Consider the following 144179-nt stretch of genomic DNA (forward strand, 5'->3'; position numbering starts at 1 on the left):
AGGGACAACAGAGGGATGCAAAGAAGCCCCACAGTTTGAACCCATGGACTCTACTTTTGGATCCAGTGGGGAGAGTGCTGTATGGGGTCAACCAGTAGTACAAGCATGGGTCGAGGGTCTTTCAATCTGGGCTGTATTAGATTTCAGTTGTGCACAGTCACTAGTAAAATCTACACTGGTAGCAGGCTGTTCGGCCTGCCGAGCGGACTCAGTAAGGGTTGCATGCCTCCAGGGAGAGGTCCAACAGATACGACAGCAGTGGGTGAACATCCGGGGCATGAAACACCAAGGAGAATTATTAGTAGGTCTGGCCCCTCACCTATTGTGTGACATGCTAATGGGGTGGGATTGGACACCGTTGTATGACACCCAGGAAAGAATACAAGACGTTGAAACAGCATGAGGAAACCTGAGGATGAAAGAAGGATGGCTGGGGGAGCCCGAAGAGCCCGAAGAGCCGAGTGATGAGGACGAGGCCTTGGACCTGCAGAACATCGCTAGCAGTAGTCAATTTAGGCAGGCGCAAGAAGAGATCATTGGATTATGTGAGCTACGAGCATTGGCGATAGAGGACCAAACCCAGCCATGGATCCCTGCTACAACCTCCTCAGCTCGATTTGAGGTAAGACAACACCTTTTGTACTGTGTTCAACTGGGCGAGGCGGGGGAGAAGGATAAGGCACAGCTCGTGGTACCCTCCTGCTTCCAACTGGCTTTATGGCAACTGGTCCACACCAATCCCACTGGGGGCCTTATGGGGAGGGACAAAATGATTGCCAGAATATCCCGATGGTTTTTCTGGCCAGGCTTAGGAGAAGATGTAGCTCTCCAGTGTGCCTCTTGTCCCGTATGCCAAAAGACAAGGGAAGACTGACCACTGGGAGCCCCTCTTTGACCAATGCCCATGGTCGACCTCCCCTTTTCAAGGGTAGCAATGGACATAATCAGCCCCCTGCATCACAGTAGTGTGGGGCACCAGTACATCTTGGTATTCATAGATTATGTGACCCGGTATCTCGACGCAGTTCCACTTAGAACAGTAACAGCTCTGCGGATTATGGAAGAGCTAGTAAAGTGAAGAGCAAGAATGGGGTTTCCCCATGAAATTTTAACAGATCAAGGCCGCAATTTTATATCGGGAATATTATGTGGGTATGTCAAATATTAAAGATAAAGCAACTCCTCACATCAGTCTACCACCTGCAAACAAATGGGCTGGTGGAAGGATTAAATGGGTCCATAAAAAGGATATTGCGGAGATGTGTACAAGGAGACCCCCAAAAATGGGACCTACTGCTCCCATTGGTCCTGTTTGTTCTGAGTGATACCCCATCCGAGTCCTTGAGGGTCTCGCCCTTTGAATTGGTGTTGGATCATCACCCTAGGGGCTTGTTACAAATTCGTAGAGAGTAGTGGGAACGTAACCCCACAACAACCTTAGAAAACTCTGCATACCAGCAAGCATTTCAACATCGGTTACAAGTAGCCCGGGAACTGGCCACAGGTAATCTGCTGCAGGCACACCACCATCAAAAAGAAAGGTATGATGCTCACGCTAAGGAGCAGGAGTTTAAACCTGGGCAGAAGGTGTTGGTTTTATTGCCCATGTCACCTAGTAAATTATTAACACAATGGCAAGGACCCTTCAAAATAATATAAAAAGTCGGACCCATAGATTATGAAGTCCACCAGCTGGGCCATCTTCGAATGAAACAAATCTATCATATCAACCTCCTATGAGAGTGGTGCCAACCCAAGGGCTGGGCTGCCTTCACAGAAGAGGGGGCAGAGGACCTGGGACCACAAGGAAGTGACACCAACCCAGAGACGGCAGGACCATTAGAACACATTCACATTGGAAAAGAATTGTCAGCAATCCAAGAGAAGGAAGCATGGACCTTTCTTGGGAAATTCAAAGATATAGTCACAGAGGAACCTGGGTGTGTAAGAGGAACATACCATTCCATCCGCATGACACCCAGAGCAATACTACGGGATAGGTGGCAACCAATCCCACATCACATGACAGGGGAATACATAAAGAAATTGAAAAGATGTTGACGAACGGAATTATAAGACCATCATGAAGTCCCTGGTGGAGCTCTTTAGTACCTGTCTCGAAACCTGATGCCACCTTAAGGCTGTGTGTCGATTATCGAAAATTAAACGAGATAGCCATATTTAACGCCTTCCCCATGCCGCATGTTACCGAATTTATTGAGTGGATTGACTTGGCAAAATTCATAACAACACTGGATTTGGCAAAGGGGTACTGGCAAATTCCAGTAATGGCCCAGGATCGGCCCAAAATGGCATTTGGAGCACTGTGGGTCTTATATGAGTTCGTGAGAATGCATTTTGGGTTACATGGGGCCGCAGCAACTTTCCAGCAATTGATGGAATGCATCTTGGCCCCACATCTGGAAAACGCTGCCACATACATCGATGATATTGTCATCTTCACACAATCATGGACCCAACACCTGCAAGCCCTTGTGGCAGAACTGTCAAACTTGAGGAAGACAGGTTTGACAGCAAACCCACAAAAATGCACAGTTGCACAAAAACAGACAAAGTATTTGGGATTTCTCATGGGGCAGGGAACTATTAGGCCCCTGGCTGACAAATTAGAGGCCATCAAAAAGTTTCAAGCCCCACAGACGCACAAACAGCTTTGGTTCTTTTTAGGCTTAGTCAATTATTATCGCCGATTTGTACCACGATATTCTGAGATGGCAGCACCTCTATCAGATGCCCTAAAGAAACCATGCAAAAAGGGGATAGAATGGACGGAGGAAATGCTACAAAGCTTTAGGTCACTAAAAAAGGCACTGTGTGAAGATGTAGTCATACATACCCCTGACTTTGAAAAACCTTTTATATTACAGACGGACGCCTCAGAAACTGCTGTCGGGGCAGTATTAACACAACAGATCGCCGGGGTGGAACGACCCATGTCATATGTCAGCTGGAAATTACTACCGGCAGAAATGAGGTATGCCACTATGGAACACGAATGTCTAGCAATACGATGGGTAGTAGAACATTTTAGGTATTATCTAATGGGAAGGGAGTTTACGTTGATAACAGATCATGCACCCCTCAAGTGGTTCAGCTCCGCAAAGTTGGACAATGCCCGCATTATGAGATGGGCTCTGGCCCTTCAACCCTTCAAGTTCCAAATAATACACCAACCAGGGGCAGGTAATGTGACAGCCAATTTTTTTATCCAGGTGCGACAACGAACCCAAAAACAATGCCAAGGAACAAGAAAAAACGGCGGCATCAGACAAAGCAGGTACGATGATAACACACTGGAGTAAACTGCCCCAAGGCAACTTGGGGGGGGGGGGGTTATGTCACAGGAGAGAACAGGAGGGGGAGGCGACAAATGGCAGAAGTGAAATAAGGAAAAAAAAACACTTACCAGCAGCAGGCGCTGAAATGAGGCGGGAGCAGGAGGAGGACCCCACGCGGCTTCTCAGCCGCGTCTTCATTCAATTGAGACTGGCCAGTGACATCAGCAGTAATTGCCTCCTGGCGAAAATAAAAATTGCGAACGGTGGCAAGACAAGGGGGAAATGGACCAGAGGAGCGTGCTGGTGGGCAATGAGTGAGTTTTTTATGCTCTTCAAAGGTCACCAGTCTCCATGTTACTGGGGGAAATTAAGATTAATATTAACATTGAGATTATAGGGAGAGTTCCCTGAGAGACCACTGCCTGAGTCAGATTCCCCAACTCTTATACATTGTGCATCTGGACTAGTCAGCTTCCTCCCAGACACAAGTCCAACCTTTGTACCATCTTTGCTTCAGGTCTGTTTGATCCCCTCTGCTGTGTTATGGAAGTTGTAGAAAACTCTGCAGCTAAAAGTTGAACTCAGAGTTAAGACAAGGCCAAATAGCAAAGCAGCCAGATTTTCACAATGGTGCCCCCTTCTGAATTTCACCAGTATAAAACCCTTGTTTTTTCAGTCAGCTGTCATACTGGTTCATTAAAGTTGCCTTTGTGGTGCTCTGCATCTCAAACCCCCCCACAAAAGTGTTACCCAATTGTATGCAGCAGTATCTACCATATCAAGGAGTCTCTCTCTCACAAACTTTACAAGCAAGGGAACAAACACTTAAGCTTGACCTAAATGCAAAGCCCAATGACATCAGTATTATGTATATTGTTTCTTGCCCTACAATATTGGTTTACAATAAAAGAGAAATACCCCACAAGATAAGAAACAACAATACACAATTAAAATGACACCCCAAAGATTTAAAACTCCTCCCCACCTCATCTATTCCTGATTTCCTGCCTATCTCCCAGGAGAGCAAACCCCCCAGGCCACCCTGACCATGCTTACCAACCTCCATGCAAAACACCTTCCCACTTCCCCACCTCCTGCCAACCCATTCCCACTGCCCTGCCTCACACCTACATCCACCTATACTGCCCTACCTCTGTTTCTTCTCCCTCAAGCCTCCTTTCTTCTAACTTGAGAAGTCATAATCAATTTAATCCCTTCTCATATGGACACATCTCCATACTGATGATCATCCTTAATAGGAATAGCCCTGTCCCAATCACAGGCACCGTGCAATCCCACAGCAGTCTCTGGTAAAGGCTTATGGACTCCAGTGGAGCTAAGGTCTGATAATACAGAGCACACATGAATGCCCCACACACAGCTTACTGTGTCTCTGTTTGCACGTGTCTGGCAACTTCAGGGCTGAGCTGCCACACAGGCCCAAAAATCTGTACCGGATTCGGAGTATGATTCATTGCATACAAAATGCTGTATGAATGGCTTCCCTATTAACCAGAGTGATGGACTTTCATCCAGGTCCATGAGAGATCCACAGAGGTCTCTGCCAACCTGTTATAAAACTTTGCTTGAAAAGCCACCTATTACCACGTTGAGTTCGTATAGCAGTAAATACCCACTCCTGAATGCTGATCAACAAGCGAGAAGGGAGGGGATTCAACTATTTTGCATTCACAAGAAAGTTTAAATCTTTCAATACACACAGCATTTATGCAGTGGCCTGTGGGCTTCAAGTTGCTCCCAGGGTTCTGCCAATAGGCAGTCACTACTTTTTTTAACTCTTACATTTTAACATCCCCAGTCAAACCCCTGCTGAAGGGAAATGGATTGGACTGGTCCCATTCTGATATTTGTGCTGTTTGCCTTGATTTTTATGTTTATTATGAAAATTGGGCATTTCCCAAATGGCAGCATCAATAAGGATTTCCCCCCCGGACCATGGCCCATGCCCATCATTGGAAATCTACACATCATGGATCTGAAGAGACCTTACCGTACTCTTCATAAGGTAAATCTTCCTGCTGTTTCTGTTATCACAACACTGCGCAAGGGACAGAGGGTAAGACATGTAATAATCTAATCTAAGGGAAATCTTATTTCCCCGTGGAAATCCATCTATTCTACTTTTGGACACTACCTTTGTTTTAGTCCTAATATTAGGGGCTTGTCTGAAGTGGTGTATGCCACACTTGAGATGGCCACTGAACTCACGGCACTCTTCAAACACAGAATTGAGGTAGTGAAGGTACAGTAGTAATGCCCTTGCCACTGGTCTCAAGCAGGCCAGAGACAACCATTGCAAGAGCAATGGTTGAGTGGGGGGGCAGGTGTCACCATCTCAGTTGCAGGCTTAGTGGATGATCGCTGGGAGCGGGTGGGCAGGGCTCGTGTTTCAGTACCAGTACTAGGAGTTCCTGGTATCTAATTTTGCCTCCACACTGCAAATATATAGTGCGGAGAACCCATTCGCATGCTCCATGGCCATTTTGTGGTTCCTCAAAAGCCTTTGAGGCACCTCAAAGTGCATGTGCACACTCATCTGGATGTGCCCCTTGTGTACAATTAGTTCACCTGTTCTGCTGTTGCCAGCTCCAAAGAAGTTCATGTTCTCTCCACTTAGCTCCACACACTGACAATTTTACAGCTCTTTATAACCCAATGTTACTGTCTTAACTTTCATTATCTTCTTTCTGAATGGACATTCGAGCCTCTTTTGCCTGTTTTCTTTTTCCTTCTACAATATTTTCCTTCACTGCCGTTAACACTGACTGTGGATTTGTGAACGTCCTTAGGTAGTGTGTATCCCCCAACACACAGTGCAGCACTTGCTGCCACCAAATAGGAGCCAGCTGTACCTCTAACCCCTCCATGGCCTTCCCAAACACACCCCTGTTTCACTGGTCTCTCCTTTCAGACTGGGGCTTTAGACAGAAGACCTTTCCCAGTGCACTCTAATTACTTCTGCAAGCCTAAATTTAGTTCAGTATCTATAGCAGCACTGGCACTCTCAGGGCCACACGTCCCATGTCTCATCACATTTACAGAGCACAGTAGAGTTTATATAGAACAAAACCCCTGCAAAATGCATGTATCCTGAAAAAAAAAAAAAAATAGAAAGGTACAGCCACGTCTGTCTAACCAGGCAAGATTATACTTCCACTTCTTCAAAATTAACCAGACCATATTACATCCCCTGCCTCCACTAGAATATTTGTCCCAATGTGCTTATTCAGTTAAAAATTCAGTCCCATACCTACCATGTAGATAAGTATATGGTGAAACTTTCTACTCAAATTCCATACAAACATTTAAAATGACCTGAGAACAGACTTTTACCAAATTCTGGTTGCAGCTATCCCAGCATAAATCAGAACTGCACCAATGCTAGAAAAAATTATTCTGGATTTTATATCATTGTAACTAGTTCTGTGCTATGGCATATATTGAATATTCAGCTTGAATCATTGAACAATAACTGTACATCTGCTACTGTTGAATAATTATTTTGTGTTTGTTTGTGCAACTCCTTTCCGAGATGAAGTGCAAACAGTGAAACGGACTTATCTATGAGGACAGTCAGGCACACTGGCATTCAAGTATGCAAAAATGTCTCATGTACAAATATGTCAAATTCAAGTTTAGCCAAATCAGGCCTGTGAAATCTGGTTTGTATATAGATATATGGGGAACATGCAATTGCAATATGTTCAATCCTAAAGAAAAGCTCTGAAAAGTAAGCTTCTTGTTGCCTCTTTTAAATGGTAAAGGTAGTGAAGGCTTTTTCAGCTGAATAGCCGAGGTGAACAGAACAAAATAAATAGTAACCTGGGGTGTGTGTAGATAAAATGGGGGCTTACTTCACCAAAATTGAAGCAGTGGGTTTTTTAAAACACCACTTCGAGTTAGGCCGAGGTAAATTCCCATGTCACGTACACCCATGTCTTACCTGCCTTTCTGGCAGTGAGGAGGGGAGGGTGAGCTGCTGGCAGGTTAAGTGGTCCCTGGGCTGCAGGAAGGTGGGGGACCTGGTGCTTTCCTCCACAACAGCGGTTTTGCCTCCCGCAGGTGGCACCCGCCTGCAGGCAGCCATCTAGGGCAGTCCTGGTGTGCACCGCAGCTGCGGAGGGAAGGACCGGGTGCTCACGCTGCTCATGGAAGCAGGAGGGATCTCTCCAGGGGAGGAAAAAAAAAGATCAGGCTTGCCTGATCTTTTTGGTTTTCTTCAGTGGAGCCTGCCTTCCCAGGCTTCTGCCAGGCTGCCTACATGGGCTGTCTGCACAGCCCCTGAGCCGCATGGAGCCTGGTGCTTCACTCCATGGCTGTAGGGCAGCAAATGAAAACTCCTTGGGGGTGTTTTAGTTTGCTGGGCCCCAAAGTTATTTAAGGCAGATTATGCTGCCAAATGTGCTACAGTGACTGGAATTAATGCACAATACACTGCCGACTCATGCAAACACCAATGCCATTAAAGTGTTGCAAAACCTTATAACCTGCTTTAAGGTGTCATGCACACATGCCCCTCATTTCGTCTACTCATACCCCTGAGAAGCAGGGTTGGGACTTCAAACACAAAACCAGGATAACTTGGATGTAGGGCTAATGGCATAGGGTTCACCAGGGAGGAGCCTGCAGCTGACTTGAACAGAGAAACACTGCCCCATGCACAAATTGAGCAGAGAAATGAATGGGGAGTGCTGCTATGCTCCAGTACATACGATGTGTATGGCTGTGAACTAATCCAACCAGTGTCCCTTACAGCAACCTCAAGACTGCTCTAAGTTGTGTCATGGGTCCCATAGGTTGAACTCCACTCCAGCAAGCAACAACTGGTTCCTGTTCCCTCATCCATACCCATCCAAGCTGCTCCCAGTTGCTATCAACTAATGTTCAATTTTTATTCTACTGATCTGTTCTGGTTGACTGAGATTATAAACTATAACAGGAACTATGTTAATATATCATATAGCCCAATGGAACCCCAGGAAAGATTTTGCTGCTTAGATATAGTTAGCTCGATAATTGACCTGGTACCATCCAGACTTTTAGTGTAGGTTCTTTTTTCTCCACACGTAGGAAACAATAACATTTTCCCTAATGTATACTCAAGTCAGAATAACAGGATTGAACCATCTCTGACTTACATTCATCTTCCTATACTTTTAATTTTGTTCCTGTTTAAGCTGTCAAAAACCTATGGCCCAGTCTTCAGCATCCAGATGGGCTTGGAGAAAATGGTGGTGCTATCAGGCTACAAGACAGTGAAGGAAGCTCTCGTGAACCAGGCAGATGCTTTTGCAGAGAGAGCTGAAGTCCCGATATTTGAAGAACTAATGGGAGGATATGGTGACTTAGTTTTCTTCTTACTTATGAATTTACCTGACTCAAGGAAGCAGAAAAAGTTTCCTGTTAGAAGCAGGGAGTATTTTGGATGGTAGTGCATCTATTCAGTCCAATATCCTTGTAAATTAGTATAAACTGGGAGTAAGTTCAATGAAGACAAGGGGCTTTTTCAAGGGTGAAACTGGTGTAAGTGATAGCAGGGATAAGGAAAGTAACTAATGTCACTTGGAGTGTCAACTTTCCATTTGACCCAGCCTTAGTTGAAAATTTTATGGACAGTTTTGCTTGGACGGGTGATTGTAAATCTCTGTAAATATGGTTTTGTATATTCTAACTTAAAGAACTTCAGTCAATCTTTTCAGCAAATGTATAGTACTACAAAAATGATTAGCAAATAAAGGTATCAGCAAGAAACTATTTTCAGTATTTTGACTGCTTAATTTATAAATACTTAGTTAATTTATCATCATAGGACATGGTTCTCCAAGCCTTTCAATGAAAATGCACATCATAATTTTGAATTCTAATCAAAATAACTGCACTGAAATCACTAGGAACAGTTTCAAAAAATACTTTCATAACATTTCCCCCTCCCCCCCCCAATGTTTTCATCATTTCTGTTATTTGTCTGACTTGAAATCTTCCCTTCACTTCAGGTGTTGCTTTTGCACGTGGTGAAAACTGGAAAGTGATGCGAAGATTTGCACTCTCAACCTTACGAGACTTTGGAATGGGCAAGAGAGCTATTGAGGACCGGATTGTTGAAGAGTGTGAATTTCTGACAGAAAGGTTTGAATCTTATAAAGGTGGGAAGGTTTTTAACTTCACAGAACTCTAAAATATCAGTTTATGCCCCAAGAGATGCACAGTCAAACTTCCACCTTGGTAGGAAAGGCCATTGGTTTTGCTGGCATCTTTTTTTAGCAAGTATTTGAAGGAGAAATAGTAGGCATTTTATGAAGCAGCAAGAGTTTTTTTAACAGTGATTGCTCTCTCCTTTTCTTGGGCATTATTTCTCTTTCTCTTCCAGCCAGACTTAGAACATTGGATGTTTGTGACCACAGTCCTTCTCCATGCTCCATTCCCCTGCCTGCAGGGACACGCACGAGCTCCATGCTCCATCCCTAATCTTTGGGATCCAGATCATATCCCAGGCCCTCTAATACAGAAAACTTGAATGGGAGTGTGACATTGATGGGGAAAAAATGCCCCTTCAACTGCAATTCTTCTGTTAGTAAGAACTTGTCATCAGTTCAGAGTGATTGAAATAGGAAGTAGATACCAATGAAACAAGCACCTTTGTTCATGGGTAGATCTCGGATTCTGAAAATGCGGAGGGGGGGAGATGGGTGTATCTTCATATATAACACAACATATTTTTTCACCATTTACAAAGAAATTAAAGTTTTACTAATATATTACTCAGTTTCAGATTGAAGAAAACATATAACTTTATTGGAATATGCATTAATTTCTTATATTATATATTAAGAATACAATGAACTCAACAAAAAATAATCAAAGATCATTCACTATGCCTGCAGTGATTATAATTTAATGGGCATTTCTTATTCAGTTTCGTAAAACAAATTCTAGCCTTCCTAGGTCCTTGACAGTGCATTCATCCAAAACTCACTGCAAGTTATTTTCTTACCTGAGTTAATGTTCACCTGAGTTAATATTCTTAGTGACATCTAGTGACCTTTGGAGTGAGAAATCTAAAGTGGTTTGTGTCCACAAGCGGCATGTGTACAAGTTATGGTGTACACCACTATACTCAGTCTGTCCAGCCATGTAGTCATGCCACTGTCCATATGTACCTGGCTGTGCTAACACAATAGAAAAGCTCTGGGTGTGAAAGTGTTAAAAATACAAATAATGTCTACTTAGATGAAGAGGGACAACTGGACTGTCACCCTAACTGCATTTGGCCGAATGATACGTGTGAATAGGGGGCACAGTATACAGCTCTCCTCAGCCTCACCCATTCTTACTTCTGACAACTTTTTTACCATGGCTGTAAATTATGACAATCTGATGTTATACTATTACAGACCATTTTGTGGTGGATTTGGCTTGATTGGATGATCTCTTTAGATGTGTATGCTCTTATGGTTGAATGTAGAATCCCCTCCACCATCTCGGGGCCAGTTCTTATTACATCCATTACACATCTAGGTGGTGCTTAGGCAGTTTCATGGGCAAGTCCAATCCTATTCCACCCTTCCAATTTTTCAAAAAAACTTAATTCACTAGATGGGTGAATCCTCCCACTCTTCACTACTGTTTGTGGATATGCTTAAGGTTAAAATGAAGAGGTGTTGCAAAGGTAAATGAGTAGAGGGTTTCTCAGGGACTTGAGCAGGGGAGAAGAAGGTTACTCTCTCTGTCTTCAATAGCATCAACTGTCCTAAATAGTTCAATTGTAAACCAACCTGAAGCACTGTGGAAGATGTGCTTAAGCTGTTAGCATCTCTTACCTGCTCAGTATCAGTTTGGGGATGTAAAGGAAGATGGACCGTGGACCCTCAGTTCCCAGCAGGGAGGCCAGAGAAAAACTATGAGTCCTGAAAGTGAATCTATGGATCAAAGAAACAGATAGTTCCAGGAACCTAGCCAGGCACTGGGAAGCTTACAAACACCTAGTCTGAGCATAGCAGCCTGGTGAACAGCCAACACACGGCAGCTTAACCATAACTATACCGGCAGTTAAGGCTGTGGGTGAGAATCCAGACCCCAAGGGCTGAGTTCCTGGCTGCACCAAGACCTCATCTGTGACTTTGGGCAAGGGGTATTTCTTCTGAGGTGTTCATATGATGCCTACCACAATGGTGTCCCGATCATGTCTGGGGCCTCTATGAACTACTTTCATAATAATAACAATTTACTATTAATTATAATGTTTGCATAATCTCTTCTTCCATTTGAATGTTTTCTTTTTTTTTCCAGGAAAGCCCTTTGAGACCATCACAATAGTGAATGGGGCAGTCGCTAATATCATTGTATCAATACTAATCGGAGAGCGGTTTGACTATGAAGGCCCCCGATTCATAAGACTCATAACTTTGATAAATGAAAATATCAGGCTTCTTGGGAGTCCCTCAATTGCGGTACTTTTGGTCATTTTAATGTTGCTTTTCAAATACACACATATAACTCTGCACTATGCAACATAATGAAATCATGTCACCTAATCAGAAAAAGTGCCGCTAATGAGAGGATGATACATAGACCTATCTAGAAATCTGCCCCTGCAGAGACCATCATAGAAGCTGGATATCCACCAAGTATTCACAGATTTATTCTAACAAATTCCCAGTGAGCTACTATTTTCCTCATTCAAAATAGGAAAAGATGAGACACAAAGATGAATGGCCAAACCTAGACTGGCCCCTGAGGCATCTCTGATTTAGGCATCACAGCTCTAAAAAAATGAGCCACCTGACCTCAGAATTGTGATTCCTGAGAAAGACAGTTTGATACCTACCTTTCTTACACAGTGAATGGAGATAACTTGGGCAGTGCTAGACCGTGGAAGCAGCACGATGTGACAAATGTTCCTGCTGTACCCTCACCCACCCTATCACAGCTCACCCACTCCCATTGGCACACTTCAAACCCCAAAACATGCCACTGTGGCTACTCCAAGGGGTCCCTCTGCAGCCTCCTTTAAGACCCTGGAACCCAATATATTTAAGAGCAGATATTGGGGATGACTCCAGAGCAGCATCACAAGTATACTGGGTACATGGGTCTGCTTGAACTTCTGGAACTTATTTATCGAATCTAGGGCTGGACATTAGGCATTTCATTTGTATCCATGCAGAATCCAGAGTGCTGAGTCCCCTTCTGGGCGGCTGTACCTAACTGAAAGCATATCAGGGTGCTGGCACTGCTGCCTACCTTATCCATAATGTTATAGTGAGTAGTAGAGCACTAATCCAGGAAACAAGATACCTGGCTTTTCTCAGCCTGAGGAAAATCAAATCTTCCTACCCTACTTCTGAAGAATGTGCCTTAACCCCAAGCTCTACATGGCGAGAGGGTGTGGGATGGGGGTATTTGGGGAGAGCGAGATGGGCACATTTCTTATTGACACTGAACCCCCACTTAATGGATACTGTGCTGTTTGTGGAGCTAGAAGAACAGCAAGGGAGAAAGGGCAGGACTTCACATCCTAGTGAACAAGATGATCAGCTGTGATCATGGCATCTTGCGCTTTCTTCCATGAACTGGTTATTTAGGTCTCATTATATAGTCACTGACTAAAGTACAGGAAAAAATCTGAGGACAAGGGAATGGAACAAAGAATTTTTCCCACTCAGGGGGCTATATGCTCTTTCCTGCTTTCTTCCTCGACAGGACAATGAACTGATGGGAGTGGCCTAGAGAGGTCACTGGCCACCCCTATCCTACTTTATGGGCTCCCAACTGTTTAGGTTCATTTTGATCTCCCCCATCCTCGCAAAGCATAGGTTGATGGGGAAGATAATATTGTTTAAGTTAACAATCATCTCATATCAAATGCTCTTTTCTGAGAAACTGTATAGGAGTTGCTTCTTTGCTTCTGCTTGTTCACTTAAACTGAATTCAGGAACTGTAGTAAATAATGCTTATTCCATTATCCCAGTATAAATTATATGGCTTCTCTCAAGAATGAGGTAACACATAAATATAGACAGTACTCACAGCATTATATACGAGCAGATCCATCTCTGTCACACCGAGGGAAACAATAGTCTCTGAAAGAAGCAGAGCTGACTACTCTGCTACTAAGGGGTTGCGATTTTTGTCAAAATTGTATGTAGAACCTTTTCATAAAACCTTCACGTTATACATTCACATTATCCAGACTCTAATCAAACAAACATGTTCTAGCTCTTAGTTCACGTGTTCAACTGCTTAATGAATGATCCAGTGTCTGAAATGAACTTGTCAGAATCAGAGGGCACACATAAACGTTACCCTGTGTCACTGTAGTGATATGCTACGTCACCATATGGTCTGACGTGAGTCCACATGTGAGTCTACATGTGATTAGCAGCTACTTCTCCATAGTGGTGCGCTCCTCTATTTTAAAGCGCCGTTATAGTAAAGTAGGGGCAAAAATTAACCATGTGCCATGTGTACAAACATAGTATCGGTGGTTACTGTGCCATGCTTAAGTACTTGCAAAATGAAGTACTAAAGCATGGTGCAGTAACAATGTCACCGTAGGGCAACTTGTAGATATGCCCAGACTGGTGAGGGTAGGCCTAGAATTATTGCTTCTCCTCTATGGCTCCCATATATAAAAAAAGACACTGTATAAGTGAGGGCTTTTGAACTGCTCACATCCCACCCCCACTCCAAACACATTTGAGCTTCTCACACCCCTGATAGCCAGTCTGGAAACCAGGCATTACAACATTTATTTGCTTTTCTGAATTACTTTCAGACCATTGGCAAATCCACTAGGAGGGTTAAGTGTTTTCTCTACTTCCACCTATGTTCTGCCATCTCTTTTATTTTTAGATCTATAATATATGCCCAGCACTTGGATTCCTACTGAAGGCTTACAGGACTATTATTCAAAACAGAGATGAGTTTTATGCTTTTGCACAGGTTACTTTCATGAAACACCTCAAAAAACTGGACAAAAATGATCAACGAAGTCTTATTGATGTATTCCTCATAAAACAGCAGGAGGTAAATCAGTCTTTAGATCTTCTTCATACTTGTGCATTTCATTCTTCTGTCTTGAAACTGAAAGCATATTGCATAGAACTTTAGCTTTGGCAAAGTACCTACCTACCAAACTAACTGCATTACATAAATAGGGGTGCTGATAGACATTACGATTCACATGTGCTAACTCTGTGTCCTGTTATGTGGTATTAAGGATAATACTTTCTCTGAGCTGCACAGATCTGATCTGCTGTAGAGGGCAGACAAGTTTGTAATCATAGTATTAAAGACAATTAGGGTTGGAAGGGACCTCCACTTGTCCAACTCCTGCTCAAAGCAGGACCATCTCCAACTATATGAGTAGGGCATGGCTACGAGCTTGCAAGTCTTCCCCGCAGCTGTCTGGCTCTCCAGTGGCTTTTGTATGGCTCTTCCATGGCTCCCCACTCCCCCAAAGGCTCCTCAGCAATTCTCCCATGGCTTTCCATCTCCCTTGCAGGTCCTTCATGGCTACCTGCTCTGTTATGGCTCTCCCTCAGTTGCTCATCTCAGCCACAGGTCCACCATGATTATCCATCTCACTCAAGGTCCCCAGCCACTGCTCGGCTCCCCAGCTCTCTCTCAGGCAGTCAGTCCAGGTGCCTGGCTCCCCAGTTCTCCATCAGTTCTCCAGTTTGGGGGAGCAGAATCTGAGAGAATTGAGGGATGGTTGAGGTAGCATAAACACCATTGAAACAGAGCTGTCAGGTTACAGGGACCAGCATGCATAAAGCTGTTGCTTATGCTGCATGATTCCATAAAAGACCATAATTCCTTGATGCAACTCTTTTAATTAAAGGCAGGGATGATGTGTAATCCATACCACTTTGATCATTAAACCTGACAAATCTCATCCCAATCCTACCAGAAGATCAGCATGGCTCTGTTGATTTCAGTGGCATAAAGCCTGACACATGCAGATCTCATGGATTCGAGCCCAGTCTCTCTTGTTGCTAGTAGAGTGTTTCTGGGTTAATTTCAGTTGCCAGGAATGTGTTCATTCATTCTATAATGTGAAACTTGCTCTTCTAAAAGCTATGCTTAAAGGATGAATCTAGAGAGATTCCAAATTTGAACTATTTTTGTCAATTATGATCAATTCGAAATGGTCATCTTATTAATGTTTTTCTCCTCCCATTGCTAGTATCAATTGGTATTACTATAACCATTACAAACAGTAGCTAATTGGGTGCTAGGACCTTACTTCACTAGGTTTTATTAGAGTGGGGAAAAAACAGAAAAAAAAAACATTAAATTTCCTCAAGTTTAAAATCTAAGTAATTAGCAAAGGAGAGCCAAGAGATGCAAACACATGGAGAAAAAAAAGAAAATAATGACTGAAAATTGTTCAGGAGAAGCAACCATTGGCCACCCAATCTTCAAATTAGCAAAAAATGTGTCTTTTTTTTGCTATTGTATATCTTTACATGACATTTTGACCAGACAAATTACTTTGCCAAGAATGTTCTGCTGACTGGTTCAACCTTGCAAAGTCTTTCAATAATTGTGCTATTAAAGCCACAAATTTATCTGGCAGAGAATGTTTACATGTTAACATGAAGCAGTTTGTGACTGCGGCTGGAGAAACAACCTAAACTTAGTCTAACTTGGCCTTAATTGTTTAGTAAATATGTATACGTTTGTTAAGCTGCAACTTTCCACTGGAGATCATTTAGTTCAATTTAATTTTTTTTTCAGGAGAAAAATGTCACGAAGGAATATTTTCATAATGACAGTTTAAAAAATCTTGTGTTCAATTTGTTTGTTGCTGGCATGGAGACCACTTCCACCACGTTACGTTGGGGCCTCTTCCTAATGATGAAGTACCCCGAAATTCAACGTAAGTGATTGTATAACAGTCATGATAGTGGCTGATAGCCACCATCAGGTATTGAACTGGGACCTTAAGACCTAAAGCCACCTCTACAGTTTGAACAGATCTGTGAGTCAGGCACAGACGGGGATGTGTAGTATCACTTTATCCAGGGCAAATGTGTTATATTCTTCCTTCCCTTCCATCTCTGGTTACTAGGCCTGTGCAAAATTTCAGCAGCTGTTTCATTTTGGAGGTGTTTTGGCCCATGTTGGCACCTGAAACATTGAATCCAAAATGAAACAGAAGGCTCTGAAACATCTCCAAAATGAAAAGAAATCATTTGAAACATTTCGGAAATGATTCAGTTGTTTCAAGAGCACGCCCCAGGAATAGTCTGGCACAGCCCCCTCTGAAATGAAGCAGCTGCTGAAATTTCACACAGCCCTAGTAACCAGGGATGAAAGGGAAAGTGCCTGGAGGCTAGGGCCGGGCGGGTGATGGACCGGGCAGGACAGCCATGGGGGCTTCTTCTGTGGCTCCCCCCACCTGGGGAAGAGCAGGCACAGTGGAAGAAGCCATGGGAGACCCTGTAGCCGCCCAGCTGTGCCTGCCTCTCCCTAGCTACAAGTGTTCAAACAGACGCGCCAGTGGTTCTGCTATGACACTGGCCTTCAGTACTCTCAGATGTAGCTCATCTGGGCCTGCTGACCTGAACACATCCAATTCATCCAAATGACTCTGCACCAAGTCAGCATCTACAGTTGGTAGGCTGGTGTCCTTCTGATACCCATCTAAGAACCCATTTGGAGACTTATCTTGAGCCCTGTTCAGGAACACTGAGGCAAAAAACTAATGGAATAGCTCAGCCTTGTCCCCGCTGTCGCTAATGGTTCCTTCTTGTTCAGTAGGGGTCCTTATTATTAGTGCCATTATTAGTTGGCACTGTATTGAGTGGGTTTAATGAGTGAAAATAAAGTGGATTGTTTGTGTGTTTTTAGAAGCTCTCCATTCTGTTTGGGTACTCCCAAGCAAATGTCATAATGCCTAATATTGCCAGCATGCCATTCTTTCTGGAAAGCAAGAAGCACCTGAGCATCTTTCATATAGCTTTAAAAAACCTTGAATGCTGGTCTCCTTTTCATCATTTATGGTTTTTAACAGAAAAAGTCCATGATGAGATAGACAGAGTTGTAGGATCAAACCCACCACGTATCGAACACCGAGCTAAAATGCCCTACACAGATGCAGTTATCCATGAAATTCAGAGGTTTGCAAATATTGCACCATTGAACTTGCCTCATGCAACTACCATGGATGTCACTTTCAAAGGCTACTTCATCCCAAAGGTGAGCACCTTCAGTGACTATTGTCCTTTGTGATACCTACCCCTTTAGGCTGTCATGAAACAAAGTGAGGGTGATCGGGGCACTAGCCCCAGGTGCCAGCCCTGGTAGTGCTTCAAAAACAGCACCCACTGCCTTGCCACCATCAGAGCAGTTTCATACCCTGCCACAAGCGTCATGCTACTTGGGAGGGTGCATCTACACATGCACTGTACTGCAAAGTCAACTAATTAGCTAAACAGTAAAGCGTAACTGTCTACATGTGAGCAAGTATTAGGGCACAGTAAATGAATTAACTCTGCCATAAAATAGCACCATTGGAGGCAGTTCTATCTTATGGCATATTAATTAAATGTGATGAAACCCAGATGTAGAGAGTAGCCAGGGCTGGCTGGGGCATGAGGGTGCTAAAGTGCGACAGCTGCCTGTTGCCTAGCCAGCACATTTGTCACTCTCTTGTCCTAGCCAGACCCTCCATCACCTGCCAACACCACCTGGATCCCAGGGCTCATCCTGGACCCCTGTACTCTCTGCCAGATTGAGGCTGATTTGCCCTGTCTCCAAATGTTGTGGTCCTGGGTGCACATGTAGATGATGTGCCTGGGAGAAGGTGACTCCAGATCATGTGTAGATGCACCCAGGGTTTTCAAGTGTCCAGTTACCCCATCTGCTTTTAGGCTCCTTCCTTAGTTGCTTGCTATTAAATTAGAATTAATCAGAAATGATATGGTAGTATTTGCAACAGTGCTAATATCAAGATTTATTGCTATACTTGTCAATGCCTATTACCATAGTGGTCAAAGTGGAGAATATAGAAATGGATGGCAACTTGGGCAATGGTGACCATGAGATGACTGAATTCAGTGTCCTGAGAAAAGGAAGAAAGGAGAGCATCAGAATAAGGACCCGGAACTTTAGAAAAGCAGACTTAAACTCACTCAGGGAACTGATGGGCAGGATCTCCTGGGAGGCCAGTATGATGAGAAGAGGACCCAAGGAGAGCTGGTAGTATTTTAAAGAAACCTTACTGAGGCCACAGGAATGAACTATCCCAATCCACAGGCAGACTAGCAAGTATGGCAGAAGACCAGCTTAGTTTATCAGAGAACCTTTCAATGAGGAAAATGCAAAAAAGAACCTTACAAGAAGTGGATACTTGGACAAATGACATGGGAGGAGTATAAGAGTACTTCCTGGGCCTGCAAGGATGAAATCAGACATGCCAAAATGCAGTTGGAGTTGCAGCTAACAAGGGAAATGAAGGGTAACAAGAAGGCTTACTATAAGTATGTCACCAACAAGAGGAAGATCAGGCAAAGTGACAGCAAACTAGTGACAGACGATGTAGAAAAGGCTGAAGTGCTAAATGCCGTTTTTACCTTAGTCTTCAAAGGGAAGGTCAGCTCCCAGATGACTGCATCTGGCAACACAGTTTGAGGAGCATGTGAGCAGCCCTCAGTGGTGAAAAAACAGGTTAGGGACTATTTAAGAAAGCTGGGTGTGTACAAGTCCTTGGGGCTGGATGGGATGCAGCCAAGGGTGCTGAGAGGGTTGGCTGATGTGATTATAGAGCAGCTGGCCATTATCTTTAAAATCTTATGGCAATTGGGAAAGGTCCCAGTTGACTGAAGAAGGGCAAATATAGTGCCCATTTTTAAGAAAGGGAAGTAGGAGGAATTTATTTTTAAGCATTTGGAAAAGAAGATTGTTACGAAGAGTCAGCATGGATTCATTGAGAGCAAGCCATGCCTGAATACCCTGATTGCTTTCTATGATGAGATAACTGGCTCTCTGGATGCTGGGAGATCAATAGACATGATATACCTTGTGTCTCGGGTAGGTGCTATAATGCCTGGGCCGTCTCCAGCCTGGCATCTTCCCAGCAAATTACATTAGGATAGGAAGGGGTCAACACTATCCCCCATCCACTCTGGTGTTATTTTTTTCTCACCTGCCATGACTCTGATCTTATTCTAGTTAAGGAGCTTGTTCCACTGAGTGATAAGTCTGGGCCTTTTGGAGGAATTCATTCATGGGCCTCCACCTCCCCTACACTCCACCCTTACCACTTCCCCAATGTTGATTTGACTTCTTCTTTAGGGAACTGGCTCCCAGCTGCCAATTTCAAGGCCTCTCCTAGACTGATTCTTTCTTCATGGATCAGGCCCTACAAATTGATTCCCTGACAGTCAAATCAGCAAAGCAGGCCTATTCTACACCATTGTCCACCCAAAGCTTGTTTTACTTTAATTAATTTACTATCCATCTTCCATGATTGAGGCAACTTAAGTCAGTTTGCCTAACTCATGGATCGTGTCACTGAGTGTCCCTTCCCACATTCAGTAATTCCTTATGCCTTTCATATGGTACATTTATTGCAGTTCCTTTCTCCCTTCATGGTTAAACCCTCCTCAATTTGTTTCTTAGCAGTCACAAACAGACACAAAATCACTCAGCATACATGTTTGTCATAGGGCACTAAGGTGTGCCTGCTCCTTTAAGGGCAGAAACTGCCTAGAGAGAGGGCCCTAGGAGCCAAGCAGAAACCCCACAGGTGCAGGTTGCTGTGGCAGTAGGCTAGTGAGGGAATTAGCCTACACCTGCACCCAGTCAGCTGGCTGAAAGAAGGCAGGGCCCTAGGCACACATGAAATGCAGGGCTGGTTCTGGAGGTTCTGGTTCTAGTCAGCTCTCTGGCAGAATTCAGACAAGAAGGAGTTCATGCATAAAAGCTCCACTGAGATGCTTGGCTGCCTGTCCAGCTGCTGGTAAGACTAACAGGCTCTAGGAGCTCCTAAAGTGCCTGAGCCTAGGAGGCACATTGCTGAAGGAGAAATTGGCCCTCTTAAAGGGGCAGAGTGTGGCCTCCAGTGTCATTGGCATTATTATTGTTAGGTTATAGCCCAGGGGCTCATATTTTTGTTGTTGTTTAATCTGATGGACCAGACTGAGGCTATTGGGGGGAGGAGGCCTCATTGCGGCACACTACCATGCAGAGCCCCAGCACCAGAGGGCGCAGCAACAGGGGATGAGAAGACCCCAGCAAGAAAGGGTGCAGCTACTGAGGCCAAGTGTCCAATGACAACAAGAGGCCAAACTAAACTGAGGCCTCATCACTAGAGATGATGTCTAAATACCATCTGTGAGGCATAGGGCATGGTAAAGGGATGGTTTTGGAGCCACACATCTAGCCAATAAGCCTTGGGGTGTCTTGCGAGGCACCTGCTTACAATGGGAACCAGCAAAGGGTCTAAAAACCCTCAGGGTTTAGTGGGGTCCATCAGGACCGTGACTACGTAGCCACTTGAGGGCAGCCTCCCTACCTACTATCTACCATCTTAACCAACAATGCATGGCAGGCAAGACTAAAAGGCGCCCACAGCGCGAAGCTGGCATGGTCACAGGACCCTAGGGACAACACAGCCATCTCTAGGGACCCCATCCCATGACAGTGTACTTCTTTGGGATCAATCTCCCCCCCCCCCGCCACCCTTTATCATTCCTTATATTAACAGCCCCAAAACAACCAGAAATCAGTTAAAGCAACATGCATTTCTTCAGAGTCACTTCCCTCTCTCCCTCTCTCTCTCCCTCCCTCCCAAAACAACCAAAAACTCAATTAAATCAAAAGCAACTGCCAGTGGTGGGCTCTAGTGCCCCACCCCCAGGGGGCCAGAAGGGTCAGATTCCTATGCCACAGACTCCCATATCCTCAGGAACCTTCTCCAGGCATGCTGCCCCAGTCATCTGGCATCAGTCTCCAGTTAGTTAGTGGCCCTCTGACCACCCATGCATCTTGTCATGCACCCTTTTCACACTGTTGACTACAGTCTGGTGCCAGCACGAGAGCCCTCCAGCATCTCTTTTACCAGAATGCTGTGGTCTCTCCCTGGCAACCCCTCTCTGGGGCTGGAAGTACTTTTCCATGCTCCCCAGCAGCTAATCTCGATGAACTACTCACTGCGGAGCATGGCACAGTGCTCCGGGCTCCGACTGCACTCCTTCTCCCACCTGAGGTAAGTGAAGGGTGATTATCACCCCTGAGGTTTCCTTCATCCCGATGGCCTTTCCTCTTACATATTGACTTTAGCAAGGCTCTTGATATAGTCTCCCACAATATTCTTGCAAGGAAGCTAAGGAAGTACAGGCTGGATAAATGAACCATTTGAAGATGACACCAAGCTGGGGGGAGTAGTAGGTACACGGAGGGTAGGGCTAGGATTCAGAAAGACTTGACAAATTGGAGGATTGGACCAAAAAAATCTCATGAGGTTCAATAAAGATAAGTGCAAAGTCCTGACCTGAGGATGGAACAATCTCATGCATCAGTCCAGGCTGGGGGCCACTTGGCTAAGAAGCGGCTCTGCAGAAAAGGACTTGGGATTTACAGTGGTCAATAAACTGAATATGAGCCAACAGTGTGCCCTTGTTGCCAAGAAGGCTAACGGCATACTCAGCTGCATTAGTAGGAGGATTGCCAGGAGATCGGAGAGAAGCGATTCTTCCTCTCTATTCAGAACTGGTGGGGCCATATCTGGAGTAATGTATCCAGTTTTGTCCCTCTCCCCTGCCTCCCCTACAGAAGGGAGGTGGACAAATTGGAGATAACCCAATGGAAGGCAGTGGAAATCAGCAAGGGAAGTTGAGGTTAGATATTAGGAAAAACTTTCTCACTAGGAGGGCAGTAAAGTACTGGAACAGGTTACCCAGAGAGGTGGTGGAATCTCCATCCTTAGCGGTTTTTAAGACCCAGGAAACCAAGCCATAGTCGCGATGATATAGTTGGCATTGGTCCTGCTTTGAGCAGGGGATTGGACCATATGACCTCCTGAAGTCCAACCTGATATTCTCTGATTGTATGATACCGAGGGACCATATTTGTTCCAGCAATAATTCCACAAATGTGATTTTCAGGGAACTTACATCATCCCCTTCCTGGGCTCTGTGCTGCGAGACATATCTCAGTGGGAGAAGCCAGATGATTTCTATCCTGAGCATTTTCTTGACTCTGAAGGGAAGTTTGTAAAGAAGGAGGCCTTCATGCCATTCTCAGCAGGTACCTGCTATTTTATATTTAACATTGTGTTGGACAGAGAATTACTGATATGATCTTACAGTTTCCAGATCCTATAATTTCAGCTTGTGGCTCTTTTCATTTTAAACCTCCTACCTCCCTATTGTCCCTTATATATGCTTAACATTTGCATTAGATTCAACTTTTTTCCCCATTAATCCATAAAACCACTATTGTTAAGGGATGTGTGATCTGGACACTAGGTGTCCAGATCAATAGTGTCCTATTGGACACTAGGTGTCCACTAGGATCATTATTCCCTAGGTGTTGATTTTGGCCATGATATAGAACAAAAATGATAAAAAAAATCAAAAGTATTGAAAGCAGATTTGGACTGTATTTTTAATCTTTCAAAGAAAAATCCTGAATTGTTATTTGTTTCACTGTCTTTTCAACAATTAAAGTGATCCCAAATTAAATTCAGATTTAAATGTTTGATTTTAAAAAGATCACCGTTCACTAAGCCATTCAATACAAACAAGAGGCTTCTGCTCCAAAAGCTGTCAATGGAAAAACAAAAGGAAGGGTGTGGAAATTCCACATGGTGGAAAATATCTCCTTATTTCAACAAAATAGTTCAGACATTCACACCATTTTGCCATAAATTTCTTCCAGAGTAGGGACACATGGATGGTTATTGAAAGAAAACAATAAAAATGCATCTGTGGTTTCAAAGTCAAGCTTTCCTCTGTGAAGGAAATATTTTCTCTCATTTAAATGTTTTAAAATAATAAAATTAATTTATTTATTTTTAATAACAGATGTCTGGGAAGAAATCTTCCTCTTTGTTCCATCTCCAGAAACAAGGCAGAAAAAGGTGGCCATGTTCTAGATTAATGGGACCACTGCCTGAGACGAGAAGCAAATCTGTAGCACATGTTCTATCTTACGTATAAAGTTTTGTTCTTTTCCTTGCAGGCCGGAGGATGTGTGCAGGAGAGACTCTTGCCAAAATGGAGCTCTTCCTCTTCTTCACAAGCCTCCTGCAGAGGTTCACATTTCACCCTGCCCCTGGCATTTCCCCTTCAGACCTAGACCTCACCCCTGCAGTTGGGTTTATTACACCCCCAATGCCCCATAAGGTCTGTGCAGTGCCACGGGTTTAGGATTTATTTTGCCATCCCTTCTTATCTGGTTGTCTCTTTAGGCCTCCCCGTGCATCTCTGTGAGTACAGGGACATGCACAGACCTTTGGGTACAATCTAAATGATATTTTTTTGGAGCGCATTCCCTGGCCCCTCATTTGGCCAATGCACCACTCTACTGATTTCCAGGGATCTTAGTGGGGTCCCACCACTGTAAACAAGTTTATTTCCCATTGTATTCTAAAATTTCATGAATTTCTGTGCATGCCCTTTGAGGAAGATCCAGTGCCCACCTATAGGGTGCTTAGAAGAGCATCATGGATGACTGCAGGAAATGTGGTATAACGTCCATAGAAGCTTTGGCCTAAAAATACTCCTGATGATGACTTTCCTGGACCCCCCAAAATGCTGATTCTGCAACTTCAGTGGTCACTAAATCCTGCATGGATGATTTCCAGCTTGCTAGGAAGGACTTAAGAGGAGTCCGGCTAGAGACAAAGTGATTCCAGCTCTACAAAGTCTCCCCAGTCTTTCTCTACATTGTTAAAAATAGGCTACACTATATGAATTCAAAACACAACCTTTCCCTTATAAACAAAAGGCTTACAGAGAAAAGATGTTTTAGTGTGGGGCTCAAATTGTGAAAACTTCTCCAAACCCTTTTTTTCCTGACTCCAGTTGTAGCACTACATTCCAGGAAACTGCATATAGAAAAAAACGGTGGAAAAAAATGCAAATGTACCTCATTTTAATTATACTGTTTCCAGCCGTATTCAAAAAGATTATTAATTCTACATTCCTGTGCCTTATCATACTTTTAAAAACAATATGTATTTTTTGATTGAAATTAGTAGTCCTATTTTTAATCACATGATATTACAAAAGTTATGTATCAATTACATCAGTAAATCCTTTGGGTCAGAACAAACAGTGTGACGTGTGCCTAATGTACACAGAATAAATAACGGCGGGGAGGGGATAGATGGCTGCTACATGGTTCCCTGCAAGTAGTCTTTGGAATTAAAAAAAATAAAAAAAAACTCTACTATAATGAGATCTCTCAGTTTGTGTTGGGAACATATATTATCGTAATATCTGAGTGCTTCTCAGGACTATTCGTATATTTATCTCATGGCAACGGTCCTATTTTACAGACAGGAAAACGAGAAACTGTTACATCCAGATCTTCCAATCATTTCACCTCCCTGAATGGAAGACCTCTATCCACACCTTAGGACAAAGGGAACTTCTTTGGTATGGCAGGACTTTAGAAGTAAGAGAAAGCATTCTTCTTCTCAAGAGAATCACTTTATTGGAAAGAATGTAAGTTTAGCTGACATTCAGATTGGGCAATGGGAATGCAAAGACATACTTATGTTTGGGAGGAAGAATCACTGAACTCTAGTTCACCAAGGTCACTGAGCCCGGGTTGGTTGACTCCTCAGATTCTTCATTCCCCAACCTTCCCAAGCTTACAATGACAGATATACCATTATTGATGATAGGCATCTATCTACACTTTGAGTCTGTTATTTTAGATTCATATTTCTTTGTTTCACTAACACTTTTGGAACTGGACTGAACAAGCAGCTGATTCATAGATTCATAGATTCAAAGATGACAAGGTTGGAAGGGACCTCAAAGGATCATTGAGTCCGACCCCCTGCCAGTGGCAGGAAAAAGTGCTGGGGTCATGTGACTGTAGCCAGGTGCTTGTCCACTCTTCTCTTGAAGACCCCCAGGGTAGGGGAGAGCACCACCTCCCTTGGCAGCCCATTCCAGATTCTGGCGACCCCATCTGTGAAAAAGTTCTTCCTGGTGTCCAACCTAAATCTACTCTCTATCAGTTTGTGGCCATTGTTCCTGGTTACTCCAAGGGGTGCTCTCGTGAACAAAGCATCTCCCATTTCCTGTTGACCCCATAGTTTGGTGTCATCTACAGATTTAGACAGAGTGCTTTCCACATCGTCATTCAGGTCACTGATGAAGATATTGAACAGTACCGGCCCAAGGACCAAGTCTTGGGGACCCAAGTGCCCACATCTTTCGAGGTCAATACTGACCCATTCACCACCACTCCCTGGGTATGACGCTTAAGCCAATTTGCCACCCACATGACTGTGTAATCGCCTATGGCACAGCTGTTCAATTTGTTAAAAAGGATAGGATGGATACTGTGTCAAAGGCCTTCTTAAAGTCCAAGTGGATGACATCTATATTGATTCCTGTATATAAGCTTTTAGTGAGCTGGTCATAGAAAGAAACATGCTTAGTCAAGCAGGATTGGCCTGCTATGAACCCATGCTGGTTGCCCTTCAGCATTATGTTACACTCTGGACTCATACAGATGTGATCCTTTAGAATTATTTCCAGGGTTTTCCCAAGGATAGAGGTGAGACTAACCAGTCAATAGTTACCCAGATCCTCCTTCCTCCCCTTTTTGAAAATAGGGACCACATTGGCCCTTTTCCAGTCCTCTGGGACCTCACCTGAGCATCATGAGTGTTCAAACAGTTGTACCAGTGGCTCTGCTATGACACTGGCTAAGTCTTTCAGCACCCTTGGATAGAGTTCATCCGGTCCTGATGATTTAAACAAGTCCAGCCCCTCCAAGTGTCTCTTTACACAAGAATACAGAGGCAAAAAACTCCATGAAGAGCTCTGCTTTGTCCCTCCTACCTGTCACCAACTGCCCTTGGCTATCCTGCAGGGGTCATATGCTGCCTTCCACCTTCTTTTTGCTCCCTGTATACCTGAAGAGGGACATTTTGTTGTCCTTAATTTTTGTCGCCAGCCTGAGTTCTAATGCTGCTTTGGCCTTCCTAACTGATTCCCTGCAAGTGCGAGCCAAGGAGGTATACTTCTCTTTGGTACCTACCCCCTGCTTCCATAGCCTGTATGCCCCTATTTTGCCCTTAGGCTTTCCTGGATGTCCTTGTTTAACCAGGCGGGTTTCTTGGCCCCTTTGCCCCCTTTTCAATGTAGTGGGATTGCCTCCTTCTGCACCTGAAGCATCACTTCCTTGAAGAACAACCACCCTTCCTAGATCCCCATTTTGTCAATGCACTTGAGCTTTAATGCCCCACTAACTAATCTCTGAAGCACAGTGAAGTCAGCCTTTCTGAAGTCTAGCACTTCTGCCCTGCTGGTTACTTTTCCCACCCTTTGCTGGATAATGAATTCAATCAATTGATGGTCATTATCCCCTAGTTGCCTTGTACCTGCAGATCCCCTACCAGGTCATCCCCTGTAGCAAGCACCAAGTCCATCAAAGCATGCCCCATAGTGAAATCCTATACCTCCTGCGTCAGGTGGAGGGAGAGGGAGGAATTCCCTCCCAACCTCATGTGGCAATCAGCAAAGACCAGAAGCATGGGAAAAATCCATTGAAGAAGACAGCCATAACTATGCTTAGATCATCCCTTACCAATAGCTGCCCAACCCCTTCTGAACACCTTCAGTGCCAGAAAGTCCGCAACTTCCCTTGACAGTCTATTCTCCTGCCTCCCTTTTCGTAGATTCATAGATGCATAGATGTTAGAGTCGGAAGGGACCTCAATAGATCATCGAGTCTGACTCCCTGCAGAGCAGGAAAGAGTGCTGGGTCTAGATGACCCCTTCTAGATGCATATCCAACCTCCTCTTGAAGACCCCCAGGGTAGGGAGAACACCACCTCCCTTGGGAGCCCGTTCCAGGCCTTGGCCACGCGAACTGTGAAGAAGTTCTTCCTAATGTCCAATCTAAATCTGCTCTCTGCTAGCTTGTGGTCATTATTTCTTAAAACCCCCGGGGGCGCCTTGGTAAATAAATCCTCAGCAATTCACTTCTGTGCCCCCGTGATGAACTTATAGGCAGCCACAAGGTCGCCTCTCAACCTTCTCTTGTGGAGGCTGAAAAGGTCCAGTTTCTGTAGTCTCTCCTCGTAGTGCTTGGTCTGCAGGCCCTTAACCATACGAGGGCCCTTCTCTGGACCCTCTCCAGGTTATCCGCATCCCTCTTGAATTGCGGCGCCCAGAATTGCACGCAGTACTCCAACTGCAGTCTGACCAGCGCCCGAGAGAGGAGAAGTATCACCTCCTTGGATCTGTTCGTCATGCACCTGCTGATGCACGATAAAGTGCCATTGGCTTTTCTGATGGCTCCGTCACACTGCCGACTCATGTTCATCTTAGATTCCACTAGGACTCCAAAATCCCTTTCCACCTCTGTGCCACCCAGCAGGTCATTCCCTAGGCTGTAGGTGTGCTGGACATTTTTCCTCCCTAGGTGCAGCACTTTGCATTTCTCCTTGTTGAACTGCATTCTGTTGTTTTCTGCCCACTTGTCCAGCCTATCCAGGTCTGCCTGCAGCTGTTCCCTGCCCTCCGGCGTGTCCACTTCTCCCTAAAGCTTTGTGTCATCTGCAAACTAAGACAGAGTACATTTCACTCCCTCATCCAAGTCGGTAATGAAGACATTAAAGATTATCGGTCCAAGGACCGAGGCCTGCGGGACCCCACTGCCCACACCCTTCCAGGTCAAAGCCGACCCATCTATCACGACTCTCTGGGTGCGACCCTCCAGCCAATTCGCCACCCACCGGACTGTGTAGTCATCCAACTCACAGCCTCTTAACTTGTTCACCAGTATGGGGTGGGAAACCGTATAGAAGGCATTCCTGAAGTCTAAGTATACGACATCCACCCCTCCCCCTTCGTCCAGGCGTTTCGTAACCTGGTCATAAAAAGAGACTAGATTGGTCAGGCACGATCTGCCTGCCACGAACCGGTGCTGGTTTGCCCTCGGCATAATTTGTCCTGCCGGGCTCTCACAAATGTGAGCTTTGATAATTTTTTCAAAGACTTTGCCAAGGATGGAGGTGAGACTGACTGGCCTATAGTTGCCTGGGTTCTCCTTCCTCCCCTTCTTGAAAATTGGGACCACATTGGCCCTTTTCCAGTTCTCCGGGACTTGGCCCGTGTGCCACGAGCGTTCAAATATTCCCACCAGTGGCTCTGCAATGATGTCGGCCAGTGCCTTCAGCACCCTCGGATGGAGCTCATCCGGGCCTGCTGACTTAAAGGCATCCAGTTCTTCCAAGTGACTCTTCACCATCTCAGGGTCTATGCATGAAAGTCGGGTGCCTTGCTGCTGCCTCTCTACAACCCCAGGGAGAGACTTGTCGTGCCCCTCGCTTAGGAACACTGAGGCAAAGAACTCGTTGAGGAGTTCAGCCTTGTCCCCCCTGTCCGTCACCAATTGTTTCTGCCCATTTAGCAGGGGTCCTATTCCTCCCTGGGCCTTCCTTTTACTCCCTATATATCTAAAAAACAATTTCTTGTTGTCTTTTACTTGGGATGCCATCCTCAGCTCTATGGTAGCTTTGGCCTGTCTAACTGCCTCCCTACAAGCGCAAGCAGAGGAGGTATATTCGTCTTTGGTGATCTCTCCCTGTTTCCACTTTTTATGTGCTCCCCTTTTGGACCTCAGGCTGCCCTGGATTTCTGCGGTCAACCAGGGAAGCCTCCTGGCCCCTTTCCCTCTTTTACCTCGCACAGGGATCGTCTTGCTTTGTGCCCGAAGGATCGTTTCCTTAAGGCACAGCCACCCTTCTTGGGCTCCCATCACTTCAAAACTCCTACTCTGCAGTGCGTCCTTGACTAATCGCCTGAGTTCATTTAAATCAGCTTTCCTAAAGTCTACCACTTTCACCCTACTAGTTACCTTACCCACTCAACGTCTTATAGTGAATTCTATTATTAGGTGATCACTGTCCCCAAGATGGCTACCGATCTGTAGGTCCCCTACCATGTCATCCCCCGTTGCCAATACCAGATCCAGTATGGCATTTTCCCTAGTGGGACCATGCACCTCCTGCGTCAGGTGGACACCCTGTACACAGGTTAGAAACCTGCGTGAGCCGTGGGACTTTGCCTTCTGTGTCTCCCAGCAGACGTCTGGTTAGTTTAGGTCCCCCCATGACCACCGCTCTTTAGCTTTTGTGGTCTCCATGAGCTGCCTCAGGAGCCCCAAATCAAGTTCTTCCCCTTGATGTGGGGGTCTGTAGCAGACCCCTACCACCAAATCCCTTTCTCCTTGCCCCGCATGTAGCCTAACCCACAATCCTTCTACTTGCTCATCCTTGGATTCCATCTTGATGAGGGTTGACGTATATTGCTCATTGACATAGAGCACAACCCCTCCCTCTTTTTTCCCCACCCTGTCCTTTCTGTACAATCTGTAACCCTCAATATGTACCGCCCAGTCGTGGGATAAATCCCACCAGGTTTCCGTTCGCCCTACTAAGTCATAGGTGTTTTGTGCAAGCAGGAGTGCTAGTTCATCCTGCTTGTTCCCCATGCTCCTAGCGTTAATATATAGGCACTTGAGCCCTGCGACAGGTGCCTTTGCTGCCCCACCACTCCGAGTCCCATGGGGCCCCTTATTTCTTAACTTCTCGTTTCTTACCTGTGCTGTAGTGCTGGCCGCCCCACGTCTTGCAGGTTCCCAATGATCTCTTTCTTCAGGCTGGGCTGTCCTTGTGGGTGCCACGTGGTTTGGTGGTCAAACAGTGAAGTGAAAAACTGTGAAACACTTTTCAAACAGTGAAGATTTTTTTTCTGATATCCAATCTAAACCTACTTCATATGAGGAGAGGCTGAAGGATCTAGGCATGTTCCACTTTTGAAAAAGGCACTTCAATGTGGACATGATATCAAACTTCAAATACTTGAAGGACTTCCATAAGGAAGAGGGGAAATATCTTTTTTCTCTTCCTGCATAGAGTAGGACATGAACCAATGGCTTGAAGCTACACCAAAGTAGGTTTACAATGGATATCAGGAAAAAATTCAGGCATGTCCTAGACAGCTTCCAGGAAAGCCAAATTTGAAACTACTCAAACTTTGATTGAACAAGCATACTCGATTGATTGCACACTTACACTGTTGGGCTCTGCACTACCAGCATCCAACTATGGGTTTTGGGCCACTTGGAGGAATCCCATCTTTCATAGAAACATAGAATCTTACAAGTAGGGTTGGAAGGGACCTTGTAGATCTTCAAGTCCAACCCCCTGCCTGGGCAGGAGGAAAACTGGGCTCAAATGACTGCAGCCAGGTTGGCATCAAGCCGCTTCTTAAAGACCCCCAGGGTAGGAGCCAGCACCACTTCCCTTGGAAGTCGGTTCCAGATCCTAGCCGCCCTGACTGTGAAGTATTTCTTATGGATGTCCAATCTAAACCTACTCTCCAACAACTTGTGGCTGTTATTCCTTGTTATCCCGGGGGGCGCTAGGAAAAACAAGGTCTCCCCCAAACCCTTCTGGTCCCCCCTAGTGAGATTATAGACAGTCACAAGATCCCCCCTCAGCCTTCTCTTGTGAAGGCTGAACATGTTCAGGTCCCGTAGCCTCTCAGTGTAGGGTCTGCCTTGCTGTCCCCGGATCATGCGGGTGGCCCTCCTCTGGACCCTCTCAATGTTGTCCACATCCCTCTTGCAGTGGGGTGCCCAGAACTGGACACAGTACTCCAGCTGTGGCCTGACCAGTGTTGCATGCAGGGGGAGGATCACCTCCTTGGCCCTACTTGACATGCACCTGTGGATGCACGATAAGGTCCAGTTGGCCCTGTCGACCGCGACCTCGCATTGTCGGCCCATGTTCATCTTGGAGTCAATAATGACTTCAAGATCCCTTTCTGCCTCCGTGCTCTCAAGAAGGGAGTTTCCCATCTTATAAGTGTGCTGCTGGTTACTACTGCCCAAGTGCAGCACCCTGCACTTGTCAGTATTGAAACGCATCCTGTTTTTGTTAGCCCACCCCTGCAACCTCTCCAGGTCTTCCTGCAGTCTTTCCCTCCCTGCTAACGTGCCCACCTCACCCCAAATTTTGGTATCTTCAGCAAATTTAAACAGGTTGCTTTTCACCCCGCTGTCCAAATAGCTGATAAAGAAATTGAACAGTGCAGGCCAAGGACCGAGCCCTGGGGGACTTCACTGCCACTTACCCCCAGAGCAAATATGACTCATCCACCACCACCCTCTGAGTATGACCCTTCAGCCAATTTGCAATCCATTTGACCGTGTAGGCATCAATGCCACAGTCACCTAGTTCTTTAATGAGGATGGGGTGGTCGACAGTGTTAAAGGCCTTGCTGAAGTCCAGAAAGACTACATCCACGGCGACACCTGCATCCAATGCTTTTGTGACCTGCTCGTAAAGACAATCAGGTTTGTCTGACATGACCTGCTCCTAATGAAACCATGCTGGTTGCCCCTAAGCATCATCCCCGATGCTGGCCCATCACACATGTGCTCCTTGATGATCTTCTCAAAGAGTTTCCCCAGGATTGAGGTAAGACTGACGGGGCTATAGTTGCCTGGGTCCTCCCTCCTCCCTTTCTTAAAGATGGGGACCACATTGGCTATCTTCCAATCATCTGGCACCTGGCCTGAGCACCACAAGCTTTCGTAAAGCCGTGCCAAGGGCCCTGCAATAACCCCTGCTAGCTCCCTCAACACCCTGGGGTGGAGAGCATCTGGACCTGCTGATTTGAACACGTCCAGCCCCTCCAGAAGCACTCTAACCCAGTCCTTCTCAACCTTAGGTCTTGAGGCATTCCCCTCGAGTCTGTCTTGTATCACGGTGGGGGAGTCCCGGTCCCTGCACAAGAAAATGAAGATGAAGAATTTGTTAATGAGGTCTGCCTTCTCCTCTGGCGCAACCACCAGATTGCCCAGCGCATCTTGCAGGGGCCCCACATTTCCTGGTGTCTTCTTTAACCTCCCTATATATTTGAAAAAGGACTTTTTATTATCTTTGATCTTGGACGCTAGTCCTAGTTCTATGTCCACTTTAGCTTTCCTAACAGCCCCCTATAGGCCCGAGCAGTGGAGGTACACTTTTCTTTGGAGATAGCGCCCCCCTTCCACTGGGTGTACACTGCCTTTTTGGCAACCAGGCATTCCCGGACTTCCTTGGTGAGCCAGGGAGGCTTTCGGGCACTCTTGCCCCCCCTTGCTTCTTGTTGGGATTGTCACCCTTTGGCCCTGAGTATCATCTCCTTAAGGAATGACCACTCATCTTGGGCACTGAGTTCCCCTGCCCTCGAGAACCCCAGTGCCTCTCCAACCAATCTCCTCAACTAGTTGAAGTTGGCCAACTTGAAGTCTAGGGCTACCGCCTTGCTGCAGGCCCTTGACACCATGTGCCGGATGATGAATTCCAGCAAGCAATGATCGCTATCACCCAGGTGGTCAAGGACCTGGAGCCCCCTTACCAGATCATTGCCTGTGGCCAGGAGCAGGTTCAACAGGGCATTTCCTCTGGTGGGACTGTGCATCTCCTGGGTTAAGTGGAGGTCCTGTATCTCGGCCAGGAACCGCCTGGAACGGTCTGACCTGGCTGACTGCTCCTCCCAGCAGATGTCTGGGTAATTTAGATCACCCATGACAATTCATCCCTTGCCTTAAGTGCCTCTGCAAGCTGGCCCAAAAATTCCCGGTCCAGCTCCTCCCCTTGGTTGGGGGGTCTGTAGTAGACCCCCACTGTTAAATCCCTCTCCCCATGACCCCCTTGTATCTTGACCCAGAGCACTTCAGCTTGTCCCTCCTCTGACCCCATTTTGCTGGCAGAGGATGTGTATTGCTCTTTGACATAGAGTGCCACACCCCCTCCCTTCCTTCCTTCTCTATCCCACCTGTAGAGCCTATAGCCCCTAATGCTATCTGCCTAGTCATGGGATGAATACCACCACGTTTCTGTAAGACCTACTGTGTCTGGGTTTGAACTGGCTACTCTGAGGGCGAAACCATCCTGTTTGTTCCCTATACTACAAGCATTGGTATATAGGCATTTAAGGCCTTGCCTAGCTGCGCATGCCACCTCCCGATTAGGAAGACTATCTGGACCCCTGTTCCTTACCTGGGCACTCCTTGCACATGTTACCTGTCTTGCTCGGTTGTCTCCACGTCTTCCTGCAGCCCCCTTCCCTGTCGAGGCTAGTTTAAAGCTCGCCATGTGAGATCAACCAACCTGGAAGAGAAGACATGCTTGTGTCTTTGTCTATGGGTGAAAGATAAAGACAATGCAGCCATAACAAAAGCTAAAAAAAACATATCTCAGAGTAAAGTCAGTGGGGTCATCTGATCCCAGCCTTTTTCCTGCCTAGGCAGGGGGTCGGACTCGACGATCTGTTGAGGTCCCGTCCAACTCTAGCATCTATAAATCATCTATTAATCTATGAGATAAGAGATTTAAAAAAAAATGGCTCAGATTTTTTGCAGTGGCCATTGTGGAAATACCGCAGAAACCCCAGATAAGCTACAGCAGTAACCAGAATGCCTAAAGAAAAAAGGAATTCTCTTTGATTTAACCCATAAATTCTGCATGGTGGAGCTTACTAAACTAAGATCATTTTGTACACAATCTGAAGAGACAATATAGTTCCTAATTTATATATAAGACAGGGTAGCGGTGCCCCTTAGAGACAAACTGAACCAGAAATGCATAACCTTTCATGAGCAACAGCTCAGTTGAGCAAATGCTGCTCTGCTTTATGTAGAGGAACTGGATAGTCAACATTTTTTGAATAACAGCAGTTTTCTTTGATTACATTTCTGAGATGTTCCTCTAAATCCTGTGTCAGAGGTCCCTATTCAAGGTGTCTTCTCTTTTACTCAACTGTTGGCCTCCCCAGCATCATCCTAGCTCTGTCCTTCTCAAATAACTTTGCACGTGGATGCATCCAACTCCAGGATCTTCTTTGAGGGTTGAGTTCTCCTCTGATCCCCAGATACTTTCCTGGTTGCAGCTGCCATCTCAACCTGCACAAACCACCTGCAGTGGGTTCCAGCCAGTTAGAACTTAGCAATGAATCAAAAATCATCTGGAGCTGTTCTTTATACTGCCTTTGTTTGCAATCTGTCTCTGCTTCATTTTCAGTGGTTTTGAATTTGTGGAGCTTTCTGCAGCTGAATGTTGAACTGAGGGTTAATTCTGCTCTGCCAGTTAATGAGCCACCAGGATTATAATGATGGCATCATGATCTGATTGTTACAAATACAGATATTTATTTTCAGAGTAACTTGGCACATCTATTGATTTAAATGGGATATGTGGCGCTTAGCATGTCTGAAGCCCTCACACACATAGTTACACATGTGCATGTGCAGTAGTGTCTTGTGTAGCAAAGATCTTGCCATATTTGCTCCCTATTAGACAAAGGGAAACTAAAAACACATTTGGCCTGAATTCAAACCCCCAAATGCAAAGACACCCATTCATTTCAGGACTTTAGCTCAGACCCTCAAGTCTTATATCTATTAGAAATGGATTCCCTTTGCATCATCTGACAAGTCTTTCCTCAGGCTATTTTCATGCTATTTCCCAAATAGGAAAGAAGTCAAGAAGAAAACAGGTTTATTGGTAACTGGTATCCAGGTTATAGTCATATTGATCTAGAGAAAAAGGCAATCAGGACTCATAGTACAGATGATATCTTTTATTAGACGAACAAGATTTTTGCAAAAAAAAGTCTTTCATTGCAAGCTTTCAGGCACAAACACCCTTCATCAGGCATTGGAGAAAAGATGGTAAAAGTTCTCCTGGGTAGAAATGAAATTTCATAGGATTTCACAGAGGAGTCAATAGACAGAAAACCCTCTGGGCAGTCAGGTCATAGCTGGTATGGAGCCTCTCACTTCCCATGAAGATCTGTGAGGATGCAAATTACCTTGAAACAAAGGCAGGAGCAGGATCTCAGGTTTCAGGTGGTCACAGTTGTTTCCTGCTTGGTAAAAGATGCCTGATGAAGGGTGTTTGTGCCCAAAAGCTTGCAATTAAAGCTATATTTTATTTGCAAAAATCTTATTGGTCTAATAAAGATATCTCTACTATGAATCGTGATTGCCGTTATTGGTAACTGCCACTTACATCCCCTCTCTGGTTGGTAATTTATATGAAGCTGCCTGTGAATGTACCAAGGGTCCCAGTCCTCTGAGATGCAGTTGCTACTGGTGTGAGCAGGGCAAACAGGAATCAGCCTGTGTAGCTCTGAGTCTCAAAGGAGTATAGGGGAATTGGGCACTTGCCAACGAAAGTGGGTAAGACTTCAATGCCTTACATTTTCCATCTTCTTGAAAACCACTGTATTCCAGCAGGCCCAAAAAAAGATTAAATGAGCTTTCAGCAAGGGGTGTTGAGTGAATCTGATGTCGTTCAAGAATCATCCTGAGGTTTTCAGATGTTTAGAGTTCACCTAACTTTTCTGCCATAGAAGTCCCATGGACTTTAATGGCAGCAGTGTTATTTGAAAGTGCTGAGCATGTTGAAGTGTCCCATTTGCAATTCCCTTCTTAGCTATAAATGTCACCCCACTTCACAGTTCAGTCAGCACACATAAACAGTAATTTGCTGAACTTGGTATGTGCCCCATTGCATACAGGACACATCTATATGCACAATTAATGAGAAGCAATAAACTCCTAAGTTTATTGCTCCCAGGCATGCCATTTGAATGCATGCCCAAAAGCAATAAACTTTGGAGCAATAAACCCCACAGTGAGTGTACTGTCATTTGAGCATGCCCTTGGGAGAAGAGCATGTTGAGCCAGGTCAGAGCAGCTGCTGCTGGCAGAAGACCCGGGGGGGTCAGCCTGCCAGATCAGGGCTGCTCTCCCCACCAGCTAAATGATCTGTAAAGGGGCTGCTTGGGGTACACCGGTGTTTCAGTGTGGGGCCAGGCAGGAGGCAGCCCCCAGACTGAGGCATCCTCATGCCCCAGCCGGCCAGGGTAGTATCTACACATGTGCTGCTGTGGAGCTTTTTACAAATACTATCCTACTGCAGAGCAAATTAGTTTACTGGAGACTAACAGGGGCGCATGTGTATAAGCCAAGAGATTGACAGCACAGCTAATTAATCTACTGCACAGTAAATTTCTCATGTAGGTGTCACAACCCAAGGGTGTGATTTTGTGTGTGCGCGCTTCAGCAATGCAGAATTATTTCCCGCCACGAGGAGCTTTCTTTGCAGGGTGCATTTCTCAGTTACAAAGAGAAAACCCCGGTGCAAAGGAGTTCCTGCCACCCGCATGCAAATTTGTGTCCCACTATTGGCCAGTTCTAAATGATTCCCACGTGGCGGCTAGTGATTGGCTTGCTAGCCGTATAAGAGGCTTGAGCGGTTTCCGCCCAAGTTGGAAGACTCCACAACCATCTCGTGGAGGAGGAGGACTTCACGTGTCGTGAAGAACTCTAAGCGCTGAGGAGCCTAACGGACCCCAGCGTGTGCCTTAAGAAGGCTATAGGTGTCTGATTAACCTCTGGCCTCTCCCCGTCGCTGAGCGCGATCCCTCGACGAACCCCTTCCCTGCGCGCTTGTTCCACGGAGCCTAGCAAACTCTGTGTGTGTGTATCCAGAGCTCTTCTCTGAGTTATTTTCTCCAGTTGATTCAACGGGCTCACAGTTTTAGAGCCTTCAGCCGGATTGGGCTAGAGTTCGCGAGGTTAGAACTCTTGTCTGCTCTTCTTTCCTATCTGTAACTGCAACTCAAGCAAGTTTTCCTGCCTGCACCGCAACCATCTACAGTATAAGTAAAATAATCTTTAATCAACCATTACGCGTCTGTGCCTAATTCTAGTCCACCGGCCTGCATTCCCCGACCCACGTGCCAGGGCTGCTGGCCACAGCCCGCCGCGCGCCCCCGAGGGCCTCAGACCGCTCCCGGCCCACACAGTAGACACTCTAACAAATTGCTAACCAGATAATCTTCCAGCCAAACCAGAGCGTGGGACTTGAGCCAGGAGCATAAGGGTCTCAGACAGGTCATCAGACTTCTCTGAGGCACGTTACACAGATCTATTTGAAACGCCAAGTACCCTCTTAACTTGTGTGTGTGTGTCTTGTAGCAAATGTTCAGCTCTGAATGATCATTAACAAGTGAGGAGGGAGGAGACAAAATTATTTTGCAATCCCAAAACAGTTTAAAGTACACAAAATGTTTGCATAGTGGCCTCCAGGCTTCAAAGTGCACCCAGTAGTCTGCCAACAAGCACTTTCTCTCAGGCCTTGAAGTTTTACCTCTTCAAGCAGCTGCTTGCTTAAGAGAAATGGATTGGCCCAATCCTATTTTCATATTTCTGGGCTTTATCCTGACTGTTCTGTCTATTATGAAAATTGGGAGTTTCTGGAACAGCAGCAGCAGAGAGGATTTTCCCCCAGGACCCAGGCCCTTACCTATCATTGGAAACCTGCACATTATAGACTTGAAAAGACCCTATCGCACTCTCCTGAAGGTAAAACTTTATTTTCTTGCCCAAACCAATAAGCCACCCTACCCCTAAAGAGAAAAGGCTAAGGCAGAAAGCTAAGGCACAGACAGAACTAGGACTAGCGACCAGGATCAAAGGTAACAAGAAGTCCTTTTTTAAATACATAGGGAGTAAAAAGAAAGCACTGGGTAACGTGGGGCCCCTGCAGGACACGCTTGGCAATCTTGTGGTTGCACCAGATGATAAAGTTGACCTTTTTAACAAATTCTTTGCCTCCAATTTTCTGAGCAGGGACAGGGACATCCCCCCCCACTAGGATCCTGGATGGACTCAGAAGAGGCACCACCAGGCCTTGGGTCAGTGAGGACATAGTCAGGGAACTTCTGGTGGGGCTGTACATGTTCAAATCTACAGGTCAAGATGATCTCCAGCCCAGGGTGCTGAGGGAATTGGCAGAGGTTATTGTGGGACCCCTAGCACGGGTTTACAAGCACTTGTGGTACTCTGGCCAGGTGCCAGAGGACTGGAAAAGGGTCAATGTGGTCCCCATTTTCAAAAAGGGGAGGAAGGAGGACCTGGAAAACTATAGACCTATTAGTCTTACCTTGGTCCTGGGGAAGCTGTTTGAGAAAATTATCCAGGAGCACATCTGCGAGGGACCAGCAGAGGAGATTATGCTTAGGGGCAACCAACATGGGTTCATTAAGGGCAGGTTCTGTCAGACCAACCTGGTGGCCTTCTATGACCAGGTCACAAAATCCTTGGATGCAGGTATCACTGTGGACGTAGTCTTTCTGGACTTTAGGAAGGCCTTTGACACTGTCTCTCACCCCACACTCATTAAAAAATTAGGCAACTGTGGTGTCGATGCCTACACTGTCAAATGGGTTGCAAATTGGCTGGAAGGTCGCACCCAGAGTGGTGGTGGATGAGTCAGTTTGACCTCAAGGGACGTGCGCAGTGGAGTTTCCCAGGGCTCAGTCCTTGGGTCTGCACTGTTTAATATCTTCATCAGTGATTTGGACAAGGGGGTGAAAAGCAGCTTGTTCAAATTTGTGAATGACACTAAGATGTGGGGAGAACTGGGCACACTAGAAGGAAGGGGCAGGCTACAACCAGATCTGGACAGGTTACAGGGGTGGGCGGATGAAAATAAGATGGGATTCAATACTGACAAGTGCAGGGTAATGAACCTAGGGAGGAAGAACCAGCAGCATACCTATAGGCTGGGGAACTCCCTTCTCGTCAGTGCAGAGAGTGCTGTCCCCCCCCCCCCCCCCCAAGCCAGCAGACTTTTTAAACTTAGCTGGAAAAGTGGGGAAATTAAAGTAGATGAAGCACAGTTAGCTCTTCTGCTGTTTCCTCCCCTGCATCCCTCTAGCTATCATCATCATGATTTCTCCCAGCAGCTGCCAATGAATTGGATCTCTCTCCCACTAGTGGACTATCACTTCTGTTCTGGTCCTTGGAGGACAGTAGCTCACCAAGTCTGATATTCTAGTCCCCCCTGGTCCTCTATGTGGATATTTTTGGTCATCTTCAAGACATTTTTGGCATTACATGTCCAGATGTGTAGTTCTGTATGCGTGTATGACTATGTCTACACCCAAACAGGGTGTAGACTATGCAGTGTAGACTATGTCTACACCCAAATGGGGCAACAAAATGCAAGAGAAACAGTGACAGAGAAAGAGAGAGAGAGATTTATTTTTATTTACGTTTATTATAAAAAGTTTTTAAAAATTGAAAAAAAACTCTTAAAAGCAACCAATTAAAAGCACAGAGGTGACCCTATGTGGGGCCAGTCATGGAAACAAAAAGTAATCAAAGAAGAACAATTGCAATATAGTGACAATGATTTTGTGCTTCCCCTGTTCCCCCACACACATGGTACACCTGTGTCACGGGGCAGCAGCCACAGAGTTTTTAATATTCATGACCTACCCATGGAAAGAAAGGCCAGATAGGTGCCAGCACCACTGCTGAAGCTGCACCTCGACCTCCTCAATGGCCCCTTGCCAGTTTTGGGCTGGGTATAGTGGTGGGCTGAGGAAGGCTGCCCAGAACCTCAAAGCCACAATAACACCCAGACAGCCCCACCCGGCATATCTGGAAACCATACATTGGCCCAAGTGCTCAATAGGAAGGGCTGTTAGGTCATAAGGCAGTTTGACCCAATTAAAACAGGCTGAGGAGGCAGTCTCATAGATACATTGACAGGCTGTCAGGGCCCAGATGTTGTTTTCGCTACTCTCCAAGACAGTTTCATCATCGGCATACACTGTCACCCTCATGGGAGAGATAGCAGTGGAAGCTATCACCAATGGGAGGGCTAGGTCTGTAGGGCAGTAATGCAGCACATGAAGCGGGGCCCGGATGAGCTCCATCCGAAGGTGCTGAAGGCACTGGCCGACATCATTGCACAGCCACTGGCGGGAATATTTGAACGCTTGTGGCGCACGGGCCAAGTCCCGGAGGACTGGAAAAGGGCCAACGTGGTCCCCATTTTCAAAAAGGGGAGGAAGGAGAACCCGGGCAACTATAGGCCAGTCAGTCTCACCTCCATCCTTGGCAAAGTCTTTGAAAAAATTATCAAGGCTCACATTTGTGAGAGCCCGGCAGGACAAATTATGCTGAGGGCAAACCAGCACGGGTTCGTGGCAGGCAGATCGTGCCTGACCAATCTAGTCTCTTTTTATGACCAGGTTACGAAACGCCTGGACACAGGAGGAGGGGTGGATGTCGTATATTTAGACTTCAGGAAGGCCTTCGATACGGTATCCCACCCCATACTGGTGAACAAGTTAAGAGGCTGTGACTTGGATGACTACACAGTCCGGTGGGTGACGAATTGGCTGGAGGGTCGCACCCAGAGAGTCATGGTGGATGGGTCGGTTTCGACCTGGAAGGGTGTGGGCAGTGGGGTCCTGCAGGGCTCAGTCCTTGGACCAATACTCTTTAATGTCTTCATCAGTGACTTGGACGAGGGAGTCAAATGTACTCTGTCCAAGTTTGCAGATGACACAAAGCTATGGGGAGATGTAGACACGCCGGAGGGCAGGGAACAGCTGCAAACAGATCTGGACAGGTTGGACAAGTGGGCAGAAAACAACAGGATGCAGTTCAACAAGGAGAAATGCAAAGTGCTGAACCTAGGGAGGAAAAATGTCTAGCACAACTACAGCCTAGGGAATGACCTGCTGGGTGGCACGGAAGTGGAAAGAGATCTTGGAGTCCTAGTGGACTTTAAGATGAACATGAGTCGTCAGTGTGACGGAGCCATCAGAAAAGCCAATGGCACTTTATCGTGCATCAGCAGATGCATGACGAATAGGTCCAAGGAGGTGATACTTCCCCTCTATCAGGCACTGGTCAGACCGCAGTTGGAGTACTGCGTGCAATTTTGGGCGCCGCACTTCAAGAGGGATGCGGATAACCTGGAGAGGGTCCAGAGAAGGGCCACTCGTATGGTTAAGGGCCTGCAGACCAAGCCCTACGAGGAGAGACTAGAGAAACTGGACCTTTTCAGCCTCCACAAGAGAAGGTTGAGAGGCGACCTTGTGGCTGCCTATAAGTTCATCACGGGGGCACAGAAGGGAATTGGTGAGTATTTATTCACCAAGGCGCCCCCAGGGGTTACAAGAAACAATGGCCACAAGCTAGCAGAGAGCAGATTTAGATTGGACATTAGGAAGAACTTCTTCACAGTTCGAGTGGCCAAGGTCTGGAACGGGCTCCCAAGGGAGGTGGTGCTCTCCCCTACCCTGGGGGTCTTCAAGAGGAGGTTAGATGAGCATCTAGCTGGGGTCATCTAGACCCAGCACTCTTTCCTGCTTATGCAGGGGGTCGGACTCGATGATCTATTGAGGTCCCTTCCAATCCTAACATCTATGAATCTATGAATCTATGAAGCAGTGGCTCAGAATGGCAATCATTGATCCTCCTGAATCATGGTGTATGCAGGAGGGCCACCCAGACCTTTGATGCATATGCCTGGGCACAAATTTTGGGGGTTTTTTTTGGAGGAGTGGAGGCTAGCAGTGGCTCAATGGTGAGACCATAGGACAGCCCTTGTAGATGCCTTTGCACACTAGGAACAGGGTGTACAGTATGCTATTCATTTTTGGGAGGCTTGAAATGTCCTGAAATAGAAGCCGGATGGCAAAGGTGAAGACAGACCCACAGCAAAAGGCCTCTGGAGTCTGGAACAAGAAGTTATGATGGACCCAGTCAAAGGCTTTTTTTCCTGGTCCAGTGAAACAAGGCTGATGTTCAGGCCAAAGTGCTCCATGGCTGCCAGCAGGTCGCAGAGAATGATGAGGTTCTTTCCACTAGTGGCACCTGTTGAGAGCATGATCAAGCCAGCAGCTTCTTCCCCAGAGTGGTGCGTGGTTGGGGCAGTCATGTGGGAAGCCAGAAAACCTGGGCTTCGGGCCCCTGTGAACCAGAAGGAGTCTCTCTCACTTTTCACCATGATGCCCTAACCCCCCTGCTAGCTATTATCCACTACCTTCTGAGTGTTTACCTCTCTCTGCATGTCTCCACACACTGGCTTTCCTACAGCTGCTCCTAACTCCTCTTTCCTGTCTTAACTTCTCACTCTTCTTTTTCCAGAAGGCCCACAACACACTTTCTCTTTGTTGTTGCTATTATTAGTGTTTGTGTACATTGTCATTGACACTTACTGGGAATTCCCTATTGTCACCAGATCCCATACCTGGTGCTCACAAATATGTCACAACTCCAGAGCTAACAGCACTTCTGACACCTTTATAAGCTTTATGAACGTACAAGCCCCTTTCTCCAAACATGGCCTATACATGTATCAGAACTCTGAAACTGAAACCTCGTCATTCTAATATACACTGGTAGGTAAAATCAAGGTGTGATTTTCAGCCTCATCTTAATTCAGATTCCACTTTTGTGAGCCCAGGCAGCCTTAATAAATGACTCCATCCACAATGAACTCAGAGTACCAATAATACCTAGACATATACCTGACCAATTTATGGGAACAGGCAGCTAAAATCTCCTTACTGTAACTGAAATGGCAACTGTTAAGGTAAAAATATTTAAAGGTGTGATATTGTGTCCACAAACATCAATCCCATTCCTACAAATCAGTCCAAAGAAGGCAGAGTGATAATGGATTGTCATTCCTTTCTATATTTGTCTAAATTTTTCTTTCTATACTGTCAACTTTTTTTAGTATTTTGAACCAAGTCCATCTCTGGTGTAGCTCTGCTGACTTCTGTGGACAAATTTGGGCTACCACTTTAAATAATTTTATTTTCTTCCCATTTAAGCTTTCAGAAACCTATGGCCCCATCTTCAGCATTCAGATGGGATTCACAAAGATGGTGGTGCTCTCAGACTACGAGACAGTGAAGGAAGCTCTGGTGAACCATGCAGATGCATTTGCAGAGAGGCCTAAAGTCCCAGTATTTGAAGACTTTTCAAATGGATATGGTGATTTAGTTTTATTGTTGCTTGTAAGCAAACCCTATTCAAGCAAGCAGAAACGTTTTGCCGTAGGAGGAGCAGATAGGTCAGGGACTAATAATGCCTCTTTGGATGAGTGTCCTTATAAATCAGACAGGGGTCTTTGGGTAGATGTGATACCTTTTATTAGTCCATTTAGTTGGTCTAATAAAAGGTATCACATCTAACCAAAGAACCTTGTCTGCCTATGTCCTTAAACTAACACAGTTACAAACAACAACTTGTAAATCAGTACATATAACAGTAATTTCAGGGTAGCCCAGGGATTTGATCAAAGATAAACTGATGTTGGTGACTGAAGAAACAACCTGAGTGAGTCATAGGCAAAGATAAGACTGCCTAAGACCTCTCTCTTCTGTAGCTAAGGATTAGACAAACTAAAAACTAGTTTTCCTCCATGGGGTTAAGTTCAGGTGTAGGAGATCAGAGTTCTGCTCCCCTGGAGGAAGTAAATCTTGAGCCTGGCCCAGTGAGGTAACTGCTCAGCTGCTTGTTATGGGGGTTAGGCTTCACTGTGGCACAGCTGAATTATAGTAGCATAATTTAACTTACATGCTTCTGCTGCAGTACAGAATCACTTCTGAGCATGCATAGCGGGGAGAATTTTAATTGAATGAATGCAGCTGTGGAGGGAAGCACTGGGCCCCCGCACAACTCAGGCTCCGGGGGGGCGGGAATAAAAGATTAATGCTTTTTTTTTTTTTCTTGGGTGGAGCTTGCTTTCCCAGGCTGCTGCCAGGCTGCCTGCAGGGCTTCCTGCAGAGTTTGTGAGCTGCACGGAGCCCAGTGCTTCACTCCATGGCTGTAGGGCAGCAAACTAAAACTCCTCGGAAGAGGAGTTTTAGTTTGCTCCGCCCTAAGTCATTTAAGGCGCATTACGCCACCAAATTTGCTACAACGGCTAGAATTACTGCACAATACACCACTGACGTGTGCAAGCACCATTAAAGTGGTGCAAAAGCATTGAACCCGCTTTAAAGTGTTGTGCACACATGCCCCTTGTTTTGTCTACACATGCCTCTGGTCATATAAGGCCTTTAGTCATGTCTGAGGTGTTTCAAACGAATGGCAAAATGGCCACCGACATTGTATCTGCAACCAAATAGGAAACTACACAGCAGCGGAGAACACTGATGGCAGCATTGTCGAATGGACCCACTGTTTATGACTATGTAGAGAAGTGATAATGGTCCAGTACAGGATCAGACAACACAGCTGTTATTGGCTTTTGAAAGTACATGGATCAGGGACTCAGATTGTGATTTTTCGTTGGTTAATGTTTACAATATGAAAGTGGTTGCCTCTCACCTTTTAAAAACACAGGTACATTCTTTAATTTGTTTTACTGTTTTATAAAAATAAATAGGGAATTAATATATAATTTAACAACCGTGTTGATTCCTATACTTAATACACAATCTTAACTAGTGAATCCTAGGGCATTTAAATAAACATTGTCATTAGAATTTCACATTTTTACCAGCAACACTTTCACCCCCCAAAATCCATGAATAGTATCCTAAAGACTCTCTTCATTTCCAGGGCTATTTCTTCTGCAACTTCTTGTGCTTCTCAATTACAGCTCATCAAAAATATTTTCAAATGAAACCTTTTTTAACATTCTCCATTAGAAGATGCCAGTAGGTCAATTTCTAAATGTTGCCTAGATTTGCCCAAATTTGGATGAACATTTTGTTGAGAAGGGTTTGCAGGTACCAGATGAGTTAAACAGAAGGAACAAACCCAGTTACCCAGTTGTTATGGTTCTCTACAGTGGTGTGGATGGCTCGTGTTCACTTCTTTGCTGAGTTGGAACCTGTGTTGTTCATGCCCCAACAGACAATTCCAATAAACCCACTATTAAGCAATGCTTTTAAAGGGATAGCTGCTACCCAGCTCTAGTCCAGCTAAATGTTATTCAAGAAAGAATGTCATTTCCCATATTTCTAAGAAGTATTCATTTTAATTCTTTTTCTAACTGAAAGTCTTTCCTTCACTTCAGGTATTACTTTTTCACATGGTGAAAACTGGAAAGTGATGCGGAGATTTACTCTCACAACCTTAAGAGATTTTGGAATGGGCAAGAGGGCCATTGAAGACCAGATTGTTGAAGAGTGTGAACATCTGATAAAGAGCCTGGAATCCCGGAAAGGTGAGTGTGTGCTAACTTCATAGACCTGCTAAGGTTTGGGTCCAAGGTGCACGAGAGCTTCATTCTTTCATCAAACTTTCTCCTCCCAGGAACTCTCACTATCCAGTTTTGCTGATATCATTTTTTCCCATTGCTTGGAGATGTGAAAGGGCTTTTATGAAGTGGCAAGGGTATTATAGCAGGGGGTTGCCCCCTCTTTGCTTTGGGCACCCCCTGTATGAATACCTTTAAGAGTGTTATGTGTAAGTTGTACATTATTTACCTGAGGATTGCAGGAGGGAACAGCAGAACTGTAGGCAAGGTACTGCTCTCTGAATAAACAAGCTTTCTTGTTATATAACAGGGGAGGGAAATTAGTTTGGGTGGAGGGTCGCTTAACGAAGTTTGGTGAGCTTTTGAGTGCTTCATGGGTAGCCCTACCCCATGACAGTTCCTCCACCCCCTGGTCGCCATCTTGGGACCGGATGCCCTACCCCTAACCCAGCCTTTGGCACTGTAAGTCCCTACCCTTGACCCCCAAAAATATTCCTTTTGGGAGGGGGAATTGCCACCTTAGAACTAGAAAAAAATCAATCATACACCAAAAGTCAAACACCTACTATGATGTATTTTAATTTTATTACAAAAAATAGTTGTGCCATGATTTGTGTTTGCATACTGTATATAGAGGTGATGGCATAATAACTCAAAAATAAATTCATCATCTTGTATATTGTGGGGGTGGAGCATGGGTGTGGGTGTGTATGATGGGGTGTGGGGGGTGGCAGTGTGAGTGAGGGGGTATGGCTGTGTCTGTGAGGACATAGGGTATGTTGGGGGAGAAGTGTGGGTGTGTGGCATTTGCAGACTGTGAGGGAACATGGAGGGGTGTGGGGCACCCACCCACACACACTCCCTCCATGGTGCAGCAGCAGTAGGCAGGGGTGCTCATGCCTGGCACAGGCACTGATGCCTGGAGGCACATGGCTCCGGCCAGCACTCGGTGCAACTCCCACCAGGCTGCCTCTCCCCACTGCACATGGGCAGCCCCCACACTCACATGGCACAGGGGGGAAGCCCCAGGTGCTGGAGCTGGCTGCCTTCCCTGCCCCCCGCTAGAAAGGCAGCCGGCACCAGCGCAGGGTGTCTCTCCCATGCCATGCGAGTTCAGAGCCTGTGTGTGTGCAGCAGGGAGTGCCAGCGATAGAGACGGCTCAGTAGGGGCTGCACCCCTTGCCACGATGTGCAGCTCTGACTGGAGCCATGAGCCACTGGGCACCAGCACAGGGCTTAAGCACCCTGAGTTCGCCCTTCTGCTCCTGCTGCTGCTGTCACCACTGCCACCACCTGTGCGGCTGTGTGCCATGGGAGGAGTGTGGGGTGGGGTCCTCATGCCCACCCACCCTCCCTCACATCCACATGCTGCCCACCTGAGCACCATGCAGCTGCCGCCCCCCTGGGCTTGGGCTCCGTGCTGCCATCAGCCCTAGCCCCACACTCTGCACTCACACTCATCTGCAACTCCAGCCCCACCCCTGCTGCTTCCCTACCTGCTGCCCAGAGTAAGTGGGATGCCAGGAAAGCTGAGCAGGTCCCCAGCAGCAGCCCCACCCAAAAGGTGTGTGCTGGCCAGCTCGGGCCTGGGCCCTTTCACCCACAACAGTGGGAGGCGTGTGCAATAGGGTATGTTGGCAGCACGTGTATATATGGGGGCCTTGCTCCCACCATCATGGGTGGAAGGGCTGGGTGGTGTACAATTCATTGGTGGGTGCCACAGACTGCATGAAAATGCCTGGCAGGCCAGATCCAGGCCATGGGCAGTATTTTGCCCACCCTTGTTCTATAAGCTGAAGTCCTTGGTCTTTTAAGAACGGCACACCCCCATCCTCCTGAAGTCAAACTTGGAATCATGATAGCATGTGTCCACAAACTTCCCCCTGCTCCATACCTAATATTTGGGACCTAGAACCCATAGTAAACATGAGGAAGGATATAAATCTTGGGCCATAGTGTGATTTTGATGGACACAAATCTCCCCTTCAGGTGCAGTTTTTCCAATGCTACTTGATCAGTTCAGAGCCATCAAGGATTGAAGTGGGAAGTAGGATTAGCACCAGTAAAACAAATACCTTTGTTCCTTATTTAACACAGGACATTTCCTGTAACATATGGGGAACATAATGATGTACCTCTATAGTTTTCTTCAGCATAATACAGTATTGTTGTTTCTGTGGCATCAGGAATGTCTTATTGCTGTGAATTGAAGCAGACAAATGTTTCATAATTTGTGATGATTTTGTAGATATGATGATTTGGAGCAACTGTCTATGTTCACCTTTCAGATACTGCTTGATTTTTTGATCTGTCTATCATGTCTATATCCTTAAGGCTGGGTTCTGCTACACCTACACCATTACCCTATAATATATGGTTTAATGAGAGAGGAACCAACCATCTCCCTAGTGAGTGAATAGGATAAATGTATGTGAATAAAGTCAGGCTTTCAGGTTCTATTCACAATGGGATGGTAACCACCCCACTGATCACCTCATAATAGGCCTTGAGCACCTAAAACCAAAACTGAGGCTGACCAGCAAAAGCACATCTTGGAGGAGCTGGATGTTATAAAAGGTCCATCTGGGCTCTGAACAGCTATCTCTCATAGCCCAGAATGTGAAGAGAGGACTAACCTGAAGACATGAGGTTTAAGAGAACTGGAACAAGAACTATAAAAGGACACTGTACACATCCCAAAGGGAATTCAAGAGTAATGTGGAAACTAAGGCAGGAAGTGGTATGTCATTACTGTTGTTGTATATCTGTTAACTGACAGATTTTTTAAAGCACAGATAACTAATATCAATTGATCAATCTAGCAGGAATCAGCTCAATTTCACTTATGCCAATCTGTTGTGATTTTATATCCCACCAGTGATCTGTCTCTGTATCGGGTGTGGCAAGAGGGTCATGTTAGTCCAAGCTGACCAGCACTGTGGCATCCCCTTCAGCAGCCCTGGCTTCGGTGCCCAGCTTGTTTTCTTAGTATATTAGACCATGTGGTTACTCCAGATGAAAACAGTAAAGATATATTAGTACAATAACAAAGGATTTTAATGTAGTTAGCGACAAACAGGGATAGTAATACAGTGCAACAAGAGAACACACAGCAGTCAAGCTGAACAGCAGTAATAAAGTCCAAAGAGCTATGCATCACCAAACAGCATGATGAAACAACTCTCTACAGTGAAGGAACAGAAGCCCTTATCTTCAATATTGAGACACAAGCTGGAAACACTTCTCTCCTCACCAAAAGAGGTTAGAACAAGACATGCTTCTCCTCATCATACCACTTTGTGTTCTCCAATCATGTGCTACCATGCCAAATAATTTGTTCCATTCTTTGTTGTCAATCAAGGTTGAAAGCTGAAAGGGTATAAAAAATAGTATACACCCTTTTAAAGATAGTCTATACCATTTTATACCCTTTCAGCTCCAATCAAGGTTGTTGTGCACCTTTATCTCAGGATCTTCCAGTTCTTTTCATGATCACAACTGAGCATGTTCACTGGGCATGTTCACAGCTAAGCATGTGCACTCCTCCTAAGTAGCTCACAGGTTCAAAAGATGAGTCGTTCTGGAGGGCTCTTCAACTGGTTCTCAATGCACATGCTTATGGCTTAATATCAGTGGTACCAAACCAAAGTCTCTTTCTACATATCTTTTGTTGATTGAGGGATTAGAATTCCCTCTGTACACAATATCATACTGGTTTCAACTATAGTGTATCCTTGATCGGTAGCACTGTAAACCAAAGGCCACTCGAGGATGGAGCTCCGGGGGAGGTCTGCTTGAGCATGTTGGGGTTCAGGATCGAGATGTAAATGGTTAAATAGTTAAACAGTTAAATGACAATTATATTTATGCCATTTGCCGCTTACCATTTAGTGACCTCTGGCAGGAATGACCCCAGACCCTCATGTCTTCATCATGCTCCTGGCACTTCATGGGCCCCAGGTCACTGGCGAGTAACCACAAGTGGATGCAGCAAGCATGCCTGAGCCATGAAGGGATGCTGCCCAACCATAGAGCTGTGGCTTCCCCTTGCCCCCACAGGCAGGGGCTGGGGCTGGAGGCAGAGCTAGGGCTCCAGACCTCTTCTGTGCCTGGATTCCACTGCCACAGGGAGGGAGGATGGGAGGGAGTGAGTACCGGGCTCCCCACAGGGGCCTTCTTACCACAGCAGTGAGACTCCCAGCTATGCGGTGGACCTGCCCAGCGCCCTGCAGCAGCAGAGCCCTGGCAGGGCAACGGACTGTGGCCTGGACCTGAAAGTCTCCTCCATATTGCTGGTTTGGGCCCTCCCCAGCTTGACCCAGGTGAAGGTGGGGCGTCCATTCCCAGCAGAGCAGCCTCCGCTGGGTGCATTGCATCCTTCCACCTCCAACAAGTGGCACTGGGGCTGTTTGAGGCTTGGCTTAATTCCGAAGCAGGGCTGAGCACACGGCTTTCAGCCCAAGGATGCACCGTGGCAGCAGAAGCAGGCGGTGCTAGGTCTGAGGGGTCACTGCTGACCCCCTGTGCAGTGAGTACAGCCCCAGGGCATTCCTGAAGGGTGGTGGCTCAGCAGCTCCAGCCTGGGAAGTTTCTGTTGCAGTCCTATGGCTCCCTGCAGGGTACCTGCTGTGCTGCCACCCATCAGAAATGCCCTGACAGCTGTGAGCTCAGCCCTGCCTATGTGGCCCTAGCACCATGGGCAGGAAAGGGAACAATGCAGCTACCCTAATGGGTTTGGACCCCACCCCTTTTCCCCCAGGGCAAGCTGGGGAGGCCTGGCCCAGCAGTGCAGAGAAGCCTTCTAGTTTTGGGCTATAGCGACACAAGTACAGTGGCAGGTGCAGGGAGACCATCACCATGTCTAGCCCCTGCTTCTGCAGGGGGGCCAGGCAGACCCATCATACAGCCAGGAATCTTGCTGCCGTGGTAGGAAGGCCCTGCCTGAGCCCTGTGGTGGGCCTGGCATTCCCGTTCCTCCCTCCCCATGGAGGTAGGATCTGGGCACAGACCCATCTCCATCTGCAGCCCCAGCCCCTGCCCATGGGGGTGGTGGGAAGTCGTGGCACTACAGCTGGGCAGTGCCCCCTACTGGCTCAACCATACCTGCCACCCCCCTCCGTATTTCCCCACCAGCAGTCTGGGGCCCACGCAGCACCAGGCTCATGGTAAAAACAGAAGAGGTTGGGGCCATGGCCGTTCTTGCCAGAGGTCACTAAACTAGGTATGAGCTATCGGTTACCCGTTTAACCAATATAATTGGTGGAGGTTAAACAGTTAATGTTTTAGTGATATTTACATCCCTAGTCCATGCTCAGTTCTGGGGCCTAAAACACATGGACTGTGGCTCCCACATCTAAGAATAAGGACCAGACCAAGAATGTGCTCTATGGCAGAAAGCCTATTAGCTATGGTTACAGATTAAAGAACAATAACAATTTACTATTAACCATACTATTTGCCCAATCTCTTCCTTGATTTCAATTTTTTTTTTAGGCAAGCCCTTTGAGCCTACTATAACAATGAATGCAGCAGTTGCGAATATCATCATATCAATATTACTTGGAGAGCGATTTGACTATGAAGACCCCCGATTCATTAGACTCCTACATTTGATCCATGAAAACGCCAGGCTTCTTGGATTGCCCTCAGTTCAGGTAGTTTTGATTATTTTAATGTCAGTGTTCAAATGCATGCATGTTGTTGTGTGGCTTTGGCAGAATATTACATCTTTCCTGCTAATCAGATAGAATCCGACTTGGGAGGATAAAATGTAATTTTATCTAGGTATATACCCCTGTATATGTATACAGTCAAGAACTTCTTCCTATAGAAAACTAGGGCTCCAGTTTCTGCAGTGAAATAAGGCACTTAAGCCTAGGTGCAGCTCCCTGCTCCTATGTCTACTGTAGGTTGTGAGCTGGCTCATTCATAACTAGCTCTGGTATTGCTCTGTGGCCTCAGCATAGCACCATGCAGTCATAGATAGAGTGGAGTGGTAATTGGCCACCAAATACCTTCTATACTCCATGGTATTATTTATCTAAAACAGAGTTCCTTAAAGAAAGCATATCTTTGGGGGGAGGGAGTGGGAAACCCTACATGGCTTGTAGACCTAGTTCCTCCCTCAGACTCACCTTTTCCTGCATATGAGAACCCTCATTCCTTTAGACTCTTCCATGGATCCTATCCATGGATCCTATCTGTGGTAGCCTGTCTTCTTAGGCACCTAATCTCAAGTATGCACCTAATCTCAAAATCTTAGTGACAAATAACCCCTTTCCTCTTCTTATAGGGCTCTTTACTTTTCAGTATCCTCATCATCTCCTGACTTCACAGGTAGATCCATAAAGCACACAGGGAGTGTGGTTGCACCCCTTTTCAGTTGTGTGTTGCGTGTGTAGTGAGCTCTCTGAGCTCATTGGCTTACCAGCAAGGCTCTGGCCAGAACAGCTGCTATAGTACAATTCCAGAACACAGAAAGATGAATGGTGCTAACCTCTTGCCCTCCTCATCCCTATATCTAATGCCAAATGTGTGGACACTTGCCACCCCACAATCGCCCCATCTTGGATATGTCTGTGCCTGTCTCCTACATGGGCAGAACATGATTTATGAAGGGAGGCACTATTCTTGAAGTCAACAGTTTGGCATGCTGTTATACCTGGCTACTCTTATCTAAGAAGCCACTGCACCCCTTTCCTACCCGTTCTCCCCATATCACTTACTGGGTTAAAGCATTATGGCATGGAAGAGAGAGATTCCACTGCCTTTCTAAAAGTGACATGGTTTCCTACAATGTCTAGGTTATGTTTCAGTACTCTTAAATCATTCAATGGCCTCTCCAGTGGCATTTACAATGCTATAGCATATCTGCCCCAATTCAGTCACACTGCTCTTAAAGGAGAATTTCTGTTAGCTATTCCCAGTACAGCAAGTTGAAAAAATGAAATGAGATTAAGTATTTTATTTTAAAATTGACACGAGAATTTGACTTGAAAATCTGACTAGCCAGCAACATAGAAGAATCAGCTTGCCTCCTTTGCCTTTGTGAAACCTGGGAAAGTCCACTAAGTACACAAGGGTCTGTGAACTGCTTACACTATTCAGCACAACATACAAGTTCCCTGCACCTCAATGGACACGTCTACATGAGACTCTACAAGTGAAGTAGACTAATTCTACTGCCCATTAGCGTGGCAGGAAAAACCTGTGCTAATGGGCAGTAGAACTAGTCTACTATGCATTATCATCAGAAAAGAGCATGTACCAGTGCTAATGCACTGATTACAGCGCATGAAGTCAGTACTTGGAATTACAGGTACAGGTAAAAGCTCCACTAACCAGCACCTTTACAAGCCAGCATGTTCTATTAACTGGCATGCCAGCTTGTAAGGTAAAGTGAAACTGGAAGTGCCCACTGTGGCACTTCCGGTTCCTCCAAGCCCCCACGGCCTGGGGGAAAGCAACCTGTGCTGCCAAGCCCCATGGCCCAGGGCATAGCAGGCTGTGTGGGGCCCACCTCCTTGTCCCATGGGGCCCACAGGAAGGTCAGCAATGCCACAAGAGGGTTGGCTATGCCATGGGAGGGGTGGCAATGACCCAGACACAACAGGAGAATTGGCAGCCCAAACAGGCAAGGACGCCTCTTTGGGCCGCTCCATTAACCGGCATATTTTGTTATCCAGCATCCCCCATTCCTGCGGGATGCTGGATAACAGAGCTTTTACTGTACTAAAATGAATGCACCTTAATTACGGTGCATTAATGAACATATTCATGAACCCAGTTAATTAGTCAAATTAGGCAGAAAAATATTTACTTTCTTTAGTAAAGTGTGTTCAGAACTTTGATTCATAAGTGTTACCACACACAAAGTATTCTCAGTATTTATTTCTGCTATCTATGATGTCTCTTATTTTTTAGATCTATAATTTGTTCCCGGCCCTTGGATTTCTCCTGAAGGGTCACAAGATTGTTCTTCGAAACAGAGATGAGCTGCATGCTTTTATAAAGGTTGTTTTCATAGAACACTTCAAGAAACTGGATAAAAATGATCAGCGAAGTTTTATTGATGCCTTCCTTGTAAGACAGCAGGAGGTAATTGATAATCTGCAGTTTCTTCACACTCACGTTTCTTTTTCATGTCTTGGAGTCAAAAGCCCATGTGCATGAAAGTCTAGCCAAAGGCAAAGCACGTACCTAACAGACTAGTCCAAGTCCACAAATAGCTTGCTGCTGCTAGCTCATTTTGAAGAAAGTAGCTAGCCAAAATTCAGGGTGCTTCAGGTTGGTTCACTGAGGAAGGTAAACTGAGGATTGAGTCGGGTATGTTTATTCACAAGCAGTGTGCACATCCCTGTATGTGTGAGCACAGTGGAAGTCACACAGAAGGAGATAGTCTCTTCCCTTGCAGCTCTAAGCTCCTCTCAGTCAACAGTTAGCCTAAAGTGCTCTCTTTATGTGCATCTTTGGGACAAGTTTCCAGTGTCTGTGAAAGCCAGTCTCTGTGTTCCCTGTTTCATAGACATGGAAGCCCTTCTAAAGTAATAGACTGTGACTAATACTACACACATATGCCCACTAGAAGTGCACTGATATATCGGTCTGATACCGGGTCAGCACCGATATAAAGAAAATTAACTATATCGAAAATCAGCTTTTTTACCTGATGCAGCTGACAATGTGGCAAATAAATCCCCTGTGCACACATGCATCCGCAGATTGCACGGAGCCGGGAGTGCAACCTGACAGCCCAACAGCTTAGAGAGGGAAGGGAAGGGAAGCTTGGAGGGGAAGGGAAGGGGCGTGGGGGGGGAGCCAATCAAGGTGTCCGCAGTGAGGCAGGGAGTGGAACTGGGGCACAGGCAGGGGCAGGGGCAGGGACAGGGGTAAAGTGGAGCAAGATGTGGGATGGAGTTGTGACTCCTTTGGGGGCTACAGGGTGGGGGAGCAGCTCCCACCTCTTTGTGCACCCTGGTAGGCCATGGCGGGGGGGGGGGGGGCATGTTCCCCTGGATCTGCGCAGGGCAAGGTGGCTGCTGTGGGCTGAGGCCAGGGCTGCACCGGGTTCCTCCCGGTGGGAGCTGAGCCGGGCTGCACTCAGGGTGGGTGGTGGCAGCACTGGGATAGGTACTAGGGGGGTACTGAAGCCAACCTAAAATTCACTGTAGCCCTCCCAACTCTCCTCCCACTGTAACTGCCACCCACCCTGAGCACACCCCTGCTCAGCCTCCACTGGGAAGAGCCCAGCATGGCCATGGCCCCAGCCTGCAGCCGCCTCACGCCACCCAACACAGATCTGGGGGCACATGTCCCTCACTACAGGGGCCTAGATCTTCCCTCCACATGCCCCTTCCCTTCCCCTTCCACCACAACAGACTTACCAGCTGGACACTGCTCTTGAAGCTGCCAGGCGGCATATCAGGAGTTGGATTGGTATCAGCCGATATGCCCTCTTAAAAATCAACTATCAGTATCGGCCCCAAGAATCTCTATCGGTGCACCCCTAGTGCCCACATGTGTCTTCCAGGTGCATTTTTTTTCAAGAGATAATACAAACAGTGTGCATATGGTAGAGGGTGGGGGAAGAGAGAGAGAAGAAAGTGACTGATGGTTATATGGATCCAAAAAAAGAATGTAACTGTTTTATGCAACTGTCCTGAATGAAGTGACACCCAACCCACAACATTATGACTATTGTAGCTGACAGATTTCAGCCCAATCCTGCAGTAATACCTACATATATTGACCACTCACCCGCTTGATTTCAGGGACGCAGGAACCCACAAATGCAATTCTCCCCTGACTATGACCAACATCACTTTTGTGTTTAGTGGATAATCCACATCCTTAAATTTGGTTATCACTTAAATTTATTTGATAAATATCCATCAAAAAAATTCTTTTAATGCATTTATCTGGAAAGACTTCTAATTCTTTTTTATTATGACCAATTAGATTTGCCACCATATTCTTATATTATTTTTGTATTGCTTGTGGACGCCAGTCATGAACCAGGACAAAACAATGATTTTGTTTCTGCTGCACTGAAAGGCTAATTATAATAGAAGAGAACCAACAGAGAAGCAAATGGAATAATGTGATAATGTGTCACCATAATGGGCAAAGGTTTCAGCACATACTCTGCTTAATGCAGTGATGGATTTATAGACATCACAGCATAGAAGAGTTTTAGTAATGGATTTGGAGAAGGATGTTGATTTAGGTTTGTAGTTATTTGGCAAGCCTGAAGGGGTTGCCCGAATACTAAACACGTGTGCAACAGAACTGCCATCACAGGCAGGTTGAAGGGTTGGAATCAACCACCCAATGAGGAATGTCAAGTAACCTTCCCATGTCATCTAAACAGCTGCTTTAAGGTATGCTAGGAAACCACCCAAGTCTTGACACTACTGAGCAAGTAAGCACCTAGCTTGTATATAAGCCCTACTGGGCAGGTAGGCTTATAGCACTCCTGCAAAATAAAGCCTGACAATAAAACATAGCTAGTGGGAATAGTGCTAGTACCTTTTCACAAATAGATGAATGATTAAAGCCAGTACCATAGAAAGGGGGGGGGAGGGGAGGAGGCAGTGGGGCAAGCAGGGCAACCACCCCAGGTGCCAAAGCGAAAGGGCACCAACAGGTGCTGCCCAGCTGGGGTGGGGCATGGAACAGAGCCATGAGTGGCTCATTTGAGGGGGAATGGAGACAGGGGGAGGGCATCTCCCACCACTGTGTGCACTCCTAGGAAAGCAAGGGGAGGTGTGTGCCCCGCCTGGATCCATTCACAGGGCAAGGGCAGGCTGCCTCTGCGGGCTTTGCCCCGGTCACCAAACTTTCCTGCCATGGCAGTGGTTAGAGCATTTACAAGCAATGCAGAAGACCCGGTTTCATATCTTTATTCTGCCTGAGAAGACTTCATCTTCTTATTCTGCCTGAGAAGACCAGCATCTCCCATTTCTTAGGAATATGTTCTAACCACTTGGGTATCACTCACTCACTATCTGTATTTGAAGATGCACCTCTTCGTATACTTAGATATTCATGGGGGCAGGAAGGAAAGCGATACTCTGTCCGTGAGATGCTGGTCTAGGTGAAGGTAGGTCTGGTTCTCTTCTCTGGTCCAGTGAACATTAATATACTGTATATAGCTCAATCAGAAGAGAATAAAAACAGCCAAGTCTAGAGTATACAGCAGGTGTCCAGACATGTGATCTGGAGAGGGGGAGGGCATTTTAATTAGAGTGGCTCCCAGACAGCCACTCTAATTAAAATGCTGCAGTGTTGCATGTATTCAGCTCTGCATTTCAAAATGGCCATTTTGAATGGGGGGGTTTTAACTAAAGCTCGTTCAATGAGTTTTAGTTAAAGTGCTCTGCTGCCATTTTGAAATGCAGGGTGCTGAATACATGTGATGCTGCAGCATGTTGGAGCATTGTAATTAGACCCCTCCAGCACTGATGTGTTCTAATATCCAGGGGTCAAAAAAAAATTGCCATAAAAACCCCAAAGCAGCACACGCTCAGGCAGCATGCCCTTGCAGCACAGAGAACTCTGCACTGTGCGGTACGTGGTGCTGCAAACATGTCTGCAGCACCACATACCACATCATAAATGACGCATGCCCCGGAGGCTGGGGGGGCATGGCAACTGCCCACAGGCAGCGGTGGACACGTGGCAGGGGTAAGTGGGGAACTCCCAAAAGGGTGTCCGTAATGGTGTCAGTGGTGTGGGGAAGTGGTGAACACCAACTGGATGCTGCCAGCAGTGTCGATGGTGGCCAGCAGTGATTGGTGACCACCTGCAGACACCGCCAGCAATGTCGGTGGCAAGGGAGTAGGGTAGGGAGTAGCGACCACACACAGGCACCACCGGCAACATCGGTGACACTTCCTTCAGGGGGTGCACTGCCAATCTCAGGGGGCACGGGTGCACCCGTGTGCACCCCCTATGCATCACCAATGTACCACATGACCATGCTTGTCTGGAAATGCCCTTAGAAGCCACTATCCTGAATATCACTGTACCAAAAACCTTTCATGGATATCACCTTAGCCTCTTACAACTGTAGAACTCAGGCCCATCATGGTTGCACAAGGGAAATGTTCTTTATAAACTCAATCCTGCAAGAAGTTGAACACTTCAACCCAGATACAACAATACAATAATGTACACAGGAACACTGAGTTATTTTTTTAATGTCTTCTGCCCTCCATGAGATTAATTATGTGCTTAAGCTAATCACATGCATATTTGTGTAACCGGACTGGAGTCAGCATGTTCAGATTTTGCAGACTGAGTTTGGGAAGAGAAAATAAATGTGTGTTTTTCAGGCTACCTGATCAAAGCATTCTTTGTTCTCTCCTACACTTGCATAATATCAACTTTAGTAATTAAATATTTCTTGGCTTGCTAAATTGCACCTTCTAACTGGAGGGCTTTGAATTTTTAGGTTTTTTATTCTCTCTCTCTCCATCCCTCCCTGCTCCCAACTCTCCCTGCAGGAGAAAAGTGACGCCAATGTTTATTTCCACAATGATAATCTAAAAAGCCTTGTAAGCAATTTGTTTGCTGCTGGCATGGAGACCACTTATACCACGCTGCGCTGGGGCATTCTGCTAATGATGAAGTACCCTGAAATTCAGCGTAAGTCCTTCTGTGAAAACCACCCTCCTAGAGAGCACACCACAAATTCAACCGGGGAACTCCAAAGCTGACATACAGCCAAACAGAGAAGTCACAGCCTGCTCTCCCTGTGATGTCCAGTCTCGAGACAGACGCAGTAAGGAAGGACTGATTCTGACCACACTTAAATCAGTGCAGCTGTCCTTCATTCAGTGCCAATCCCCTGATCTCCCCAAGGCGATGGTCAAAAGATGGTCAACAGCAAAATTATCTGTTGTTGCTGCTGCTGTTTTATGGTTTAGTCTGTTCGTCATAAGAACATAAGAAGTAACATCCTGGGTCAGATCAATGGTCCATCTAGCCCAGTGTCCTGCCTCTGACAGTGGCAGAAGTGGATGCTGTACAGGGAGATCACTGAACCAGGTATCTTTAGAGTGGTTTTCAGTCTTTTTTCATTGGTGGACCCCTAAAAATTTCCAAAAGGAGATGCGGACTCCTTTGGAAATTTTGAATAGAGTTGTAGACCCATTTCAAATGTAAGTGTGGGTATTCACATACTTTTGATTGATCATCATCATCTTTCATGGACCCCTTAGGCATAATCTGCAGACCCTCCTTAGTCCACTGACCACAGATTGAAAACCACTGCCCTAGAGTGATCTATCCCTGATTTAATACCCTCCCTGGTACCAGGTGCGTCCCACATCTCATTTCTTTTTAGCTCTTATCACCACTAAAAAAAATGTTTCCACTTCTCAAAGGCTGTTTCTGATGCTCAGAAGACAAATCCCTTCAGTGCCGCTTGAGAGCTTCCTGCTTGAAGGATGCTTCGGGGCATCACTACTCAACCTATAATGGGAAAAAGTTCTCCATTAGCAAAACTGAAAGACGAGGTCAACACAGGAACCTCCTGCACAAAGAGAGACAAATGTTTGAAATAAAATGCCCTCCGAGGCACAGGTCACAATAGTCAGAGCCTCTTTTGTCTTCATAAGCACAGGGTCATATGATGCACTAGTCTGAACATAGGACTGCTGAACTCAAACCTTGAGTCTGGCTGCCGTTGTCAGAGTCTCTTGCCTTTATTTCATATAAAAGTTCTCCTTCTGGTTCCCCACAGGAGGGGGCAGCAGTTTAACTAGTTACTGTCTGTTAGCCTTGAAAAAGGCTGATACTAAAAGTTCACCTGGGGCTGCCAGGAGTCTAGGTACAGTGCTATTGGGTATTCTCTTATTTTGGGGGTTTGGTGATTGCCACAAAGGGCAGGAAATGAATTCCCCCCACCCTCCACCCCTTGCTACAGGTGTCAGGAGATATTTTTTTCATCTTTCTTGGAAGCATTGGGTGTTGGCTGTAGCTAAGGCTGGGAATGGACGGGGGTGCACCAGTGCCCTAGTAGAAAAAATCCCAGAAATTCCTGTTTAGAAAGTCTTGCTCCTTCACTTAGGGTCAGACCGAGCGCCACATTTAAGATGAGTTAGGCATGGACTGTACAGGTTTATGCCTGAAAAATGGAATATGTGGGGAAAAATATAAAGTAATTTTAGCATACAAATCTGAACTTCTGAAAAGTTGAAATGAGATGATTGTTATTTTTTTCCCCAGGTTTTCTTCTGGAACAATATTTTGCCTACATCAATAGGTGTTTGTGAGTCATTCTGATTTTGGCAGAACTGCACATTCTAGACCTGGGTCCATCTAAGTCTCTTTATCCAGGTCTTGTTCAATTGCTGCATATTATTATTTGGCAATTTCATGAAGGGAATGGTTTGTCTGTGCTTTCAAAACTCTTTATTCAGCTCTAATAGCATTGAGCAAGTGTGAAAAGGTCTAATCTTGTCAGCATCCCATTACTTCTGTAGACAGAAATGTCAGTATTGTTTTAACATGCCATTTTATCATTTTAATACACGCTACCTAGAGATTTTGTGGAATCTCCCTCCTGGGAAATTTTCAAGAGCCAGCTCAACAGACACTTGGCTGGAATGGTTTAGTCACGGATGATCCTGCCTTTAGCACATCCCTTCCAGCCCCACTTTCCTAGGATCCTATGTGATTCAATGCATTTCCAGAAACATGCAGAACTTTTCCGGGATCACTGAATACTGATCTCATGATAACATTTTTTAATTATTATTATTTTATTTTTTATTTTTTTACAGAGAAAGTCCAGGATGAGATCATGACAGTTCTAGGATCAAACCCACCAAGAATCAAACATCGAACTAAAATGCCCTATACAGATGCAGTTGTCCATGAGATCCAGAGGACTGCTAATATCCTGCCACTGAGCGCACCTCATATGACTACCGTAGATGTCACTCTCAAAGGCTACTTCATTCCAAAGGTGAGCTGCTTGTAGCAAATAGTGTAACTAGGGGTAGGTGAGAGGGACACCAGCCCTGGGTGCTGACTTGAGTGGCGCCCCGTCAGAGCCCATTCCTGGGCCAGAAGAGCAGCCCCATGGTGTTGTTCTTGCAGCAACAGGTGGGTGCATGGACACCCTGCTGCTGCTACTAGTGCTTTTAGAGCAAGAACCAGGGTGTGTGGAGTAGGTGGTATTGGCAGCAGCATAGCCAGGGACTAGGTTGGGAGCTCCCAACATAGCTAAGATTCTTGTTCCCATGCCGCCCTGCCCACTTCCCCACCTCTCCTCCAGGGCTTGCCAGGATTACACCTCTGCTACCCTTTTAAATGCCTGGTTCTGTTGGGTGCTCTTAAATCAACCTGGATTGAAAATCCCATGCCAGAATATGCAATACTCTAATTTGCAATATTTATCACCTTACCTTTAAATGCCTTTTACTATGGTTATGGTCACAGGACCATATTTCTCCATAGGATAACTCTTCAGTTGTGATTTTCAGGGAACTTATATCATTCCCTTCCTGGGCTCTGTGCTGAAAGACAAATCTCAGTGGGAGAAGCCAGATACTTTCTATCCTGAGCACTTTCTGGACTCTGAAGGAAAGTTTGTGAAGAAGGAGGCCTTCTTGCCTTTCTCAGCAGGTGCCATTTATTTTTTTTTTATTATAATTATTATATAACACTGTGATGGATAGAGATTTAAGATTCAGCAGAGTATAACTTTAGCTCCTGGTTTGTTCCATTTTAATTAATTAATTAATTACTCTCTTTCTTTCTTTCTTTCTTGTAATTTATATGCTGCCCTTCCCAACAGGGACTCCGGGCTATTTAAACAAAAACCCACAAGCAGTATATCATCCTACTTTTGTTTGCTAAATGCCTGCCCAAATAGGATGTCTTACAGCACTTCTGAAAGATGTCCAGATTCAAGCTATGGCGGGGCCTCAAGAGGGAGGGAGTTCCAGGGCTGGGAAGTAACTTCCGGAAATGACCTGCCTTATCTTTTTGCCAAGTGGACTTGGCATACTGATAGTACAGATGTTGACCTCAGTTGAATGTAGGGATCACAAAGGGGCACAAGGGAGAAACCAGTCCCCTAGGTCCTCAAAATATTTAGGGCCTTTTAGGTCAAAACCAGCACCTTAAATTGTGGCCATAAAGCTACTGGGAGCCACGGCAGACTCTGGCATATTGGAGTGATATGCTCCTAATGATCTACCCCTGTCAGAAAGTGGACCAGGTACAGATCTCAAACGGTGTTTAAGGGCAGCCCTACATAGAGTGCATTGCTATAGTCCAGCCAGGTTATGAAGACATGGTGATAGTGCCCAGATCCAGATCTGAGATAAAGGATTGCAGCTTTCTCACCAAGGAGGTGAAAGGCACCCGAAGATCCAGAGGCAGCAGGGGATCTAGGAGCACCCCAAGGCAGTGAACCTGAGTGACAAAGGGAAGTTGAACCCCATCTCTCCACGCAAGTCAAGTGGTCTCCCCACCAGGGTCATCTCTGTCTTATCATGATTCTGTTTAAATTGGTGCATCTGGCCCCCAACTGTATCCAGGCACTGGGAAAGGATTGAGACTAAAGGGCCAAAGTCAGAAGAGGAGAGGTAGATCTGGGTGTCATTCACATACTGATGGCACCTCACTCCATATCTCTGACAATCTCACCCAGGGGCCTCATATATACATTGAAAATATGGGTGAACAAGATGGAGCCCTGGCAGCCTCTACAGAAATGCTGTGGGGATGAAAAGCACCCACCCAACACCACCAGCTGAGACCTCCCTGCTAAGAAAAAGTGGAACCAGTTTAGAGCTGTCCTGTGAATATCCAACGGGTCATGTAAACACTTTATTAACACCTCATGGTCAACTGTTTCAAAGGCTGCTAAAAGATCTAACAAGATCAGCAGGGCACAATTTTTCCTGTCAGTCTCCAGGTGAGTATCATCGTCCAAGGCCACAAGCACAATCTCGGTGCTGTATCCAGGATGAAAGCCAGACTGACAGGGGTACAGGAAGCCAGTGGCATCCAGATGCACCTGAAGCTGTCAGGCAACTACTCATTCAGTGACCTTTCCTGAAAAGGGTAAATTGGAGGCACGGCAATAATTGGATGAACAATCGGTGTCAAGTGATAGTTTCTTGAGCAGAGGTCAGACAATTGTAGACTTCAGAGTTTTTGGCATCCTGCTCTTCCAAAGGGAAGTACGGGCAACCCTTGCCAGCATTGACTCCAGTCTCTCCTGGCTGACGTTTTTACAAGCCAAGATGGGCACAGGTCTAGTTTACAAGTCACTGTCCTAGCTCCCCCCTTCCCCAGCCCTCCTGCCCCAAGCACATCCCCTGCATCAGTGGGTAGTAACAATTTAAAATGACCCATACAAATAAGTCAAGACTGGGCTTCCTCAATCCCAAAGTCTGACAGTGCAGCAAAGATGGAGGTCCTCAAACCATACTGGATATGGGCAAATATATCTGTGAAGTAGGTGACAAGCTCATCACAGTGGGCTGAACATAACTCAGTTTCCAGGTGAAGATAGGCTGAATTAATCAAGAAATTTACAACCCAGAACAGTTCTGCCATGTGACATGTTGCAGATGCAATATCAGTGGAGCAGAAAAGGACCTTCACACAATCTGTCAACTTCATCACAGGTCAAAAGTTCCTGTGCTTTAACCACATGCCCTCCCATTTAACCTGGCTTTGGGGTATCTGTGTCACTACAGTGGTGGGAGCAGATACCTGGGAGTCATTGTGTCTATGGGCAATGTCAACGTGCTTTTCCAGAGATCAACCAAGCCATCAACAAAGTAGCTATCAGGGTCAGTGGGAATATGTCCAGAGAGTTCTGGATGCCTGCTGACTCCACGAATGTCCAGGGGTGGACCAGGCTAGCAAGTCCACCATCCAACAGGATGTAGGACAGAGATTTTCATTTCTAGGGGGCAATGATCCAGCCATGACAGCAGAATTCTTGCCCAGATCCAGCAGAACTTTGGATTGAGATTAGTGTAAAACATTAGGTCCAGCATGTGAAGCAGCTGCCATCAGAGTGCTCATGTTTGTTGTGCATTTCCTTGCAGGCCGGAGGATATGTGCTGGCGAGACTCTTGCCAAAATGGAGCTCTTCCTCTTCTTCACGAGCCTCCTGCAGAGGTTCACATTCCAGCCTGCCCCGGGACTTTCCACCTCTGACTTGGACCTCACCCCTGCAGCCGGACTTAGAAGAGCCCCAATGCCCCATGAGATCTGTGCAGTGCCACGGGCCTAAGGCTAAAGGCTTTCCTCCATGTCTTAGATGTGCCTGTCTTCAGGCCTCCCCATATATCTTTGCTGGTTTAATGGATGCACTTTATCTGTACGTATGTTCAGCCCTCTGTGCAACTGCCTGGTGCAGTGAGTTTCACAGGCCTTTGTATATGGTTTAACCAATGCTTTGTTACATTCCTTTCCTGACTCCTCAGTCTGCAGCTTCCATGGTGGCACAAGTTCCTCATGGGAGTACTTCCTTGGGAGCTCCAGCTCTGCAAATTTTGGAGCACCTCCTGAATCCATATCAGGCATAGCTTCTAGCAAGGGCATATGCCTGTATCCTTGGACTTGGAGACCCAGCCCTTTGACTCCCCTGCTTATGCATGTTCCCTCAGACGGCTACTCTCTGGCTTAGCTTTTGGAGAGAAACACTGTCTCTTTGAAGGGACAGAGTGTTCCCAACATCATGATAGGCAAAGCTGGCATCTCTTCTTAAACAAATTACCCAACCTTTATTAGTCAACCTTTATTAATAAGCCTCACTACATAAGATAAATCCCCAGGCAGTCTCTGTCAGGAAAAAACAAACAAACAAAAAAAAACCAGTGCTGGCTGTTCTCTGTCTTTCTAACCTCTGCTTCATCCAGAGTTATAAGTGGAGTGGTTCACTATGTTGAAATTGTTCTCAGCTTGTTTACAGGTAGCAGTTTGGATACAAAAGCTGCTGCCCTTTGAAACATTCCTCTTCTAAAAAGGCTCCAAATGCATGTGTCCCCATATCCTCCGAAACTTCCCATCCAGCCTTTCTCTCTCTCTACCCTGGCTCTGGGGCAAGGTACAGACAGTCAAAAAGCCCGAGGCTGAATTGATCAGTCTTTGGAGGTTAGCTTAAACTGCACAGACTAAACTGAAACAGAAGTGAACAGACATTTACCTTTCATTCAGGAAAATGCAGTCACATGCCTGCAGTGGCTCAGGCCAGAAGCCAGGGAATGCTAGAGCATGGCTCTGTGGCTGTGTGTTCACTTCCTTTTCCTGCTGTCCTCAAGGTCTCTGGGATTTGCACTCCAGAATCAAAACAGTAAGACTCTGCAGAGTTGCTCATCACATCCTCTTCCTGCTTCCAGGTGCCTCTCCAATTTGTAGGCCACAGGTACAGCCAGCAGTCAGTTTAAACAGGGGAAGGGGTGTTTAACCCCCCTCCTTGGTGCCGGACCCCAGCTGGGGTTTGCCTAGGGGGGGCAGTCCTCCCCTTAAACTGGGCTGCCAGAGTAGATGGGCTTGCCCCCCACATCCCCTTGTCAGCCAGCCCTGGCTGCTGCAACACAAGCTCAAAATATACTTTTTCCTTGTATGCACAAGGCAAAGAGAGAAGGCAAAGAAAGAAGCTAAGGCAGAGCAGGGACCATATTTTCAAAACTTGCTCATATCTTTTTTCATGGCTCCAGTTCTAGCACTGCAGTCTTGGGAACTCCATATACAAAGGCTTTTGTAAAAGGATATGCATGTAGCATATTTTAATTAAAAGATTTACAGCTTCAGTAGTGAAAACCATCAGTACGAACCTAAAATTTGCACTTCTTGTTCCTTACCAACCTTTTCAAAACAATGTTCATTCATCTCTGATTTAAAGAAACAGCATCTTTTTATCACATAAGATCTCAAAAATAGTGTATCTAGCACATTAATCAATATACCTCATCAGTACAAAGAATGTGATGTGTTTTAAAGTACTGCTCATAATGAATGGAGAAGGGGGGCTAATGGCAGCTATGTGTTCTTCTAAAAGTGATTCTGTGAAATTAAAATAGAAAGACAACCTGTGATATAACAAGACCTCTCAGTCTGCTTTGGATACATATGGATATGATGTCTGAGTCCTTCTCAGTTTTTTAAAAATGTTTTTAACTAGTAGTAATATAATTTTTACAGATGGGAAAATGAGGCAGAAAAACAAACTCACCCAAATCACCCTAGTTATTTCAGTGCCTAACTCATTGATTTAGGCTGTTAAATTGAAATGGAATCCCAAGTGTGCACAGGTACCAGAAACTTCAGGTTTATGGTTGCATGTGCATCATTCCCAAATGGCATAAGATTATTCCAGTGAACACTGAATCAGACTCTATACCCAGGACTCTTAAATTCTACTCCTATTTTGTAGGGAAGCCCAACTTCTTACAATGCCACTGTTGTTTCAAATTCAATAAAACCCAATGGGAAAAGATCAGTCATTTGAATACCTGCCTGTTCACCTACAGACCTTGGCAATTGTTCTTTCAAATGGATTTTCAGGAAGACAATGGAAAAAAAAAATCATAACCTGTGTGCCTTAAGAGCAAATTGATTCCAACATATGGAAATATGGAAACACCATTCTTTTTCCTCTCTCTGTTAAATGTGAGAAGTATTACCCAGGTTTCAGGATTCAGGAGGGACCCAAGGAAAAAAGTGTGGTTTTTGGACCCCAAGGTAATGAAGAAAGCTCTTAGGATCCACATAGATCTATAGAATCTAAAACCATAGCAAATGAGGTTTGGAAGGGACACCAGGAAATCATCTAGTCCTATCCCCTGCTCAAAACAGGACCCTCCCCAACTAGACCATCCTAGTCAGGGCTTTATCTAGCCAAGTCTTAAAAACCTGCAAGGACGGAGATTCCACCACCTGTCTAGGTAACCTGTTCCAGTGCTTTACTACTCTTTTGGTGAGAAAGTTTTTCCTAATATCTAACCCAAATTTCCCTTGCTGCAACTTGACCTCATTTCTCCTTATTCTGTCATCAGCCACCACTCAAAACAGGCCAGCTCCACCCTCTTTGGAACCACTCTTCTGGTAGTTGAAGGCTGCTATTAAATTCCTGCTCAGTCTTTTCTTTTCCATACTAAATAAGCCTAGTTCCCTCAGTCTGTCCTCAGAAATCATGTGCCCCAGGCCCTGAACTGTTGTATCCTCCACTGGACTGTCTCCAATGTGTCGACATACTTTCTGTAGTGTGGGACCCAAAACCAGACACAGTACTCCAGATGTGGCCTCACTAGCACTGAATAGAGGGGAAGAATCATGTCCCTTGACCCGCTGGTAATATTTCTACAAATGGAGCCCACTATGCTATCAGCCTTCTTTGCAACACAGCCACATTGTTGGCTCACATTTAGCTTACTGTCCACTGTAACCCCCAGGTCTTTTTCTGCAGAGCTGCTGCTTATCCAGTCACTCCCCAGTCACTCCCCAACCAATCAGTGCCCAGTACCAGTGCATGGGATTGTTTCATCCTAAGTGCAGGACTTTACTCTTGTCCTTATTGAAACTCATGAGATTTCTTTTGGTCCAATCCTCCAATTTGTCTAGGTCTCTTTGAATCCTAGCCCATCCCTGCAGAGTATCTACTACTTCCCCAAGCTTGGTGTCATCAACAAATTTGCTGAGGGTGCAATACATCCCATCTTCCAGGTTGTTGATGAACACACTAAACAAACCAACCCCAAGACTGACCTCTGGGGCACTCCACTGGATACCCATTTCCAACTATACATTGAGATATTGATTACTATGCCCTGAGCCCGATGCTTTAATCCTAATATGTGTAAAGCTAACAACAGGAAATAGTGAGATTGTGTTTCTCTTTTACCTCATTATAGACCTGTTTCAAGCTTTAATGACTGAAAATACCTTTATGTTGTCAGAGATCTGCCCTGTGGGGTTGAGACATCATAACATTTTGGAGGATATCCTGTTTGTTTTCTTGCTAGTGAAGATGTGGTCAAGACCCAGGGAACTTAATACAAAAATATTACCGCAGCAATGCAAAAAAAGTTTGTATTGGTCAGTTGGAATAAATTCATCTTTGCTAAGGGGAAAGAGACAATTGAAATCATGGGGTTATCACAGGACCCCTGGCATGGCTTTATGAGCACTCGTGGTGCTCTGGCCAGGTGCCAGAAGACTGGAAGAAGGCCAATGTGGTCCTCATTTTCAAAAGAGGGAGGAGGGAGGACCCGAGCAACTATAGGCCCGTTAGTCTTACCTCAATCTTGGGGAAGCTCTTTGAGAAGATTATCCAGGAGCACATCTGTGAGGGCCCAGCAGGGGGGATGAAGCTCAGGGGCAACCAGCATGGCTTCATTAGGGACAGGTCCTGTCAGACCAACCTGACTGCCTTCTACGATCAGGTCACAAAATCCTTGGATGCAGGTGTCGCAGTGCACGTAGTCTTTCTGGACTTCAGGAAGGCCTTTGACACTGTCTCCCACCCCATCCTCATTAAAAAGCTAGGCGACTGTGGCACTGATGCCTACACAGTCAAATGGATCGCAACTGGGCTGAGGGGCCGCACCCAGAGAGTGGTGGTGGATGGGTCATATTCGACCTGGAGGGATGTGGGCAGTGGAGTCCCCCAGGGCTTGGTCCTCAGGCCCGTACTGTTCAATATATTTATTAGTGACTTGGACAAGGGGGTTAAAAGCACCCTGTTCAAATCCGCTGATAACACCAAGATTTGGGGCAAGGTGGGCATGCTAGAAGGGAGGGATAGGATACAACTGGACCTGGACAGGTTACAGGGGTGGACAAATGAGAATAGGATGGGATTCAATACTGACAAGTGCAAGGTTCTGCACCTAGGGAGGAAGATCCAGTAGCATACCTATAGGCTGGGGAACTCCCTTCTTATCAGCGCAGTGCCAGAAAGGGATCTTGGGGTCATTACCAATTCTAAAATGATCATGGCCTGGTAATGTGAGGACGTGGTCAGGAAGGTCAACCACACCTTGTCATGCATCCACAGATGTATCACAAGCAGAGACAAGGAGGTGATCCTCCCCCTCTATGCAACACTGGTCAGGCCCCAGTTGGGAGTACTGCATCCAGTTCTGGGCACCGAACTTCAGGAGGGATGTGGCCAGTATTGAGAGGGTCCAGAGGAGGGCTACACACATGATCTGGGGACAGCAGGGCAGGCCCTATGAGGAGAGGCTATGGGACCTGAACCTGTTCAGCCTTAACAAGAGAAGGCTGAGTGGGGATCTAGTGGCCATCTATAAACTTACCAGTGGGGACCAGCAGGGAACGGAAGAGACCCTGTTCCCCCAAATACCTCCTGGAGTAACAAGGAATAATGGCCATAAGTTCTTTGAGAGTAGGTTAAGGCTGGACATTAGAAGGAACTAGTTCACAGCTAGGATCTGGAACCAACTTCCAAGGGAAGTGGTGCTCGCTCCTACCTTGGGGGTATTTAAGAGGAGGCTTGATAATTACCTAGCTGGGGTCATATAAGCCCAGTATTCCCTCCTGTCCAGGGAAGGGGGTCAGACTTGATGATCTACTTAGGTTGCTTCCGACCCTACACCTATGAATCTATGAATCTATGAAATGTAATGAAAACTAGCAAACAAAACCTGAGAACAGATGGGAAATGTTAAGGGATCTGCTTCATTCTCTTGGCAGTGGGCATTATAGAAGTATTATATAATCCCTAGAAAAGCTACAGTAATAACCAGAAGACTGAAAAAGGAATTGTCTTTGTGCTAACCTTTTGTACTGAACCTTGCAACCCTGGAAAGTGGCACAGGAAACCAAAAGGAAAAAATCCTAATTTTATACCGAAAATATTGGGGATCAGGGTCACAAGTCAATGGGCTAGGAAGAGCTAAAAAAACAGATAAACATTAACATTAAAGTACAGACACTTAATAGCTAAATAACACATCACAAGCACTAACAATGTAGTATCTTCACTCAACTTGGTTCCCTCCCACACCTCTGGAAGCGCTCCAACCAGCCTCCAATCCTGAGAGCGCACAACTGCTGTCCACCCATCTGAGTTCTGCTGCTGCAATCCAACACTACTGCTTCCATGACTCCTGTAATCTCCAGGCATCTTAATATCTGCCGCTGAGTCCTGTGCTTTCCGCCGCTTCTGGTTCCTCCTCCTTTGTCTCTCAGCATCCAGGGTCTCTGAGAGCTGTAGTTTTCATCCAGTTAGCAGAGTTTTTACAGTTCAAATTCAGTTAGCAGAGCAGATCCCACTGCTGTCACACGTATATATTATGATTAGCTTACACAATACATCGCTCCCTCTTTCTGCCCAGCAGAGCTTGCACACTAAACTAAGATGTTGTTGTGGAAAATCTGAAGAGACAAAAGATTTCTTGACTTTTACAGAGGCCCCGGATGGCCAACAATATTTTGAAAAACATAGTAGTTTCCTATGGCTAAATTTTTTGACTGATGTCTTCATTTTGAAACACACCTGCTTGTCAAAGATTTCTTCTTTGGAGTCAAGTCCTGACTTCCCAGCGTTATCCCAGCTCCACCCTTCCCTGACAACTCTGCCCTCAGACCACTCTGGCTCCAGTCTCTTTGCAGCCTGTGTTCTCCACTCACCATTAGACACTTCCACGAATGCAGGTGACACCTTCATTTAACACAAGTTGCAAATCAATATGGCTATGAATCCCACCCAATCAGGACTCAGCAGTGAAGTCTGAATCACCTGGAGCTCATTGGCTGTTCTTTACACTGCCGTTTCTGGGTATGTTTCTACTCCCTTTTACAGTGGTTGTGAGTTTGTGAAGCTTTCTGCAGCTGACTGTTGAACTGAAGGTTATTGCTGTGCCCATTAATGAACCACTGGGCTTATCACTATAATAGCATCATCTGATTCGCACAAGTATGGACAGATTTATTTTTAGAGTTATGTGACACACACCTAATACCACACGTAGAGTTACCCAACTGTGTGTGCAGTAGTATCTGCCATCGGGGAGATCTTGATACACTTGCTTTCTTTTCTATGAGTTGATGGAGGAAAAGACACTTAAGGTTGAGCTGAATTCACACCTGGTTGATGTCAATACAAAGACTTCTATTCATTTCAATAGGCTTTAGACTTATTTTTACATGTGCTCCAGGGGTGGAGGGGACCCTTTAATTAGAGCTTGAATCAAAGTGCCCGCAGAGTCTAGGGTATCAGTGTCCCCTCTCTTCAAAATGGCAGTGGAGGTGCTTTATCTAAAGCTCATTGAACAAGCCTTTAGTTAAAGCACCCTCGGCACCATTCTGAAGCACAGGAGGCTAGCCGGAGCGCGCTAATTCATGAGACACGGAGGCTAGCTGGAGCGCGCTAATTAGCATGCTCCTGCAGACTTGATTAATCGAGTCTGCTCCAACACACTGTAATTACAGCTCATCAGAGCAGCCTTCTGGCTCATGTACAGGCCCCCTAAATGTATCTGCCTGTCAGAAATCAATTATCCAGCACTAGAGTTTAAGAAAGAAAGAAACAACGTATTATGGGGAGTGGGTGGGCCTTGTATTAATCTGCCTGTAAGTGGAATGAGGGATTTGATCCTCTGAGAAACTGTCCCTACTTGTGTGAGTAGAGAAAATACAATTCACTCTGCCTTGCTCTCATTTTCCGAGGACCTTCCGGTTGAGGGTAAATGAGTTGTTGGTACCTCACACTTTTCATCTCCTTGAAAATCTCAATTTGTATCATAGCGATCCGATGTCAGCAATAAATGAGGTCTCAGCAAGTCCTGGTGGGTGGATTTGATTTCCTTGAAGAATCAGAGTGAGGGTGTCAAAACTCTTCAGAGTTGGCCCAGCCGTGCTTCTGAGTGACATTTCTATTCACTCAGAAAGGTCATGGACTTCAGCGGGAGCAGAGTTTTTACAGTGCTGACCACTTTTAAGCATGCTGCCCACCGTACTCTGTTCTGCTCATTGGATGTGTTTGGCACCCCAGCTTCAGGCCCCAGTCAGCACACACATATCAGCATCTGCTGAATAAGGAATTTGACTCCTTACATATTAACCGGAGAACCTTCCTGCTCTGCCAGAGTGCTGGACTTTCATCCCGAAGAGTGAGAAATTTGCACATCTCTGCCAACCTGTTGCACAAGTTCATTCAAAATGCCAAACACCACCTCACCATGTCCAGACAGTGGTGAATGTTCAATCCTGAATGTTGATTAGCAAGTGATGGGATGGGTGGGGGGAACTAGGGACACTTGTACACGTGACAAAATTGGCCTTCAAAGCAGCTTAATTGCACTTTCTAGGATCTCCACCCTATTCCTGGAGAGCGAGGGAGGTAGTAAATTCATTTCTCACCCCGTTACCAATGAGAGTGCGCACACTTACACTTCCAACAGTCTCTCTACCTTGCAACACATGCATGTTAGCACAATCTCTGCAAAGCCACCATAAGAATATGCAGGTGTCCAGTAACATTGCTTATCTCACCTGTATCCCCTTCTATCTCGCTAGGCACAGGGGCACATAGGATCACAAGATATCTGTTTCACATCCACTGTCCTTGGCCTTGGAGCAGAGCTGGACCCTTTCTATAGATTTCATAGACATTAGGGCTGGAAGGGACCTTGGAAGATCATCGAGTCCAGCCCCCTGCCCAAAGGGCAGGAAGTCAGCCGGATTCATAGGATCCCAGCAAGTTGAGCATCCAGTTTGCTCTTGAAGGTGTTCAATGTAGGCGCTTGAACCACCTCCGGTGGCAGGCTGTTCCAGACCTTGGGGGCTCGGACAGTAAAGAAATTCTTCCTTACGTCCATCCTGAAACGGTCTTGTAGTAGTTTATGACCATTCGACCTAGTCATCATCCCTTGGGGTGCTCTGGTGAACAAACGTTCCCCCAGATACTGGTGGTCACCCCTGATAAACTTATAGGTGGCCATCAGATCACCCCTGAGCTGGCACTTTTCCAGGATAAAGAGCCCCAGGTCTCTCAGCCTGTCATCGTAGGGTCTGCTTCCTTGACCTCTGATCATGTGTATGGCTCTTCTCTGGACTCTCTCAAGCTTCTCCACATCCTTTTTGAATTGTGAAGCCCAAAACTGGACGCAGTACTCCAGCTGCGGCCTCACTAAGGCTGAGTACAAGGGGAGAATGACGTCCCGGGATTTGCTTGAGAAGCATCTATGGATGCAAGCCAGCGTTTGGGTCGTTTTACTAGCCACAGCATCGCACTGCAGGCTCACATTCATCTTGTGGTCAATGATGACCCCCAGGTCTCTTTCTTGCATAGTGCTAGCCAACATAGCACTGCCGAGCCTATAAGGATGCTGCGGGTTTTTTTTCCCAAGGTGGAGAACCTTGCATTTATCGGCGTTGAACACCATCAGATTCTCGTCCGCCCACTTGCTGAGCCTGTCCAGGTCAGCCTGGATCACCCGCCTGTCTTCTGGTGTGGATGCTTTGCCCCAAAGTTTGGTGTCATCAGCGAACTTGGCCAGTCCACTTCTGATTCCAGTGTCCACATCATTAATGAAGATGTTGAACAGTATGGGTCCAAGGACAGACACTTGGGGGACCCCACTGGTCGCAGGACACCACGATGAGTTACTTCCATCAATTACTACCCTCTGGGTCCGACCCCGGAGCCAGTTTTCCAGCCAGTGGATCGTGTAGGACCCAAGGTGACAATTGGCCACATTCTCTAAGAGGTGATTATGGGAAACCAGGACAAAGACTTTTTTGAAGTCAAGATATATGACATCAATCTCTTCTCCCTTGTCCAGGTGATAGGTCACCTGGTCGTAGAAGGAAATGAGATTGGTCAAGCAAGACCTACCTGTGGCAAACCCGTGCTGGCTATCCCTTAAGATGTTGGCATCAGCCAGTCCATTAAGGATGGCCTCTTTGATAAACTTTTCTAAGATCTTCCCCCAGATAGAAGTCAGGCTAATGGCCCTATAGTTTGCCAGATCCACTTTCCTCCCTTTCTTGAAGATAGGCACCACATTGGCCTTCTTCCAGGCTTCGGGCACTACACCAGAGCACCAAGAGTTTTCAAAGATCCATGCTAGAGGCTGGGCTATGATGCTCGCCAGCTCCTTGAGTACCCTGGGGTGAATATTGTCAGGGCCGGCTGACTTGAAGGTATCCAGCTTCTCAAGATGTTCCTTCACGAAGTCAGCATCAATGGAGGGCAGGGGATCACCCTCAACCGGACTTCCCTGTCCCGTAGCGGGCATGGGCGTCCCACGGGACTGATGAAAGACCGACGCAAAGTACCTATTTAATAGGTTGGCTTTTTCCTGGGTGTCAGTTGTCAGTTGCCCCATCTGGTTCAGCAGGGGTCCAATGTTGCCCCTGCTTTTCCTCTGGCTCCCCACATATCTGAAAAAGGACTTTTTTATTGTCCTTGATGCTCAAAGCTAGTTGGAGTTCAGTTGCAGCCTTGGCTTTCCTGGTCTGCTCCCTACTTCTACTTCTACTTTCTCCTTTTATCTTGTTGCAGCTGTGTTGCCCATATAAGATTTTGGCTTCCCATATCTTGTATCTGTAACTTCCAATTTACACTTTTCAGAGCAAAGACACAACACTGCTTACACACTTTGTGTTGCACAAACAGCTTCATCTTTGCAAAACCGCTCACTCATTAGGCTCCTTAGGTTCTACTTCTATTAGAAACATTCACAGTGTTTCTAGCACAGGAAGTTAATTTTCTCTGCTACTGACTTCTTATTGGACCGGCAATAAAAGTTATTTTACCTAACCACCTCAGACATCCTCTGAGATCAGATGGCAGCTCTCTCTCAAGGTTACCATATTTCTCCCTGCTATAAAACAATCATTCTTAAAATTTCATTCTCACTCTCTCCTCCACTTATCTTTCTTTACTGCGTGTTTCTTTGCCAACTTTCACTTCTTATTAATCAGTGAGCTTTTTAACTCTCCAGTATAAGGTCGCCATTACAAATGATCTAGGGTCCATCATAACCCTGTCTGAAACCCATCACTGCTACAAAAAATGCTGATCAAGGCTCCCATATTAATCAACATTAGGGGGTTTTCATATTTCCCTTATTTCCCACTAAACCGGAATGGTTGGGCACCCCTGGTAGTCAAAATAGACTCATCCTACTAGCCCCTTGGGTGCTTGGGGTGTAGGGCTTTCCTTCCCTATGGTGAATTGGAAGGCACTGAAGGCTGAACTAACCAACATGGGTCTGGCTTTGCCCCTCCTGCCAGCTTTTTGCATTCAAATGAGCTCTATCAATCTCTGCGCTGCTTTGCTCTTTAACTTCCCACCTTTGTTAACTCATTCCTCTCCTCTGCTGTTTTCTTTTGTATAAAAGCCATCTGCAAAGTTTCAAGCGACATCTGACAGTGAGGATTTTTCAACTCCTTAACTTGTTTCTCTCTATCAAATTTCACCTCCTCCACAGATCAGTTTTGCTGACATCAGCTGTAGGGGAACAGCAACATCGTGCTTAATTGTTACAACTTGCCCAGGGTTAATCTGATCAAGAATTAGCTCTCCCTAGCATCCATACTGCAGTTTGCCAAGGGGGAAATCTGGGCATAGTGAGAAGCTACCCCAACTACCCAACTCCCAGAGATTACCATTGCCCATTGGCTGTAGTTCCCAACTCGATACCATCAACCTGTCTCTGACTCCTGGCTGCATTTGCAAACTCTAAACTAATCCCTTCCACTTATCCCTGTCCTCCTGCACATTACTTAGCTGTTGCTAACCCTGGTCACATTTCAAAGCCTCCTCTGCTTTTTGCTCTATTGCCTTCTTAGAAGTTTCCCATAAGAGCTATAATGCTGGTCCACGCTGCTGTGCAGGGGCCGTTTGTTTATACAGCAAGCAATAGTGTTCAAATTTAGTTTCTAAATCTGGAACTTCACAATATCACTAATAGCTCAAGAAGTCCATGGATTGTGACCATGTTCCCATAAAAGGTATGTCAACATGGAGGGGTCGTCCACATCCCCCAATGACAAGCTCACGGAATCCAACCCCTTACTTTTATTCTTTTCCCAAAACTTACTCAAATTGGGCTGCCCCTATATCCTTCAGGACAACAACCACAAGATCTGGATCCAAAAAGAAAACGCAGCCCTCCAGGATCCACCCACAACCGTGGTCCAAAAAAGCGGCTCTCCAGGAATCCAACCTACATGGCAATATCCAGTGGCCTGCGAAAATAATGTCATTTATATATAACAGATGACAGACAAGGAAGTTTCAATATGAAGGCTTACTGCTTATCTCAGGTGCCCTTATCTTCTTTCAGTCCCAAAGAGATGATGCCAAAGTAGAGGCAGTAGCACTTCTCCCCAGTACTCTTTCTACAATTGCTAAGGAACAGGTTAGAAATGTTTGCAGCACATGCCCAAGTCAGCAGAGAAACCCCATAAATTCAGAGAAAATATTTGAGCCATCTTGATCCAAGTACCTTGATCCATCATTACCACCACACTTCAGACTCTGAAATAAGCCTTCCCTACATGACAAATGAGTGATATGAGTTACTAGCCGTCTTATTATTCTAAAAGAACTATAGGGAAGCGTATACACCTTGCTCAAAGGACACGCCAAATAGGCAACTACAAGATCTGTACATCTGGGGATGCATGTTGAGTCAAGTTGGCACATTTTCAGCTGACTGTTCTCTGTTACCCCAGGTCTTTTTCTGCAGAGCTGCTGCTCAGCCAGTTGATCCCCAGCCTGTACCGGTGCATGGGATTGGTCCATCCTATGTGCAGAACTTTACACTTTTCCTTACTGAACTTCCTGCATAATCCACTCAAGCACTAAAGGAGAGAAAAGTCATGGTCAGAGAGTGTCATAGAAAGGTTCCACAGCAAGGAATAGGAAACTCAAATAAAGCTATTTCAAGCGGATATGTATATTACTTGTCTCAGTCTCTCCCCACCACCCCACTTTCTTTACTCTAATTCTGGACAACAGAGGCTGGAAGTACCACTGGTGCAGAAGTACCAATGGTACCACTGGTGCAGAAGTACCAATGACAGGCATCAGGTGGTTTTATGCTGCTTAAGCCATATGAATACTAAACACATGCAGATCAGCCTGAGGATCCTACTGCAAGTATCAGATGGATAAGCATGCCACTTCCTCTTCCGCTCTTCTGGATTTGACTCCACAGGCCTGAAAACCAAGGTGTGTTTGGCCATTGGACTTTGTAGCACAGTGTTGGTGTTGCAGTCCCCCAGGTAGATTTTCATGGCACCCCGGTTGAGAACCATTGTCTCAGACCCCTTCAGCCTGAGAATGTGCACATGGTGGGGGGAGGCTAAAATAAAAACCCCACCTCCCACCTCCAATGCGAGTACTCTGAATTCAGGGCTAGAGACAACGCTGAGCAACGATCATTCTCCATCCCTCCTATTCAAGATGGGCCACTATGCAGAAAGGAATGCAAGAGTTATGGGGCCAGGATACCAAGCAATGGGAAACTACCCTCTGCAGCCCAGTGATGAAAGCACTCCCCTGAGAGAAAGAGAGCCCGGGCTCTGATCCCTGCTTCCAATGGCTCTTTAATACAAATGAATATGCAGTCCCAGGAGCAAGGATCAGAAACCAGGAGTCCTTGTGGCATCAGCACCCTCAAACATGCTGCAAACTAGAATGACACAAAAGTAGAAATAAACAGAGGCTGAAAATTGAAAAGGGTTAAAAAAAACAGCTAAGAACTTATGAAAGCTGTTGAAATCATGACAAAATACAATAAACTAAAGAATGTCAGGCTATTTAATTGACCCAAGAGATTCATGGATTCATAGATGTTAGGGTCGGAAGGGACCTCAATAGATCATAGAAAAGTTTATTAAGGAGGCCATCCTTAATGGACTGGCAGACGCCAACATCTTAAGGGATAGCCAGCACGGGTTTGTTGCGGGTAGGTCTTGCTTGACCAATCTCATTTCCTTCTACGACCAGGTGACCTATCACCTGGACAAGGGAGATGAGATTGATGTCATATATATTGACTTCAAAAAAGCCCTCGATCTGGTGTCCCATGATCGTCTCTTGGAGAAACTGGCCAATTGTCGCCTTGGGTCCTCCACGATCCACTGGCTGGAAAATTGGCTCCGGGGTTGGACCCAGAGGGGAACAATTGATGGAAGTCACTCATCGTGGTGTCCTGTGACCAGTGGGGTCCTGCAGGGCTCTGTCCTTGGACCCATACTGTTCAACATCTTCATTAATGATGTGGACACTGGAGTCAGAAGCGGACTGGCCAAGTTTGCAGATGACACCAAACTTTGGGGCAAAGCATCCATACCAGAAGACAGGCGGATGATCCAGGCTGACCTGGACAGGCTCAGCAAGTGGGCAGATGAGAATCTGATGGTGTTCAATGCCGATAAATGCAAGGTTCTCCACCTTGGGAGGAAAAACCCGCAGCATCCTTATAGGCTCGGCAGTGCTATGTTGGCTAGCACTATGGAAGAAAGAGACTTGGGGGTCATCATTGACCACAAGATGAACATGAGCCTGCAATGAGATGCTGCGGCTAGTAAAGCGACCAAAATGCTGGCTTGTATCCATAGATGCTTCTCAAGCAAATCCCGGCACGTCATTCTCCCCCTGTACTCGGCCTTAGTGAGGCTGCAGCTGGAGTACTGCGTCCAGTTTTGGGCTCCACAATTCAAAAAGGATGTGGAGAAGCTTGAGAGAGTCCAGAGAAGATCCATGCGCATGATCAGAGGTCTGGGAAGCAGACGATGACAGGCTGAGAGCCCTGGGGCTCTTTAGGCTGGAAAAGTGCAGGCTCAGGGGTGATCTGATGGCCACCTACAAGTTTATCAGGGGTGACCACCAGTATTGGGGGAACGTTTGTTCACCAGAGCGCCCCAAGGGATGAAGAGGTCGAATGGTCACAAACTACTACAAGACCATTTCAGGAGGGACATAAGGAAGAATTTCTTTACTGTCTGAGCCCCCAAGGTCTGGAACAGCCTGCCACCGGAGGTTGTTCAAGCGCCTTCATTGAACACCTTCAAGATGAAACTGGATGCTCATCTTGCTGGGATCCTATGACCCCAGCTGACTTCCTGGCCTTTGGGCGGGGGGCTGGACTCTATGATCTTCCAAGGTCCCTTCCAGCCCTAATGTCTATGAAATCTATGAAATCTATGAAATCATCGAGTCCGACCCCCTGCATAGGCAGGAAAGAGTGCTGGGTCTAGATGACCCCAACTAGATGCCTATCTAACCTCCTCTTGAAGACCCCCAGGGTAGGGGAGAGCACCACCTCCCTTGGGAGCCCATTCCAGACCTTGGCCACTCGAACTGTGAAGAAGTTTTTCCTAATGTCCAATCTAAATCTGCTCTCTGCTAGCTTGTGGCCATTCTTTCTTGTAACCCCCGGGGGCGCCTTGGTGAATAAAACCTCACCAGTTCCCTTCTGTGCTCCCGTGATTAACTTATAGGCAGCCACAAGGTCGCCTCTCAACCTTCTCTTGCGGAGGCTGAAAAGGTCCAGGTTCTCTAGTCTCTCCTCGTAGGGCTTGGTCTGCAGGCCCTTAACCATATGAGTGGCCCTTCTCTGGACTCTCTCCAGGTTATCCGCATCCCTCTTGAAGTGCAGCGCCCAGAATTGAACGCAGTACTCCAACTGCGGTCTGACCAGCGCCCGATAGAGGGGAAGTATCACCTCCTTGGACCTATTCGTCATGCATCTGCTGATGCACGATACAGTGCCATTGGCTTTTCTGATGGCTTCGTCACACTGCCGACTCATGTTCATCTTGGAGTCCACTAGGACTCCAAGATCCCTTTCCACTTCCATACCACCCAGCAGGTCATTCCCTAGGCTGTAGGTGTGCTGGACATTTTTCCTCCTTAGGTGCAGCACTTTGTATTTCTCCTTTTTGAACTGCATCCTGTTGTTTTCTGCCCACTTGTCCAACCTGTCTAGATCTGCTTGCAGCTGTTCCCTGCCCTCCGTAGTGTCCACTTCTCCCCATAGCTTTGTGTCATCTGCAAACTTGGACAGAGTACATTTCACTCCCTGGTCCAAGTCGCTGATGAAGACATTAAAGAGTATCGGTCCAAGGACCGAGCCCTGCGGGACCCCACTTCCCACACCCTTCCAGGTCGAAACTGGCCCATCCACCACCACTCTCTGGGTGCGACCCTCTAGCCAATTCGCCACCCACCGGACTGTGTAGTCATCAAAGTCACAGCCTCTTAACTTGTTCACCACTTTGGGGTGGGCTAACTTATTGAAGGCCTTTCTGAAGTCTAAGTACACGACATCCACCCCTCCTCCTGTGTCCAGGAGTTTCATAACCTGGTCATAAAAAGAGACTAGATTGGTCAGACATGATCTGCCTGCCACGAACCCGTGCTGGTTTCCCCTCAGCATAATTTGTCCTGCCAGGCTCTCACAAATATGAGCCTTGATAATTTTTTCAAAGATTTTGCCGAGGATGTAGGTGAGACTGACTGGCCTATAGTTGCCTGGGTCCTCCTTCCTCCCCTTCTTGAAAATGGGGACCACATTGGCCCTTTTCCAGTCCTCTGGGACTTTGCCCGTGCGCCACGAGCGTTCAAATATTCCCCCCAGTGGCTCTGCTATGATGTCGGCCAGTGCCTTCAGCACCCTCGGATGGAGCCCATCCGGGCCTGCCGACTTAAAGGTATCCAGTTCTTCCAAGTGACTCTACACCATCTCAGAGTCTATGCATGGAAGTCTGGCGCCTTGCTGCTGCCTCTCTACAACCCCAGTGAGAGACTTGTCATGCCCCTAGCTTAGGAACACTGAGGCAAAGAACTCGTTGAGGAGTTCAGCCTTGTCCCCCCTGTCCGTCACCAATTGTTTCTGCCCATTTAGCAGGGGTCCTATTCCTCCCTGGGCCTTCCTTTTACTCCCTATATATCTAAAAAACAATTTCTTGTTGTCTTTTACTTGGGATGCCATCCTCAGCTCTATGGTAGCTTTGGCCTGTCTAACTGCCTCCCTACAAGCGCAAGCAGAGGAGGTATATTCGTCTTTGGTGATCTCTCCCTGTTTCCACTTTTTTTGTGCTCCCCTTTTGGCCCTTAGGCTGCCTTGGATTTCTCTGGTCAGCCAAGGAAGCCTCCTGGCCCCTTTCCCTCTTTTCCCTCGCATCGGGATCGTCTTGCTTTGTGCCCGAAGGATCATTTCCTTAAGGCACAGCCACCCTTCTTGGGCTCCCATCACTTCAAAACTCCTACTCTGCAGTGCATCTTTGACTAATCGTCTGAGTTCATTGAAATCAGCTTTCCTAAAGTCTAGCACTTTCACCCTACTAGTTACCTTAGTCACTCGACGTTTTATAAAGAATACTATTATCAGGTGATCACTGTCCCCGAGTTGGCTATCGATCTGTAGGTCCCCTACCATGTCATCCCCCGTTGCCAATACCAGATCCAGTATGGCATTCCCTGTAGTGGGACCGTGTACCTCCTGTGTCAGGTGGAGGTCCTGTACACAGGTTAGAAGCCTTCGTGAGCGGTGGGAGTTTGCCGTCTGCGTCTCCCAGCAGATGTCTGGGTAGTTTAGGTCCCCCATGACTACTGCTGCTTTAGCTTTTATGGTCTCCGAGAGCCGCCTCAGGAGCCCCGAATCTATTTCTTCCCATTGGTGTGGGGGTCTGTAGCAGACCCCTACCACTAAATCCCTTTCTCCTTGCCCCCCATGTAGCTAACCCACAATCCTTCTACTTCCTCGTCCTTTGATTCCTTCTTGATGAGGGTTGATGTATATTGCTCATTGACATAGAGCGCAACCCCTCCCCCTTTTTCCCCCACCCTGTCCTTTTTGTTCAATCTGTAACCCTCAATATGTACCACCCAGTCGTGGGATGAATCCCACCAGGTTTCCGTTAGCCCTACTAAGTCATAGGTGTTTTGTGCAAGCAGGAGCGCTAGTTCATCCTGCTTGTTCCCCATGCTCCTAGCATTTGTATATAGGCACTTGAGCCCTGCGACTAGTGCCTTTGCTGTCCCCCCGCTCCGAATCCCAAGAGGCCCCTTATTTCTTACCTTCTCGTTGCTTACCTGTGCTGTAGTGCTGGCCGCCCCATGGCTTGAAGGTTCCCAATGTTCTCCTTCTTCTGGCTGGGCTGGCCTTGTGGGTGCCACATGGTTTGGTGGTCCACAGCTTCCCCCGCCCTCATCTTCCCCTCCCCCTGACGAGCCTAGTTTAAAGCCAGCCGGAGGAGATCCGCCAACCTAGTAGAAAACACACGCTTACCTTTGGGGGACAGGTGAAGCCCATCCCAACTGAGCATGTCCCTGCTGAAGAGATGACTTGTTAAGCTATAATCATCTAGACTAAAAGATACACTATAAAGTGGTCCTTTAATTTTGCTAACACAGTCATACTGGGTGGGTCTACACATTTATTAATGTGCCGTGGTTACTGTGCATTAAGTTTAGTACTTGTATAACCAAGTATTAAATCAATTTTGCAGTAACTGGCACTACTGCACAGTAACACCTACGCATAGCTTTTTAGTGATGCTAACTGTGCAATAGCCTAATACTAATGCATGGTAGTGTCTTAGAACACTTTTTGCTCCACACACTATTGTGCAGTAGAATTAGGCTACTGTGCCGTTAGCATTTCAAGTAGACATGACCAGTGAGAACTCATGGCAGCAACTACAAAAATAAACTGGAAACAGGATGCAACTTTTTAAAGGAACATTCAGAAGTTTTCCAATGGGAATACCGTTTTTATAATAAGGGTGGTCAGAGTCTAGAATGGTCTGACAGCTGAAATTATGTCTGTGTGATAAAGGTGCTGGCTGAAGGCTCTATGAAGATTAGACTAAGTGTTTTTCTGTATTTGTTTAGATATTAAGCTATACGTTATTGCTAAAATCCTAATTAAAGTTTAAGATGTAGTGAGGCCTTGTATAAAGTAAGACCTAGTAAATTTAGCAAAGCCTAGAAGTAGTAAGGCCCTGTGGCATACTTAAAATTACCTTATCAAAGGAAGGCAAGGCTTGTACTGCTATTGGTCAGTCTAAGGACAGTTAAAGTAAAAGGAATCTGAGTGGTTGTACATTATCAGAACCATTCAGAAGCTTTAAATTGGCTGAAATATCTGGAAACCATTCAGAAGGAAGATACAGCTCTGTGAAAAGGATTTGTTAGCTGTTGCCTGGATTGGTGGGCCCGTGGACCTCGAGGAGCCCAAGGACTGCATTCCAGGGTCCTTCCCGGTACCCCTTCACACAGCGCTGTTCGGGTACGCCTGACTTCACTGAACTTTGTGGAAAGAGAAGCTTGCTGTATATCAGGCATCAGAGGGGACTACCAATAAGTTGCCAACGTGAATTGCTTTTGTCTGTCATTGTTTGTCTTGTTACTACATGTAGTTGTGTTTTTGTTAAGTCAATAAATCTTTCTTACCTTTCTACCCCCGACCACACTCTCAATCTCGAACCCCCCGCAGGCAGCTAGGACAGCATGGGCTTCCAAAAGAGGTGGTGCTGTCACCTAACTTGGAGGTCTTCAAGAGGAGGCTTAAAAATCACCTGGCTGGGGTTGTCTGACCTTGGTCCTCTTTCTGCCAGGGGCGGGAGGTCGGACACGATGATCCATTGGGTCCCTTCCAACTCTATAATCTATGAATCTATTAAATTTATCAATGTATGAAATCTTTGGATGAAGTCGATTTGTCTTCTGACACATTTCAGGCCTGATTCTCAGTTATACTTTACCTTTTAACATAGCTCTGGCCTTAACACAACTGGGATTCTAGTCATGTTCTAAGTCAACCACATGAAACTGGGCTCTGCAGAACTCTGCATTTCAGGACTCATAGAATAAAATTTGAATGCCTGTATTAAATTAAAGATTAGACTATATCATTATGTAATGGCTTTGCAGTCTATCGATCTTTATTAACCTTTCATTTATACAATGTAGACATTATCAGCCAACATAATTCCCCAAGCTATTTGAGCAAACCTTCCACTAGCAATCAGTTGGGCAAAGCAATGGAAAAGGCTCTTTTAGGGTTACTACAGTACTCGGTAAAAAAGAGCTCATGTTTTACAAGAAGAGGCCAGCTTTTTTATATTAAAGAAAGGAATTTTTAGTGGGAATAAGGTAAAACTGATTATAACTAATCCTTTCACATAATCCTCTCTTCACCCAGAGGCAATTCTCAGGGAACCAGAGCCAAAGAAGGGTATATGGAAATAAGTTTAACCAGGCCTCTTACTTGACTAAGAGGAGAGACAGAGAGAGAGAAAGAGAAGAGAAAAAGATGCTGATGCCATGTGTTTTAAAATGTTCTAAGATAAGAAAAAACATTCATGCCTTGTTTTGTCTTGATATATTAAGCTCTGTGTGCAGATTTTAACCTCCTCCTCTCCTCTGAACCGGAAGCTGATAACTGTTCCCAAAACACAGTGTTTTTTTTATAAATAAGTAAACTGCTTACATGTGACAAACGAATGATCAACATCTTTCTGTTTCTCTAAAGGATGCTCTGTCTGAACCCTGCATCTTTTCTCGCTGTCTAAAGTATAAATACGCTTGTAAACTTGTAGAGGTCAGAGTTCCTTTGAGAACTCTCCCTGTGATCACTTGTACAGCTTTAAATAAACCTAGATGGCTCTGCCAATTCTAATACAACCACCACGTGAAGTTTGATTTCTTCCACAGGTGTACACACACTTATATAAGTAATGAATTTGTGTGAGATGTCTGTCATAGAAACTAGTGGAAAGCCTGTCCAGTGACCCTGTGAGATAGTCGCTAGTGCTGAGTAAAGCATCAGGTACTGATTCAATTTGAAGGAGATTTGGCCTGGTTTGGCTGCAGAATCTACAAATCAGAATTGAACTGGGAAACCAAAGAAAGGTCCGAATCAATTCAAAGCTCTCTGTATTGATTCAGAAAAGATTCGGAACGCTTCAGAGAGCTTCGGATATTTGGGCAGTCCCCTCTCGCTGCCACAGGGAACTGGACCTGCACTCTGTGCCGGTAAGTAGGGGGAGGTGGGAGGTTGCAGAAGAGGCCAGGGGACCATGGGGAGGCGTTCACTAGGCCCCATCCCCTGCCTGATACCCCAGCTACCCTGAGCCCCCCCTGACCCCTGCATGCTTTCCCAACCCCTTCAATGACTGCCCCTGCCCCACCCAGCCCCAGCATCCAACTGCTCCCCATTGCTTCCTGCTGTGGGGGGACTCTGTCATGAGCCCCCCATCCCCTGCCTTCTCTCCTAGGACCACCAATACCTGCCCCTCCCCCCCCAGCCCCAGACCCAGCCTCAACATCCTGATTCGTAAAAAAAAAAACCAAAAAAAAAAACTGCACTCACTGGATGCTGCAGCAGCCATCTGAGTTTGTGAGGGCTCATGGCAGAACCCCCCATGTAGGATGGGGCAGTGGGGGGAAGCAGGGATCCCCCCCCCCCAACCTGGCAGAAGCTGGTGAGTGTGGTGCTTTAAAAAAAAAAAACAAAAAACCAAGCCGGGACGCTGGGGCCAGGGGCAGCCATTGTTGGGGCTGGGAGAGCGGGTGGGTGGTGGGACCTGTTTGATTCAGAGATTTGGCTCTGCATCAGATTTGGCTGTATCAATTCAGGACAATGATTCAAGTCACCAAATCAAACCACTGTCCCCTGACTCTGCCAAATCTGAATCCGAAGTGAATACTAACTGCTTCACACAGGCTTCATAGACACTAGCCTGGACATGAGAGACTTCACTTCAGCTTTTTATCATTTCCCTATCACTGACTTCCTACATGACCTTTGCCAAGCTGTTAGCTCCTTTCTGGGAAAGCAGAGGTAATACTCCTCTCCAAACTCAAGGATACATTGCTGCTGGAATGTGACTGACCATGTCAGTTATTCATTAACAGTCCTCTATTTAATCCAAATGCAAAAAGTCCCTCAAGGAGAATGTTCTAAATGTTATAACAATTATCAATGATATATTCGATATATTAGATGCCAATGCTATGATACTTCTGAATGACCGTACCCAATAGAAGTTATAAGTGCAGCAGCGAATCAGAGTACGTACAACTGGGCCAGCAATTGGTTCTGTAGCTGCCGCATGCTGACTGGATCCAGCACATTACCTCATTTTAGTAAAGAACTCCTCTCTCATGTCTCACTTTATCCTCCCACAGTCCTCAAGACAGTATTGCCATTCTTTCACCCCACAGAAAGGGTTGTTTTAGGGGTTCCTCATACATTATGCATAGATATTTTTCTGGAATTAGATTTACTATAGTCATATTTGGTATCTATGGGTGAAGTTTTCTTGGAATCTTCCACATGGTCCCCAGTTGTTAGAGCTGATACAGTCAGCTGGGAACTTGGTCTCTGGAAACACCAACAAGACTCTCCAAGGGCTTGTGTTATATTCCTAACAGAGAGTGAGATTCCTCCATTTTATTTCTGTATGCTGTCTTCAAATTCTATGGATCCTTTTTCTTGTACAGCTTATCCCTCTTGCATAATAAATCCTTTTGCTATTTTATTTGCTTTATTGATTACCCATGGTAAAGTTGATTTATCAGATAAATTGATTGCAAGCTTGCCTCTTTTGAGGAAGGGGGAACTATTGATTTATACAAACCCAAGGTGAGATCCCTGGATCTGGCAAAGTTTCCCTCATTAGTGTCACAACCCAAAGTTGTGATTTTTGTTTGTGTGTGCGCTTCGGCACCGCTAAATTATTTTCCCGCCAATTGTCGCTTTCTTTGCACAGTAGAGTTCCCTGCTGCGAGAAAGAACTCTGGTGCAACGGGGATTTCCCGCCAAATTACAGCTTCTTTGCAGGGTGCATTTCTTTTGTATGCTAGTGATACACGCCGCAAAGGAGTTCTGACCATTTGTTTTCGGATTCGCGCCACATTATTGGCCAATTCCAAATGTAGGCACATGTGGTGGCTAGCTATTGGCTTGCTAGCTGTACAAAAGCTTGTGTGGTTTCCACCCAAGTTGGAGGACTCCACGAACACCAGGAGAGAGAGAGAGAGAGACTGTGAAGATCTCCAAGTGCTGCGGACCTTCGTGGACCAACGCGCCTCTCCTAAGCAGGCAATAGAGGCGATAGAACCGAACCTAGGGACCTTTCGCTTCTAGCCTCTCCCCGTCGCCGATCGCAATCCCAGACGTATCCCTTTCCTGTAACTTCAAACCCGCAGAGCCTAAGTAACTCCGGGGAATTCTTCGAACCCCGAACCAGACCCGCGGAGCCTAAACAACTCCATGGGAGCAATTGAATTTGTCGTGTTCCTCTAGCGAGGATCTAAGCGGGAGCTGTGCCTGGAAATCTGTCCAGCCTACACCAATACAATCTTTGTGTGTAAGTAAACAACCTTTTCAATCAACCGTTACGCCTCCGTAACTAATTCTAGCTTGCACATACCAAACCGCCCAGAGGTTTTCTCCAATCCCGCGTGCCCGGGCTGCTGGCCACAGCCCGTGTGCGCAAAGACGGGCCCGGCTCGCCCCCAGCCCGCACAATTAGGGTTACAGATTCTGGTCTGCGGCCAGGCGGAATTAAGGTTTATGGGGATGAGAAGCTTTCTGAGTGGCCAACCTTAGTCTGTTCCTTGTAGACAAGCAGCAGAGAGATGGGAGAAAAAATGGGGTTTGTCACAACCATCTTCTGAGTTCCAGGAGCTGAGGAAATCTAGCCTGAAACTTCCATATGTGACTATCTGACTCTTCTCAAAACATAAAACCTTTTTTTACATTTCTTCTCCTTTAGTCTCTCCTTAGATCTACTGGAGCTAATCAACATATCTGTCTTTTTTCTAGTGTCTACTAACTTTCCTCCAGCATTAACATATCAATAAACTAAACACCTTCTCCCTTGACACCAGTAGCATTTTGACTCTCTCTCTGTTTGATCCATACTGATATGTAAGAATATATCCCAACACACCGTGCCTCTTATGTAATATATTTCCTTAACATACTACAAGATGATTCCTACAGTTACAAGGATAAATACATATGGGCCTAATCCTATTTTGTTTAATGCACCTAAGTGGTGTATGTGGAGCAGCATGACCACAGTTTTTTGTCACTCGCACAGTTTGCAATTCAGCTCTGAATGCACAAGGCCTCTGGCTCAAAAAACCTGCAATCCAGCTGGGAAATAGGATCAGTCAGGAATTCATGGAAGGTTAGATACATAGGTGACACATAGGGGGTGCACAGGGGTTCATGTGCACCCCCTGAGAGCAGTGGTGCCCCCACTGAGAGCAAGCGCTCTTGGCTTGGGTGGGGGGGTAGGTGAACCTCTGGTGCCCGCCCCCCCTCAAGAAGTTCTGCTGGACCACCCCGCCTGCCACCAACACCACTGCGGCTGCCTGCGGATGGTCCCTGCCTGGCCCACCCTCACTACCGATGCCCGCGTTGCCACCTGTGGCTGGTCGCTGTGCTCCCACAGCCTCAGGAGGCATGCATCGCCTACAGTTAGATAAGTCCTGAGATTCAGTTGCAGAAAAAAACATCACTAGCAGGCATCAGATGGAGAAGAACATTCCCAAATTTTAACTCAATAGCTGAGTGATAAGGGCACTTGCTCAGGGAGTGGGACAACTTCAAGGAAGGTTGCCACCCATGCATTTTCCACCCTAATATTCCAGTAACTGGGTGTCCTTGTGTGCACAGCAGTTGGACACCAGATTCAGATGCACAATGTCTGAGAATTGGGCCTTAAGCTCCAGAGGTTCACTGCTGGCTCTGTAGAGCAAAGGCCTTTGCCTCAGTAGAGCAGCAGGGGCAGGGATAAGCCCAAAGCACCTCACTCATACTGGGCACTCAGCAGGATTGTTCCATTGCTTTAAATGCATATCCGTCCATTCTAGAAGAGGCTTAAGGAAAGAAAAATTACCTTGCTGTAACCAATCTGTCAACTGACAAACTTATATACTACATAAAGTGTTGGTTTTTTCTAGCAACTTGAATAAGCAATGGATTTCCCAACCTTTGCAGAAGTGTGGGGTGAACAACAGGTTTTATAGAATAAAGAAATTTTCCCTGAAAACTTGCTGGTGCTTGTACTGCAGCTTCTCAGTGCAAGATTTCCCTGGCACCATGCTCACTCTGCCCTTTTCTTCATTTGGACTACTCTGTCTCCAATATCTTCCTTGAGGGCTGAATTCTTCACCCACTCCCACATTCTGCACAACTGGGCCAAGAATCTTCTCTACCTCCATACAGCATCTTCAATTGCCATCAGCCTCGTCAACACCAACTTTGCCGTGAGTTCCAGCCAATCAGAAAGTCATCACCTCATCAATGTCACTAGTACAAAAGGAATTTTTTTCCGACTTGCTTGACACAGCTGTAGATTAAATTGCCTCTGAGTGCTTAGTATCTCTGAAAATCACACATACAGAGTTACCCACCTGTTCATGCTATTGCATCTGCCACAGGGAAGATTTTGACATATTTGTATGCTTTTCTTTACAGAAAAGAAAAATACTTAAACTTGGCCTGATACCAAACCCTTTGGATATCAATTAAAAGTATGCCATTCATTTAAATGGGATTAGCTGACACCCTTAGGCATATACTAGGGCTGTGCGAAATTTCACCCAGCATTTTGTTTCAAAGCTGTTTTGATGCATTTCGAGCTTGAAACAGTGAAATCAAATAGAAACCAAAGTGTTTGAAACAGCTTTGAAATAAAACAAGGGAATTTCAAAACATTTCAAGTTTTGAAGCCAGGCTTACTGGTTTCAGCTCTGGTCCCAGCTGGCAGCACCCAACTTCTGTCATCTGGCAGGCAGATCAGGGGCATGCACCCCCAGGAGGAGTCTGGCTATGCACCTGCAATTCTCCCAGGGCTGCGGGCAGGCCCCCGATCTGCCTGCTGGATAACAGGAGCCGGGTGCTGCCACCTGGGACTGGTGGCAGCATCGATCTTCCCGGCACCAGTCCCAGCCGGCAACACCCAGCTCCTCTCATCTGGCAGGCAAATCTGTGGCGTGCACCCCCAAAAGGACTCCAACACAGCCCCTGCAGCTCTCCCACGGGTGCGGGTGAGCCCCCAATCTGACTGCCGCATTTTATGATTCCCCATTATAACCTATGGACAAAATGGTGAAACAGTGGTGAAACAGCGAAACAGTTTTGATTAAATTAAACAGAACAGTGTTTTTGAACTGAAACAAAACTTGAAACGAAACACTGTTCCGTTGAAACATTGAAACAGAAGTCAAAGCAGAATGATGCTGTTTCGCACAGCCCTAGCATACACCGTTCAGAAACCTATTCACAGTGCATTCTCTAATGTCTCTTTCCTTAGGTTATTTATACCATATTTTTCTTGCAAAATTACCTCAGCAGGTGCTGCTTTTCTGCTGAGCTTATCAAGAAGAAAAGGAGGTTTCTAGTAATTCCTTCTTCTATCTCTGTGCTCCCTGAATGATGGCATGCATTGTCCAGCACTGTGGTTTGACAAAAGCAGTGAAATACTACAGGAATGGGGTGGCCGTATATGATTCTACCCATGAGTGCAACAGGAATCCTGACCCACTGAGATGCTGTTGCTACTTGTAAGCAGGGCAAGCACAACTCCATTTGTGTAGCAATGTTTTTCAAAAGATCTTAAGGGAATTAGATATTTAACCCCAACTGCAAGTCAGTGGGTGCATTAATACATTACATTAATTAGAGGAAATAAACTCCGGTGTAGTTTGTGCTGGTTTTATTGCTCCCGGGCACACCATTTGAACATGTTCCCAGGACCGCAGCATACCTACAGGCTGGTGAACACCCTTCTCATCAGCACAGAGGTAGAAAAGGATCTTGCAGTCATTACTGATTCCAAGATGACCATGGGCCGCCAATGTGGGGACACGGTCAGTAAGGCTAACCACACCTTGTCATGTATCCACAGATGCATCACGAGCAGGACCAAGGAGGTGATCCTCCCCTTCTATGTGACATTGATAAGGCCACAGTTGGAGTACTGCGTCCAGTTCTGGGCGCTGCACTTCAGGAGGGATGTGGACAACATGGAGAGGATCCAGAGGAGGGCCACCCACATGATCAGGGGGCTGCAGGGCAGGCCCTACAAGGAAGAGCTAAGGGACCTGAACCTGTTCAGCCTCCACAAGAGAAGGCTGAGAGGGGATCTGGTGGCCATCTATAAACTTACCAAGGGAGATCAGCAGGGAATGGGAGAGTCCCTGTTCTCCCGAGCACTACCAGGAGTCACTAGGAATAATGGCCACAAGTTGACTGAGAGTAGGTTCAGGCTGGACATCAGGAGGCACTACTTCACAGTCAGGGCAGCTAGGATCTGGAACCAACTTCCAAGGGAAGTGGTGCTTGCTCCTACCTTGGGGGTCTTCAAAAGGAGGCTAGATAATTGCCTAGCCGGGGTCGTTTGACCCCAGCATTCTTTCCTGCCCATGGCAGGGGGTGAGACTTGATCTGCTCAGCTTCCTTCTGACCCTACCATCTATAAAACTATGTTGAGCTGGGGAAAAGCAGCCCTGGCTGAGAAGGGATACAGGTGATCAGCCTGCCAGCCTGGGACTGCTTCTGCCTGTTTCAACATGCTCTGGACGGGCTGACTGGGGCACGAGGCTGCTTTGGTGTGGGGCTAGCTGGCAGGAGGCCCCACACTGAAGCACCCTCATGCCCCAGCCAACCCGATCAACATCTGCACGTACGTTGCTGTGGAGTGCATAACTCCACTGAAAGATAGTGCTTGTGCTTACAAGCACTAACCTACAGTGAAGTTAAAGTAGTTTACTCCATGCTAATAGCACTGCACTTGTAGACTGCAGAGCTAATTAGGCAACACTGCAGTGCATGTCTTGTGTAAACACGCCCAGTAAAACTTTGGTGTCTTGCACTTTTCATGTCCTAGGAAACCCTGGGCTGTGTAGTAGCAAGCCCATGTGAAAAGTACATGACTTTTCTTCCAGAAGTATGGTGTGGATTTGATTTCCTTCAAGAAACAGATTCAGCTTCCAAAATGGCTCAACATTGGACTAATTTGCTTCCATAGATGCCCCATGGACTTCAATGACAACAGAGTTATTACAATCCTCGGCATTTTTAAGCATCCCTCCTTCAGCGCAGTGTTCATCCACCTGGATGCCCGGCACCCCAGCTCCAGGGCCCAGTCAGGAAACACCTCTCATCATTTGCTCGGTTTGGAATATGCCACATTCCATGCAAAGTGGGAACTGGATGTCCTCCCTGCTGAACCAGAATGTTGTACTAAGCGCTAAGAAAGTAAAGAAAGGAGAGTTACAGACTTCTCTGCCAACCAGCTATGCAGTTTGTTTAAAAGTAAAACACCAAAGACACACGTGCTTCAATCGCCCCTCTCCAGGGGGAGGAGATTAATTATTTCCTAATCCCATGAGAGTTAAAATCCTCCATTGTACATGATGTTTGTGCAGTAGTCTGTGTTCTCCAGCATTACACCGTGGTCTAGCTTGTTCTGCTCACCCTCTCATTTTAACCCTTCCAACCACCTGCTTGCTGAAGAGAAATGGATTGGGCTGATCCCGTTCCGATATTTCTGGTGGTTGCCCTGACCCTCATGTTTATTATAAAAATTGCAAGGTTCTGGAGTACCCGCATCAGAAGGGATTTTCCCCCAGGACCAAGGCCTTTACCCATCATTGGAAACCTGCACATCATCGATCTGAAGAGACCCTACCGGACTCTCATTGAGGTAAATCTTTCTCTTCTCCCATAGATCATTACATACCATTACACCACCTTGTTCCAAAAGACAAAAGGATTTTGTACAGCTTTTGTGAATGCCTTGTTTTTGAGAATACCTCGTGGTATTGAGGGGCCATTGGCACTTTTCCTCCATTTCAAGCTCATGTTGCCTCTCCCCTTCCCCTGCTGGTTCTCCTCCGCTTGCTCCGGCGGACGCTGCTTTTCTTGCAGCTGGTGCACTCATTTCTTTTCTTTTTGCTAACTGTCGCAAGGAGCTGGGCATCATGTTGCACTTGATCCGTCTCTGCCTAGAGGTGCTCTCCTTTGGCCTGAAGACTTTTCCACTTCAGCTGTAAAATGGGGGAAATTCTGAGTGGATGAAGCATAGTTGCTACTTCGGGCATCTTCAATCCTGCTTCCCTCTAGTAAATCATCCTCAATATTTCCCCCAACAGATGGTATCTCTGCCAGGAATCTGGGTCAGAACCTCTATCAGTCATGGGCCCTTGCTTATCTTGTGGTTCTTGGTGTACAATAAGTCACTGCCTGTGCTCTGCTAGCTCCTGAGAATTTAGTTTTCTCTGAAGAGTTCATGGTTTTTCTACAACTGCTCATAATTCATCTTTCCCATCCTAACTATTCATAGTCCCTTTTCCAAAAGCCCTACAACGCATTTTTTCTCTGATTTCTTTATGAACAGGGCTCTGGCTGGGCCAGGTCATGGGGCAATCAAGAGTTCCATGGCTCATTCAGGGGCATGGATGGAGGAGCCAAAGTGGGGCACATGCTCCCCCCAGCCCCGTGTGCCCCCCCCCACCACCTCCCACCGCTCCACCCTGCACTAACTCCCAGGAAGGAGTCGGGGGAAGCTTGCATGCAGCAGCCATAGCCACCAGACTGTGCCTTGCATTGCCCCCACTCAGTGTCCAGCCACAAGCAACCACCCCCGCATGTTCCCTATTCACTCCCCATCCCAGGGCGGAGGCAGTCAGGGACCAGGGAGCGGGGCAGGAGATCTAGGGAGCAGCACAACGCACTTCCCTCCATGCCTGCTCCCCTCCTCTTCCTCCCAACCGCCTCATGCTCCCTGCCAGCTGTGGTCTTGGGGTATGCCACGCCATGCTTCCCAACAACAGGCAGCAGTGTGTGAAAGGCAGCACGGAAGGGAGCAGGTGCCACACCGTGCCTCCCAAAAACATGTGCCATGGGGTGCCCCATGGCAGACAGCATGCCACATGGCCACATCCTGTGGCAAGGAGCACATTGTGCCCTGCAGCAGGCAGCGCACTGCACCCCTGACCACCTGGCCCACCCCCTGGCCCCCGACCGCCTTTGCTTCCTCCTGTCTGTATGTCTGTTTGTAATGCTCCAGGCCAGCCAATCTGACCTGCCCTGTGGGTGGTGCATGCGCAGTTGCCCTGGAGCATTACAGACAGACAGACAGACAGACTAAGGTTTGTATTATGTTAGAATGCTTCCTTTCATCATTGGTGACACTTACAGGAAATCTATTACTGCCACTCAATCCCACATACTCTGCTAACAACGATGATACAGCTCCTGAGCTACCTGCACCTCTGACCACTTTGTGGCCTTCTCGAGGGCACCCTTTAACTCACAGGCCGCTTTCTCCACATACGCATCCCACATATCTAGCAGAAATCTGAATGTGATACTTCCTCCCTGTAATATCTTCTAATAGCTCCAATCAAAGATGGATTTGAAGTGTGATCTTTATTTCAATCATAGGCGATGCTTGAGGGGGCACAGGGGGGTGGGGGGGGCATGTGCCCACCCTGAGATTGGCCTTCGCCAGCCAGGGAGTGGGGGTGCTAAGAGAAGCTCCAGCGGGACTTCTGGTTTTATCAGAGATCAGCCACTGGGGGAACACCCCCTCACCCCCACCCCCCACAATCAGGAGGCACCAGTCGCCCATGATTTCAATGACATTTTTGAGTCCAAGTTTGCATTAACAAATCACTGCGCTCGCTGTGGATTCCGAATGCAAATAACAGGCAGATCTTTATTCATGCAGCCAATGTGTACAAATAACATTATACCTCCCTCCTGTAACTGAAAGGGAAAACCTTCAGGTGACACTATTTAAAGGTATGTTCTTTATAGTGTCCATAAACATGAATTCATTTCCTACAAATCAGTCAAAAGTGGGCAGAGCGATAATGGATTGGCATGTCTTTCTCTATTTGTCTCAATTATTCTTTCCATAATGTCAATTTTTTCAAGCAAACATCTCTGCTGTAGCTTTGTTGACTTCAGTAGGTGAATTTGGCCCACTGCTTGTGAAATACTTTTATTTTTTCCTCATTTAAGCTGTCAAAATCGTATGGGCCAGTCTTCAGCATTCAGATGGGATTCACAAAGATGGTGGTGCTCTCAGGCTACGAGACAGTGAAGGAAGCTCTGGTGAATCAGGCAGATGCATTTGCAGAGAGGCCTAAAATTCCAGTATTTGAAGACTTATTCAAAGGAAATGGTGACTTATATTTTATTGTTACTCATAAACTAACTTGACTCAAGCAAGTAGAAATGTTGCCCCATGTAGGGAACAGATGATTGAGGTGCTAATGTGCCTGTTTGTACCCTCATCCTTCTAAATCTATTTAAATGACAGGAACTTCAGTGCAGTCAGCAGGTGTAGTTGAAGACAAAATAGGTGTGGGTGAGAGCAGAGACTACCATACTGAGCATCATGGAGAAATAAGACTTCCTAATACCTCCTTATCCTCACTATACATAAGTATAAGAAAAACTACAGGCTAACTAGCAGGTCATTAAACAAGGCAAGAAGATCCCAAGTGCTTCTCAAATAACACGCACCTAGCAAAACTTCTGTATAAGAAAACCCTATAAAAAGGAAATGTAACCGTCAGGTGTTACCCCTGCTTGTGACACCTTACCATTGGATATTTTCTGGACAGTTTTTCTCTTCTGAAGGATTGTAAATCTCTATAAATATGGTGCTTTTCTCTTAAATTAAATAGAAAAATATATTTAATTGAATTTACCTGCATTACAAAAACAGTTAGAGAATGAATATACCATTATCTAAGCATGTTGACTGTTGTATTTTATGACAGTATGGGTAAGTAAGAAAGAAAATCAGAAGCACAGAAAAGTAGGACTGGAAGGGACCTAAAGAGATCATTGGCTCCAAACCCCGATTCAAGAAAGGAATTTCCCTGACAAAACCATCCTAGAGAAGAGTTTACAATATAAAAAATTCTAGATAAACTTTGCTGGGAAGGGATTTCAAGTACACAAATTATTTTATGGAGGGAGAAACCCCAGTCTAGCCAGGTGATGGGTTCCTCTAGTGTGGGTGACATAAGTTCACTTTTCTGTTGAGCAGTGCTTGGAACAGAAACTCCCCATGTTCCAGAAGACAGCTCTAATTGAGCTATGCTTTTCTCTGTAAAACATGTTTTTCATTAGATTTTTAAAACATTCATTTTCATTCTGCATTGGAATAAAAACAGATCTTGGAAACTAGCAATGTTTTCTAAGAAGGTATATGGCGGCTTTTCTACCCAAGCACTAATCTATCCAAATGTTATGAAAGGAAGAGTAATATTTTCAATATTTCTAAGCATTGATTTAAATTATTCTTGTGACCTGAAGTTTTTGCTTTTCTTTAGGAATTATTTTTGCACGTGGTGAAAACTGGAAAGTGATGCGAAAATTTACTCTCTCAACCTTGCGAGACTTTGGGACGGGCAAGGCAGCCATTGAGGACCGGATAGTTGAAGAGTGTGAACATCTGATAGAGAATATTGAATCTCAGAAAGGTGGGTGGGGGCTTAACTTCAGACAACCTCTACGATTTTGCTTCATGCCTTGTAAGATGCGTAAAAGTATCATGTTTCATGAAATGTTTTCCATTGAGGAACTGTAAAATATTGCTGATTCTTTTTCAATTATTTGCTAGAGAAATTAAAGGTAATTTATACAGCACGGAGAGCAGTACCTCCAGTCATTGTTTTCTCTTCCTCTTCCATGTCTTTCTAAAGTCAGCCTTGGAATTTCAAATGCCCATGAACACAGACCCTCTCCATCCCCAGTCTTTGGGACTGACAACGTTTGGGCTCAAGGCAACATGAGCTTGAATGGGGATCCATGAATCTTGATCCATACTGTGATGTTAATGGAACCTGCCTGCCCCTCCAGGGCAGATCCTCCATCAGTGATAATATTTTCTCAGTTCACGGCCTTCATGGATTGAAGTGGGAAGTAGCATTAGGGACACATAAACTAGGACAACAAAAAAGCTAACACCTTCATTCCTTATTTCAAGATAGGTCTCTCTAAATGAATTGAATGTAAGGTCTCCTTGACTGTGAATATAATATGCATCTACAGTTTTCTTCAGAATAATCCACTATAAGTTATTACCTCTTGGTTGAAGATGGTTTCATGATGGTTGGAAACAGCTCTTGATGTCCAACTCCTGGATTCTGTTTATGATCTCCAGGATTCAAGCAGAGAGACTGATGCCTGTGTATTTACCTTTAAATGGGGCAGACATGAAGGATCACAACAAAAGCAAAAGAATAAGAGGGATATAACTGAGCAAAACCAGTCTTTTAGGTCTAGATTTCAATTGATTTGTAACCAAGCAACTGCTGAGCTCATCAAGCAAGGGGAAGAATGAGGCTGCGCAGAATGGAGCAGAAGGGACTGGAAGTTATTATAGGTCAAGCAGGGCTCTGAGCAACTGTGTATTGTAGCCCAGAACTAGCGGAGAGGAAGAGTGAACCAGAGATACGAGGTCCAGGAAAACTAAACCTAGGATCAGGAAAGGAAGCAGTCTCAAAGAGAGAGCTGAAGAGTTTTGAGGAAACTGAGGCAGGAAATGGCATACGGGGTATTTTTATTATCATTATATCACTTCTGCTTTCTAAAACAGCAATAGGTTTAGAATTGCTTCTGCATATACTCTCATGCTTGTTCCAACAGTCATGTATTCCTGATTGGTTAAACTGTTACCCAGAGGACCCCCTATGTTCTGGGGAAAGTCTGCTCCATCTCTTGGAGAATCCTGGGGCCTAAGACAGATGGATTGCCGGTCCCACATCTAGTAATGGGGACCACGCTGGGTAACTTTTCCCTTAACATTAACCCAAGAAGCCATAGAAGTCAATGCCAAGAACCTGCACAGGCATAGCGAGACCAAGGGCATGTGGATCCAAACATGCCAGCCTCATAAGTAGCCATCAAGGAAAAGCTCCATGAGATCTGTAACAGTGGGTAAGCCTGTGTCAGGAAGCAGGAACTCAGTATGCCTGGACTAAGTTCTTCGTTGTGCCACCAAGCTCTGATGTGACCTCAGTCACGTTACTTCCTCTGTCTTGGCCTCAGTTTTCCCTCTGTAAATGAGAATGATAATATTTGCTCTAATCCACTCTTTTCTGTGACAGCTTAGGTCTTTTATTCACATGCTCTGGGAGTGCGGGGTGCTGGGGCACTTTAATTAGAGCAGCTCTGACAGCCATTCTAATTAAAGTCCCCAGACCATCTCACGTATTAGCATCCCCATGCTGAAAAATGGTGGTGGGGGCACTTTAACTAAAACTTATCACACAAATTAGGTAAAGCCCTCACGCTGCCATTTTTCAGAGCAGGGACGCTGATACACGTGACACTGGAGTCTGCTGGAGCACAGTAATTACTGTGCTGTAGCAGAATTGATTAAGCAAGTCTGCTCCGATGTATTGTACTTTCAGCGCGTCAGAGCACAGCCTCGCTGCACACATATAGCCACCCTTAGATTGCAAGCTTGCTGAGCATGTCTAGGCACCCTTAAATTGCAAACTCTTTGGGCCAAAAAGTACCTCTCATTTGTATGCACAGTACCTAGGAGAATGATGGCCTGAGTTTGGACTGCAGTCACTATGTGCTATGGTTAAATAATAAACATGACTTTTTATTAATGATCCTTTTTCACAATTTCTTCGTTGTTTTGAATTTCTTTTTAGGCAAACCCTTTGATCCCACAATAATAATGAATGCAGCAGCCGCTAATATAATCGTATCCATATTACTCGGAAAGCGGTTTGGCTATGAAGATCCCCAGTTCATTAGACTCCTATATTTGATTACTGAAAGTATAAGGGTTAGTGGATATCCCTCAGTTGCAGTAAGTTTGAGTTACTTTATCTTACTGTTCAAATAGAGGCATGTTGTTGTTTGACTTGTGCAGAATATTAAATCTTTCCTACTAATCAGAAACAGCCTGCTGAAATGGAGGAGAACATGTAGGTCCACCTGGGTACTTCCTCTCACATATATACAGCTGAGAACTTCTCACATTACAAAACTGACTGAAGGATAATAATACGTACATTTTCTACTTATAAGCCCCAAAATATACACAGCAGAAAACTTATTGTTTAAAAAAGGGCAGTGCTCTAGGTCCTGTGATGCAGCTGGGTAAGTTAGCTTGTGTACAGCTCCCTCCTCCCACAGCTGCTGTAGGTCCTGAGCTGGATCATTGAGAACTAGGTCCATCATCCCTCCATGGCTGCCATGTAGTCCTACTCAGAGTGAAGCATCCTGTCTCCTTAGGCAGCTACGCTCTGCTGATACATTAACCTCTTGACTAACACCCTACCATTTCTTGCAGGGCTTTTAACGATGCATAATCCTTTCATGCTGCTGAAACATATCCCAGACAAACAAGGCATATGAATGGAGGCAGAGTTCTTGAAGCTACAGTTTGGTGCACTGTTCCTCTAAATCATACTTGGATGTTCTTTCTTGGGGAGCTCCCGCATCTCTTCCCTCTCTTTTTTTTCATGTCACTTACTGGATTTGAGCATGTAGCGTCAACAGGTTAGACAGTAGCTTTGCAATTATTGCTTCCCCCTGTATGCTCCTAGATAAGGCAGGATCAGCTTATGAGTGAAGTCTTATGAGCTGTTCGTACCCCCACGTGCTAGAAAAGAACTCCCTATTGCCTCAGTTAGCTAGTTTGCAAATTAAGCATGCAAGCATTCATTTAATTTTGTTAAGTACTTTCAGACCCTTGATTTATAAGTGTACATACATGAAGTATTCTCAATGCTAATTTTTCCTTTTTGTATCTTCTCTTATTTTTTAGGTCTATAATATGTTCCCAGCCCTTGGATTTCTCCTGAAGGGTCACAAAACTCTTCTTCGAAATAGAGAAGAAATTCTTGCTTTTGTACAAATTACTTTCATAGAACACCTCAAAAACCTAGACAAAAACGACCAGAGAAGTTTGATTGATGCTTTCCTCATAAAACAGCAGGAGGTAACTGGGCGTCTGAAATTTGTTCAGACTTGCATGTTTCCTTCCTGTATATTGGAGCTAAAAGCATAGCTGCATGGTAGTGTAACTCGAGCGAAGTACCTGCCTGACAAACTAGCTGAGGTACCTAAAAAGCTTGCTGCTGTTAGCCCCTTTGGAACCAAGGAGTTCCCTAAAAATGCTGCCAGTTTTGCAGAAGATGAGGATAATCAGGTACTCTTGCTGCAACCCTGATTATTTACAAGTCCTGCACAGAATCCTGTTCCCCTGAGTACAGCAGGAATTATATAGGAAGAGACGGTCTCTTTGTCACCATCCCCCTTTTCTTAAGTGTATGTCCTAACCTCTAAGGGCTATGTACATGCCACGATTTTTGACATTTCATGTGCTTCAACTGTGAGTCTGTTTGCATGAGCAGAATTCCCCAATGCTTTAAAATATGCATTAAACTAAAACTCCTCAGACATAATTTAATTTGGCTCAGCAGGAATTAAAGTGTCATGTCCATGGATTCATTGCATGCAAACACCAAGACACTCAAAGATGTGTAATGAACCTCTTTGTCCACCAGATGGTGCTGTGACTTTTTTGCAGTTCACCCCTTCAAATTGCTTTCGCTTTTGAATTGCTTGCACCTTTTTTTTTCTTGTGTGGTTGGCTGGCTCCCTGGTTCCTCAGCTGCATGGCAGGGCATAAGCACAGGGTGAGTGGGGGGCCCCAGGCCAGAGGGGCAGCACTGGACCATCCCACACTCCTGCAGCACTGGCCAGGGACCTTGCTTAATTAGTTCAAAAACCTAGTGTATGTAAACACAGATGCGACGCTCCAAGGTAAACAAGTTTAATTGTTATAAACCTAGTCAATTTAATGAGGATTAAAATCTCTGGTGTGTATAGGACCCCCATGGCACAACATATTCTGGGATAGGCCTCACCCATGATTTCCTTTCAAAAATGATCCACATTGTAAACAATATTGAAATATTCATTGGGTCTTAGAGACAGAGAAAGACACTGTTCTTTAGTGACTGAGGTATTCATCTAGGTTGAGAGAGATTGTGATTCAATTCCTTACCCCAGTGAATATTTAAGCATTTTATACAACTTTGACAGAAAGAATTAGGAACAGTCTACACCAGAGTACACAATATCTTGGTAGTTAAATTGCTCTCCAGTAAGGTGGGAGAGGTAGATTTCTGAGATGTGCTGAGAGGAGGGACTTGAGCCTGTCCCTCACCCTCCAGGTCAGTAGTCTGGCCAACAGATTAGGATGGATGGTTCCATGGTGATAGCACCTTCTCTCAAACAGCTTTTGCCAGAAACATCTTGCTTAGACACCAACCTTCAGGATATTCACCACATGAACCCCAAGTCATGGCGGGTGCTCCTAAAGCTCTGTGAGGGAAACAGCTTAGGTCACATCCCTCTCTTTTGCATGTCCTCCCCTCTAGCTTTCAGTGTACTTCCTTTGTGGGTCCCAGTCTTCAGACCCTGACCCCTTCTAGGTAAGAAGTAAACTAAATCAGGGTGGACAAGTCCATTAAATGTCAGGCGCCAAAACGTCTGTGACCAACACATTGTATGTCACTGTGACCAAATCTTTTCTGGATCTCACTCTAGCTTCTCATAGCTACAGATCTCAGGTCTCTTATGGTTATACAGGAAAAAAATTCTTATCTACAAACTCAGTCCTGACAAGAGGCTGAGCATGTCAACCCTGATGCAACAATAGCCTTAAACACCATTTCTTTGTTTGCTAAGTTGCAATTTTCCAAAAGAGACTTTTTCATTTTTATCTATATTTCCTTCCCACTCCTTAGGAGAAAAATGACAGTGATGGTTATTTCCACAATGAGAATTTAAAAACCCTTGTAACCAATCTGTTTAGTGCTGGCATGGAGACCACTTCCATTACACTACGCTGGGGCTTTCTGCTAATGATGAAGCACCCCAAAATTCAGGGTAAGTGCTCTTGTAACAATTGCCATTATGGCCAACACACCACAACTGGAACTGTGGAACTCCAAAGTTAATTGATCAGCTGCTACAGGTAAAATAGGCTCTGAAGTAGAGTGGAATACCCAATTACCTGTGGGGGCACATTTCTCACAAGAAAACCACTCTCCCTGCAACCTCACAGTTCTAATACTCAAAGGGAATTTACAAAATACCTTTCACATGTGAGCATATGAACTTCACTTCATCAACCTACTGATACAAAAAATTGTAGACTAAATATAGACATTGGATTTATGACACACTATAACCTGCCTGACACCTCAGAGTGAGTGCTCTTGTAACAATTGCCTTTACAGCCAACACACCACACCTGGAACTGTGGAACCCCAAAGTTAATTTATGAGCTGCTACAGGTAAAATAGGCTCTGGTGTAGAGAGTGGAACAGCTTCATTTCCACTGCGGGGCACAGAGGAGGTGAAACATCCACTTATGAGTGGGTTTGGGGTTTTATTTTCTTGCAGCCAAATTTTGATTTCAATTACACCTATCTAAATCTGGAGTTGTTTTGTTCCAGTCAGAGAAAGTGCTTTCCTCTTGCATCAGCGGTGTTGGTTGTAGCCACGTTGCTCTAAGGGCATAGGCACACAAGGTTCTTTGGGTGCATGTGATATCTTTAATTAAAACATCCCAGGAGAGTACACAAACAGCAGCAGACTCTCCCTATGCCTGAAGAAGGGTGTTTGCATCCAAAAGTTTGGTAAGAAGAATTTTTCCAACTATTTGAGTTGGTCTAATGAAAGATATCAGATTTACCCAAAGAACCTTGTCTGCCTATGTCCTTAGGCCAATATGGCTACAACCTACACCCTTGGATAAAACTGCATGTTCTAGAGTATTATGATGTGATTAAAGTCGTTCTGTCCAGCACCAGTTAAACTATGTTATGATTCAGCAATTTAATGAAGGGAGCCTGTTATCCATGTACTTTCAGAAGTTCTCCATTTTTCTTTGAGGATGCTGAACACATGAAAATGTCTAGTTCTATTAGCATCCCATTAAGCCCAGAGAGAGAGAGATTTTTGGGGACTTGCATCCATTTAACCGATGAGCCTATACATTTCATGCTAAACACATAGAGCACTTCTAAGGGATTTGGACATGCTGGTTTCCTTCTTAAAAGGTTAAATTTCTTTTGCAGAAAAAGTCCAAGATGAGATAGCAAGAGTTCTAGGATCAAATCCACCGCGAACTGAACATCGAACTAAGATGCCCTACACGGATGCCGTTGTCCATGAAATCCAGAGGTTTGCCAACATCCTGCCATTGAATCTACCTCATGAAACTACGGTAGATGTCACTCTCAAAGGCTACTTCATCCCAAAAGTAAGATGTTTGTAGCATTGCTCCCCTTCCCTCTTCTTCTGTGACATCCACACTTTAGGACTCCTGGCTTGGTTGTTGCTGTTAAATCAGACAATCAGAAATCAGCTGACAGTATTCATCAAGTATTCCTGCTATACCATTAATTGCCTATTACCATAGCAATGATCAAGTGGATGCAGATGGTGTGGTACATCACCACACAAAACACAATGCATATTTTACCACGTTACAAAAAGCTAGAAGCTTTACTAATAAGCTAGAGGCCTAGGGATATACTGTTCAGGTTAAGATTAGAGCACAAAAAAAAGTTTCTTGAATTGTGCATTAATTTGTTCTATCATATATTATGCATAAAAAACAAAAAAAGCAAAAATTATCAAAATACTAGTTTCAGTAGTCTTGCTATTCTTAAAATTAAATGTGCATTTCTCTTTCCGATTCATAAAACAAAACCTAGCCTTCTTGAGCATCTTGACAGTGCATCCAATGCTTCACTGAAAGTTAGTTCCATCCCCGAGTTAATGTTTTTAGCTAGAGCATCTGTCCCAGATCAAGTGACCAGATTCCTTCACAGGAACCTCCATAGATCTGTTTTTCAGGCTACCTACATCATCCCCTTGCTGACCTCCGTGCTGCGAGACCAGTCAGAGTGGGAGAAGCCAGATGTTTTCTATCCTGAGCATTTTCTTGACCCTGAAGGAAAATTTGTAAAGAAAGAGGCCTTCATGCCATTCTCAGCAGGTACCTTCTGTTTTCTACTTATTGCTGCGATGAAAAGAGAGCTAAAATTCAGTAGATTATAGCATAAACCTTATGTCCTCTCACTGTGTCTTACATGGACCAGGTTTCCCAGTTTGGCTTAACTATCCTCCCACTCCCCATCCCCCACCCACTGCTGTAAGGGCTGTGATGGCAGAGTGGTTAAGCTGTCTTGCTACAACTCCAGATGTGTGAGAAGGTAGTTTATGCTGGATTTTTCCATAGTCTGCCCCTCTAACCAAATCAGCTGGAAGTGGGAACTTGGTTATTTGGGTTGGGGAGTCAGGTGGAGAAATGTGACGCTAGCCACATTCTCCCTTGTGCTGGGCTATGAGAACCAGGATCGTTAGCCCTGCTCCTAATGAAATTTGATAGCCTCTGTTAACCTCACGGATCAGACCATATCACTTCAGCAGCTTCAATAATTCTATTAAATTTGGATGTGCTTTGGGTGCTTCAGACACTTCGGACAGCTTGACTTAAAGTTAGAAGAGGAAGGGAGAGTGTGCGGGGGGACTCGGGAGGAAGGCCAACATGTGTAGGTGTCCAGTGAGAAGGATTTTTCCCTGGCTGCCTTTCCAATGACAGTGTCTGTGGGGTGGGACTAGAAGCAGCATAAAAGCCTCTGTTTGGATGCATTCTGTACCTTTTCCAGCTTGTGCCCAGCTTTGTGAGAGGAACGCTCAGACTGAGACATTGCAGCTTGGTAGCTCAATACTAGTTGAACTTGCCTGCTCCTTTTTCTTGTCACAAAGGAGTGGGTAGGATTTATCTTATCTTAGCTTAGCTATTCTATTCAGTTATATTAGTATTACTATTCAATTCATTTCTTTGAATTTATATTTGCTCTTTTTTTTGTGGAAACTTTGAAAAAAAGAAAGCTGTGTTACATCACTGTGCAGGAAGGCACAGATTGCTTGCACACACACAGTCACACAGATACACAGACACAGAAGGAGACAATATAGAGAAAAATCAGATATTCATAGGACAAGAAGACAGACAGACAGACAGCACACAATTTTTACATAACTCTTAACACTGAAGCAAACATTCAAAGAAGAGGCCAGTGCACGCACGCAACAGAGAGAATAAAATGCACAATACAAAAGGATTTACACACACACAGAGATCTTTTACAGCACAGGAAAGATCAATATGAAGTGTGCTGGAAAGGCAGGTGCCAGGTCTTCTGGCAGGGGAGGGAGAGGGGATAGGCGGAGAGCTAGAGCTGCAAGTCCCCCCAAATCCTCCAAACACAGACGCATTCTCTTCCCAAGCAGCCCTGACATTGGTCTAGAAGCAAGGAGGTGGGAGCAGTGTCTGCATCTGACGTCCCTACACCTGCACCACCTCCCCTCAGTCCAGAAGTAGGCACCAGCACTGGAATCACTGTCTCCTCCACCCGAATTTCAGCTCTCAGCATGAGCCTCCCACTGCCAGAGGAGGAGCTGGAGCTGGAAGCAGGGATGCTAAGTGCACTGGCTCAAGCAATTCTGAGGACTGAGAGGGAATCAGAGTTTGTGCTCCACACTCCTCAAGTTTCCCCTAGACCCAGATCTCCTCTGGAAAGCAGCACCTCAGAAGAGGCTGAGGTTGTGGAGAGAAGTGGCTCAGCTGAGGCAGCTTCTGCTGTTGTGCCTTAGTCTGCTGAGAAAGGGGAAAAGGCAGGATCCTCAGCATCAACCCAGAAGCAGGGGAGTAGTGTAGTTTGGGAGCATTTTGAGGTGGCAGATGATCCCAGGTTTGCCATCTGCCAACACTGCCAAAGGCACTTGAGCCATGGGAAGGACGTGAGACAATTCTCCACCATGGCTATGCTGCTGCATCTCAGAAGGCACCACCCCCTTGCCCTTCTTCCTGCTCAGCCTGGCACCAGTGCGATTGTGCTGAAAGGGAAGTCCCCCGCTTGCTCCAAAGCCCCCTTCTCCCCAAAGCAGAGGCAGGCCACCCTGGAGCAGTGGGGGAAAGGTGGACAGAAAGGGGGGCGCATTCCCAAGGTTAGCAAGGTCACCCAGAGCACTAGAGAGATGCTTGCTCTGGATAGCCAACCCTTCTCCCTAGTTGAGCAGCCAGGATTCAGGTGGATCCCCATTTTACAAAATGCCCACATGCACCACCTTAAGCAAGTGGTACCCTCCCTGTATGAAGCATGCAGGGAGTACTTGACAGAGGAGCTGTGCAAGGCAGGGCTGCAGGTAACCTTGCACTTCACCTCCAACATCGGGAGCAGCTGGGGTGGCAATCATGCCTAACTCTCCCTCACAGGGCACTGATGCAATCAGTCAGGCCATCAGTGGGCTCTCCTCCAAGCGGAGCTGCTGGATGAGTCCCACACAGCAAGGGAGATCATGGAGGCCATGAACCACACGGTACAGGGGTGGCTCTTTGGGCAGGCCGAGCTTACCAGTGGGTTCATGGTCACTGACAATGGGGCCAATGTGGTGAAGGCTGTCCGTGATGCCAACTTTGTTGCCATCCACTGTATGGCACACAGGCTGCACCTAATAGTGAGGGATGCCTTGGAGGGGGACAGGGCTGCCGGTGACGGCACCACCACCAGATGATTTCAAAATGCAGGAAGGTGGCAGGCTACTTCCACCGCAGCATCAAGGGAGACAAGATGCTGCAGGAGAAACCGGCAGAGCTGAGCATCCTGCAGCACAAAATCATGCAGGATGTGGAGACTCGATGGAACTCCAAATTCCTGATGCTCGAAAGGCTGGTGGAGCAACATAAGGCTATCCATGAGATGGCCTTGCTTGGGGAGATTGGGAAAAGCGGTCCCCTGAACAGAGCTGAGTGGGGTACCTTCTCCTAGATCTTGGTGGTCCTCAAGCCCTTCCTTGAGGCCACTGAGACCTTTAGTGCTGGCGATGCTCTCCTCAGCCAGGTGATCCCCCTAGTGAGGGAACTGGAGAACCAAATGGAGAAGTCCCAGGGGATCAATGTTCCTGGCTGGGGCAGGCCGCTGTCACCAGATGTGTGAGCACTGGTGAGACGGCTGAAGGAGGGCATCAGGAGATGGCTGGATCCCTTGTGGCCCAGTGCAGTCCACATGATGGCGGACATGTGCAACCTGAGTGTAAAGGGGAGCATGTGCACTGGCAGCCCCAAAACCCTTGATCACTGGATGCTGGTGCTGGTGAACCAAGTCAGGGAAGCAGAGGTTCTGGTACACTGCGACCTGCCGGACATCTGACACCCCAAGCACCTTTGCACTTTTACTTGCACTGCTACATCCCCCTGTTCCTCCTACCCCCCACCCTAGCCTGTCCCTCACCCCCTGACGCCTTCATTTCCATTTTCACTGACTGTCTTCCTTGCCTGCATTGCAAGCCAGGCCAGCCTCTGGCTTCTTTACTATCGCTTTCCTCCAGGACCAACTGCAGGTACTTCTTCAGCCTGACAAAGGGGTTTTCAACACTAAAGCTTCCAAAGATACATTTTTTAAGTACTCCTTTTTTCCCATAATACACACATGGACATAAAAACACAAGATAAGTCATCACACACCATGAGTAACATCATATGTCCAACACAGCACAACACAACATCTTTACTTCTTGCTGTCAATTCCTTTAAAGAAAGGAAGGATCTGCGACAGTTCTTTGATGCTGCTGCTGATGCTACTGGTGTTGAGCCAGTTACCTGTTGTCATGTAAAGTGGAGGACCGGGTGTGAGGCTGTAAGGGAGGAGGAGGCCTTTCTCCCCATCCTCCCACCCTAACAGCTGGCAGGGTATAGGGTTGTGTTCCCCAACCCTAGCTGGGCCACTCAGCAGGAGAGGGGAGAAAGCCCCTTGCAGTGTATTCCCCCACTCCCCACAGCAGTTCTGGCTGGTGAAGGCAGGGGCAGAGGCACACTGCTGTGTTGTGCAGAGGCCCCGTTACCAGGAAGGGCACACCTTAATACACACACACTGTCACCTACCCACATCATAAGTTTTGCCTGTGAGCAGCTTGAGGTGCAGGGCCCTGGACGACAGACTGCCCCAGAGAGACACACACAGCTGCCAGGCTTCATGGTCTGGCAGGGCCCAGCACTCAGGCCTGCACTAGATTTTACCCCCCTATGCCCCAAGACAGACGCAGTTGCCCAAGCACCCACCCACCCACATCACCAGTTTTGCCTGTCAGCAGCTTGCGGTGCAGTTCCCCCCAAACCCCTGTGCCAATCTTCTTGAAACTTGGCAGACTTTGTGCCCTGAGCAGGAGCCACCACCCCTGCAGTTTTCAGCCTGTTGCACCTTAACACACACAGGGTCATTTGTGTCATAAGTTTTGCCTGCCCGCAGCTTGGGGTGCAGTTCCCCCCAAACCCCTGCACGTATCTTCTCGAAACAAACTTCATGCTCTCAGAAGAGGCTACCATCTCTGCAAGTTGCAACCAAATTGGAGATAAAACAGCAAAGTTAATAGATATTTCATTGATTCCCTGTTATAGCCTATAGCCAGATCTCTGAAGCAGCAAACCGATTTGGTGCTCTGGATCGGATTGCTGCCATCCAAAGTGGCTGGATCCAAAGCCAGATCAGATCGCTGCCGACTCACACAGGCCTACCGCGTCTCATGTATCAGTCTCCCCACCCTTCAAAAGAGCAGTGCAGGTGCTTGAACTGAAGCGCATTCAACAAGCTTTATTTCAAGCACCCCTGCCACCCCCACATTTTGAAGCTTGGGAACACTGATACATGAGATGCTAGAGGCTGCTGGAGCAGGCTAATTGCCATGCTCCAGCCGACAGCTCCAACGTGCTAGAATTCCAGTATGTTGGAGCAGCCTCTGAGCCCGGGTATAGGTGTTCTTAGTGTCTTTAAGCCTTCCAATGCCTACGTGAATGTAACCCATGCCGGTATACTAAGGCCAAGTACTCCAATGGATTTTGGATCCTCAAGGTGCCAGTAGCCCTGGGAACCCCTCAGGCAGACTACTAACTGAGGTGTCCCATGGAGATGTGTGTCCCTCACCCTCAGCACCCAGGAATTTGCACTGAACCCAATAAACATGTTATTCTTTAGTAAACACAACCAATTTATATACAGAAAAAACAAACAAAAATATAATAACAATACTTAATAACAAAACTATCAATTTAGATAAAATGTACAACTGCAACATTAGCTGGATAATTCCAGCACACTGGGCAGTCCCACTTATGTTAAACAACTTAAATAACTAAATTTAGCTCATTATAAACTTTGCAAACAGTTCCCCCCATAACCCAATGATTTTAATCTGGTCACAATGCACTTCCCATAATGATAAACAGCAACACAGCTATAACTATGCTCCACCAGTAGGTGGCAGAGGCAAGAAACAAAAGAGTCTAGGACAATATTTTTTTCTAAATTTCTGGACAATATAAATATAATTAAAACAAACAGATTCAAAGTAAAATGATGCCAAGATTGTGTCTTTTGTTTCACTTTTATTGTTCTGCAGGGCAAATTTCTTCTTTCAATGTTTCACCCAGTTCTTACTAACTGCTGCATTTTTAGGAAGAAGTCCTGCTCTCAGCTCCATCCTTTAAAGGGAGCTGGGTCTATCCAATCATAGCACTCCATTGGCTTACTGTGGTTAAGGCATCCAGTTTCTGTGACCAATAGCCCACAAGAGAGTGATGTGAACTACACCTCAGACAGACACCTTTAGCTTCCCTAGCCTGAATGACCTAGTACTTGTATACCACTGGGTCAACTGGGAACAGCCTCTGCCATGAGTCCTTGCCAAACTGGAACGCATGTCTATGGAGCTGTAGCAAAACAGCTCAACCATCCCCCTGCCCTATTCATCTCTTGAAATCTGACATAACTAGATGTTTATGTTCTTAATAGCGGTATTTGTTGAGAAGAGATGCTGACCTTTCCCATTTGTCCCTTCTTACTGTTAAAGGGACTAAAACCTGCTTTTGAAATCCTTATGCTTGTTGTGCATTTCCTTGCAGGCCGCAGGATATGTGTGGGTGAGAATCTTGCCAAAATGGAGCTCTTCCTCTTCTTCACGAGCCTCCTGCAGAGGTTCACGTTTCACCCTGCCCCTGGCCTTTCCAGCTCAGACCTGGACCTCACCCCTGCAGTTGGGCTTGGTGCACCGCCAATGCCCTATCAGATCTGTGCAGTGCCCCGGGTTTAGGGCTTCTGCTCTAGCAGCCATGCCTTACCTGTGTGGTTTCATTTCCCTCCATTCCCCACCACCCTACCTCCTGCCGCACACATCCATACAACTCATTGCTTTCTTCTCTGCTTTCCACTTTGTGTGGAGCTGGGTGATTTTGGAGGGGGTGCGGGGGGGGGAGGGAGAGGTCGGGGTATACCACTGCTTTAGTGGCCTGGAATAAGGGCATACAGAATTTCTCAAATAGAATTTGCAAGTAAGTTAGTTAACTTGAGTTGATTGCCACAAACAGGAGCTGCCTATACCTCTTGTGCCAAGCATGCCTTAGTTTCATAGTTTCATAGTTTCGTAGGTTCATAGTAGGTAGGGTCGGAAGGGACCTGAGCAGATCATCAAGTCCAACCCCCTGTCATGACAGGAAAAAGTACTGGGGTCAAACGACCCCGGCAAGCTGTTCATCCAGCCTCCTCTTAAAGACCCCCAGGATAGGAGCAAGCACCACCTCTCTTGGAAGTTGGTTCCAGATCCTCACAGTGAAGTAGCACCTTCTGATATCTAGCCTAAATCTACCCTCTGCCAGCTTGTGACCATTATTCCTTGTCACTCCTGGTAGTGCTTGGGGGACCAGGGACTCCCCCAATGCCTGCTGGTCCTCCCTGACTAGTTTCTAAACGGCACTAGATCCCCCCTCAGGCTTCTCTGGTGGAGGCTGAACAGGTTCAGGTCCCTTAGCCTTTCCTCGTAGGGCCTGCCCTGCTCCCCCTGATAATGCGAGTGGCCCTCCTCTGGACCCTCTCCTTGTTATCCACATCCCTCCTGAAGTGCAGTGCCCAGAACTGGATTCAGTGCTCCAACTGTGGCCTGACAAGTGTCGCATAGAGGGGGAGGATCACCTCCTTGGACCTGCTCATGATGCATCTGTGGATGCATGACAAGGTGCGGTTGGCCTCCCTGACCGCGTCCCCACACTGCTGGCCCATGTTCATTTTGGCATCAGTAATGACTCCAAGATCCTTTTCTGCCTCTGTGCTGACGAGAAGGGAGTTCCCCAAACAGTAGGCATACTGCTGGCTCTTCCTCCCCAGATGCAGCACCTTGCATTTGTCAGTGTTGAAACCCATCCTGTTCTCATCCGCCCACCCCTGTAACCTGTCTAGGTCCGATTGCAGCCTATTCCTCCCTTCTAGCGTGCCAACTTCCCCCAGCATCTTAGGTTGCCTTGAGTCGGCCACTCCTGGTCCACCTCCTTTAGAGGGCAATTACTATATGTAAAATGCTTATCTGAAAACTCAAACTTTTCATGCTTTTCTTTTGCTTCCAGAAGATCTCTTGTGTGGTACAGCAGCTTAACAAGCTTTTCAGATGTTTTGAGGCTAGAGGACACATTTAGATAAGCCCTCCTATATATCACACAGCTTTAACTGTCTTCTAGTAACTCCTGTAGACATCCAAGTTATGTGTCTTTGGCTAAAGCATATCTTCCAGAAAGACAAAGGTACTGATGCATGGCAATGCTGAGCATCACAGCACATCTCTTCAGGTGCCTTACCCTCCTAGCAAAATCTGAAACAATGTGAAGGTCTATTGCACATTTCCGGTGCCCAATTCCCCAAAAGGTGAATATATAGAGCTGTTTGCACTTCTCCCAGTACCCTGTATGCAGTTTGTCAGGAATAATTCAGAAATGATTGCTTAGTTCATTAATGTCCACCTTCTGAATGGAGAGTGGTTATATGCCATATGGCCCACAGGCCCCTGGGATGAATGCTGCATGTGCCACAGGCCCCTCTGCCATGTGAGTGGCCTCTGTCATGAAGGTGGCCTGGGCAGCCCGTTGTCCTTACCTCCCTCCTGGCTACACATGCATCACAGACCACCAGCCCCTCCCTTGCTGTATGGGCAACCCAGCTCTGCTCCTACCCCTCAGATGGTGTCCTCCCACTACTGTTCCCCAACCCCAGCAGTTGGGGGCAGGAAGAAAAAGCCAAAAGATAGAGGGGAAGTCTGCAGACCCTGGCTGCCATAGCAGCAGGAACAACTGGGGAGAGGCAGCAGGGTTACATGAGGCCAGTGGGTCACCAGTTGGACAGCTCTAGCTTAGCAGGTCTGATTCAGCAAAAACCCATACATTCTTGACAACATTACCAAGCCCCTTGGTCTAGGTTTACTCTCAAATAAATCTTTATTAAATCTTTATTAAAATTTGTTTAAAATGTATTTACTCTCTAATAAATCTTCCCAACAGGATAGATGTGTGGTATAAGGTACTTGCCAACTTCTTATTCCAAAGGGAGCTTTGGGCAAAGTTACTACAGAGCAGGGACACCAAGTTAATTGCACTGCAACCTGGAGCTCTGCAACCCATACAGCATGCAGCTCCCTGTCAAGCACGGCGCACACCAGAGGGCTGTCAAATGAAGTGACAGTGAGATCCGTGCGGGTGGCCAGGGCGAGATTCTCAAGCTGAGCATGCTCTAAGATCCTGTGGTTCCATAGGTTAGATGAGACCTTTCTGACCCACATACAGGTCCATCTCAAAGGTCCCTATCCAAGGTTACACTTAAGACATGATTAATCAGTGGGTGGGGCTGTCAGCTGAGCCAGTCATTGGGCAAAAGGGGAGAAACCACCCCATGGCATGACCCTGCAGCATGATCCCCAGAGCTTCTGGCTAGGGAGTTGGGAGCCTCCACTTTCCCCCCATCCTCCCACCCCAACAGCTGGCAGGGTATAGGGTTGTGTGCCCCAACCCTAGCTGGGCCACTCAGCAGGAGAGGGGAGAAAGCCCCTTGCAGTGCGTTCCCCCACTCCCCACAGCAGTTCTGGCTGGTGAACGCAGGGGCAGAGGCTTCCTCTTTCCCCCCAACTCCTCCCTCCACCACCATTGGCAGCTGTGTGGGGTGGGGGGGGGGGCAGGGCTGGGGAGAGATTCTCGGCTGGCTGACCCCCTTCCTATGGCCGACATCAAGGATTGGGGGCATGTGCCCAGCAGTTAATCAAGTGTGGTCACTGATTGGCTGGACTCAGGTGCCTTCAGCAGTGTCCAATGGCAGGAGGCATGTGGGAGCACCCCCAGCCTGCCAGTGCAGGCATTTCTGTGCCCCCATGTACCGATGGGAGAAAGTGTGTTCTATTCCTTCCAGATCTAGCCTTTGCAGTAGGGCTGTGCAAAGCTTCAGTCCCTGATTCAATTTGGTGGCGTTTCGGCCCAATTTGGTGGCCAAATTTCCGAATCTTAATCAAATCAGGAGACCCCTTTAATCTTTCTGAATTGAATCAGAACCGTCCAAACCAATACGGAGAGATTCAGAAAGATTTGGAGATTTGGACATAGAGACAGCTTTATTTTTCTACATACCTCAAGGTAGCAAGTGGCTCATGAATGCTGTGATGCTGGGGGGCCACTTCCAGGTCCGCCAGGGATTGCTCTGGGGGACCGCCCCGAGCCCCCTGCTCAGTGACTGGTACCTCCTGGGTCTGGGGGGGCACCCGGGGTCCCTCTGTGGTTGATTGCTGAGCTGGGGGGCGGGGCAGGTCCCCCCCCATGAGCTTCCCAACAGACTGGAAAGTGTGCTAGAAGTACTCCGTCCACTTCTGGGTTCACCACTGAGCACATAAAGCCCCTCCCCCCTCCACACTCCTGTGGGACACTCCATCCTCCACAGCATTGCAGTATTCATTGCAGTGCCAGTAGCTGCCTGGATCCCATGGTACTGGAGTTATGCTGCCTGCCTGGAGCCTGGATTCAAGACATCACAAAGAGGATTTCAGACCTGATTAGACCCTCTAACTACTATCCCATGGTCCTCATCCATGTAGGAATGAATGATGCAGCCTGGAGTAGTCCAGGCTGGGTCATGTATGACTACATGGCACTGGGAGCCAGGCTCAGAGGTTCAGAGGCACAGGTGATCTTCTTATCCATCCTACTGGTCAGTGGTCAAGGACAGCAGCACAGCAATTGTGTTAGAGAGGTCAACTCTCAGCTTTGGAGCTGGTGCCATCATGCGGGGTTTGGATTCCCTGACCACGACCTGCACTTTCAGGATAAGTCCTTGTTCAGATGAGATGGGCTACATCTCTCTCCAAGAGGTAAGAGTTTCTTCTCTTATAGGTTGGCTGATCTCCTACACCAGGCTTTAAAATAGATTAATCAAGGAATGGGGATTTTGATGACAGAAAGAAGCCAGGAACAATGAACCTCAAGCCAGGCACTGGAACAGTCCAGGTAAGTACCAAGGACACCACTAAGCATCAGAATGGGGAAGTAGCAAGGCCACCTATTGTGGGGCTTAGATGCCTCTATTCTAATGCTAGGAGCATGGGGAATAAGCAGGAGGAACTTGTACTCCTGCTTGCAAATAAAGAATTCAACGTGGTTGGGCTAACAGATACTTGCTGGGATCCTACCCATGACTGGGCAGTGGACATTGAGGGCTATAAGCTGTACAGACAGGACAAAGGGGGGAAGGGCGGGGGTGTTGCTTTCTCTGTTAAGAAGCAATATACATCTTCCGTAGTTAAACTGGGCGAGGAAGAAGGGCAAATTGAGGTACTATGGGTCAGGTTACCTGGGGGTTGGGGTGAAAGGGACTTGGTAGTGGGGGTCTACTACAGCCCTCCACACCAGGGGGATGAGTAAGACCTGGAATTCTTGAGATGGCTCTCAGAGGCAGTACCCTCAAAGGACGTAGTCATCATGGGTGACTTTAACTTCCCAGACATGTGTTGGGAGAAACCGGCAGTCAGGTCTGCCCATTCACAAAAATTTCTGACCTCCTTACAAGACCTCACCTACTGCAGGAGGTACGCATTCCCACTAGGGAAATGACTTACTAGACTTGGTACTGGCCACAGGAGATGACTTGGTTGGGGATCTGCAGGTGCAAGGTAACCTAGGGGATAGTGACCACCTATTGATAGAGTTCACTATCTGGAGAAAGGTGGGGAAGATAACTAGTAAGGCAGAAGTGCTAGACTTCAGGAAGGCCAACTTCAACAAGCTCAGGATATAGTTAGGGAGGGACTGAGTGGTAAAGGCCTTGGAGACATGGGAGTCCAGGACGGGTGGGCATTTCTCAAGGGACTAATCCTGCAGGCACAGAAAAGGACCATCCCAGTACACATAAAAGGGGGCAAAAAAGCAAAGAAACTCTCTTGGTGGAGCAGGGAAATCCATGAGAGCCTGGAGGGAAAAAAAAGAGGCCTACAAGCTGTGGAAGCCGGGGGCTGCCACCAAGGAGGGGTATAGCTGCTTGGCTCAAGCTTGCAGGGAAACAATGAGGACAGCCAAAGCAGAAATGGAGCTTAGGCTGGCAGCAAAAGTTAAGGATAACAAAAAGTCATTCTTTTTAAGTACATAGGAAGTAAGAAGAAGGTGCAGGGTGATTTAGGGCCCCTTCAGGATGAACTAGGGCAACTAGTAACAGATAAGACGGCCAAAGCGGAGCTTCTAAATGATTTCTTTGCATGTGTGTTCCTGGACGCAAATACAAATATGCATCCCATTGGGACTTTAGGTAAGCCCCGTATAGATAGCAACCAACCAACTGTTTGTACTGACCTAGTAAAGAGGCACCTGGAGGGGTTGAATGTATTTAAGTCAACAGGCTCTGATGATCTTCATCCTAGGGTACTTAGGGAATTACCTGGAGTCATAGTGGAACCACTGACATAACTGTTTGAGCTCTTGTGGCGCTCAGGACAGGTCCCAGAGGATTGGAAAAGGGCCAGTGTGGTCCCTATCAGAGAGCCTCACCTCTATCCTTGGCAAGACCTTTGAGCAAATTGTTAAGGATCACATCTGTGGGGGACCAGCAAGTAAAATAATGCTAAGGGCAATCAGCATGGGTTCATAGCAGGCAGATCCTACCTGACTAACCTGGTTTCATTTTACAACGGGGTCACAAAATGCTTGGATGAAGGAATAGAGGTAGATGTTATTTACTTTAAAAAAGGCCTATGACACAGTGTCACACCCAGTTCTTATAAATAAACTAAACAGTTGCAATGTAGATTATTACACAGTTCGGTGGGTAGAAAATTGCCTTATGGGATGCACCCAGAGAGTAGTGGTGGATAGGTCGGTTTCTACCTGGAGAAATATAGGCAGCAGAGTCCCCCAAGGCTCTGTCCCAGTACTATTCAATTTCTTCATTAGTGAATTGGAAGAGGGAATAAAAAGCACCCTGTCCAAGTTTGCAGATGACACCAAACTATGGGAGAGGTACACAAACTAGATGGCAAGGAGCGAATCCAGGCTGATTTGGACAGGCTGGGGAAATGGGCCAAACATAATAGGATACAGTTGAACAAGGATAAGTGTCATGTGTTGTACCTGGGGAGGAAGAATCATCAACACTCCTATAGCCTGGGAGGTACCACTCTTAGTAGCACAACTGTGGAGAGGGATCTCGCACTAGTAGTCGACTCCAAAATAAACATGAGTCAACAGTGTGATGAGCAGGGATCCTAGTTTTCTCTGATAAAAAATCACAAATTCTCTGATAACCCCCCCCCCCAAATCTGTTATTAAAATTAACCCCCCCCCCCCCCGCAGACTCACCTAGCCCTGCTGGTGCTCCTCTCTGCCCACAAAGAACCCAACCCTGCTGGTTCCCCTCACTACCCCCACAATAGCCCCCCCTGCCCTACTTGTGCCTCTTGCTCCAACCCATAGTCCTTGCCCCCTGGCTACCAGGGCTATAGGGCCTGGGACTCAAGTCTGCAGCTCCCTGCCCCCAACAGCAGGCTGCTGCAGCCGAAGCAGCATGAAGCTGACTTCCCCACTGCTGCTGCCTGCTTGGGTGGGGCCAGGGACAGCTCTTGGCTCCCTCCAGCCCTGCTGCTGCCCTCCCCAGCCATAAGCCACAATCCCCAGCCTTGCCAGAGGGGGCCCCAGCCCCCTGCAAAGCCCCACTTACCTCTGGCTCCAGAAGCAAAGAGTGAAGCTGAACTTAGTGGAGCCATGGCTGACAGAATCTCAGACCCAGCCCTTCCCCTTCCCCATCCAGGCAGGGCTGATGATTTCCCTGCCCTGTTTGCAAACAGCTTTTGCAGGCTTGAGCTCAACCAGCTTGCAGAGCTCTTTGCAAAATCAGAGATTGCACGGGTTTCTCTGCTAGAAAGAGAAATCCATGTTTTCTCTGATAAAAAGAGGAAATGTGTGGTTTTCTCTGTTTTCCCCTGGGAAACAGAAAACCAAGATCTCTGCTGATGAGGTAATAAGTAAAGCTAACCACACCCTTTCTTGCATAAGTATGTGCATCACGTACGGGTCTAGGGAAGTGATACTTCCCCTCTATGCAGCATTGGTCAGGCCACAGCTGGAGTACTGCATCCAGTTTTGGGCATGGCACTTCAGAAGGGATGTGGATGGCCTGGAGAGGGTTCCGAGGAGGGACAGTCATCTGGTTAAAGGCATACAGAATAACCCTATGTGGACTGATTGGAAGATCTGAACCTCTTCAGCCTCTGCAAGAGGAGACTGAGAGGTGATCTTGTGGCCACCCACAAACTCATCACGGGGGCCAGCAAGAAATAGGGGATACAATGTTTACCAGGGTGCCTCTTGGTGTAACTAGAAATAATGGCCGCAAACTGGAAGAGAGCAAATTCAGACGGGATGTCAGGAGAAAATTCTTTACAGTGAGGATTGCCAAAATATGGAACAAGCTTCCAAGGGAGGTGGTGCTGTCCCCTTCCTTGGAGGTGTTTAAAAGGAGATTGGGTAGACACCTGGCTGGGGTGATTTGACCCCAGCACTCATTCCTGCCCAGGACAGGAGGTCACTGCAGTTCAGGGAGCAAGGGTGGGGGGTAGCAGAAGGGAGGCATAGAAGGGAAAGAAGCCAAAGTAATCCACTGCATAATACTCTGTTTCCATTACGTTTGTGTGTGCTCCTTATGAATCTCTTGGGTGTAATAAAGGAAAATTTTCCCCTGTCTGTATGTCTGTCTCCTTTCTTGGGAAGGGGTGAAAATACCTGCCTCTGGGAGGGATGGGAGGGTGGAGGGGAAGAAAACCCATACATGCCCTGGCTAGCCTTAGTCCCTGAGTGGTAATGAGACTTCAGTGCAATGGTGGGTGGGGCTGAAGGGGTCACGGATGACCAGGAATAAACTGTTAACAAGTGCCTCTCAGCTTCTCCTGCACCTGGGAGAACAAAGAGAGGGAGCCTGGCCTGAGACGGTGTCAATTGCCCTCTATGAAACGTGAAACCTTCCTTGTGCAATCCTAGGCAGCACAAAGGAAAAAAAAAAAAAAACACCTTGAAGGTGCTGCATTCAGTAACGGGGAGGGGAAGAGTAGGGGGTGAATGTGCTGTTGTCACCCTGGCCAGGGAAAGGCTGGAGCAGGCAGTGGGGAGGCGGGGGGTGAGGATGTGGATCTGACTGTAAGCTGAGACTGTGAAATCATGACTGGTGGCAGCACATGGGAATGTGGCAGCTATGGGGGCTACCTGCAACCTCTGCATAGTGCCTTGACACATGGGTGACCTGTGGGTAGCCCTTGGGACTCTGTGGGCAAACTTCCTTGTCATACCTGTCAGTACATGCCTCTCTTTTTACCTTTTGGTGCTCTTCTGCAAAGAAATTTGCCAGGATATCTGCACTGAATGATACATTTTGCAATGAAATGAGGGCAGGGGGAGGAAACTATGCAGATTTCAGGTGCCCTGGTGCCATGAATCTGTCTGTGAGGTGACCTTCCTTGGACATTCCCAGCCAGCTCAAGGAAAAAAAAAACACATCTCTGGTTCTGAGTGTTTTCAGACAAGGGCAGTGTGACAGCTGAAAATTATGTCTGTGTAATAAAGGTGCTTGCTGAAGGCTCTATGAAGATTATATCAAGTGTTTTTCTGTATTTGTTTAGATATTAAGCTATATGTTGTCGATAAAATCCTAATTAAAGTCTAACATGTAGTGAGGCCTTGTATAAAGTAAGGCCTAGTAAATTTAGCAAAGCCTAGAAGTACTAAGGCCCTGTAGCGTAGGTTAAAATTACCTTATCAAAGGAATGCAAGGCTTGTATTGCTAATTGGTCAGTCTAAGGACAGTTGAAGTAAAAGGAATCTGAGTGGTTGTACGTCATCAGAACCATTCAGAAGCTTTAACTTGGCTGAAATATCTAGAAACCATTCAGAAGGAAGATACAGCTCTGTGAAAAAGATTAGTTAGCTGTTGCCTGGGTCAGTGGACCTGTGGACCTCGAGGAGCCCAAGGTCTGCATTCCAGGGTCCTTCCCGATACCCCTTTGGACAGTGCTGTTCAGGGACGCCTGACTTCGCTGAACCTTGTGGAAAGAGAAGCTTGCTGTGTATCAGGCATCAGAGGGGACTGCTGGTAAGTTGCCAACGCGAATTGCTTTTGTCTGTCATTGTTTGTCTTGTTACTACGCGTAGTCGTGTTTTTGTTAAGTCAATAAATCTTTTTTATCTTTCTACCCCCGACCATACTCTCAATCCCGAACCCTTCGCAGGTGGCTGGGACAGGGCAGTAGCAGGGGCAGATCATGAGGTGAAGGTGCTGTTGTCACCCTGGCCAAAGCAAGGCAGGAGCAGGCAGTAGCAGCACGGGGGGTATTGCGAGGAAGTGGGCCTGACTGTGAGCTGAGACTGTGCAATCATGACTGGCCACCCTCCCTGGCTTGCCTGTCAGTACTTGGCCCATTTCTTACTTACACATGGTTTTGGCACTCTTTTATGAAACAATTGTCAGGATGCTGCCAACATGTCTATACCAATGGATTTTCTCGCATCAAAACAAGGTGGGGGAGGAGAAAGAACTTCTCCTGACTTGCTGTACAGCAGCCCTATAAATTGTGGGAGCAGTGGTTGGGGTACAGGTGCTCTGCATTGATCCGAGATCTCTGAGGCTGAGGAGGGAAGACAGCAGAGCAGAGACAGGAGAAGACAGCCAGGCAGGGCATGTAGGACTAGAGTAACATGGTCCTCTGAATATTTTGGATGTTTCCAAGCAGAGTTGCCCAGTGGGGGCACAAGAATGCAGCATTTGAGTGCAGGCTTAAATCCAATATGAGAGCTGCTTTCCAACGTGGATTTGCAAGAGGGCATCGCAACATCCTCCGCAATCTGTATGTCTATCCATTGGTAACTGACATCCCAACATGTGAAATGACACCTGAGATTAGGAAGGGCTCAGCAGGCAGTGGGGGGAGGTAAATGCACATAAGTGACATGATACGTGGGGGGCAGCACTGTTTACTTAAACTGACCACTAACTAGACAGGTGGGGGGTGGGGATTTGATAGTTGTGCAGGGAAATGAAGGGCAATGCAAAGCATGAAGGCTCTGATTCCCAGTGAATACTGTTTAGGCATTCAGGGCAGGCCCTTCTTGGTGGTTTTTCCAGAAACTTTCCTATGTATTGGCCTAATCCCCCACCACCGTCCCCACTGTGATTCCTTCCTTCCTGTTTTCAGCTCCGGTTGATACACTGCCACTGCTGCCACCATTGCTACTGAAAAAGAAAAGCAGACCACATACAAAGGTGGTCTGAGAAGAACTCCTGGACATGCCCTCACTTCCTGCGCAGTGTGGTTGAGGCACATCTGTGGTAACTTGCAATGGTACTACAATTGCCTTCCATAAAAACCATGCATGGGGGACACATAGTAATGGCTGATAAATCTCTTGGTTAGCTCCTGATCGCTGTTACTGTTACTTGGTTGATTGCATGGTGGGGGTGAGGGGCTGGGGTCTGGCAGTTGTAGGTCTTTGTGTGTGCCTTCCTGTTGCATCTGCTTTCTGCCCCACTGGCCATGGGGTGTCCTCCCCACTTGCAAGTAAAGGCAATAAATAAAGTACAATAACATTATAAATAAATAAAATAATAAGTAAAAAAAGGATGGGAGCAGGCTAAGAGGGCCAAGGAGGGTCACACCCCCACCCCCCAGCTCCTACTTGGCCCAGCCCTTCAGGGAGCCATGTGAGCTGGCTACAGGTGCACAAGCCAGGTTGGGGGGAGTTACCAACCTGTTCTTGCCCTCAGTGAAGGGGAGGGACCCCCCCCCCTTGTCCCCCCATAAACAGTGAGGTGCCGGCGTACCCTTCTGTGCATGCGCGCAGTTTAAAAAGGGCCCAGCAATGGCAAAAGCCTCATTAGTGTCCCACCTCCGGTACATTACATGCGGGTGTAAGCCCACTGCGCCCCCGTGAGACTAGGGACCCCAGCAGAGAGCCCAGGACCACCAACAAGCCCTGGCCTGCCTGCAGGTAAGCAGGGGCCCATGAAGGGAGGGACCTAGTCAGCTGGGAGTGGGCTAAGAGACCAAGAAGGGTCACGCCCCCCCCAGCTCCTACTTCGCCCAGCCCTTCAGGCAGCCATTTGACCGGAGCCTTGCAAACAGGCTGCTCAAACAGGGCCTAGCATGGGAGTTTGCACAGGAGGGTGCACGTGAGGGCCCGAGGCCCTGCCTGTGAGCCCCCCAGAGTAGACAGTCCCAGCTGTAGCCAGTCCACCAGCAGCAAGACACAGATGGGCATGCGCCACACCCCAAGCCTGCCTGTCGCTTTTTCAGGCTCTGGGGCTCTGGAGCATAGCCACCTCTCCTTGTGAGGTCTCTTCTCTACTGGGGTCTCTGGTGCTCCAGCTGGAGGAGCTCCAGGCCACAGTCCAGAGACTGCATGCCATCAGGGACTTTGAGCAGGACATTGACTCCTACTGCCAGGCCCTGGGAAGCAGAGAGTAGACCATGGTCTCCCTCCATGACAGGGGAGGACCCAGAGTTTGGACCAAGGTGGTCAAAGACCCCAAGGCCTCTGCCCCGCTGGAACTTTGCAACAGGTATGAACCTCCTGCAGTCCCAGCAGAGCCTGCTGAGTTGCCAGCTCCTACAGACAATACGGGCTCTACAGTACCTATTTTCCCCACTCTCCCCAAGACAAAATGCAAAGTGTTTGTTGTGGGAGACTCCATCTTGAGGGGGACTGAGGGGGTAATCTGCTGCCCCAACCCCTTAGCCCAGGAAGTCTGCTGCTTCCCGGGAGACCATATTTGGGACATTGCAGAGAAGATCCCTAAGCTCCTCCATCCCGCTGACCACTATCCCATGCTCCTCATCCATGTAGGCATTAATCACATGGCTCAGAGCACTCCCAGCTGGGTCATGAGGCACTACAGGGATTTGGGAGCAGGGCTAAAGGATCTGGGGGCACAAGTGGTGTTTTGTTCGATCCTCCCAGTCTCGGGCTATGGGCTGAGAAGGGAGAGGAGGATCCAGGTAGTCAACCAAAGACTGCAGCGCTGGTGTTATTGGGAAAGCTTTGGCTTCCACGACCACAGCCCGCTCTTTGGTGATCAAGGTAGTGAGCTGCTGGGAAGAAATGGCCTCCACCTCTCCTCACTGGGGAGGAGGCTCTTCTCAGCCAGACTGGCTGACCTGCTCCATTAAGCCCACCGGGGGATGCAGGGACTACCGTCACTGTTGGCCCCTTGAGCAACCCTTGCAAAGCCAGCAGGCCAAGGCACTTAGGGGAGCCCACCCCAGCCCCAGCCCTGGAACAAAATGTAGCAAGGCAAGGGCCCCCAAGGGGACATTTGCGCGCCTATACACTAAAGTCAGGAGCTTGGGGAATAAACAGGAGGAACTTGTCCTCCTGCTAAACGCAAATAACTATGATGTCATAGGGATAACGGAGACCTGGTGGGACTCCACCCATGACAGGGACACAGGTATAGATGGCTATACACTGCATAGGAGGGATCAAGTAGACAAAAGGGGTGGGGGCGTACCCCTCTATGTCAAGGAAAGCTACGCATCCCTGCAAGCCAACATTGGCACCCACGGTGGATGACTTGAGACCCTTTGGGTTAAAATCCATGGAGACAATGGTACAGCGGATACTATGGTGGGAGTCTACTATAAACCCCCTGCCCAGGGTCAAGATCTTGACCAGAAGTTTTCCAGGGAATTGGCTGAGGCCATGCGCTCCCAGTGTATGGTTGCCTTGGGAGACTTTAACTACCCAGACATCTCGTGGGAGGAGTGCTCAGCCAAATCCAAGCGGGAGCAAAGCTTTCTCTCATGTGTGGATGACCTCTATCTGATGCAGGAAGTCTACGGGCTGATGAGAGGTAAAGCACTGTTTGACCTGGTACTAGCAACTGGGGATGACCTAAACAGTGACCTAAAGATTGAAGGGAAGCTGGGTGACAGTGGCCATGAGCTGGTCACCTTCACCATCCACTGTTAAGCTGGCAAGTCAGTCAGCAATACAGAAGACCTTGACTTCAGGAAAGCTGACTTTGACCAGCTCAGGAGACTTGTCAGTGAGGCCCTAAAGGGCCACAACCCAAAGGGGAGGGAAGTTCAGGAAGAGTGGTTGATCCTCAAGGGAGCGATCCTGGATGCACAAGCAAAGTCTATTCCATCTCAGAGGTAAGGCAGCAAAAGGGCACAGCAGCCCCCTTGGCTCTCCAGGGAACTAGCGGACCTCCTGTATCTTAAAAGGAAGACCTACAAAGGATGGAGGACTGGAACCACCACCAAGGAGGAATACTCTGCTCTGGTCCGGACCTGCAGAGAGAAAACCAGGAAAGCCAAGGCTGCAATGGAACTCCAGATAGCTATAAATATGAAGGAAATAAAAAGCCCTTTTTTAGATATGTGGGGAGCTTGAGCAAAAGCAAGGGCAACATTGGACCCCTGCTAAACCAGATGGGACAACTGACAACTGATGCCCAAGAAAATCAAACTTGCTAAATGGGTATTTTGTGTTAGTTTTTCACCAGTCCAATGGGACAACCCTGCCCACTGTTGCTCAGGGAGGCCGGGGTGAGGGAGATTCCTTATTATCCATCAAAGCTGACCTTGTGAAGGAACACCTTGACAGGCTGGATACCTTCAAGTCAGCCGGCCCAGATGTTTTACACCCAAGGGTACTCAAAAAGCTGGGAGGCATCATAGCTCAGCCCCTGGCACTGATCTTCGAGAACTCCTGGTGCTCTGGTGAAGTGCCCAGTGATTGGAAGAAGGCCAATGTGGTGCATATCTTCAAAAAATGGAGGAAAATGGATCCAGCAAACTACAGACCCATCAGCCTGCCCTCTATCCTGGGGAAGGTCTTGGAAAAGATTATCAGAAAGCCCATCCTATACAGACTAGCTGATGGCAATATCCTGAGGGATACCCAGCACGGGTTTGTTTTGGGTAGGTCTTGCTTGACCAATCTCATTTCCTATCATGACCAGGTGACCTATCGCCTGGACAGGGGAGGGGAGATTGATGTCATGTATCTTGACTTTAAAAAAGCCTTCGATCTGGTTTCCCATGATCACCTCTTGGCAGAACTGGCTAACTGTGGACTCGACCTCACCATGATCCACTGGCTGGGTAATTGGCTCCGTGGCAGGACCCAGAGCGTGGTGGTTGATGAAAGTCAATCATCGTGCTGCCCTGTGACCACTGGGGTCCCTCAGGTCTCTGTCCTATGGCCATTATTGTTTAACATCTTCATCAGTGATGTAGACATTGGTGTCAGAAGCAGGCTGGCCAAGTTCACCGACTCTTCAGCCTGGAAAAGCGCAGGCTCAGGGGTGATCTGGAGGCCACCTATAAGTTTATTAGGGGTGTTCATGAGGATCTGAGGGAACATCTGTTCACCAGAGTGCCCCAAGGGTTAACAAGATTGAATGTTCACAAACTCCTCTGCCACTGTTTCAGGCTGGACATACGGAAGAACTTCTTTACTGTCCGAGCCCCCAAGCTTTGGAATATACTGCCACCAGAGGTGGTTCAAGCACCCACTTTGAATGCCTTCAAGACACTTTTGGGTGTTTATCTTGCTGGGATCCTATGATCCCTGCTGACTTCCTGCCCCTGGGGCAGGGGGCTGGACTCGATGATCCTCCGGGGTCCCTTCCAGCCCAAATGTCTATGAAATCTATCAAATCTATGATGTTAAATGATAAATAAGTAAAAAACAATAAATACATTGGTTGACTCCTACTTGTCCCCCACATGTAACAGTGTCCATTGGTTGCATGGCAGTGGTATGGGTGGGTGGGTGCTGGTCTCTTCTGCCTGCCTGCTTCTTCTGCTGTATGCCTCGTGGGCCAGGGGGCACCCTTCTGCTTTTCTTAGCTTTTTCACTGCTCTCTGTCCCATGGCCACAGAAGTGAACAGCTCCTGCTTGCTTTTGAAAAGCAATCAGAAGTTGTTGGTTCACTCCTGACTGTATCTGTAGAAAGTAAAAGTGAATGTGTGTGTATGGTTATTTGAAAAACACTGCATTGTTCATAACATAAAAATAGAACAACGTACCATTCTGGGTTTCCACCCAAGCTAGAGGTCACCTCAGAATCCAGCCTTGTCTTCTAGCTGTTAATCAGAAGGTTATTGAGGGTTTTTTTGTGCAGCTTTCATTTAAAACTCACAACATTGTTGTTGCCATTCACCGAGTAACATTTGCTACTTCACAAGAGTGGTGAATTATGAATTTTTCCAAGTACTGTAGCTGCCTTTCAAACTGAACAAAATAGTCTTTTATAACCTGCCATTGCAAGCATGGTGGGTTATGTCTGCCTGTCTCTGCCTGCTTCTGCTGCCACTGCTGCCTCCCTTTGCTCTCTGCCCAAAGGGCCAGAGACCCCTTCCTGGTTAAAAACAGGGTCCACTTGGCCAGGGCCAGGACGAGTGTAGCAGGCTTGCCTTTTGGAGCTTGGGTTGAGTTCCAGGCTTCAAATCTTGCTGTTTTGATTGATGGAGCTCATCCCCCAATCAGGATGCAGCAAGAGGAGTGAAGAAACACCCCTTTCCTGAGGGGAGGGGGAGAGGACCCCCACCCCCAGGACCTGATTGAAGACTGCAACACTCAGGTCAGGAAGACTTCAGGGGCGGAGTCCTGAAGCATATAAAAGGAGCTCCATGCCCAGCATGAGGAGAGCACATCCAGGTGCGAGAAGAAAGAAAAGCAGGGCTCAGAAGAGCTGAGGAGAGATGCTCAGCAGCCAAAGCAGTAGCCCAGAACTGCCCCTATAGACTTCCATAAGCAGGGAATGGTAGACGGCTCCAGCAGCTAGGCTCTCAGTGTGCAGCACCGCACACAGTGTCCAGACCATGGGAGCTGTGTGAGGCGGCTCACGTCTGCAACCCCTGGCATGTGACCAGAGACACGGTGCACAGGACGGTGCACAGAGCAGGACCTTTGGAGCACTTGGGCAGCTCAGGTCCTCAACCCCTGGAACGAGGCTGGGAGCTCAGTGCAGGAGGCACTGCACGGAGGGTCCAGGAGCAAACTAAGCCTGGTGCTGCACGAGGCAGCCCAGGCCTCTGACCCATAGCAAAAGGTTGAGACCAGAGAGCCAGATGGTGATTGGGCTACTGAGCCAGCCAACAGGGCCAAGCCAGAGGCCCCAGAAGCCCTGCTTGGGAAAAGCCCAAGGGCATTGGGGTTTCCCCTCAGGACTGAGTTTATCTTTGGGGTTTTTCTATCTCAGATCAGATACTTACCTATGACTGACCTGTATCTGGAGCACTGGTATAAGGTTTTATGTCATTTACCCAGAGGGTATTGTTTATGTTACTGCTTTTGATATCTTATATATATATATGTATATACATTGAACATATGTTTGCATCCATGTTCCTTTCCCTTTTGATAAGTTAATGTAAATAAATGTGTATATAGTCAAGTCCCCTGGCTGTCCTGGCCTGGTTCTATAGGAACAGAGGGAAACTGAGTGGTCTGCAGTTCCCACCCCACAGCACACCTGCCAGCTAATAACCCCCTTCAATTGGAGAAGGAGAGTATATACTCAAGTTACCTGGGCTACACAGGAGGTTGACGAGGAGGTCCCGGTGTTCATCCACCTGGATGCCTGGCAGCCCAGCTCCAGGGCTCAGTCAGGAAACACCTCCCATCATTTGATGAAGTTGGAATATGACACATTACATGCAAAGTGGGAACTTCCTGCTAAACCACAATGTTGTACTTACAGCTAAGAAAGGAAAGAAAGGAGAGTTACACACTTCGCTGCCAACCAGTTATAAAGGTTGTATAAAAAGTAAATCTCCCAAGAGACATGCAGTTGTGCCAATTCTCATGCTTTTTGGCATTGTTCTTAAAGGCCGTGTGTAGACAAAATGAGAGCTGTGTGTACACAACACTTTAGAGTGGGCTAAATGCTTTTGCAACACTTTATTGGTATTGGTGTTTGCATACCTTGGCAGTGTATTGAACATTAATTCCAGCTACTGCAGGAAATTCAGCCATATAATGCACCTTAACTGACTTGGGGCACAACAAACTAAAACTCCTTTGAGGAGTTTTAGTTTGCTGCCCCTACAACTGTGGAGCGAAGCACCAGGCTCCATGCAGCTCCATGGCTCTGCAGGAAGCCCTGCAGGCAGCCTGGCAGCAGCCCAGGAAAGCAGGCTCTGCCCAAGAACAGCAACAAGCCTGATCTTTCCCCTTACCACCGAAGCCTGCCTGCCTGAGCAGCATGGGGGCCTGGTGCTTCCCTCCGCAGTTGAGGTGGCCCCCGGGACCACCCAAGTTGGGTGTCTGTTGGCAGGTGCTGCCTGGGGAGGGACTGCTGCTGCCGCGGAAGGAAGTACCAGCCTCTCCCCGCCTCCGCAGCCCAGGGACCACTCCACCCACTGGCAGCTCACTCTCCCATCCCCACTGGAGAGGCAGGTAAGTCAGCAGGGTGTGTGAGTGAGCAGGGTGACTTATGAATTTTTCCAAGTAGCTTCCTTTCAAATTGAACAAAATAGTCTTTTATACCCTGCAATTGCAAGCATGGTGGGTTATGTCTGCCTGCCTCTCTGCCTGCTTCTGCTGCCACTACTGCCTCCCTTTGCTCTCTGCCTAAATGGCCTGGGTATCCCCGCTCTGCTCAATTTTCGGCAAATGTAACTGTCATTTCGTACCATGGGTTTAGTAAGTTGAAGAGTGCTTACTGCTTCTTGCAAATTGTTTACCTTGAAAATGTGGTTGTTATTTATGTAAGTTAGGGTGAATAAATCATTAAAGGTTAATTATGTAAAAGACAATTGTCTGTCTCATTTTCTTTTGTGTCTGCTATCCTCACTTGCAATTTGTACACCAGGGAAGGTCATTTAAGTAGTGCTGGGAAACTGGGAAATCCCCAAGTGGCAACAGCATGGCACATGGCAGGGGTGAGGGCAGGGGCAGATTAAGATTATTTGGGGCCCTGAGACCCCCTCCTAAGGCCCGGGACCCCCCACCCCATGCCTTGCTCTGCAACTGTGGACTCCATCCCTGGCCGATGCCACAGGAGCAATGGCTGGAGCGAGACATGCTGCTCCCCAGGCCCAGGTCAGCTGGCCCATACGTTAATCCACCTATGGTGTGGGGGGGGGAGATCCTGACTGTGGGTTGGAAGTGATGGACCCTGTCAGAGCCAGGAGTGCCTTTCTGAGTTAGGGCCAGCAGGATGGGGTGAGACTGTCCAATCATGACTGGTGCAGCAGTGCAAGGGAACCTGATGGCTATAGGTGCCAACTGCTATCTTTTGCACTGCCATGAGTTCAAAGTCAGGGCTGAGTGACCTTCTCCACTCACCAATGCCATGGCAAGGAATATGGCTCCCAGGGCGAAGCCCACAGTGGCAGCCCGCCCTCGTCCTGTGCACAAATCTGGGGGACACCAGCTCCCCCCATGCTTGCCTGGGAGTGCATGCAGTGGTGGAGCTGCCCTTCCCCCACACCCCCTCAAACAAGCTGCTAGGGGCTCCATCCCATGCCATGCCTTGGCTGGGCAGTGCCTGTCCCTTCACTTTTGCAGGGAGGCAGAGGCCCTGCCTTCCTCCCCACTTGCTACAGCACTGGCACTCATGGGGCATGTCCACACTTGCAAGCACTTGCACTTGCAGCAGCTCAAAAAAAAGCGGTGCAAATTTGAGCCAGGGCTTTTTGTAGAAAAGGGAAGATAAGGAGTGTGGAGGAAGGCTGGTGGGTGGATGTGGAGGAATGTGGGTTGGTCTGTGGGTAGGAGTGGGGCAATTGCTGGGGGCACTGTGGGTGGGGGGGAACTTGTGTGGGGGCTGCTCATGAGGGGTGGGTCCCCTGGCCCCCACAGGGTGCAGCCCCACCTACACAGGACATGGAATGCCCCCCCCCCCCACTCAGGGTCCCAGCTCCCCCCAGAGGGCCACAGCCCCTGTCCCCCACAGGGCCCCAGCTCCCCCTGCCCAGGGCCCATAACTAAGCTTTAACAGCAGCAGGGGTGAACCATGAGTCGAGTCCAGCCTAGTTCTGCCAGCCCTGGGGCTGCTCTTGCCACCCAGCCAGGCTGGTCTTGTGGCAGCAGGACCCGATGCGGCATGCGGGGACCACGTGCCAGGCCCATCCAGGTCCTGGGGCCCCTCTGCAGTCCAGCCAGGCTGGGCCCAGACCCCTGAGGCTCACTAGTCCAGCCTTGAACTGGAGTGGGTCACACGGCTCTGGGAGGTGCATACAGGAGCCCTGCCTCCTGTAGCCCTGTGACCCACTCCACTTCAAGGCCGGACTAGTGAGCCACATTGGGCTTGGTCAGGTCCTCACCCCGCTGCAGGCACAGGGGGCACAGGCAGGAGCCGAACCTGGGGCCCAGGCCATACTGACAGGAGCCAGCATGGCATGCGGTTCCCACCTGGATATCCAGGGGTCTAATTTTCTCCCCACGCTGCAAGTTTGCAGTGTGGGGAGCATTTTTTTGTTCCCGCATGTGCCTGTTGCCCCACCTCAAAGGGGTTTGAGGCAGGGCAACAGGCACGTGCACACTCATCTGGATGCGCCCATGAATGGCCAGCACAGAAAAAAAAAAAAGCGGAGGGCAGCTACAGGCTGTATGCACTGACAAGGTGTGCACCATTTAGATGTATCTGAGTGAAAGGGCAATTAAAGTTGTCCATGGCAAAGGAAAGAAGTTTGCAGCATCCAGAAAGCCTGCTCATGCAAACAGTCGTGCCGCTGCAGCTCAAAAAGGGCAAAAAATGTGATGTGTACAAATGCCCATTTACATCACTGTAGATGTCCTGCTTTCAGTGCCTTCACCACTGATTTGCTTAAAGAAAGGGAGAAAATGTAGTAAATAGTACACTGGATGATACAGAGACTGGTTCTGTAACATAAAAAGGAATATTGTTGTTGCTGCCGCTGTTTTATGTTTCCATCTGTTTATCAGTTCCCTCTCATGTTTCATTGTTCTTTAGTTCTTACAACCACAAAAATATTTGTTCTCACTTCTCAAATTCTGTTTCTGTTGCCAGGAAGGAATCTCCCCCCCCCCCCCCCTTGTTTTGCTACAGTGTCAGAGGGGAGGGGAGTTTTGCCTTCCTCAGAAGCATTTGGTGTTAGCTACAGCCAAGGCTGGGGATTTTGACTGGGCTCCTGCTGGGCCTTAAACCTGGAGGTTACTGGCTAGATGGTCTTATCCTCCACTCAGGGTCAAACCAATCACTATATTTGGGATCAGAAAAAACTTTACTCCTCAGTCAGATTAGTACAAAGTGGGGGGGCGGGGAGTTGAGGAGGGGGGGTTGCCTTTCTCTGTAGGAGAGCCATGGCCTTCTTCCTTGGATCTCTAGAGCATATTTTAATAATCCTTGCAGCAGCAGGATATTAGTCAATGTTGTGCCTCAGCTTTACCTGTGCCAGTGAGGATGTTATGCCTTCTAGATGGTGTCAGGGTTGTCTGTGGAGTCTTACTAATAGGCAATAGATTTGTATACAATGGTTTGGATTGCAGTGATCTTGCCCCGGGTGGCGTGGGGGCTGTTGAATTAGATGACTGCTAAAGGTCCCTTACTGTCTGACTTGTTAATTCTAATTTTATGCAAATAAAACAAATCTCTTCCTGTTCTACTTTGGGACTTCCTGCCTGGAGGCTGCTTCAGGCACTATACATCCCTTAATAGGAGCAGTCCTCCACAGTGGAACTGACAGAAGATGTCAAGACAGGAACCTCTGCCACAAAGGAAGACAAAATTGTTTGACGTAAAATCCCCTCATAGGCACAGATCTCAATATTCCAAACCTCTCTTGTCTTCATAAGTATAGCAGCTGTGATCCATTGCTCTGATTCTGGAATAGAAAACCAGAAACTCCTTCATTCTAAACTTGAGTCTGATTCCTACTCTACCCCTGGCCAAGTCCATTGCCTTCCTTGCCCATGTTTCACGTATGTCAAAATGAGCGTCCTTTTCAAGACAGTAAGGTTTCATAGTTGGTAGGGTTGGAAGGGACCTGAGCAGATCATCAAGTCTGACCCCCTGCCATGGGCAGAAATGAATGCTGAGATCAAATGACCCCAGCTAGGTGATTATCTAGCCTCCTTTTGAAGACCCCCAAGATAGGAGGGAGCACCAGTTCCCTTGGAAGTAGGTTCCAGATCCTAGCCACCCTGACTGTAAAGTAGTGCTTCCTGATGTCTAGCCTGACCCTACGCTCAATCAACTTCTGGCCATTATTCCTAGTTACTCCGGGTAGTGCTCGAAGGAACAGGGCCTCTCCCATTCCCCACTGGTCCCCCCGGTAAGTTTATATACGGCCACCAGATTCCCTCTCCGCCTTCTCTTGTGGAAGCTGAACAGGTTCAGGTGCCGTAGCCTCTCCTCGTAGCAACCCCATGGCGTTGTTCTTGCAGCAACAGGTGGGTGCATGGACACCCTGCTGCTGCTACTAGTGCTTTTAGAGCAAGAACCAGGGTGTGTGGAGTAGGTGGTATTGGCAGCAGCATAGCCAGGGACTAGGTTGGGAGCTCCCAACATAGCTAAGGTTCTTGTTCCCATGCCGCCCTGCCCACTTCCCCACCTCTCCTCCAGGGCTTGCCAGGATTACACCTCTGCTACCCTTTTAAATGCCTGGTTCTGTTGGGTGCTCTTAAATCAACCTGGATTGAAAATCCCATGCCAGAATTTGCAATACTCTAATTTGCAATATTTATCACCTTACCTTTAAATGCCTTTTACTATGGTTATGGTCACAGGACCATATTCCTCCATAGGATAACTCCTCAGTTGTGATTTTCAGGGAACTTATATCATTCCCTTCCTGGGCTCTGTGCTGAAAGACAAATCTCAGTGGGAGAAGCCAGATACTTTCTATCCTGAGCACTTTCTGGACTCTGAAGGAAAGTTTGTGAAGAAGGAGGCCTTCTTGCCTTTCTCAGCAGGTGCCATTTATTTATTTATTTATTTTTATTCTTATATATTGTGATGGATAGAGATTTAAGATTCAGCAGAGTATAACTTTAGCTCCTGGTTTGTTCCATTTTAATTAATTAATTAATTACTTTCTTTCTTTCTTTCTTTCTTGTAATTTATATGCTGTCCTTCCCAACAGGGACTCCGGGCTATTTAAACAAAGACCCAGAAGCAGTATATCATCCTACTTTTGTTTGCTAAATGCCTGCCCAAATAGGATGTCTTACAGCACTTCTGAAAGATGTCCAGATTCAAGCTATGGCGGGGCCTCAAGAGGGAGGGAATTCCAGGGCTGGGAAGTAACTTCAGGAAATGACCTGCCTTATCTTTTTGCCAAGTGGACTTGGCATACTGATAGTACAGATGTTGACCTCAGTTGAATGTAGGGATCACAAAGGGGCACAAGGGAGAAGCCAGTCCCCTAGGTCCTCAAAATATTTAGGGCCTTTTAGGTCAAAACCAGCACCTTAAATTGTGGCCATAAAGCTACTGGGAGCCACGGCAGACTCTGGCATATTGGAGTGATATGTTCCTAATGATCTACCCCTGTCAGGAAGTGGACCAGGTACAGATCTCAAACGGTGTTTAAGGGCAGCCCTACATAGAGTGCATTGCTATAGTCCAGCCAGGTTATGAAGACATGGTGATAGTGCCCAGATCCAGATCTGAGATAAAGGATTGCAGCTTTCTCACCAAGGAGGTGAAAGGCACCCGAAGATCCAGAGGCAGCAGGGGATCTAGGAGCACCCCAAGGCAGTGAACCTGAGTGACAAAGGGAAGTTGAACCCCACCAGTGATGATAGGTGTCCCAATCTCTCCACGCAAGTCAAGTGGTCTCCCCACCAGGGTCATCTCTGTCTTATCACGATTCTGTTTAAATTGGTGCATCTGACCCCCAACTGTATCCAGGCACTGGGAAAGGACTGAGACTAAAGGGCCAAAGTCAGAAGAGGAGAGGTAGATCTGGGTGTCATTCACATATTGATGGCACCTCACTCCATATCTCTGACAATCTCACCCAGGGGCCTCATATATACATTGAAAATACAGGTGAACAAGATGGAGCCCTGGCAGCCTCTACAGAAATGCTGTGGGGATGAAAAGCACCCACCCAACACCACCAGCTGAGACCTCCCTGCTAAGAAAAAGTGGAACCAGTTTAGAGCTGTCCTGTGAATATCCAACGGGTCATGTAAACACTTTATTAACACCTCATGGTCAACTGTTTCAAAGGCTGCTAAAAGATCTAACAAGATCAGCAGGGCACAATTTTTCCTGTCAGTCTCCAGGTGAGTATCATCGTCCAAGGCCACAAGCACAATCTCGGTGCTGTATCCAGGATGAAAGCCAGACTGACAAGGGTCCAGGAAGCCAGTGGCATCCAGATGCACCTGAAGCTGTCAGGCAACTACTCATTCAATGACCTTTCCTGAAAAGGGTAAATTGGAGGCACGGCAATAATTGGATGAACAATCGGTGTCAAGTGATAGTTTCTTGAGCAGAGGTCAGACAATTGTAGACTTCAGAGTTTTTGGCATCCTGCTCTTCCAAAGGGAAGTACGGGCAACCCTTGCCAGCATTGACTCCAGTCTCTCCTGGCTGACGTTTTTACAAGCCAAGATGGGCACAGGTCTAGTTTACAAGTCACTGTCCTAGCTCCCCCCTTCCCCAGCCCTCCTGCCCCAAGCACATCCCCTGCATCAGTGGGTAGTAACAATTTAAAATGACCTATACAAATAAGTCAAGACTGGGCTTCCTCAACCCCAAAGTCTGACAGTGCAGCAAAGATGGAGGTCCTCAAACCATACTGGATATGGGCAAATATATCTGTGAAGTAGGTGACAAGCTCATCACAGTGGGCTGAACATAGTTTCCAGGTGAAGATAGGCTGAATTAACCACGATATTTACAACCCAGAACAGTTCTGCCATGTGACATGTTGCAGATGCAATATCAGTGGAGCAGAAAAGGACCTTCACACAATCTGTCAACTTCATCACAGGTCAAAAGTTCCTGTGCTTTAACCACATGCCCTCCCATTTAACCTGGCTTTGGGGTATCTGTGTCACTACAGTGGTGGGAGCAGATACCTGGGAGTCATTGTGTCTATGGGCAATGTCAACGTGCTTTTCCAGAGATCAACCAGGCCATCAACAAAGTAGCTATCAGGGTCAGTGGGAATATGTCCAGAGAGTTCTGGATGCCTGCTGACTCCACGAATGTCCAGGGGTAGACCAGGCTAGCAAGTCCACCATCCAACAGGATGTAGGACAGAGATTTTCATTTCTAGGGGGCAATGATCCAGCCATGACAGCAGAATTCTTGCCCAGATCCAGCAGAACTTTGGATTGAGATTAGTGTAAAACATTAGGTCCAGCATGTGAAGCAGCTGCCATCAGAGTGCTCATGTTTGTTGTGCATTTCCTTGCAGGCCGGAGGATATGTGCTGGCGAGACTCTTGCCAAAATGGAGCTCTTCCTCTTCTTCACGAGCCTCCTGCAGAGGTTCACATTCCAGCCTGCCCCGGGACTTTCCACCTCTGACTTGGACCTCACCCCTGCAGCCGGACTTAGAAGAGCCCCAATGCCCCATGAGATCTGTGCAGTGCCACGGGCCTAAGGCTAAAGGCTTTCCTCCATGTCTTAGATGTGCCTGTCTTCAGGCCTCCCCATATATCTTTGCTGGTTTAATGGATGCACTTTATCTGTACGTATGTTCAGCCCTCTGTGCAACTGCCTGGTGCAGTGAGTTTCACAGGCCTTTGTATATGGTTTAACCAATGCTTTGTTACATTCCTTTCCTGACTCCTCAGTCTGCAGCTTCCATGGTGGCACAAGTTCCTCATGGGAGTACTTCCTTGGGAGCTCCAGCTCTGCAAATTTTGGAGCACCTCCTGAATCCATATCAGGCATAGCTTCTAGCAAGGGCATATGCCTGTATCCTTGGACTTGGAGACCCAGCCCTTTGACTCCCCTGCTTATGCATGTTCCCTCAGACGGCTACTCTCTGGCTTAGCTTTTGGAGAGAAACACTGTCTCTTTGAAGGGACAGAGTGTTCCCAACATCATGATAGGCAAAGCTGGCATCTCTTCTTAAACAAATTACCCAACCTTTATTAGTCAACCTTTATTAATAAGCCTCACTACATAAGATAAATCCCCAGGCAGTCTCTGTCAGGAAAAAACAAACAAACAAAAAAAAACCAGTGCTGGCTGTTCTCTGTCTTTCTAACCTCTGCTTCATCCAGAGTTATAAGTGGAGTGGTTCACTATGTTGAAATTGTTCTCAGCTTGTTTACAGGTAGCAGTTTGGATACAAAAGCTGCTGCCCTTTGAAACATTCCTCTTCTAAAAAGGCTCCAAATGCATGTGTCCCCATATCCTCCGAAACCTCCCATCCAGCCTTTCTCTCTGTCTACCCTGGCTCTGGGGCAAGGTACAGACAGTCAAAAAGCCCGAGGCTGAATTGATCAGTCTTTGGAGGTTAGCTTAAACTGCACAGACTAAACTGAAACAGAAGTGAACAGACATTTACCTTTCATTCAGGAAAATGCAGTCACATGCCTGCAGTGGCTCAGGCCAGAAGCCAGGGAATGCTAGAGCATGGCTCTGTGGCTGTGTGTTCACTTCCTTTTCCTGCTGTCCTCAAGGTCTCTGGGATTTGCACTCCAGAATCAAAACAGTAAGACTCTGCAGAGTTGCTCATCACATCCTCTTCCTGCTTCCAGGTGCCTCTCCAATTTGTAGGCCACAGGTACAGCCAGCAGTCAGTTTAAACAGGGGAAGGGGTGTTTAACCCCCCTCCTTGGTGCCGGACCCCAGCTGGGGTTTGCCTAGGGGGGGCAGTCCTCCCCTTAAACTGGGCTGCCAGAGTAGATGGGCTTGCCCCCCACATCCCCTTGTCAGCCAGCCCTGGCTGCTGCAACACAAGCTCAAAATATACTTTTTCCTTGTATGCACAAGGCAAAGAGAGAAGGCAAAGAAAGAAGCTAAGGCAGAGCAGGGACCATATTTTCAAAACTTGCTCATATCTTTTTTCATGGCTCCAGTTCTAGCACTGCAGTCTTGGGAACTCCATATACAAAGGCTTTTGTAAAAGGATATGCATGTAGCATATTTTAATTAAAAGATTTACAGCTTCAGTAGTGAAAATCATCAGTACGAACCTAAAATTTGCACTTCTTGTTCCTTACCAACCTTTTCAAAACAATGTTCATTCATCTCTGATTTAAAGAAACAGCATCTTTTTATCACATAAGATCTCAAAAATAGTGTATCTAGCACATTAATCAATATACCTCATCAGTACAAAGAATGTGATGTGTTTTAAAGTACTGCTCATAATGAATGGAGAAGGGGGGCTAATGGCAGCTATGTGTTCTTCTAAAAGTGATTCTGTGAAATTAAAATAGAAAGACAACCTGTGATATAACAAGACCTCTCAGTCTGCTTTGGATACATATGGATATGATGTCTGAGTCCTTCTCAGTTTTTTAAAAATGTTTTTAACTAGTAGTAATATAATTTTTACAGATGGGAAAATGAGGCAGAAAAACAAACTCACCCAAATCACCCTAGTTATTTCAGTGCCTAACTCATTGATTTAGGCTGTTAAATTGAAATGGAATCCCAAGTGTGCACAGGTACCAGAAACTTCAGGTTTATGGTTGCATGTGCATCATTCCCAAATGGCATAAGATTATTCCAGTGAACACTGAATCAGACTCTATACCCAGGACTCTTAAATTCTACTCCTATTTTGTAGGGAAGCCCAACTTCTTACAATGCCACTGTTGTTTCAAATTCAATAAAACCCAATGGGAAAAGATCAGTCATTTGAATACCTGCCTGTTCACCTACAGACCTTGGCAATTGTTCTTTCAAATGGATTTTCAGGAAGACAATGGAAAAAAAAAATCATAACCTGTGTGCCTTAAGAGCAAATTGATTCCAACATATGGAAATATGGAAACACCATTCTTTTTCCTCTCTCTGTTAAATGTGAGAAGTATTACCCAGGTTTCAGGATTCAGGAGGGACCCAAGGAAAAAAGTGTGGTTTTTGGACCCCAAGGTAATGAAGAAAGCTCTTAGGATCCACATAGATCTATAGAATCTAAAACCATAGCAAATGAGGTTTGGAAGGGACACCAGGAAATCATCTAGTCCTATCCCCTGCTCAAAACAGGACCCTCCCCAACTAGACCATCCTAGTCAGGGCTTTATCTAGCCAAGTCTTAAAAACCTGCAAGGACGGAGATTCCACCACCTGTCTAGGTAACCTGTTCCAGTGCTTTACTACTCTTTTGGTGAGAAAGTTTTTCCTAATATCTAACCCAAATTTCCCTTGCTGCAACTTGACCTCATTTCTCCTTATTCTGTCATCAGCCACCACTCAAAACAGGCCAGCTCCACCCTCTTTGGAACCACTCTTCTGGTAGTTGAAGGCTGCTATTAAATTCCTGCTCAGTCTTTTCTTTTCCATACTAAATAAGCCTAGTTCCCTCAGTCTGTCCTCAGAAATCATGTGCCCCAGGCCCTGAACTGTTGTATCCTCCACTGGACTGTCTCCAATGTGTCGACATACTTTCTGTAGTGTGGGACCCAAAACCAGACACAGTACTCCAGATGTGGCCTCACTAGCACTGAATAGAGGGGAAGAATCATGTCCCTTGACCCGCTGGTAATATTTCTACAAATGGAGCCCACTATGCTATCAGCCTTCTTTGCAACACAGCCACATTGTTGGCTCACATTTAGCTTACTGTCCACTGTAACCCCCAGGTCTTTTTCTGCAGAGCTGCTGCTTATCCAGTCACTCCCCAGTCACTCCCCAACCAATCAGTGCCCAGTACCAGTGCATGGGATTGTTTCATCCTAAGTGCAGGACTTTACTCTTGTCCTTATTGAAACTCATGAGATTTCTTTTGGTCCAATCCTCCAATTTGTCTAGGTCTCTTTGAATCCTAGCCCATCCCTGCAGAGTATCTACTACTTCCCCAAGCTTGGTGTCATCAACAAATTTGCTGAGGGTGCAATACATCCCATCTTCCAGGTTGTTGATGAACACACTAAACAAACCAACCCCAAGACTGACCTCTGGGGCACTCCACTGGATACCCATTTCCAACTATACATTGAGATATTGATTACTATGCCCTGAGCCCGATGCTTTAATCCTAATATGTGTAAAGCTAACAACAGGAAATAGTGAGATTGTGTTTCTCTTTTACCTCATTATAGACCTGTTTCAAGCTTTAATGACTGAAAATACCTTTATGTTGTCAGAGATCTGCCCTGTGGGGTTGAGACATCATAACATTTTGGAGGATATCCTGTTTGTTTTCTTGCTAGTGAAGATGTGGTCAAGACCCAGGGAACTTAATACAAAAATATTACCGCAGCAATGCAAAAAAAGTTTGTATTGGTCAGTTGGAATAAATTCATCTTTGCTAAGGGGAAAGAGACAATTGAAATCATGGGGTTATCACAGGACCCCTGGCATGGCTTTATGAGCACTCGTGGTGCTCTGGCCAGGTGCCAGAAGACTGGAAGAAGGCCAATGTGGTCCTCATTTTCAAAAGAGGGAGGAGGGAGGACCCGAGCAACTATAGGCCCGTTAGTCTTACCTCAATCTTGGGGAAGCTGTTTGAGAAGATTATCCAGGAGCACATCTGTGAGGGCCCAGCAGGGGGGATGAAGCTCAGGGGCAACCAGCATGGCTTCATTAGGGACAGGTCCTGTCAGACCAACCTGACTGCCTTCTACGATCAGGTCACAAAATCCTTGGATGCAGGTGTCGCAGTGCACGTAGTCTTTCTGGACTTCAGGAAGGCCTTTGACACTGTCTCCCACCCCATCCTCATTAAAAAGCTAGGCGACTGTGGCACTGATGCCTACACAGTCAAATGGATCGCAACTGGGCTGAGGGGCCGCACCCAGAGAGTGGTGGTGGATGGGTCATATTCGACCTGGAGGGATGTGGGCAGTGGAGTCCCCCAGGGCTTGGTCCTCAGGCCCGTACTGTTCAATATATTTATTAGCGACTTGGACAAGGGGGTTAAAAGCACCCTGTTCAAATCCGCTGATAACACCAAGATTTGGGGCAAGGTGGGCATGCTAGAAGGGAGGGATAGGATACAACTGGACCTGGACAGGTTACAGGGGTGGACAAATGAGAATAGGATGGGATTCAATACTGACAAGTGCAAGGTTCTGCACCTAGGGAGGAAGATCCAGTAGCATACCTATAGGCTGGGGAACTCCCTTCTTATCAGCGCAGTGCCAGAAAGGGATCTTGGGATCATTACCAATTCTAAAATGATCATGGCCTGGTAATGTGAGGACGTGGTCAGGAAGGTCAACCACACCTTGTCATGCATCCACAGATGTATCACAAGCAGAGACAAGGAGGTGATCCTCCCCCTCTATGCAACACTGGTCAGGCCCCAGTTGGGAGTACTGCATCCAGTTCTGGGCACCGAACTTCAGGAGGGATGTGGCCAGTATTGAGAGGGTCCAGAGGAGGGCTACACACATGATCTGGGGACAGCAGGGCAGGCCCTATGAGGAGAGGCTATGGGACCTGAACCTGTTCAGCCTTAACAAGAGAAGGCTGAGTGGGGATCTAGTGGCCATCTATAAACTTACCAGTGGGGACCAGCAGGGAACGGAAGAGACCCTGTTCCCCCAAATACCTCCTGGAGTAACAAGGAATAATGGCCATAAGTTCTTTGAGAGTAGGTTAAGGCTGGACATTAGAAGGAACTAGTTCACAGCTAGGATCTGGAACCAACTTCCAAGGGAAGTGGTGCTCGCTCCTACCTTGGGGGTATTTAAGAGGAGGCTTGATAATTACCTAGCTGGGGTCATATAAGCCCAGTATTCCCTCCTGTCCAGGGAAGGGGGTCAGACTTGATGATCTACTTAGGTTGCTTCCGACCCTACACCTATGAATCTATGAATCTATGAAATGTAATGAAAACTAGCAAACAAAACCTGAGAACAGATGGGAAATGTTAAGGGATCTGCTTCATTCTCTTGGCAGTGGGCATTATAGAAGTATTATATAATCCCTAGAAAAGCTACAGTAATAACCAGAAGACTGAAAAAGGAATTGTCTTTGTGCTAACCTTTTGTACTGAACCTTGCAACCCTGGAAAGTGGCACAGGAAACCAAAAGGAAAAAATCCTAATTTTATACCGAAAATATTGGGGATCAGGGTCACAAGTCAATGGGCTAGGAAGAGCTAAAAAAACAGATAAACATTAACATTAAAGTACAGACACTTAATAGCTAAATAACACATCACAAGCACTAACAATGTAGTATCTTCACTCAACTTGGTTCCCTCCCACACCTCTGGAAGCGCTCCAACCAGCCTCCAATCCTGAGAGCGCACAACTGCTGTCCACCCATCTGAGTTCTGCTGCTGCAATCCAACACTACTGCTTCCATGACTCCTGTAATCTCCAGGCATCTTATCATCTGCCGCTGAGTCCTGTGCTTTCCGCCGCTTCTGGTTCCTCCTCCTTTGTCTCTCAGCATCCAGGGTCTCTGAGAGCTGTAGTTTTCATCCAGTTAGCAGAGTTTTTACAGTTCAAATTCAGTTAGCAGAGCAGATCCCACTGCTGTCACACGTATATATTATGATTAGCTTACACAATACATCGCTCCCTCTTTCTGCCCAGCAGAGCTTGCACACTAAACTAAGATGTTGTTGTGGAAAATCTGAAGAGACAAAAGATTTCTTGACTTTTACAGAGGCCCCGGATGGCCAACAATATTTTGAAAAACATAGTAGTTTCCTATGGCTAAATTTTTTGACTGATGTCTTCATTTTGAAACACACCTGCTTGTCAAAGATTTCTTCTTTGGAGTCAAGTCCTGACTTCCCAGCGTTATCCCAGCTCCACCCTTCCCTGACAACTCTGCCCTCAGACCACTCTGGCTCCAGTCTCTTTGCAGCCTGTGTTCTCCACTCACCATTAGACACTTCCACGAATGCAGGTGACACCTTCATTTAACACAAGTTGCAAATCAATATGGCTATGAATCCCACCCAATCAGGACTCAGCAGTGAAGTCTGAATCACCTGGAGCTCATTGGCTGTTCTTTACACTGCCGTTTCTGGGTATGTTTCTACTCCCTTTTACAGTGGTTGTGAGTTTGTGAAGCTTTCTGCAGCTGACTGTTGAACTGAAGGTTATTGCTGTGCCCATTAATGAACCACTGGGCTTATCACTATAATAGCATCATCTGATTCGCACAAGTATGGACAGATTTATTTTTAGAGTTATGTGACACACACCTAATACCACACGTAGAGTTACCCAACTGTGTGTGCAGTAGTATCTGCCATCGGGGAGATCTTGATACACTTGCTTTCTTTTCTATGAGTTGATGGAGGAAAAGACACTTAAGGTTGAGCTGAATTCACACCTGGTTGATGTCAATACAAAGACTTCTATTCATTTCAATAGGCTTTAGACTTATTTTTACATGTGCTCCAGGGGTGGAGGGGACCCTTTAATTAGAGCTTGAATCAAAGTGCCCGCAGAGTCTAGGGTATCAGTGTCCCCTCTCTTCAAAATGGCAGTGGAGGTGCTTTATCTAAAGCTCATTGAACAACCCTTTAGTTAAAGCACCCTCGGCACCATTCTGAAGCACAGGAGGCTAGCCGGAGCGCGCTAATTCATGAGACACGGAGGCTAGCTGGAGCGCGCTAATTAGCATGCTCCTGCAGACTTGATTAATCGAGTCTGCTCCAACACACTGTAATTACAGCTCATCAGAGCAGCCTTCTGGCTCATGTACAGGCCCCCTAAATGTATCTGCCTGTCAGAAATCAATTATCCAGCACTAGAGTTTAAGAAAGAAAGAAACAACGTATTATGGGGAGTGGGTGGGCCTTGTATTAATCTGCCTGTAAGTGGAATGAGGGATTTGATCCTCTGAGAAACTGTCCCTACTTGTGTGAGTAGAGCAAATACAATTCACTCTGCCTTGCTCTCATTTTCCGAGGACCTTCCGGTTGAGGGTAAATGAGTTGTTGGTACCTCACACTTTTCATCTCCTTGAAAATCTCAATTTGTATCATAGCGATCCCATGTCAGCAATAAATGAGGTCTCAGCAAGTCCTGGTGGGTGGATTTGATTTCCTTGAAGAATCAGAGTGAGGGTGTCAAAACTCTTCAGAGCTGGCCCAGCCGTGCTTCTGAGTGACATTTCTATTCACTCAGAAAGGTCATGGACTTCAGCGGGAGCAGAGTTTTTACAGTGCTGACCACTTTTAAGCATGCTGCCCACCGTACTCTGTTCTGCTCCTTGGATGTGTTTGGCACCCCAGCTTCAGGGCCCAGTCAGCACACACATATCAGCATCTGCTGAATAAGGAATTTGACTGCTTACATATTAACCGGAGAACCTTCCTGCTCTGCCAGAGTGCTGGACTTTCATCCCGAAGAGTGAGAAATTTGCACATCTCTGCCAACCTGTTGCACAAGTTCATTCAAAATGCCAAACACCACCTCACCATGTCCAGACAGTGGTGAATGCTCAATCCTGAATGTTGATTAGCAAGTGATGGCATGGGTGGGGGGAACTAGGGACACTTGTACACGTGACAAAATTGGCCTTCAAAGCAGCTTAATTGCACTTTCTAGGATCTCCACCCTATTCCTGGAGAGCGAGGGAGGTAGTAAATTCATTTCTCACCCCGTTACCAATGAGAGTGCGCACACTTACACTTCCAACAGTCTCTCTACCTTGCAACACATGCATGTTAGCACAATCTCTGCAAAGCCACCATAAGAATATGCAGGTGTCCAGTAACATTGCTTATCTCACCTGTATCCCCTTCTATCTCGCTAGGCACAGGGGCACATAGGATCACAAGATATCTGTTTCACATCCACTGTCCTTGGCCTTGGAGCAGAGCTGGACCCTTTCTATAGATTTCATAGACATTAGGGCTGGAAGGGACCTTGGAAGATCATCGAGTCCAGCCCCCTGCCCAAAGGGCAGGAAGTCAGCCGGGTTCATAGGATCCCAGCAAGATGAGCATCCAGTTTGCTCTTGAAGGTGTTCAATGTAGGCGCTTGAACCACCTCCGGTGGCAGGCTGTTCCAGACCTTGGGGGCTCGGACAGTAAAGAAATTCTTCCTTATGTCCATCCTGAAACGGTCTTGTAGTAGTTTATGACCATTCGACCTAGTCATCATCCCTTGGGGTGCTCTGGTGAACAAACGTTCCCCCAGATACTGGTGGTCACCCCTGATAAACTTATAGGTGGCCATCAGATCACCCCTGAGCTGGCACTTTTCCAGGATAAAGAGCCCCAGGTCTCTCAGCCTGTCATCGTAGGGTCTGCTTCCTTGACCTCTGATCATGTGTATGGCTCTTCTCTGGACTCTCTCAAGCTTCTCCACATCCTTTTTGAATTGTGGAGCCCAAAACTGGACGCAGTACTCCAGCTGCGGCCTCACTAAGGCTGAGTACAAGGGGAGAATGACGTCCCGGGATTTGCTTGAGAAGCATCTATGGATGCAAGCCAGCGTTTGGGTCGTTTTACTAGCCACAGCATCGCACTGCAGGCTCACATTCATCTTGTGGTCAATGATGACCCCCAGGTCTCTTTCTTGCATAGTGCTAGCCAACATAGCACTGCCGAGCCTATAAGGATGCTGCGGGTTTTTTTTCCCAAGGTGGAGAACCTTGCATTTATCGGCGTTGAACACCATCAGATTCTCGTCCGCTCACTTGCTGAGCCTGTCCAGGTCAGCCTGGATCACCCGCCTGTCTTCTGGTGTGGATGCTTTGCCCCAAAGTTTGGTGTCATCAGCGAACTTGGCCAGTCCGCTTCTGATTCCAGTGTCCACATCATTAATGAAGATGTTGAACAGTATGGGTCCAAGGACAGACACTTGGGGGACCCCACTGGTCGCAGGACACCATGATGAGTTACTTCCATCAATTACTACCCTCTGGGTCCGACCCCGGAGCCAGTTTTCCAGCCAGTGGATCATGGAGGACCCAAGGTGACAATTGGCCACATTCTCTAAGAGGTGATTATGGGAAACCAGGACAAAGACTTTTTTGAAGTCAAGATATATGACATCAATCTCTTCTCCCTTGTCCAGGTGATAGGTCACCTGGTCGTAGAAGGAAATGAGATTGGTCAAGCAAGA

The 144179-nt window shown here is 46.8% G+C and overlaps 3 protein-coding genes and 1 long non-coding RNA gene across 6 annotated transcripts; 3 read left to right on the forward strand and 1 right to left on the reverse strand.

Moving 5' to 3' along the window:
* Positions 1-4982: 4982 nt before the first annotated feature.
* Positions 4983-24738, forward strand: LOC132250880 (cytochrome P450 2K6-like). The gene is made up of 9 exons (XM_059728723.1): positions 4983-5325; positions 8498-8660; positions 9314-9463; positions 11607-11767; positions 14172-14345; positions 16062-16203; positions 17341-17525; positions 22436-22577; positions 23514-24738. The coding sequence occupies exons 1-9, from the start codon at positions 5140-5142 to the stop codon at positions 23699-23701; spliced, it is 1491 nt and encodes a 496-aa protein (XP_059584706.1). The 5' UTR covers positions 4983-5139; the 3' UTR covers positions 23702-24738.
* LOC106738674 (uncharacterized) lies at positions 24412-38983 on the reverse strand. Of its 2 annotated transcripts, none has more exons than XR_009462551.1 (4): positions 38536-38983; positions 33583-33693; positions 30129-32322; positions 24412-28088 (listed from the first exon to the last, which is right to left on the reverse strand). It is a non-coding gene; the product is annotated as an uncharacterized LOC106738674 (long non-coding RNA). The 2 variants fall into 2 exon arrangements; XR_009462553.1 differs by lacking the exon at positions 38536-38983 and adding an exon at positions 37421-37513.
* On the forward strand, positions 37688-65727 carry LOC102574423 (cytochrome P450 2K6). Its single transcript, XM_006261665.4, has 9 exons — positions 37688-37955; positions 43238-43400; positions 45436-45585; positions 51112-51272; positions 53542-53715; positions 58125-58266; positions 60408-60592; positions 61113-61254; positions 63702-65727. The coding sequence occupies exons 1-9, from the start codon at positions 37770-37772 to the stop codon at positions 63887-63889; spliced, it is 1491 nt and encodes a 496-aa protein (XP_006261727.2). The 5' UTR covers positions 37688-37769; the 3' UTR covers positions 63890-65727.
* Positions 65728-92036: 26309 nt separating this feature from the next.
* Positions 92037-112067, forward strand: LOC102574659 (cytochrome P450 2K6-like). 2 transcript variants are annotated; one of them, XR_009462555.1, is made up of 9 exons: positions 92037-92322; positions 94647-94809; positions 95972-96121; positions 98309-98469; positions 99433-99606; positions 101423-101564; positions 102761-102945; positions 103532-103686; positions 109651-109736. XR_009462555.1 is itself a non-coding variant. In XM_059728752.1 (9 exons), the coding sequence occupies exons 1-9, from the start codon at positions 92137-92139 to the stop codon at positions 109836-109838; spliced, it is 1491 nt and encodes a 496-aa protein (XP_059584735.1). In that variant the 5' UTR covers positions 92037-92136; the 3' UTR covers positions 109839-112067. The 2 variants fall into 2 exon arrangements, 1 of the variants encoding a protein (XP_059584735.1); XM_059728752.1 differs by having other exon boundaries at positions 103545-103686; positions 109651-112067.
* Positions 112068-144179: the final 32112 nt, after the last annotated feature.

The sequence above is a fragment of the Alligator mississippiensis genome, chromosome 1, assembly GCF_030867095.1.
Source record: "Alligator mississippiensis isolate rAllMis1 chromosome 1, rAllMis1, whole genome shotgun sequence".
NCBI classification, from domain to species: Eukaryota; Metazoa; Chordata; order Crocodylia; family Alligatoridae; genus Alligator; species Alligator mississippiensis.

What these genes read in the sequence shown, in the direction of transcription:
- LOC132250880 (XM_059728723.1), top strand. Translation starts at nt 5,140, where the DNA reads ATGGATTGGACTGGTCCCATTCTGATATTTGTGCTGTTTGCCTTGATT. An exon ending in AAGGTTTGAATCTTATAAAG is followed by an intron (nt 9,464 to 11,606) that starts GTGGGAAGGTTT and finishes TTTTTTTTCCAG; the next exon opens with GAAAGCCCTTTGAGACCATC. An exon ending in TTGGGAGTCCCTCAATTGCG is followed by an intron (nt 11,768 to 14,171) that starts GTACTTTTGGTC and finishes TTTTATTTTTAG; the next exon opens with ATCTATAATATATGCCCAGC.
- LOC102574423 (XM_006261665.4), top strand. Translation starts at nt 37,770, where the DNA reads ATGGATTGGCCCAATCCTATTTTCATATTTCTGGGCTTTATCCTGACT. An exon ending in AGACTTTTCAAATGGATATG is followed by an intron (nt 43,401 to 45,435) that starts GTGATTTAGTTT and finishes CCTTCACTTCAG; the next exon opens with GTATTACTTTTTCACATGGT. An exon ending in GAAGTACCCTGAAATTCAGC is followed by an intron (nt 58,267 to 60,407) that starts GTAAGTCCTTCT and finishes ATTTTTTTACAG; the next exon opens with AGAAAGTCCAGGATGAGATC.
- LOC102574659 (XM_059728752.1), top strand. Translation starts at nt 92,137, where the DNA reads ATGGATTGGGCTGATCCCGTTCCGATATTTCTGGTGGTTGCCCTGACC. An exon ending in CCTACCGGACTCTCATTGAG is followed by an intron (nt 92,323 to 94,646) that starts GTAAATCTTTCT and finishes TCCTCATTTAAG; the next exon opens with CTGTCAAAATCGTATGGGCC. An exon ending in AAGGCTACTTCATCCCAAAA is followed by an intron (nt 102,946 to 103,544) that starts GTAAGATGTTTG and finishes TCTGTTTTTCAG; the next exon opens with GCTACCTACATCATCCCCTT.